We start from the raw sequence: 144179 nt of genomic DNA, 5'->3' as shown, positions 1-144179 counted from the left end.
TTAGAAATATGTGCTTGATGAAGCCTATCCTATACAAGAGTATAAGGAGTACAGTACATACTGTAGGAGTTTATGAAGTTCTAATTAGGAGATAAAACATTCTGATTGGGAAAATAAAGTCCTACATGTAACTTTTTTTCCTTGTAGCAGTATACTGTATACTGTAGCTGTAACAATATGTAACTACACATGACTTACTGTACCAATACTTTAGACAAATTATGCCATGAATAAAATTTATAATGGATTTATTATAAAACCACTAACATCAACACAGCTCATACATATTTTTTCAATGTGAAAAAGAGTTTTCACATTGAAAAAATATGTATGAGCTGTGTTGATGTTAGTGGTTTTATAATAAATAAACTGAACCTCACAGACTGAACCTGTGAACATTAGTGTACACACCCCACCAACAACATCACTGGTACAACACATGTGTATGACTTGTAATATTAGGAAATAAACAGAAGAATGGCAATTACATTCACCATTGTATTAACTGTTCCAACAGATACTAACAGATCTCAACCTGCACATGAGATCACGGTGTGCACAGTAGGTGTTTTGTTTTAATTACTGGGGGCATAAGGATGAGCAACAGGGTACTGTTTAACTGTTTAAAGCGAGATTACTCAGCCAGATAACCTTAGTAAATATGTTGACAAAAGTCTGGATTTTCAGTTTCACAAAACAAAATCAAATTGTATCCAATTGGAAATAAATCTTTTGGAATGGTTTTGCACTGTTGGAGGAAAGCCACAAGAACATGGGAACGTGCAAACCTCACACAGATCGCACCATAGGAACTGAAGACAAGGGCAGGGCTGTAAAGCCTCCCCCCCACATGCAATTTTACAAAAAATAGCACAATGACACCCACGGCATTTTGTTCCCGAGACATAGCATCTTATTGTTGGGGTGTGGTGTCACTCTGTGATGTAATAATAATAATAATAATAATAATAATAATAATAATAATAATAATAATTTATTTACAAAAGCACAATGACACCCACAGCATTTTGTTCCCTAAACATAGCATCTTATTGCTGGGGTGTGGTGTCATTCTGTGATGTAATAATAATAATAATAATAATAATAATTATTATTATTATTATTATTATTATTCCTTATATTATTAAAATATTAAATTATTAAAATAATTTATCTTCTTATTTTTTCCATTTGGCAGCAGGACTCATGGTTGTTGCAGTTCAAACCTTTGCATTATCTTGCAAATGCACTCATCTTTGTGACACTGCACCCTTAGTAATGTCTGGATAGTTAATGCCTCCAAATCACTTTCTTAGTCTGTCCAGGGGAGTGGAGCTGAAGTTACCATCTCCTGCCCCTCTTTCTCAGTTTAATATCTGATACATCCCCAGGACCTAGTAGCTGATATGGGCTTAAGAGATCGTGAATGTAAAGTGAATATTTAACATACAGCAATATACAAAATTAATTAAACCTTCAATATGGTATACATATTAATTCGATTTTATTATCAATTTATTATATTAGAATGTGTTTATTTATTTTAATAATAAAAAAACATATCAGGCATTTCAAACTGAAAATAACATATATTTAAATAAATCTAATCTATGCCTGACCTAACAGTCGTTTTATTTACAATTAATTTCATTTTCAAATTAAACTTCTAAGTGGCATCACAAAAAATAAAAACGATTGCAAGTTGCTGCAAAGACATACTGTACTGTATGAGCTTTGTGAAGACGAGTGAAAATAAAACGTGCGAAAATAAAATTGCAAAATTTTTATTGATTATAAAAAATGTAATTATAACAACTACCAAGAAGATAAAAGGGCAGCAAAAAACATGTAAAAAATAAATTTAGGATTTTAAATGTCATTCCTTTATACATAATTGTTTTAAAATTTTGATAAAAACTAAATATTACATGCATGTAAAAATAGTGAATTGTGATTTCTGTTTAAGGGCATCTTTAAATTTTCTTGCTCTTTCCAAGCATCCTGGAGATTGTTGGTCTGAAGGTCCATTACTTTATTATTTAACTTTATTAGTAATATTGTTTTAATATTTAACATACTGTGAAATATAAGATTAACAGAAATTAGAATATAGCTTACATATAATTTTTGGAAGAAAGGCTGATTCAAGGGAGATGCAGAACACCTTTTTGATTTGGTCTCATTATATTACAAATTTTCAATTTTTATTGTTTTTTTTTGTCTTTTTAATGCCACTTCATTGCATTATACAACTGGAGATTGTTAGTTCAGCTTGGCCAGCTGAACTGGGTTATATTCACACTATTGTCAGTATTAACATGTTTGCTCATTCATGTTTGTTAATTAACTATTAATATTACTCTCATACTTACATATAAATATTGATATATACAATACATATACAATTAAATAATAATTAGAATAACATAATAATTATATAAATATTATTTATTAAAAATACATTATTTATTTGGTTTAAATATTACAGACATTTCTTAAAAGTACAACTACTGCATAAGCTGGGAAGTCAATGTAGCACCTTCTAACTCACAGGTGCCAATTCTATTACTTAGCCACATGGTCACTCAGTTTGAATGACCAGTTTGTCTTTTGTCAGTGAGTCAAACAGCTGAACTACACTGCAGTATAGTGAAGCAAAGCACAGCCCCTGTAATGCATTAACTTGTTATACCATGTGTCCTGATTGGCTCCATCTGTAAGTGGTGATGAAAAAACTAATACTGTGGCGGAAGAAGAATTGACTCTTAATGCTGATTTAATGCCTTTAACATTCCACACGATGGCCTATCATAAGCTGAAGTCTTCAGACAATCAGACTAAAACAAGCCTGACAAAATGTTTTTTTTCTGTCGAAATGCTCCCAAAGCAAGAAATGTTCTTAACTTTATAATATCTGTATGCTAAATGAATGTAATGATTTCCTTATATTCTACAATATGACATTACATCTAAATTGAAAGATCTACATTGAATGGTTTTTCATTTTACAGATAGATCAACTGATTTATTGAAACTTAACAGTTTATATGCCCAATACAGCACACATCAAATATTAAACCTGTTCTAACATGAGTGTTGTTAACCTTTCTTGCAAGGAGACCCCTCTTCTAATTTAACTTCTGATTTAAATATAAAATCTAACTGAACTCTATCATTACTGTAAGCAGTACTATTATTAAATGCAAAATATTAATAGCAGAACTGCAAGTCTACAGATGCACCCCCAAGCATTCTCAGTCATCTACCCTGCTCTGCAGCACTGTGTAGCAGAGATTTAGACCGTACACCAGAGTGTTGTGGGTTCAAATCCCACTTGAGATAACTGCTTGTTGTGCCATTACCTATATTGCTCTGGTAAATGTCCTGTTGGGGGCAATGTTAATTCTCCAGGCTGAGACTGCAAATCTGTCAAATGACTAATCTGATCGAATAAAGGAACAAACAAACATGTATTGTGTTTGCTCACCATCAGGGCCCATCAGGAGAAGTAGGGGTTTCTTGGATCCTCTGCTTGGATAATTAGTGTAGGTGGTACAGATCTGCAGACACTTTTATTGAAACCATATTAGTCTTTTGAAGAGACATAACAACAAATAAATAAAAATATTTCACCTCAGCAACACTACAGAGGGTACACTTGTTTATATTTTTATGGAACCAAATTTAATTAAGCTTTTTTGTTAAATGCAAGCTAATTATCAATACCAGAAATCTCCCCCCTCCCCAAATGTTATTTTTGTCCTTTCTCCACAGTAAAGCAAGCTAGCATTGAACACATATAACTTTTTGGACTTGTATCCAGTAATAATTTTCTGACCAAACTACAGTTAGAATCCCTGGCTTTTGCAACTTTACTTGCTAGACACCTAATTTTGTTCAACTAGAAGCAAGATTGCTATTCACTGGTTCGGGACGCCAATAGGAGGCAAATGCCCCCTGAGCCACGGATGTAGGGCCACTCGGTGGTAGGCAGGCCTCCGGGTGTCCGTGTTCCAAAGCAGAGCCCGGATCAGAGTGAGTGTCTGGGTTTTAAAGGTGGGCTGGAACAGGGAGCAGGTGCAGAAAATCAACTAAAATGTGAAAGAGCCGCAGCACCCTTAAGAGGGAGGGATTACAATCGTGACACTTTTAGGTTTTCTCATGTGGAATAATTGCCCTGCACTGCGGATTGTGGTTTGTTTGACTGTGCAAGCTAACAAATCCATAAATATTTCTAAACAGTGCATTGTAGAAATGTGGTTTGCATAGAAAATAGCTAAGGAATCAAATTATATCACAACATTACATTACTCTGCGATGGATTGGCTCCCCATCCAGGGTGTACCCTGCTTTGCTCTTGATGTGTATTCTCCGGCTTCCTGCGACACCGTATGGTATAAAGCGGTTTGGCAAATGACATGACATGACATTACATTACTACATCTGCTATGAAAGCAGTAATATGGCTTTGAGATTCAGCTGAGTTATGATGAAGGGTGAGCAGGCATGTGGCTCTGTCAATGGGGTAATATCACAAAACATGCTCACTTTTGAAAGGCTTGGCAGTAAAATACTTTTAAATTACAATATAGTAGCTCTTTTCAGGTAAGGGTTAAAGCCTTCTTTGAACAGCCCTGTTTAATCTGACTGAAAAGTGAAAGTCACACAATTTCTCTTGCCTATCCCACATCACATCAGGTCTGGTCACCTCATTTAGAGGTGTAAAGAAAAGGTTAAATGTCAGTTTATCATTTAGAAACACAAAAGCAAGAATAACTGAATTTCAAATGGCAAAACAGGTTCATTGTTTAACTGTAAAGGTTTACTATACAGTAGATATGGATTAATTGTTATTCTAGAATTCTGGTCAAGGATAGCTTTTTCTTTACAAGTAATGAATGAATATCTGAGCAAAGATAATTAGAACAAACACAGCAGAAGCCTTGTGAATTTGATGTTAGGTATCCAAAAGAAGGTAATTTTCTAGGCGGCCTATTTGACCCAATTTGAAATATTTTACTCTATGATAATCTAAGATCTAGTACTCATTCTGACATCCTAAACCTGTATAATACTGTTTTATTACTGAAAACACAAAACTGAAGAAAAACATGTCTAATGTTGTGCTTTACTATCAACTTGTAAATACACTAAGTGCAGTAGATATGAGCATTATTAACCAATAATATATCAGGAAAGCAAGACGGTATTGCATTTGCAGGTCTACAAAGGATTAGAAACAAAGGGCCAACACAGACAAAAAGACTTGACAATTGTTACGTCATTAGCACCCAAATTTATGCTGAACCCTGCCTTTCTGCTTAGGATAGTGGTGGTACCAACAGCAAAGCTAAGCATTGAGCAATTCATTGTTTAACATGCATAAACATAGGTCAGGTTGCACAGTATTGCTTACAAATATACAGTACATATATGTTATATATATATTGATATATACAGTATTTATTTATATATAGATATATAACAAATATATATCTTATACATGTTGAGGTGGGTGGCTGCGTCAGCATGCTTAGGCTGCAAAGGAACAAGTAATAGGTTTATTCCATGCTGAAAAAAAGAAGAAAGAAAACACAACGTTTCGGCCGTGGAGCCTTCTTCTGGTGTGAGGGCTTATACATGTATGGACAAAAAGATAAGGAAAACAAATGCATAGTCACATTTAGTTTCACTAAATTAAAGAAATATATACACACCAAAATAGTACAAAATGGTGTAGTTAAACAGAAATTCAGGAGGAGGTCAAAGTATACTCTGACACTACTGTTCCTCTTTTGCTCCCCCTCCATCGGTGTCCAGCTGATGACCTCAACTATTTTCTCTCTCCAAGCATCCACCCGAAAATGATGTTTCTTATTTTTGGGGGGGTTCTGCTTGGAATCTATCCTTAGAGGTTCAGTTCTAGTAACCTTCAGCACGTAATAATGCTTGCATCATAGTGCTTTTTCTTATAAAAAGCACTTTATAGTGCTTCATTGTTGCTCCTTAGAAACATTGCATCTCTGAATCTACCCAACTAAAACAAAGTTCACTGTGGGAATGGGAGGAGCCGCCGCAAACACCAGTAAAAGTTAAGGCACAGGTGTGAGGTTAGCAAAAAAAGAACAAAATACAAATAGGGAAAAAACAATATGAAAAAGAAAAATGTGCCGCTTCGCACAGTAGCGTCCAGGCTGGACTATCCCTATTTAGGGAGAAAAAAAAGAAATCAACCTGTCACAGTGGGACAGAGGAGGAAAGGTTCAGCCTGGGAGTTACATGGCAGGACAGGAGGAAAAAAAGAAAGTGGAATGAAGGAAAAACGTGGCCTTAATGCATCTCCTCCGGCACTGTTGCTGGAATGTTTTCCCCTTGCGGGGATTTGCTCATCCCTCCGGGGAGGTGCTCAGTGTGTTGTTAAAGGGCAGCTGTAGTTACTAAGGCAATGCATCACCCTTAATCCAGGGCAACGCCTCCACACTGAACACGCCCCTGCGTGCCAGACCTGTATCACACCTGTATCATAAGTTTGTCTCATTCACTGGACTAATTGGTCCCTACAAATCTTTGTATTTTAACTGACTTGCCCCAGTAGCTCTTTGTTCATAGAAATCTGAATCTGTTTTTTTGGGGGATTCTTTTGGGGGTTGCGACAGCATTGACCCTTGGACAGTCATTTCCTCAGCTGGGCAAGTTAATGCCAACTACTAAAGTATTAAGTACACTGAGGTAGTTCAGGTGGGTAGCTGCGTCAGCATGCGTAGTCTACAAAGGAACAAGAAGAAGAAGGCTTCACAGCCAAAATGTTTTGTTTTCTCTCTTCTCTTTTCAGCATGGAATAAACCTATTACTTGTTCCTATTAAGTACACTGTCCCTTTTTATTTATTGGCATGTTATAATCATAATTAGAATTTGACTAAACTACTGAAAACTGAACAGCTGGAAGAATATTGAGTGCAAAATAAATATTGCACCTCTCACTTTCTCCCATTAAAAACAGAACCAGTAGTGTAACAGGAAACCTACAGTAGTATATATCACTGAAATATTATCAAATATTACACATATTTTACACATACAGTATATGTTGTTTTCCCAGATATGTAAGGAAAGTAACTGTAGTTTTATAATACAGTAGGCCAGATCTGTACTTGGGGACTGCAAATAAATAAAATATGCTCCACTTCACATTCAGGACCACAGAGCACTCAGAGTATAATAACAAACACTAAGATATACTTTCTGCTCATAAAAAATGTGTGTGACCAAGATTACTCAGGCTGCATCAAGCAATTAACTGCTAGGGTAGGTTTGGAATTAGTCTTGCAGGCTTGCAGTCACATCAGCCAGAGACACTCTGTTCCTCCAGGGGGCGCTAATTCTTCTGTCAGCAGCTGTGGGGAGATGATGAATGGCTCTGCAGGTGGGTATGTTGGAGAAGCATATCTTCATAACTCATTCTCTCCTCAGCAGATTCAGTTTGTTGCTAGACAGCCTGTCTAAAAACAATTAGCGATTCAGGAATACAATCAAAAATGAGGAAAAACAAAACAAAAAAAATGTTCGCCAATGACTAATATTTACTGTATGTTGAAAGAGTGAATATTGTTCTGTACCATTAGGAAGTAGAATCTCTATTTCTTTCAATACCAGCATTGAAAAATCTACTTTTTCTGTTTTACCATTTTTTTTCGTGGGTTACAGAAGAATATGCGACTAAACAAAACCTTGCCCAAAATTCCACATTTAGCACAGTATGTTTCGGTATAGACTGAAAAATACGAAATACACACTTAAACATAATTAACCAAGTGAGGTTGAAAATAGATTAATTTTTCTCAACCAATGAGTGGAAAAATGTAGAAATCCAATAGAATATTATATATTTTTAATCATATACAAAACAGCAAGATTCAGAACTACAATATTTAAACTTTAAATATGAATATGATTCAGCATCACCAATGTACTGTATTTTGCTTTAATCAGTGTTCAAAGTCTCTGTGGGGTGAATAGCTTCCCAGTCACTCTACTTTCTAATACTCCACTCTTAAGGTAACAATAGTTAAAGCAGGATTAATTAAAGTTTTCAAATCAGATCCTCGCATTTATGTCACTGAAATAAACTGAAACTTGTAATAAAAATTGTGCAATAAAATAGAAAGCAAAAAAGCTCACACTGATTTATGTGTGAGGAAATATCTTTTTCAAACAAATATTTGATACATTTTCTCATTTGATGTAGAATTGTCTTTTTTACTGTTTAAAAGTAGTTTATTACTCTCTAGGTTTTTCTTGTGAGCAATGACGCTGTGTATATATTAATAACATATTCATACAGAATTAAATAGTACTTTAAATACATACATTTTAGACTAGTCATCCTGATCGATTTAGCTGGAGCTAATACAGCTAGCATTTATAGCATTTATAATTCTGTTTTGTACTTGTATAACAAAAAGTAATTGATCCTGTAAATTATCGCTTATGGCTTCTTCTTCATAAATACAAAAATATAAGGTATTCAAGAAAATTGGTTTTAACAAGAAGAGTTTCTCCTATGTTTCAACCTGTCGTGCGCCTTGCATTTTTTCTCATTAGATGTGCATTGAGTCCTCATCATTTGAAGAGAGGTGAGAGGTCAAACAGGTTGGAGATGCAAAAAGTAGTATAAAGAAAAAGAAGAATAAAACTACTTATGTATTGAGTGAGTTTGTACCTGTGAATGAAGAAAAAAATAAAGAACTATAAGTAATTTGGGCATAAACTCTTCTAAACTGTCAATTGGAGCTGAAAATACTGGTCAAAATATGCTAAAGTGATTTTGTGCCTATTTTGGTGTGATTTGTGTTCATATTGGACTGCCTTTAATTTAGTGAACTGATTGTCAGTATGTGAAGTTAAATCCCATGACTAAAGCATGGTATGAGAAACTGATTTACAGTTCCTATAATCTTAAAGCCCCTGTTTGTCTTGAGGGCAAAGCACAAGGTTTTTCTCAAGAGGTTAGGCCAACCATAACTTCCCAGTGTGCACATGAAAAGGACAACTAGCAAAAAGAAAGTGTTGACATGGGATAACTGTCTAACTTCTTTTGTTATCATCTTATTAGTGGTGTTATCTTTGCATTGGTATGAAATACATACTTATGTCTTTGAAATGAAAGTAACCAAGGCAATGACAAAATGCAATTACATTGAACTGCAGAAGTGAAAATAATAAGCATTGTAGAGAAATGCAATAGACTCATTAAACACCAATCAATCAGTCAGCGTTAATTTTTTGTTATATCACCCTTCACAACAACATATATAAGACAAATAAAGGAGAAAAATAAAATTTCTGGTGGTCCAAGACCCTTTGCTCCAGGCAATGAGTCTTGTGATACATGAAAGGCAGGCTCTGAATTGTGATTAATCCTTAGGTATTTTTGTCTGGGATGCCTCAGATCAGAGGATAATTAATGTGGTCTGAAATCTGAATGTGTGATTTGGGTGAACAAGCCATGAAGATGTTAATTGAATTGATGTTTTCCCTTGAGGGATTTCAACATTGCCATTTTTTAATTTGGAATCACCAGTTATTTTTTGTTGTACCCAATTGATTTTATAATTGCCACTGTGATTTAAATATCTTTGCGTGTGATTGCGAACACTGTGACCTCACACAGGAAAAAAATAGGAAGTGTAGGTAGACACCTTCAGCCCATCCACCTTCTAGTTACAGTACATGTCTTCTGAAAAATCACGGGCAACATATCCCCTTATCACAGATTCAGAGATGACAGGAAGAGACATATGTTCTTCACCATCAGCACTCCATGCCTACAAGCCACAGTCTTGGTTGGCTATTTCTATCCAGCCCTCAGCAGTGCTCACAGTCAAGTCAGATAGTGACATGCAAAGGCTTGAATCTGCACATCTCCCTTACATTATAAACCAGTTTTTATGATGGAAAACATATAATGTCATGCTGGAGTGAACATGCTGGAGTGAAACTTAAATTAACATAAAATGAAACCATGAAGTGGAACCAAGTTCCACTCCCCAAAAAGGCAAAAGTAACGTGCTTGAATGATTACCACCCAGTAGCATTAACATCTGTGATGAAATGCCTGGAGAAGCTGGTGTTGTCACACATCAACTCCTCCATCACAGAGTCCCTGGACCCCTTGCAGTTTGCCTACCAGAACAACAGATCAATGGATATGCTGTCTCCCTAGCTCTTCATACAACCTTGGAACACCTGGGCACTCATATGTGAGAATGCTGTTTGTGGACTACAGTTCAGCATTCAATTCCATCATACCCAGCCAACTGGTGACAAAGTTCAGGGGACTAGGACTGTGCAACTCTGTCTGCAACTGGCTATTGGACTTCCTAATCGAGAGACCACAGGTGGTGCGACTAGGTAATAAAACATCAACACCACTCACCCTGAGCACTGGAACCCCACAAGGCTGCTGTCTGAGTCCAAGCTTGTACTCCCTATTCACTCATGACTGCACAACAAGACACAGCAACAACCGCATCATTACATTTGCGGATGACACCACTATAATAGGCCTGATCAGCGATGATGACGGGTCCACTTACAGGGATGAAATCATACAGCTGCTGAGGTGGTGTCATAGTAATAACCTGGACTTGAACGTGAATAAAACAAAAGAGCTAATAGTGGACTTTCGGAGACACAGGCCACACACTCACAGCCCACTCAGTATTGATGGAACAGAAGTGGAAACAGTCACCAGCTTTAGGTTTTTTGGAATTCAAATTTCTAATGTACTAACCTGGACTGTGTGTCACAACAACCAGCCAGCAGAGATCAACTTACAAAAGAACTAACCAGTACCAGCAGAGGGTTAATAATAACAAGCTTTGAGAGCTCTATCTCGCGTTAACTCTGAACCTTGCTTACTGGATACTGAACTCCCTTTAGCCTCTCGACCTTGGACCTCGCCTTCTGTTTTGGACTGTTTGCTTCTCCCTGTACTTCCTGGTTATTGATCTACCTTTCGCCTATCGACTACGATCTCGCCTGACGTTCTGGATCGTTCGCCTGTCTCAATATCTACTTGCTCCTGCATCTGCACAGGATCCGCAAACCTTTTTATTGAGGATTCCTGACACTGTGAGCACGGACTCTATCTTGAAGAAGGCTCAGCAGCGCCTCTATTTTCTGAGGTGCCTCAAACGATGGGGGATGTCAGTGCCTGTGTTGGTGAACTTCTATCACTTCTAAACAACTTTATGAGGACAAGAGCATATGGACACTTACCACTAAATTCTTCAATAGCTTCTACCCACAAGCAGTGCGATTAGCGAACCAGTTAGCCATGCCCCTCGGACCACACCTACACCATCTACCTCATTATAATTTCTTATTTATTGCACATCTGCAGTCATTGTTTACATGTCTGCATTGTTTACATTCAAACTGTTTACTTGTTTACTTGTACATTGTCTACTGTTTGTTTCTATATAGTCTTGATGCACTGTCTGCACTTGGTGTTTATACACTTTTTTAACAATCGAGAGACTTTATGTAAGTAAGAATTCCATTGTACCAGTACATGTACCTGTTACATATGGCAATAAAGTTCAAGTTCAAGACAGAAATTGCGTTAATGAAAGATTATTCTGGAGTTATGAAGCACATACATAGACACACAAAAAATCTAAATGTAAATGAAGCTGGTCTCTATTCATATTACAGTGACATCTGAATCTAATGCAAATATTCTGGGCAATGCAAATTACAACAGCAAATATTTGTGAGTTTTCTCTGAGGTTGGTCATTGAACAGTAACTCTCTTATTCGCCTTAGGGAAGTTTAATGTGTTGGTGAGTCAATAAAAAATGCTTAAGGCTAAAACATGTTAGATTTTTAAAAGAGAGTACTATCATCTACTAAATTGGTACATTTCATGCTTGGCCATGTTAAGGCTTAGTATAACAAGTTCTCACATCAGTTAAAAATACTATAAAATTATTTTTTAGTAAGTAAAAAATAAAGGGTATTGTAAATGAATTACATGTAATTACATGTAGAATGAACTGTTACTTGTCATCCTTTTTCATTCTTCTTTTTTGTAATTGTTATAGACCTTTTCATTCTGTTAAGTACAATATGGGTTAGTATGTTCAAGGACCTACTGAATATGTCCCATAAACCTGTTACCTTTAGTTTAAACTAAGTCATTAAGAAAGGAAACTCAAAGTTAGCTGTCATATGGTGTTATACTGCACAAACATTTTCTAGCATACAGTGAGTGGCTATGATCTCCTAATAGTATTTCAGGCTTTTTAAAGCCTTTTTTAGCGGTTAATTCCGTTTTTATTTTTAAGGGCTTTGAAAAGACAAGGAGGTTCTTATGTTTAACACAAATAGAAAATATAAAAATCAAAAATAGAAATCACACAGAGCTTTGAGAGCAATAAAAACAAGTTCATGAACAGCAGCATTTTAATGAATTCATAGTGTAATTTGACACTAAAGGCCTGTTTGCATAAAAAGCAATGGTCCAAAGCACATTTTCATGAGGAACACTATCAAGATTCATAAAACAGAGAACATACAGTACCTATCTTTCTGCCTTTACTCACTCTACTACAGAAAATAAATGCATATTTTGGTAATAGCCTTTTATTGAGGTTAAGAGTCTGAGTTTACTGTAGCTCTCCAAGTACGTAATAATTTCAGAAGCTGAGAGAACCAAAAATGAAGCAACCACAAAGAAAAAACAAAAGTAAAGTATATTCAGTTCTATACTTGAATTAAGTAAATAAATAAATAATTAAAATTATTGTTGAATGTCTCTGTTTTGAAGGTTGTTTGTTTTTGGGGTAATTAGGCACTCAGAGCTAATGTACTGTATATGCATTCTATCAACCTTTGGATTTTGTTGTTTGAAATCTGTTATCTGAAAATGAAAACCAAATAATTATCTGTAAATCTGTTAAAGAAAAGCAGGAAATTTTGAATGTAAAAGAAACCAAAATGTAATCAGAGCCGCAGCACAGAAACTGGGCACACCAAGATAAAAAAAAATGAAATACACTTAAAAAGCAAGTCAAAGAAAGTCGGATAACCCATCCGAGCTATCCCGGACCCTATAAATCATGGTGGTGTGGTGAAGCATGAGAAAGGGTAAGGTATCAAAATCAACAGCTCACAATGGACAAAGGGCTGCAAAGGCTACACACCAAGATACAATCCTTGCACCCAGCACCAAGAATAGAAAGACAGATTAGAATAATTTTGGAAGTACAAAAAAGGCCAGGAGAATTTTGGAATGAAGTTTTAAAAATCAGAATGTGGAAGAACACCACTTTGTACCCGAGCAAGTTAGAAGTAATGTTGTTATTGCCTGTGCATATGGCTGCCTCTGGAAGTGATGGTGTATCTAATTTGGCAATAGCAGAATAAAGTTCACTTCAGCTTATAAAGATGAAAATGCTTCCACACCCATTTAGTGGCACTTCACCATTGTAAGATTTTTGCTTAAATGTATTATGTTAAATTAACTAATAATCATAACTTATACTGTAATACTAATGTTTTTTTTTCATTTTCACTTTTATTATCTATCCCTGGAGGTGTGGTGGTGCAGAGGTTAGCAGCTCTGGGGCCCTGAGTTCAATTCAGGATCTGAGGTGCTATCTGCATGGAGTTTGTATGCTCTCCCCATGTTGGTTTGCTTGGGTGTTCTCCTGCTGCTCTGGTTTCCTCCCATAGTCCAAAAACATAGTGATAGGTTAATCGGCTTCTGGGAAACCTGGCCCTAATATGAGAGTCTGCTTTTGTGTCAGTGTGTCTGTCCTGTGATGGACTGACATCACGTCCAGGGTATAACCTGCCTGGTGCCCGTTACATGCCAGGATAGGCTCTTGCTCTTGAAATCACTGAGAAATGATTGAATACAAAGTGCACTTTTGTTATAATATGATCAAATGTAAAATCAAAATTTAAGTTCTACTTACAGTACATTGATGTTATGTTCACAAATGCCAAATGCTTTTTTGTAAAGCAAAAATAAGCTCTGTTCAAATGCTTTTATACTGTATGTACTGTTGTGCTCAGAAAGAACTATTACTTTATAAAATTCACTATCTGAAAAGACTTTAGTGGTCACTTCCAGAACTTAACAGACCTGATGACCTGAGTAAAGACTAAAACATTTTTTAATTAAGAAACTAATTTAGAATGATTATAGGAAAAAGCCAATCATTTTTATTCATAATTGCAATGCCTCTCTTGTTCATATTTTTCTATTATTCTCTTTGTCTTTTGTTTTCATAGTAGCTTAATAGCTTACATAGTAGCTTAGTAATTGGCCATATAGGAGTTTACCGGTAAATCATTTTCATTTTGCTATGAACATATTGTATAAACTTTCCGTATCCAGTACTGTGAATGCATCATAACAGGAACACCTTGATTTAAAAGACTACATGGTAAAATTCACTATTAATGTTTTTATCTTGCATTTTAATGAATTATTCCATAAAGATTCATGAACAGTTCCCCTCTTATGCGTCAGAATTTTACAGATTAGTGCACAGCTAATGTTACATGTTTAAAATAGTTAACAGATTAAACACAGAAGTTTAAAATAAGCAAGCTATGATATTGACCTTTTTTTCCTCAAAAGCATATATTATCCATCAATATCTTAGCAGCTCATGAAATTTCTGTGTCTCTATTTATATTGCAGATGGTTCTTGTTAGCTAAATACAGTCCAGAAAGGATCATTCTGTGGTTAATTCCAGAAGTTACATAGACATTTATCTGTTTATATTTTTTATAAAGAAGGACATTTAACCAGAACACCTGCATCTTCCTCTTTGCATGCTAATATGATCAAACTAGGGCTGATCTGGCTATAAATCTGATGTTAATATGGCTGTCTGGTGGGAAGAAGAAGTACAGGGTTTCCATGACAACCAGAAGTGATTCATTGCCACACAGAGGGGTTTGTGAAGTCAGTGGGATGTTTGAAGAGATCGACTGAGGTGGAACTGTAGCTGTGCTCTCTTTGGTCTGGTACCATCATCAACATCTTATATTTCTGAGCCATTAGAATGTATTCTCTTCCAGTTCTGTGTTCATTAGCAGGGATCCTGAGAATAGTCTTCTTTCAATTTTGTAGATGTCTTAAGCAGATTTAAGGCATACTAAACAGGCAATATCAGGTATCAACTCAACTAAGCATTTACCATAATTTACAAGCTAGTATTTTTTGTTGTAAGCTTCCACACATAGGATTCTTTATAAAATGGCAATTTGTTTCATGGAAGATGTCATTCCAGAAGGAAACAAAGATACAAAACAGAGAGATAGAAGACATCATTATTAAAAAGAGTTGTGTAAAAAGAGCTCTCAATAATAGCTGGCCTTACACTTTGTCTTATTACCTTGGTGTCCATATCATTTATAGCTCTTAGGTGAGGTATTTCTGTGTAAACAGCTTGTGCATTTTTACTGCATTTTAGAAATGCAGTCCACTTGCATGCTGAGGAACTACTTAATATAATATTCACATATAATTTTTAGATAATGCTTGCACATAGAATCAGATCTTGACTGTGTTTGCCACTAACAGAAAATAAGAAGTAGTAAAAGAAATTAAAATGATTGTCTTCAAAAACTTCAATGCATGTGACAACACAGGCTCACACTTCATTTACCCAAAACATATTCCTAATAGACAATCATGGAACATGGACAACTGTTATGAAATTAAGGTCGAAGACATAGACATGCTGTCCATCATGACACTATCCTGTCAAAACACTTAACAATCAAGGTTGAAACCTGAATAAGTATATCCAGTTCCCATTAACCTGCAGTTTACAGCTCAAGCTGCAATTTACCTTCCTCCATTGGCTTATGTTTGCTTGTGAGAGGGCTCTGCCAACATTTTATCATGATTGTTCATGCTTTGTTATTGTCATAGCCATTCTACAGCATCCTTTGGCTAGTGGTTGCCCTGGGAAACTATTACATTCTCATGAGGGCTCACGGTTTTCCTGGGCAGGGTTTGCTATTCTGACCGGATCCCCTTTTCGTGATACGTTTTAATTAGCAATTTCTTATTCATTATTTGATTCCCTGTTTTCTATTTAAAGCCGAGGCGCCATCATTTTTCATTTCACCCTGGGTTTTCCTCACTAGCAGTACTGCTTTTACTCTCCACATATCTCTGCTGAGCAAGACAGCACAGCACAGCACTCTGTGCAGAAGTGCAGCCTCAAGCCTGCCGTGCAAACCTGTTTGGTTCAATTTTTCTGGTGGTTTGCTATTCGGTCTCTTCCCTATTCGGGGCTCTCTCTTTCCGACTGGCGGACTGTGTTTGGCAGCAATTTGAGCTTCAAGATAACACTTGTAGTTTTGGTCTTAATCCAGCTCTTCACTCTGCGCAGCAGTCTCAGAGGCCTCAAGCCAGCCTTTGCTCTGTGCAGCAGTCTCAACGGCCTCAAGCCAGCCTTCACGCTGTGCAGCAATCTCAGCCTCAGCTCCAATCTGTCTCCTTGCTTGCTCGACACAGCAGCCTCAGATACAAGCTCGCACTCCATTCCGCACTTATTCCTTTTGCTGGTCACCACATCGACCCTTGAGTTTGCCAACCTGCACCCCTGGCACTCTTGAGGGCTGCCTGTTTAATTCCCTTCTTAGGGGTCTCACTATTCGGTTTGTTTCCGTACCCGAGACTCCCTTTTTCCGAAGGATAGCCTGTATTTAGCAGCCTCTTTTCCCCAGGGAGGCAGTTAGCCAGCTCCTCCTGGGACTGTCGCGCCATCCCATTCTTTTCTTTCCTATTACTGACTGCCTGGTCTGATGAAGCCCTGCCGGCCAGTAATCAATTATGTAATTATCTCTTCCTTTCACTTTTCTTGCACTTGGGTTCTGACAAATCACCATCCATGAGGCTGTATTCAGATTTGACATTACAGTTATATTGCATTGTTTCACTTTTTTTTGCAACAATATTTGTTCTTTTTGAGGGTCCTGAAATGGACTGGATCAATTCATGCTTAACCTGCATGAATCATACTGTGCATTAAAAAACAGAAACCTGCCAGATCTCTGATTGTCTAATACCCAAAGGATTTCTTCAAGTATCTTCTGCTGGGCTCCTAATTTTTTCCTTTGGAAGAAAAACTGCATTCTTTTGTCTGGAAGATTCTCAGACGAGTCGTATATAGTGCATTCTGCAGGAGATGTACAGATGTTTTATGTAGGTGATGTCAATGCACACCCTGTTAATTTCTTTTGTTTATGGATTTTCCAGTTGCTTTTACTTATCAAAACCAACCAAAAGACATTTATATCAACAAAACCACCCTCTTAAGGAATGTGTGTGAGGTGGTTTTAGCTATCTGTAACATTCACCATTTGCACCAGAGTGTCAGAAGAACAAACAGCATACTGCAAATGTTCTTTTTTAAATAAAAAATAATGATAATGCAGACTACAGCATATTCTGCTTCAAGGTCTCAGAGGATACAGTCACTGAGGTGATCACATTCTCCAGCACAAAATATTGAATCACAGTTCTATAGCAGATAATATTGAAGAGAATGATGAGAATCCAGCTTGACTGGATGAGGATCTGAAGCACAGTGCTCTAAAAAAAAACCTTGAGGCTATCTTGCCTCTACACAAGACATATAAGACATTCATATTCAAAGTCTATAGAACACTTGTATATGTGTCTAAGATATTAGGCATTTACCTTATTAATTCTGTAACTTCCATTTCCATTATTACATAATTATGTTTTACTGACTAAGTACCACATTCTAACAAAATTACAGAAAACAAACCTAGAGCCATCAACACTGTCTAAATTGGTATACGCATACTTTTAATGTGAAAAACATGTTTATGTAGAATATGTTTCTCATTCTGTGGAAAAGGGGATTGAAAGGAAACCAATGGCTTTCTAGTAATAGAGGAATTGGGTTTTGCTCGATGGTACAGTCAGCCTACTGTGGAAATAAAATCAGAAATAAAATGAGAGAAAAAGAAAAAAATAATTTAAAATGAATGGTAAAAAGTAAATCATTCAGAAAAAGTAGCATATCAAAAGGTGGATCTTGACATGACTATATAGTATGTTCAGTGGTTGCACAGACATTAAAGAAAATGTTTAAACTCTTTATTCCATCTACAGTAGTTATAGATCCAGAGTCTGCTGTTGTAGTTTGTTTTCTTTTTTGAGGATGTGTAAATCCCAACCGGCCATATAATTACCTTAATTGGGTCTGTGCTACAGGTCAAAAGGTCACATTCTGTGACACGGTTAGGTCCTTTCGGGAAGAGCAAGTGTCTGTAGCGTCAGAAACATGTTTATTTTAATAGTTTTAATAGCTTATTTAGTAATAAACTGCTCTCCAGAATGTAACATTTTGTAAAGCAATAAAATCCTATAATCATTATAGGGGTTTTAATTTTCTTAACAAAAATTTTAGCTTTTAATGGCGCCAAGGTGGCACAGTGGATTACATTGCTGCCTCATAGCTCTGGGGCCTTGGGTTCAATTTCTGGGGTGGTATCTACATGGAGTTTATATTATCTCCCTGTGGTCACATGGGTTTCCTCCCGGTACTCTGGTTTCCTCCTGCAGTTTAAAGACACACTTGTAGGTTCATTGGCTTCTGGGAAAATGTGTGTATAGTATGTGTTTGTGTCGGTGTGTGCACTGCAATGGACTGACATCCCATCCAGGGTGTACCCTGCATTGTGCCTGTTGCTTGCTATGAAAAACTTTGGCTCTTTATCTCCTGTGACCCTTTATTGGATAAAGTGGTTAGAAAATGGATGGATGGAATATTGATAAGTACAAAGAAACACTTTAATATAGAGTAAGATGTACAAAGTAAGATGTACAGTATATGAGAAATATCCCTTTTACAACACTTGTATTAATTAAAAAAGAAATTGTACAAAATAGCATGACTTCTCAATTTTAATGCTGTCAGGTCAGGTGAACTGTTTTATGGCAGTTGGTGGCTTTTGTTTACAGATTGCTGTTTAATATTATATCTTTACAGATGCAGACTGCCGTTAGGTCTTTTTGGTGCACCATTAATGTTATATCGATTTAATAATTTGATAAATAATTCATTAGCCAAAAACTGTCAAAGTTGGTCAGAAGTATTTGGATATTTTTATATAAATTATTCCAAACACATGAGTTGAAAAATCACTGCCTGATGCAAAATGTGCTGAATTGGCAGACTTGTACTACTTTAACACTATCTCTCAGTGAAGAGAAATAAAACCAATTAAAAATATGTAACTCAGGCAACCTTGCTAGATAGAAAGATGTATATTAGAATTTTTACAAATTCAGCTTTAGTGTCTGTAGTTACAGTACATTGCTCCCTGATACAGATATGTCATTAGTTACTTTTAATTATTTGAAGCAATCAAAATATTTTTGAATTTTTAAAAGCAAGTACTAAGTTAAATGTTAATATTCATTTTATTATGAATCCACCCCACCCCTTGATAAATTTAATAAAAAAGCCACATTACAAAAGCAAAGCCATATTACATGATATTTTGCATTAAAAATATATCTGAATCAATCAGGTGCCTTAAGCATTTGAAAACTTGAAATTTTTATCTCTAGTTCAAGATATCTGAAATTTACTGTACAGTATGTATATAATTATATATTGAAACTGTCTAGATACGATACATATTGAAGAGCTTTCCACATAAGCTACATCTTTAAATGTATTTTTAAATAAGATTTCTTAATCTATTGAAGCCAAGTTGCCATTGCAATGGGTGTCACATTTCTGAAATATCTACAATACTTTCCATTAATCAAAATCAGCAGTCCCTGAAAGCTGAAAAACTTTAACTTGATGCCTAACCGTACATAATCACAGTTAATCCTTCACAACACAAAGACTGAAAAAGACAAAAAGACATTGCTTGAGTTTATTTTGTAGTTTATACAATACAAGTGATTGTAAAATATTACACTAAACATCTTCTCATGTGCAAAACAAATTTACAGAATGTCTCATTTCCAATGACCTTTTCCATATTTTGATCCTTGTGTGGTGTGCTCATAGCCACCATTATAGTGATACATCATCAGAATTCTGCTTATTATTTTGTGTACTATTAGAACTTCTGTTAACTGCATTATAGCAGACACAAACAACTAGGTGTCACAGTTTCTGTTTGTGTATTTGTTGTCTAATGCCTATAATAATGTATACCCTAAAAACCTGTTTTAAGAAAGAATAATCTGTTTCTTGTTAAATGTGTGTCTTACAATGTTAAAAATGTCTATTATATTGAAGAATATGTTGGCTTAAATGAACTTTACCTTAATTTTATGCTCATTAAGGAGACTTAATATCTCTTTAGAACAAACTGGGTGTACATTTGCTTGTTTGCATAAAGCTGCCTTGGTGAGAAGTCTAATTTTGGATTGCAGTAGTTTTTTTTTTTTGCCTTAGGACAACAGTCTTGGGTCTGTGAAACACACTGACAGCTCATCACAATCAATTCAGTGTCATTTCAAACATACATTTAAATAACAGTTCTATATCTGTTTAAGAAGGTAGTACATTCAGACAAGAGGACAGCTCTTCTCTGAAGTGTATTCCCCAGGAGCTCTGAGAATGACCTTAACCTACCATCCTCAGTTGCCCGACCATTTGGTAGAAGACAGTTGGTCAGGTGACATTTTAAAAACCAAGAAACTAAAGCAGAGACACAGGGCACATCTGTCACATGATTCCAACAGAGAGCGAGAGTAAACGAACTTCCCTACCAATTCATGGACCTGGGACATATGAGATTTTGGAAGATTCTCAGTGGGAGAGTTTACTTTGGAGTCTTTGTTTATACAGAGTGCTCCAGAACAACTGGAGTCGACATTCATGAGGAGTGTTGGCTTTTGTTTGTGTTATGTAATTTTTGGAAGTTAGGTTGTTTTCCACTGTGAATAAAGGAGCACTATCTTTTTATTTTATGGCTGTGTATCTGTTTTGCTTTGACTCTTCTAGTTCAAAATCCCACTCCCAGATATGCCATAGGCTGAATTAAAAAAAAAAAACATTTTTGTGAGGAATCCCCAGTGAAGAGGTGAGCGGATGCTATGCAGACGCAGAGGCGGGTAGTTATCGAAACAGGCGTATAATCTGAAACATCCGGCGAGCTCGTGGTCGAAAGGCGAAAAGGTAGTTCGGTTTCCAGGAGACACAAAGAGAGGTGTACAATCCAATCAGAATGCAAGGTTTGAGGTCGAGGGGCAAAAGGGGAAGATCAGAAACTGGGAGAAGTATCATAGGTGAGGTACAAAGAAAGGCGAGGTAGAGCTCTCAAGGAGAAGACTCAATACCGAGCAGCAGGAAGCGGGTTTGGATGGTTTAAATAGTGCTGCATGCCGCACGATAGAGCTTGTGGTGATGGATTAACACGTGCGGCGGGGCTTGTTATTATTAACCTGCTCCTGGTACTGGTTAGTTCTCTTGTGAGTTGATCTTCGCTGGCTGGCGGTCGTGATTATTTTAAGTTAATATCACCATTGTGAAAATGAGAAGTACTGTAGTCAACTCCAACACCTAGGGATTTTAAAGCTGCCTTCTCCCTCCACAGGCTGTCAGAATCCCCCAGAGCCACCAGAGCACCCATAGACCAGCACAAAACAGGTATAGTGAATTACATAATTGCAGTTTCTATTTCTTTAGCATTTACAATAAAGTAATTACCCCCGTTGTTAAAAAGGGAGCATAACTTAAAAGCAAATTAACATCATAGTGTACAGCCAGAAAGAGAAATATCCCAAGGAGGGGTTTTTGCAAGCTGCACAGTCCTGTCTCTCTCCAATCTTTGCCAGGTCCATATAAAAGTTCCAGTCGAACTTTAAGTCAAAATCACAAATGTTCCTGCGCCAAGATTCTCGCCCAAGCTGTTGCCATCTGTACTCCTTAGGAGTACTTACTTAGGTCAGTCCAGCCATCCAGGCATCCTTCTTCATGCCAAACTGATATAAAAAACTCAGTGTGGTCTTTGAGTTGTCTTGCTGGCATCTTGATTGTCTTCAAAGTCTTGGAGCCATATGACCAATTTTAACTCCCTTGGGTACAAACAGGGTAAGTGAGAGAGAAAGTAAAACCCAGACCTCCAGTGCCTGAAGTTTATACTGGGGGATCATGTCAAGTTGGAGGACCACTTAAGGAACTGACCGTTTGCAGATGACATGGTGTCCCTCCTTCACTTGTCCTGTCTTTCTTCTCTATCCCTCTTTTCCAGATGTGGTCTCAGTTGCTCAGAACCCACCCTCATCTAAAGTGTCCCCTGTGACTGTGTCATAATTGTCACGGTATCTTGGCAAACAGTGTGCTGTATTGTTTGTGCCAGGTGGCAAGAAGACCTTAAAATGAGAGGGAATGAGACACAAAAGAGAAACAAAACACAATACCCGTAAAAAAAACCCTGCCATTATTTATATATATATCTTAAGTAAACATAGTCCCAAAGCTGCTGTCCAACTCCCACATTTGTCACGCCAAGACATTAATCCGTTTCAGACCTAAAGAGTCCAAGAAATGTGTGCTATGTGCCCAACAAGATCACATTGTGTAGAAAGTACTGACAACCAACTTTAATGGAAAAAAGATTTTCTTGTGATTCTTCTCACCTGAGAACTTAAAGCTAAATGTTATATGTGCATGTTGTGGTTTTTTTACTATGCTCACATCTGTAAACCACTCCAGGGGTTAAACATTGGATTTGGGATATAACTGGGGAAAACGTGATGACAAGAAGAATGGTTATTGCTAATGGAATCAATAGTAGTGTAATGACTTTGGGTTCACACAGAACGGGGGTTGGGCTGTAATAAGGCTACAACTTTGAACAGTCCAATATATTATCCCTTCTCTGCCTAAATGTGATTCTCCCTCTGACTTGTTGACCATCACAAGAGATCCATCTATTTACAAACAAAAACATGTCAGCACAACCCAACACAACACCCATACACAGACTTCCATACAGACACTCTGTATGGTGTAGAAGCAACATGCTTATGTTTAGGACTGAACAGTACATTAAAAATTATACTCATCCTTCCTTGCTCATTGAATAGGCTTCAAGACTTCTCACATCCAAGTGCATTACCGTGTTTGTCTTTTGAAAGCAAGCAACTGTCAATTGTAAAGCCTTGAACAGTGTAGGTAAAAATAAAGCCATCTGGTCATATCTGTAAAAATACTGTAGACATAAATAAATGTTGACTCAGTGGAGTTAAATATAAAGTAGAGACAAAATTTCTAGACATAAGACAAGCCACACAGAGGTCATAGTGACTTTTTTTGCATGGCATTAGTAATAGTACTTTATCATTGCAATTTATAGTAACAAAACCTTATAAACCCCCAAAAAATACACATGGTGGTTATGATTAATCCACAGAACGTTTTTAAATCTGTATCAGACCTGTTTTAATGCTTTCACACCTGATGTGTAAGACAACTCTCTATGGGTGTTGTCTTCTTCCCACTTCTGTATGCCTTGTATACCAATGACTGTGCATCTACTACTGAAACTGTAAAAAATAATTAAGTCTGCCAATGATACTACCCTGGTAGGGTGAATAACAAAAAATGATGAATCTCTGTACAGGAATGAGGTCACTGCTTTGGTGCGCTTGTGCAGTCAAAACAATCTCCAGTTCAATATACTGTAAGTAAAACCAAAGAGGTAATCTTTGAAATCTTTGATTTCAGATGTGACAGGAAAGAATTACAACCTCTTGTGATTGATGGTTAGATAGTGGAGGAAGTTTCTTGGCACAACAATCTCTAACACCTTGAAACGGGAGATCAATGTACACCAGATGGTGAAAAATTTATTTTCTCAGGCATCTCAGAAAGTTTGGTGTGTTTCAGGAAACCATCATCCATTTTTACAGGGCAACAGTTGAGAACATGTTAATTTTTTCTGTTACAGTCTGGTTTGGGAACTTAAGTGTCTCAGGAGAGAAAATAGAAGGACAGAGTGGTCCACACAGCTTCAAAAATAACTCGTTGTGACTTACCATCTGTTGTGTCCACAAATTTTACTTATGCTTTTTCTTTCTCTTGTCTGTATCTGTGTCTTTTTGAATCTCAGGAAAAAATTCCTAACAACCCAAAGGGTAGGTTTGCAATAAGGGGGATTTTGACTTTGACTATTTATCACACTTGATAGTATCAACACTATGCATTGTTATGAGTATCTTAAATTCTTTCGATTCCCTTCCTTACAAACTCAATGACATCAAGTGGTAAGAAGGTCGGTTTTATAACAAAGATCTCACTTCAAAAATGTCCAGGGCCAGGTTTTCACACATTCAGGATGAATGTGTCAGGTTAAGCATTATACAGTAGCTCTAAGCCTTGCAATTGAAATGTTCGCTCATTTGTTCAAATGCAGCATGTGAATTTATAAAAAGAATAATGTAAAAATGAGACTGTACAGACTTCTTAAGACTGTATGGTTGCAGCATCCAAACTCTAAACACAAGCAGTAAGTCTTATAATAGAAACCCAAAGGAAATATGAGTTAGATGTAATTACTCAACACATGATTATGTGTGAGCTTTTTGACCTTCCTGAATTAAATGATATTGTTTTGTCATTCTGGCAGAGAGGCAAAATGTGTGCTGTACAATCATCCTGATGGACAGCATTTCCTGTTTTGATTGGCTGAAGGCTACATACTGTAGATGGGAAACTGTTTTTTTCATTCAAATCTTTACCTCTAATTCACTATTCAGCAGGACAAATACTTAAATTTAAAATAGAAAATACTTAGTTTAAAAAATGTGTATCACAAAATAAGACTCCTTAGGAAGGGTAGAATACTTTTGCAAGGAATTATGTGTTGTCACTGCAGAACAGGAAAACAAATGATTAGTCTTAACATAAAGATACGTTTTTAAATGATACAGCATTATTAACTGGCCGCCTATTTATATAAATACATCATTATCGTATGTTGGGAAATTGTAGTAAGGACCATATGCAGAAAACCAGAATGTTCTCCAGAGGTGTAGTTGATATAACAATCCGAGGTCCAAAAGCCGTAGGTAAACAAGCCAGTGCAAAAGTACAAAACCAGAAGCAGAGCCGTAAGCCGTGAAGAAGCCGAGAGTCAAAACCAGAACGATAACCAAAGTACCAAAACCAAAACCAGGAGACGTAGTCGGAGAACAAACCAGGGTCAGGAAGCCAAAAACCAAGTAGTAAGTCGTAGCGAAAATGGAAGTAAAAACCCTAATACTGAGCACTGGGGAGAGTGTGAAGCAGCATTAAACAGGGTGGGGTAAATTGGCTCATTGGGAGCCGTGCTGGCCTCAGATTTGGAGGCTGGTCAGACTATCAGGTGGTTGCTAGGCCTGGCTCTTATAATGGGTCTTGGTTTCCCTGATCTGGTGAGGGTATTAGTTAAACCATCATGGAAGTGTAATTTACTGATCTATTGCATAGAAATGCAATACCACATTATACCACATTAGTTATATATTTTATGTTTTTGTTTTAATTCTCTAATTGTGTGTCTTATTTGTTTCACAGAAAGAAACACTACAGCCATTGCCGTACTCCTAAATATGTGTGACAGATAAAATAATGAATAACCTAATTTTTCCTTTTTTAAATGCTATGAGATGAAGAGCTGGAGAATCCAGACTGAAGAATTGAAAAAAATGGACTGAGAGTTTACAATTGTCCTTTAAAAAATGAAGTTTTGATTCATGCACACTAACAGGGTCTTAATCAAGAGGATCAATTTCTTACTGTGCTTTCAAACTATTAAACATTAATCAATCAATTGGTAAAGCTAAATAATTTTAAATAACTAATGAAATTTATTAATGGAAATTAAAAATCTGATCTGAAATCTGAAAAGCACTTTCTTTTTAATCTATTCAAACACTGCATTATGACAGCATGAATTTCTTTACACATTGCAACAGGGTATGATAGTTGAATTGTAATTTAGAGAGAGCAGACAATTGGCTCTTTGGCAGTCATATTCAAAAGCACTCTAGTTCCCTGCATACAAAAACACTCTATTATAGGATGTTCCCAAAACGTGTATGTACAGTAGGTACAGGGTAAATCTGTATGTGCCAAGAGTACAGTACATCTGTGACAGAGAGGACCTGGTGCAATCTTCAGCTTCAACCAGCTTTCTAGTTCACTGTCCCATAGAACATGTAGAACTGGTAAGGGACTAATTTTAGATGAGAAAAGTCGTACTGTATAGGAAGAGCTGCTTTTGTCGTAAATACAGCTATTATTTTCTGTCATACTCCATCACCTTTTAACATTTTTTTTAGAAAATCACCATTTTGTTTAAATACAAATGCACAGGTGTGAATGGACTCCTTATTGTGTTTTTTGAAACACAATAGATAGTGGCGTGAAATGAGTGGGGTTTAAGATTAATAAAATAGGAAATCCCAGAAAGCAAGTAAGTCTCCATCAAATCCTGGAATGTGTGCAGGCCATTGCAAGAAAAAATGTTATCAAGGGATTTTACAGTTCTTGTTTACATTGCTTACATAACCTGTCAGTTAAAAAAAAAACTAAATTAGTGAAATCCCATTCTAAGAAAGTGGTTGACTTTCCTCCAAATGATCAGAGATTCTGTAATTATTGGACCCATTTAAAAGAGAAAGCCTGGCCCTTGGGAACAGAAAATAATAGATCCTGAATTCTGATTGGCTTTAATTAAACCTTCCTTAGCTGCTTGCCATGAAGCTGATCCTCCACAATCCAACTATGTTGTAAACAGTAAACAGTCTCAGGTTTGAAGTCTAGCAGTATTAGTTAAAATTAGGTGAACCCAGGCTAACAAAATCTTGCACAGTTGTCAACCAGACTCTTGGCTGCTTACAATTCTGAATGAAACTAGTGAAAACAGTATTATTTGTTCTATATATGTTGGTCTGAATGAAATGGGGATCATATAAAGTATAAAATTTATGGGAGGAAATAAATTCTCTTTCATAATGGAAATCCTACCATGTAGTGTAACCATGTAGCAGACCATATCAGCTTTAAATAAGGCTATACTTTAATACATAGGTCAGTAAAACCTTAGGGCTGTGATGAAGTGAGAATATGAGAAGGAAGAGAGGTTGATCTAGAAGATGGATTCAAGGAATAAAGGAGAGGCATTGGGACTTTCCATTGACCAACGCAATCTACATTTAGATAGACTACAAAAGATATCAGGTAAGTTTTTAATGTGTAGAACTGATCTACATTACATATTAGAATTAAATGAAAGATTAACATCCGCATAGAGTGACAAATATATGTTAATTACATCGATCTTCTAACGATCTTTCTATCCTTATTCTTCTTGATCCGCTCTTAAATGGTTTAAGTCTTACCTCACTGATCACTGTCACTTTGTCTCTTTTGGTGAATTTGGTTCTGAGATTGGATTTGTTAAGTCTGGTATTCCTTAAACCTTGATACGGGGCCCCCTACTTTTCAGCATTTACATGTTTCCACTTGGTCAGCTTTTAAGATCACATGGCCTCATCTATCATTTCTGTGCTGATGATACTGAAATCTACATCCATACCAAACCTGACACTGATGTGACTGTCTCTGTTCTCTCTAATTGCATCTCTGACACAAAACATGGATGACTCAACATTTCCTTCATTTAAACTGTAACAAGACTAAAGTCATGCATATTGGCACCCCCCATCAACTTTGTAAAGCCAATGCTGTAACCCTATCTGTGGATGGTACTGAAGTTGAGTTTCAGTCAAAATTGAAAAAATTGGGGTGATATTTGATCCAGGATTGACATTTGACCAACATGTGCAACATATCGTCAAAAGGTCATTATTTCACCTCAGAAATATCGCCAGTCTATGTCCTATATTACCACTAACTGTTGCCGAAAAGCTGAACAACACATTTGTCTACTTGATATTTCTTGACATTTGTCTACTTCACATTTGTCAAATCGACTACTGTTAAGCTCTTCTCACTGGAGTTTCTAAATCCACATTGCACAACTCCATTATGTCCAAAATTCGGCAGCCAGAATCCTGACCAGGTCTAGTGCAAGTGATTATATTGCTCCTATCCTGGAGTCCTTGCACTGGCTTCCTGTCAGTTTTTCCTGTTGACTTCAAAATCCTCATGCTCACCCACACAAACATGGGGAGAACATTCCACTCAAATTGCTTTACAGGTAATGGAGATTCCTCTCCACCACCACCAATGTACAGCACCTACCTGTGTGATGCGACGGCAGCCATAGTGCACCAGAACGCTCACCACACACCAGCTAACAATCGGGAGCAGAACAGAGTGATGAAGCCAATTCATAGATAGGGGTTATTAGGAGGCCATGACACTAGGGTAACACCCCTGCTCTTTTCGAGAAATGTCATTTTTAATGAGCACAGAGAGTCAGGACCTCAGTTTTACATTTTGTCTGAATGAGAACCCTTTTTTTTACAGTATAGTGTCCCCATTGCTGTACTGGGGCATTAGAACCCACTCAGACCACAGGGTGATCAGGGTGATCAGACTGCATTGCAAGGCATTATTTCTACTATATCTAGTCCTAGTTGTCACCTCTGCAGTGCATGACCTGCATATAGGTTTTTTGTTTAAAACGTATTTATTAAATACGAGGTGTTACAAGAACATAAGGGACTTAAAATAAACAAACCTCGAGGTTCTGACTATATTATATAAATTGCACTTGGAAACAAGAGATTTTATTCATAGACTCAAAGCAGACATGCTAACAAACTACAAGCAGCCATTCAAGGTAATACCCATTGACTGAAGCATTGCAAATGTCATACAGGGCAACAACTCTAAAACAAGCAACCATAGACACATTGCTCTTACATCTATTAATTGTAAAAGTATGGAAAAGCCAATTGGAATAGAGCTTTAGGATCATCTGCATGGTAGTAGGATTGTAGCTACTGTATAGTCAACACAGATTGAGAAAAGACAGATCTTCTCTAACTATTCTGCTAGAGTTCTTTGAACAAGCAACCTTATTAATGGATACAAACAAAGAATATGACATGTTTAAAAAATGGAAAAGCTTGACTTGAAGTTATCTTTTTAAAATTTGATATTTTAATGTTATTTATGTGATACCATAATGCTTTAAACAATTTCAAATTGTCCTTTGCATTGTTTTTTTAATGTGAAAAAATGCAATAACATATTTACAGGCCCAACAGGCTGAAGCTCAGGCATTGAGTTAAATGGAGTTTGCTCTTTTTTACTTATAGAGTGTTTAAAATTGATAGATTTATTGTGTCAACACTGACAAATTAGATGATCTTTGCATCTTTTGTGTCCCTTTTCCTGCAGGTGATTTTCTAAATAACTTTCATCTGACTTGAGTAAACTGGGAACCAAATGCCATGTGGAGCTGAAAGACTCTACGATTCTTTTAATGATTGTACGTTTTTACAACAGCTGCCGGTTCCACAAACACCAGAAGAAAATGAAGTTAGGTTAATTTTCATCTTTTTGGATAGGCCATACAGCTTCAGAATAGAAAAGGGTTCTTTTGCTTGTAGTAGTAAGTCACCACTTTAAGACAGGTGTCATCAAACAAAAAATAGTTCCAGGCGTCCAATTCCCCATAAGTGAATCCCATCATGGAACAAGCATATTATTCTCCAAAGAGGAATTGACATTACATGGGTTGTCACGACAACCAGCCGTGATTCAAAGCAGCTCTGATAGGTCTCTACCTCAGGCAAGCAGCTAGCCTTGAGATCTGAGCAGATGCTGGGCCAGCCAGCCAATCATAGGTGAGCAGGGAAAAAGATGACATCATAGGCAAATTAGGGCAAACAGTGCAAGTGCTTTGTTTGCTGTCTCCGCTTTTACTGCCTTTCAATGAACCTGCAAGGCTTGGGGCAATAGGCTAGTCATCTCTGTCTGAACACTACAGGAGTCTGTTTAGAATTAACAGGGATATATCTTTATCTTCCAGGATATCTGTGTACTATCACTGAGACTGGTAAAGCAGGATTTTTATAGAATCTTTATTATAATTTACATGAACAAAGAACCACTTTTACTGTACAGGGGACCACTTACACATATTACATTGCTTTGGCACTGCCATTTAATTATGGTTTAAAGCTTTAATGCATCCTTCTATTTTAATACTACATGTGTATATAGTCATTCACAGTCAAGGCAGGTATTTCATTATCCTAAATGTGTCTTTTATTGATTAACAATATAACATCAGTGCACATTTTACACACATAAGTCATGCACTCTGATGTATTTAATCATGGTAATGTTATAGGTATGCTCAATAACTTACAACACTTTGCTGTTTTGCCCTTTGCTTGTAATTTCAATGTAAGGAAACACATTTTCTTTATCTAAAAAAACATTTTTCCTGAGTGGATCTGACGTCATTAATCAAACCCATTTTGCTAAGTAGCTTGGGTCTGTCAGGAGACTGCGGAAAGGGGAAAAAGGACGGAACAGCTACTGTATCTTCTCTTATAACGAAACACAAGTTTTGGCTGACAGCTCCTTTTCATATTTACCACCCACAAAACTTACTCTAGTCTGTCTGGTGGACGTTTTACTAAATTAGACACTGTTCAGAAAGGCATCTTTAATCACCCAGGAAAGTATGTACTGTACAGCAGGCAAGAAGGCTTGGATTCATAGCAAAGTTATATGCCTAAAGGATTAATAAAGTAAATATGAATGAAACTTCATTTCATGGGGCTTTTGGTAACATAAAACAGAGTGTTTTTTACACCATGAATAAATGCAGTTAATTTTTGTGGTCAGCAGCTTTAGAATTTGGACTCAGTGGCTTCTGTTTACTACAGCAGTATACAGTAGATCGTATTTACTGTGGAAAAGTTCCACACTGATGACATTTGCTGCTTGGATGACTCACTGAACCTGAACTCCTAATGTTTGCCAGGTATTTAAATGTGTCCATTGTGTACTACAGTATGTACAATTGTTGGTGTTGTTACTACCCTGGATTCCTAGAAACGTTTAATTTATCTTTGTGATTTCTGTATCTTGTACTGCAATTCGTTTTGTTTCAGTTTTCATATTCTGTCCTTTTCTGACTTAAAACTTTTCTGACTTCATACTAGTATTGCTATACTACCTCGTATGAACTTTCTGACTTCATACTAGGTATTTCTGTACATTGTTGTTTTTATGTTAAAAGATTGCAGTTACGATTTTGTTTGTTTACACCCCTCTAAGCACCCTTGGAGCTAAATTATTCATTTTAAAAGAACAGTTCACTCCATGAAAGCTACTCCAGTTTGCCTTAAAAATGAAACAGTTAAAAAGCAAAATAAAGTCTAGTATCTGCACTGTAATGTTTAACCAGAGACGTGTTACAATATTGCCAACCATTTTGTTAATTAATACCATAGATCTATATTAATGTTCAAAATAACATTCTTTGAGACCGCAAAGATTCACACATAGTCACTTTCACACAAAGCAAAATAAAAAAAAATCCAGCTTCCCTCTCTGCTTCTTACTCAGTGTTGTCAGCTCCCAAACAAAAGACTAATTCCGTCTGGTTCTTCCCTAGTGCCGTTGGCATTATTATCATGTTTATTGTCAGCCAATGGGCTGGGCTGCAAGGATGACATCATGGACTAGGGAACAGCAAGAAGCCAGTGAAGCATCCAGCCTGTTCAACAGCCAGGGTTTGGGGTCAGGGACCGGTCTGACAACAGAATGGCAATCCTGCCGATGGACTGTCACTAGGGCTTTGATATCCTGCGATGAATTCATCAGAACACTGGACCCGAAGGCTGTATACTGAGCAAAAGAATGACAAGATATAATTCAGGTAATCCCCAACATCTCTTGGTTTTAATAAGTTGGATGTGGACAGAGGCATTTTCTGTAGGGTATTTTTTCTGCTTTTGGTTCCTGCTATAAAAGGAAGCACTATTGATGTGCACTTTGTCTCTCTCTGCTATAAAAAAAGCATGTATAACTAACAGCTTAGTGATGTTTTCTGGTGGCTTTTCAGGATTATTCCTCCACCCCTGACACATCCCTTTTTCCATATAGAGCATCTTTGTTATTGTGCGAGATTGAAAGCAAGAATAGGTGCATTGAATCAGTATACTGTTCCTACTAGTGTGTGCAGCAGCAACTGCAATGGCTTGTTAAGTAGAAAAATGAAGGAAGATGCACGGCTAATTTGAGGACTGAGTGAGCTAATGCATGGTTTGGTTGTCGAATGATTGGTTCCTTTTCATTTTAGGCAAAGAAATCATTTTTTAAAAGGAAATTAATCTTTTAAGGCTATTTATGTTGCTAGATTTTTATGCCATTTTACCATGCTTTGAAAGACTCCAATCATATTACTCTCAATTTCAAAGCAAGGGCTGACAGGAGATGCTATCTAGAAAGGGTGGTATGGTGTTGGGCATTAGAAATATGCAGTGTCTGAATTTTTTTTGTGTATGTGGATGGAGATGGTTTATCCTTCCTAGTTACAAGGTCCACAGAAGCTCTCTTATTTGTGCAGAATGACTGCTTACTGGGGTCAATCAATATGCACCTATTTCCCAAGCAGCCAATGAAAGCTCTATTTTTCAGTTGGCAGGCTGGGCTTATTCTGGGGATGTGCTTGACAAAATTCAACCTGAGAGATTGTGAGTTCGGGTTTTAATTGGTTTGAGAAATTCACCCTATTCCTAGAAGTGGAGCCAGTCCATGTTAGTGAACAAGATAAATGGTGAGATATTGGCGAATAAGAGTGTCGTTTTATGACAGGACTGGGGGATGTTGCCATTGCTGCTGTGTCATCATGCAATTTGCTGCACAGATTTAGGCTAGGCTGTTCTCCCAGTACAAAGTAATGTGACCAGTACTGGTAACCATGTGTGTATTTGGTCAACCTGCAGTCATGAAATGAAAGGCTTGATGTTTAAATGTCATCCAAAAACTGTCTAATCTCTCCCATTAAATGAAGTGAATAAAATAACAGATCCCATCTCAAATTTTCCTGCATTTCTTCTTATCTGTATAAAACTAACAGCTGTATGTTGGTGACTTTAGATTTGATTTTTGTTTTCTCATTTGAATATTGAGTCTGAGAACAGAATTAAATAAATATATAAGATACATACTACAGTAAAGGAATTTTTAAGTGGAGGATTTATTCTGTCTGCATCTGAAATAGTTTAGCTGAAAAGAAGGAAGATACTTTTGATTTGAATGTTCTGGTTTGAAAAAAAAAGATAGAAAAGGTATTTTTGTTAGCAAGGAAGTGTTGAAGTGGATATGGGTATAGTATGATTATTATACATACTATAGGTCGATATATATTCTATATACTGTGGTAAATATAGATAGGTATATTATGTTTATTGAAGTTGTGGCTCTTCAGGATGCTCTGGAGGTCAAAAGTTTGCCTGTGCTAATAGAGGCCTTTAATATGCGTTATTCACTTTTTAAAAGTGGTGAGGTTTAGTAGATAATATAATTTTCTCAAATGGATCCATTTTATTTTGCCATGCCTGTGTCTTTCGAAATTGGATTACTTGAAACCAATGCATCTGTATTATAGGTACTTGCTTCTTATTATTTGGATATAAATTCATCCTCAGGTCATGTTGCTGCAACAATGATTAAGGTCAAGAAAAATGTGTCCATTTTTCATCTTTTCCTTTGAACCCTTGCAGTGTAGGTCACCCAGGAAGATTGCTTAGATTGAGCTGATTGTTCTCTCTCTAGTAATAGAATACATTTATGTCTTTGGACCTTTCTTATTTGGTGTCTGGAGATGACATGGTTAGTGAGAGACAGAAAGAAAGCTCTTGATTAAGGTCTGGGTGCAGGAGGCCTGTATTCAAAGGTGCTTCATCATCTAAGGAAGTTATTAAGTGAATGCATGAAAGATAGCCCATATTGGACCAGTTAACTGTTTTGTTTGGGCCTTTAATATTTTATTTCACAATTACCTCAACTTTGAGCTTCATATAGTATTGCAATCTTCCAACCAAAACTTCTAAAAACCAAAATGAGTGCTAGAATTTGTATTTTATCTGTAGCATTATAACAAATGGACTATGGTATTTTTAAGCTACAGATGCAATGAAACCTGCATACATTCATAGACAGAGAATAGAGGCTGAATTTGTTGAAACATTTCTGATCCTATATTAGTTTAGCTGGGAAGGCTTTAGATTGGTTTTCATACGTTAAAAGATGATAAAGATAAATCAACACTAGGAGATGATCCAATTGGTGTTTTGCAGAGTTCTATCTTGAGACCCTTGCTGTATATACAGTACATTACAACCTGATATGATCAAGAAACTTGGTGTAATTTTCAGGACAAACCAATCTGACAATGTTCTAAAAGACAGACTGAAATCCATCATTTTGTTTTTAATGGGTTGAAAATAACATTCATAAAACAGTTATTGTTGTTGGGCACAGATGAGCAAAAAGTGATTCTGTTAGTATCACTATTGACAGAAACCCTGTTTTACTATCTTCTGATAGTAATCTTCAGGTAGTATCTTAAGAAATTGGGTGTCATTTTTGACATCTTTTAATACGTTCCATTTGATTAATACTTTAAACCTGTGTAACTAGAACTGATTTTTATAATTTGAGAAATACAGATGTACTTAAAGGATGTGTGGCTTAGGGATTGAAGATTGTTTCCATGATACTATAACATACGGTAAACCTAGAGTTTTTTTAAATACAAATTATAATTCTTTATTTCATATACAGGTACCTGATAACAAACTCAGTAGTTTCCAGCCTGTTCAGAATTTTTTCAGGTTATTAACACAAACTTTAATATCTGTTCATATCATCCTTTAAGTGTTTGCATTGGCTACCACTGAGTTTTCAAATTCATTTTAAGGGTGCAACAATAACATCCTTTAAAATCCTTCATGAGTCAGGGCTTTCCTAGCTTCAGGAGATACTGTATTTATTCCACGTGCTCCTAATTGTTCACAGAGACATCAAACTGCTGGTTTACCCAAAGAGAGTTTTTATTCTTTAAGCTGTGATGTACTTTTGGAACTCCACTTCAATCTGTTTCAGCACTATAGAAATATATAGATATACTTACATAGATATACCTACTGTATAATGTATATAGAAACACTAGCTTGTATTCTGAAAAATTAATATAAAATCCATTCTTATTGGTTCAACTTGTATGTCATTCATAGTGACTGGATATGTATTTTCATATACTTGGTTTTAATGGAGTACATTACTCCTTAAAGCCCTTCCATAAAGAGTGCTAGATGAGATTATTATTATTTTTTATAATTAATAATTTAATAATATTATTTAGGATAATTTCATTGATGTGGTGTATTGTATTATTTCAGTATGTGTAGTCCATTCAATAGTTTTAATTCCTGAACAGAAATATGACTTATATATTATAATTTTAATTATAAAAATTATATCTTTCAGTTGGAATCTAATTAACATCTACTGTTTTTAAACATTCGTTTGATAAATTGATAATGCCTTAGACGTTGAAATAAAAATTATTCATGGTTAAAAATGGTAAACATCAATGAGGTATGCTTTCCAGGAATGTAAGAAATAATGAAAGGAGTGACTCTGGAAATTTTAATTTGTTGGGGGGTTAGTTAAGTTAATATGTTAAGTTAATATGAAAGAATGGGAAGCATGAACAAAGGAATTCCATCCTCCAAAAGATTTCATATGAAAACATTTATACTGTTCCTCTACCTTTTGTGTATTTAATAATAGTGCACAGCTGCTAAAATCTCCATACAGTATGTAGAAGATTTTCAGTATGTGATTGGATTAGTTCTGCCAATATCAATACAATTCAATCTCACAACTTCATCATGCTTTTATTTTTTTGTCTTCTTACCATAAGGATCTGGTTAGTCTTAGACTGGAACCGATTAAACTGCAGACAGAAAGAAATGCAGACAATATGCATGCACGGGGTGAAGATTGGTCATCTCTTCACAGAAACCTAATGAATGAACATTTACCTCAACACTAGGGCTTAATTTTTCATCTTAATTAGCATGTGAGACAGCTAAAACTTTAGCAATCAAATATTACAGCTGGTCCACATGTGACCTTTGCTGACCTTAATTCAATTTCTTTTTTTTACACCTAGGAGAACATATTAAAATTTGATTAAACTGGTATTTTTCTTATTATTTGAATCACCAACAGTCATTTACATAACTATCAAATTAAGGATTATAATGACATTATTCTTTCAATTTGTAGACCCAACTTCTCTTAAATATAATTTTAACTTCTATTTCAGAGCAGGTGGAACAATATATAAAATAAAATACACAAAAAAATGTTGTAAAAAATGTTTTACAACCCGCTAATAATTTGTAGATTCCATATCTTCCAAAGTTAATTTCAATATTCCTGTTATTATGGATGCGTTTTAACTTTTACAGTACGTATACAGGTGTTGATAGATACAAATTTAATTAACAAATCTGTTTGATAAACAATTATTTTAGCCTCCATTAAAAGCAGTCTTCCCATGAAAAAGAATATATACCACAATCTAAACCAGTTAAAACAGTTTTTTCTATACTTCTCATTGATGGAACCAGTTTGTGTTTTGGACAAGACAGAAATGTGAGATTGAGTATACTGTAAGCAATGGTTTTAAATGCTGAAAAGGCTAGATTATCTTCCATTACCAAGACTTTGAAGAACAAAGAATTTGCTTAGCACCCCCAGCCTCCCTATCCTGTATGATCTGAGGAGTGGATTTTCATTACAAGTTGTGAACCATCTGGCTATTTCACAATGGCTGATTCCAAAGCCACACCTAATCTGTTGCATTTTTGTTTGAACTGTGGGTATACAATACTCTTCTGTTCATCTTTTAACTCCCACAAACCAGACATATCCAGACATCTGTAATAGAGCCATGAACAATTTGGCACTTGGTCAGATTTCTATTTGATCGTAATCAATTAGTCTTACAATTCAAATTTAGATGGTACTTGACAAAAATGGAAATACCTGAATATATCAAATTGGTTGGTATACTGTAGGCTTTAAGGAGGTTTATCTGTGTCAGAGAACATCATTGCATTATAACTAATAAAGTTATACACAGTACATCTTGATGTAGGGTAAATCCAAAGGTTTGGAGTCATGTACACTGAAAACATTCATTTTTTGTACTTTTGGTATTCTTTGGTATACAGTTATAGAGAAATACGCTGCACTGGACATTCATATTGTGGAGGATAATGAAAGATCAAATGCTTCCATCTGATCCTAGTGCAGTTTGTGTCTTCTTTGAAAAGTGAGTGACTTGAAGTAACCCCATGTGATCCTCTACCTGCTCTGTCTTTCAGATAAAAAAGAAATCAAAATGCAGGTTAAGCTCAGGATTTGCTGATTTTCATTTTATCTTGATAACATACAACCAGGTCTAAGAAGATAATGAAATTATTGATTTGTACTGTACTTAATTATTGGTTGTTAACACTAGTAAGCATTATTTCATCTATAATTCTGATTAATTGGTGATTTGCACCTATGTTTTTAAACAAATAACACCCTTGCACACAATTAAACACTGTTCTTTTTAGTATACTGTATTTGAAAATCAGTGTCCTTTGAAACTAGGTGATGAAAAATATTTTGCAAAGATCTGAAAGTGGTGGTTATCCACAAGTCTATTTGCCCAGCACACTGTGCTACCTTCAGTGCCCTATTATTTATAACTACAATAAAAAATCACTTTTTAATGAAATCAGAATTGAAACACTCTTTCATATTCTTTGATTTACACAGGGTGCTTACTGTGATAGTATGTCTATTCAAATAACTGCATTGTGAGAACTGTGTCCCATGGAGTGATTACATTTGATTGAATTACAAATGGAACCATGGGGAACATGTTGATATGCTTAGTAACACACAACAGAAGTCTCGGAGTGACTTTTATGTGTAGGATACAACTGCATAAAGCTATTCGGTGTCCTTTGTTCTTGTCTTCTCCTTGGTTCCATTACAGTGTGTACCAAATTTCATCACTCCACAGTGTGTTTTTCACAATAAATTTATTGTAAAAGGACTACACACTTTATAGCACTCTTGTATTTGTCAATAGCAGTACGCACATTGCTTTTGCAGTATAACAGAGGCCTTCTTGGCTACATGTGTATCTTATAATGTCATCATGATGATGAAGGTCAGCTATTCAGTGGAATACTCCTGTATCTCATTATGTGCGCAGATACGTCTGGTGTCAGTCTGGGGCAAATGTTGAGACATTTAAAACAGGCCAAAATCCAGTCCCAAGCACTCCAAATCTTTAGATGTAAAGCAAATTTTAACACTTTAGAAGGGTTTTCCGAGGATTAAAAATATTTATGGCAGTATACAGTATGTTACCTTTTGCGAAGAGTGCAGTAATTGTGAGGAAGATTTGATATAAATGCTTTGAGAATGTTTCACTGTGGGCGGAGAACCTTCTGATAAGGAAGAAGAGCATACGACATCTTAATCAATAAATAACACAGGGCATATGATTCACAAAGCTGCAGCCCTGCAATAAAGTTTGCAATACTTGGTTCAGAGAAAAAACTGCAGTTACAGCTGAGCTGCCACTACTGTAGGTTCTAAATCCTGTAAATAGTCACACTCTGGGTGAATGGCTTAATTATTGGATAATTGGTGAAAGAATAAGAATTCAACATACTCACAAGGGTGTAATTAGGTTTTATTTGGTATTGAAAGGGTGTGCACAGGGATTGGAGATTTTGAGTGCTGTCTTTTTGTTGCTATATAACCTGAAAAGGCCTACAATCATGCTTCCTGGACTTCATTTCATGGCTGTTGAGTTTGTGTGTGCATACCCTAGGGACTGTCCTGGCTGAGGGTACAGTCTGTTGCAGACACAAGGCAAAACCTTGAAAACTTTTAAAATCCCAGTTTTGTCAAAAGAAAACCAGCACTGTTCATTTTGTTTTGTTTAGCCTTGGCTTCAATGCCCAATGATGGATCGATGAAGTTGCTAATAGGCAAATCAGAAAGTAACCTATAAGCTCTTGCACTCAACAATTAGTTTTGGTGTAAAGCATTTTTCAACCACTGTTTCAATTGTCCCAAATTACATGGGAAAGAAAACAGAACTGAAATGTACTCTAGAAGGAAACTCTTTACCTTAGGAATCGGGCCATTTAATACACAAGACTGAAAACCAATAAAGAAAAGATAATGACATAGTATTTCAGACTAAGACAATCATATTGTTCATTGGATTGGTTCTATCAAACTCTGTATAGTTACTTAGAGTTTGTCGTGAAGAACTTAGAATACAGTAAATAATAGATGAGCACTGAGGGAGATCAGTTTGCCACTAAAGCGAGATCTATTCTCTAGGACCACAAGATCTGGCTTTTGTTATTCTAACTGAACACTTAATTTGGCTGAATAGTTCACTAGTCAGAGCCATAGTTTACAGCTTTATTTTTTTTCTGACTGGAATGTTATATTCTGTGGCTTTACTTTGCTCACCAGTGCCTAAGGCTCAGACTTTATGCTCATATAAAGTCCTGAGCTCGTCTTACTCATAACCCCTGAAACAAAAAATGCAAATTTCCAATAGAGCCGAGGACTTAGATTAGATTAAAAAAATCCTTTGAGACAGAAAATTGCATGGGGAGACAATTCACGTATTCAATAGTCTGATAGGTATTGACAAAGTCAAACTAGGGGACATCATCAGAATCAAAGCAGTACAATGATTTGGGACTCAAAGGAAATGAAGTTCACAAGTCTTCATGAAAAAAGTATGAGTTTTGGCATTGTGAGTAACAGAGACACTTAACAGTAACAGAGTAAACTCTTTGTTGTTTAAAAAAGATTTTGAGGATCATAAATCACTACCAACCAAATGAACCAAATGGGCCAAGTAATTTCCCCTTATTTATATCATTTATGTTTTTGTATTCATTTAATTTGCAAGGATTCCCTACTGTACTGCTTGTTTTCCCCCACTGTAATACTACTGTTAATAGGAGACTAAATTTTATTCCTTAAATTATTTGTTTCCCAACTCTGGTCTTGAAGAAACACTGATGGTTTTCTATGTCTCTTGTTAATTGATCTGTTGCTTGGTTTTTTATTTAACTTGTTTTTTTTGGTCAATTCTGAGTGACAAAAATACCCTACTTTAAAGGTATACTGTAGTTTCAGCGTACAAACCTCACCAGAACTTGCTGTCACGCCCAGTACACCTAGAGGGTGCTCTACTTCTCTCCTGTTCCTAGTTCCCTGTGATTATTCGTGTCTCTCTGGTGTGTCTTGTTGTGTAGCCTATTTACTTCCTGCTTCTGAGGTTCAGATGTCCTGAGACCCGCCTATCACCAGGTCACTCCTGTCCTTGGCCTGAGGGCATAGGTTTCTAAATGGCATTTCCTGAACAGCTGAGCCTGGGCTAACCCCCGTCTTGCCGCTACGCATAGGGTCTGTTTTCGCTCTCCTGCCATTCCACAGTTCGTCCTTTCTGACATTGTTAACACTTGCTTGCCATTACTTGGATCAATTAATGATAAACAAATACAGCAGGGAATGATGCTGTACCAGATACTCCCAAAATGAACAATTGGACCTTTACACAAGGTAACAATAATTACATTTCAGGCAACACAACTGAGTGAGAGCATTGGTACAGGGTTGATACCAGTTACAAACTCTCATTACTCTCATCTGACCTTTTAAGCTGAAATCAAATTTACAAATATGCCCCAAATAGAAAAATGAAATCAATTAACTTGTGATTAAGAATTCAGTTTGGAGCAAAAACTGGATTGAACTGTAGTTCCTCCAGGACCAGGGTTTGGAACCACTGCTTTATAAAAAGCACTGCTCTCAGAATGTGAAACTGAAAATTATATAACTTATATTTGCTTTTTTTCCAGTGAAGGAGGTACTTGTACAGATAATTAGCATATTAAATTAGTCTCTAAATGTATGCTTTTTGCACTAACATTTTTTTTTCATTTTTCATTCTGTTCTTTTTTTACTGCAGAAGTACAGTAAACAAACTCTTGACAGAAAAACACCAACAAAGCAATGACTGACATCTAAACAAATGGCAAGCATCACTACAGAATTTTGTGGTTGGACGTTTTAATTCTGCTTCTTTACTGCTCTGTGAGGATCCTATCCAGGAAATTTAAGGTTATGCCTTATTCAATTGTTGGCCTTCATGGTCTTTAAGGTTTTTCTGCAAGTTACAACACTTGAATATTTGCTGCTCATGTGGATGAAATCTACAGTTTGTAACAGATGTTCATGTTGGTGCTCTGTGGTGTAGAATGCTTGTGAAGTTATTTCTGCAGCAGGCCCATGGGTTTACCCTTGTTATTAGGTTATTCTGTTTTGCAGCAGTTCTTAAGGAAATTACCTTGGTTTATTAAGGAACTACATAAAACCTTATCAGAAGATGCAGAACCAATAAGTGACAGATCCTGTAGACACCTGTTTAAGTTTGTTGTTCTATAAGATTTTTTAGAGCTCTTTAAGTAATTGCTTTCATGGTGTATGATGAGGACCAATCATAGGTCCTCCATCCTTATCTGTGCTGATTGCCTGCTAACAATATTCAAAGCATTAATTCAAATACCCAGGGACTAGTGAAGATCTCCTATCAGGGGAATCTATGTTTAGTTCATGTATACTGATGGAAAAAAGAAACGCAACATTTTCTGGAATGAGAATATAGAACTGAGAATATAGTTATAGCTTATGTACTTTCACAAAAAGTTGTGAATTTGTTTTAAACCCTCTGACCAGCAATACAGCTTGTGCAGTGAGGCATTGCAACTTGCCAATCACAGGAAAGCTTGTTAGGTGCACTTTTACCCAACGAGGTCCAGGTGGAACAATGCCGGATCAGGTCACCTTTAAAATGGCCTTAATTCAAAGCTTAGGTCACTGCAAGAAAAAGGCCGCACTTAGTCAGTTTTCTGCACATTCCATAATGCCTCGAATGTCACCAGAAGCAAGGGAGAGGGCCGTTGGCATGCTGCGGGCAGGCATGTCATGTGCCAGCTTTGCCAGACACTGTGGAGTAAGCCGCTCCACTGTGTTCTGACTGCAGAGAAGGTTTCAGGAGACCAAGATCCGGTCACCCTTGAGTAACCACACCAGAGCAGGACTGACACATCATACTGGTACATCTGAGAAATCGTTTCAGATCTGCCACCCATACTGCTGCTGAAACTGCCAGCAGATACAATGCTCACACCAGCGACAGGATAGTGAGGCTCCATGCTGCTGGCCTTAGACTTGTCAGAGGCCCTCTGTTCACACCTCCTAGACATCACACCTGACTGGCTTGGGCCAGACAGAGGCTGCAATGGGCTCATCAGCAGTGGCATCAGGTGCTCTTCAGAGATGAATCACTCTTCAGCCTGTTCTACGCAGACGGGAGGGCTGGAGGTGTTGCATTTCTTTTTTCCATCAGTGTACAGCATATTATTTTGCCTTCAAATTATCTTATGAACACAGAAAACTACACTCTGCAAAATAAAAATACAAACACAATTTGTTTATTGATGGCGGACATTTCCATTGTTAAAACCTTTTTTTCTTTTGCCAATTAGGTAGTCGTATGATTTCTGCTAGTTATCTATTAGTAGTGCTACAATATATATATAACGTGCATGAATATGAAGAAAATGTGAAAAGATAGTGTTATAATGCCTTATGAAATTAACTCCAGAATCAATCCAGTACAAAGCATGATGGGCCATGTGTGTTTCATGAAATTTGCAATGACTGGAATGGGAATGTTTCATTGGAGCATCATGGCTTTGACTGTTACACATCTTATAAAACCTGTCATGTGGGAGAAGAATACTTAAAAAAATATTTGAACGATTTAAGTTAAATTCCGGAATCGAATCAGCTTTGTAACTGCATATTGTCCCACAGTAATAAATATTATTTATGGGATTTCCGTGCAGACATTCAGTTATGGAACTCAAAATGCAATGATGCACAATGGCTTGCATGTATACAGCCAGATAGAGACTCATTAGGATGCCAAAAATGGTTTGACTAAATGGTTTGACAAAAATGGTTAGACTAAATTACAGTCACGTAATGTCTAACCAATCAGCAGTACCCAGTTTACTGTGCTGGAACTCTTTAGATTTCACTGAATGTAACCGTATTACATACAATATGTCCTGCATTCTATAATGAAAGTTATTTGATATATTGGGTTCATGCCTTTTTGCTTTTTTATTCAGTACATTCAAAAAGATATTGCTGCTCTGCAATCAGGAAAGGAGTAATTAGATTCCTAGGATTAAAGGAATGTCCTACTCTGACAATTGTTAAAGAACTGGACCTCTCTAATCTTGTGCACAGGAGTCCTGTTTCCAGTATTCAGAATCCTCAAAAGCACTGACAAAGGCTTCAAAATTAACAGTGAAAGACAACCAGATAAAACAATGGGGAAATACCAGGAAGTACATTTGAAACTTAGAAGAGGAAGTAGAAAATCACACTTTTTTTACAATAGTTTAAGCTTGGAACAAGTTAGCCAGCTTGTTAAAGCTGATACCATAGGTTTTTCCAATAACAGTTCACACATTTCCCTGCTTTTGCTACCTTTCTTACATTCTAATGATCAAATAATCTCCATATTGTGGCCCATTACTTATTTATTATTTTCATTCTGCTTGTTGAAACTTAAATGTGAAAATCTTCTTGTTAGAAACAAAACGAGTCACCCTCGTTTTTTTTGTTATCTATGCTCAACAAAGTGAGGCATTTTATTGCCAACAATAACACTCACATATACTGTATAATGTACACAGCTGAAATCAATACTGTCACGTGCTATCAGCTGTTAAAATATGCAATACAGCGATTAGGTTTTTCATAGAAAATACTGGATAGACGATTTACAGGAGGAAATTAAAGAGAAAAATCTCTTGTATTTTCTCTGTTAATGGTTTTAACAGAAATGCATGCAAACAGAACAACCAATATTAATAAACACCAAAAGCTAAAGATATGGAATTTAAGTTTAGCAGGACTGAATATTATTGTATTGCTTCAGCCACACATCTCTAAAAAAAAAGTGTGGAGAGTTTAGAAGAGCTGATTGTGCTTTGTTTGTGTTCTCTGTGAAATTGCAGAATATCTTGTGACTTGCCCTTCTAGCTACACTTTTGTGCTCACATGGCTTCTCTGTAAGATTAGTTGATCACAATCCAGGATGTTCATGGAGAAGTAAATAAATTCTGAAATAGTTCATAAATGGATTTACAATATGGGTGTGGGAAGATGATTAAATGTTTAAGAACAAATTCATACTACCCCAGTGAGTAAAGCACTATAACTGCACTAAGTATAAAACACGACACAGAATATGTATTTTTAATATCATGGCCATTTTCTGATAGCTTTGTTTTTCATGCCATGACACACCCATGGACAGAGTGCAGTAATGGGATGTTTAAAATAGGCGAGTCTCATGGCAAACTGAGACAAACACAGCCTTGAGGTTAAAATAGTGTTCTTTTATTTACAGTGCATAGAACTCCACAAACAAAGCAAAACCACATAACAAAACCCAGGATCGTCTTTGAGCTTTTAAATAAACTTCTTGAAAGCCTCTCTCTATTTACTAGCTGGGCAGCTAAGCTGCTTCTCAGCTTCACAAAACCAAAGTCCCAAAAACGCAAAAGTCCCATCTGTCATTTGCTCACTTATTCTCCGTCACATCTTTTTCCACTGGTGCCATTGGCTCTGACCAATATTCTTTTTCTAACTGGTCAGGTGACTGACTGCCCAAGGTCATTTCCTACAGTACTCTGGGGACTGTAGTTCAAATAAGAGATGCCATATAGTCTGATTCTGCCACAATAAGTATAATGCATGATTGCTCCTGAAATAATCTCTTTTGTGCAATTGACCTTTATGTTAGAGATTTGCTTGTCTGCTGTATGAAAACTAGCATAAGGCAGTTGTAAACATTCTTAACATGAGGCAATATGTGCTGTAATATACTGTACAGTCCATTCCAATACAAATCCAGTGCTCTCAAGCACAGCCAATGCAGTAAATCACAATATCAGCTAAAGTACAGCACACTACTCTGTTACATTATGTAGAAAACAGTAACAGAAAAAATGGTTTTAGGACCATATATTTTTCAAAAATTCCTGAACAGAATTTTAACTTCACAGTAGTAGCTATTGACAAATGACAATGTACAGTATATAACCAAAACACAGATTTGGAAGGATTATCTGATTTCAAACTAAATATATAGTCCATAAAATATTATATAGGTTTGTGCTGTGTATACAGTATTTGAATTTTAAACCGATTGGCAAATATTTAGTGGAGCTGATTTAGTGGAGCAAATATTAAGTGGAGCTGATGGCATTATTGCCAGCAGCCATATCACCTTGCAACTCACAACTGGCAACCCACTGAAGCTAAGCAGGCATAAGCCTGGTCAGTACCTGGATGGGAGACCTCCTGGGAAAAACTAAGGTTGCTGCTGGAAGAGGTGTTAGTGGGGCCAGCAGGGGGCGCTCACCCTGCGGTCCATGTGGGTCCTAATGCCTCAGTATAGTGACAGGGACACTATACTGTAAACAGGTGCCGTCCTTCAGATGAGACGTAAAACCGAGGTCCTGACTCTCTGTGGTCATTAAAAATCCCAGGGTGTTTCTCGAAAAGAGTAGGGGGTGTAACCCCGGCGTCCTGGCCACATTTCCCATTGGCCCTTACTAATCATGGCCTCCTAATAATCCCCATCTATGAATTGGCTTCATTCCCCCCTGATAGCTGATGTGTGGTGAGCGTTCTGGCGCACTATGGCTGCCGTTGGATCATCCAGGTGGATGCTGCACATTGGTGGAGGGGAGTCCCCATTACCTGTAAAGTGCTTTGAGTGGAGTGTCCAGAAAAGCGCTATATAAGTGTAAGTAATTATTATTATACATGGTTGCTTTCAGAGCATGTACAGTTGCAGATTATGTATTTTTGTAGTTTTTCCTAAAATGCACAGATCTCCATAATGCATTATGGATGTTTTTTGTCATACAATTTGCTTCTTCAACAAAAATGTAATGTTTTGTTCAAGTAAAATACATTGCAGGTTCCATAGTTCGGAGTAAGGTGATCTCAATAATAAAGTTAACACCCTGAAGCAAAGAGACAGTCTTTTGGCTTAAAATGTTTGAAGAATATCTAGATTGTGTGGGTGTGGTGCTAGGAGATACCTGAGATGACAGTTTAAATCCAAGATCCAAGCACACTGCTACATACAATTATAGACAAATGGACACAGCATTGATCTGGAGAGGATTCTCTGAAGGTTCTCCATGCTCAGCATACTGATTAAGCTAGGAAATAGTATACTGTATGTGATTCTATAACATCTATTTTAAGGTTTTTTTTGTGGAAAGAAGAGTTTCCCATACCCTTGTTTACCATACTCCAATAACTTTCATGTTTATTTCAATTGCTTATTCTGCATTTACTGTATGTAACACACCTCTCTTTAATAGTAATTAATGTATTTTAGGTGATCTGTGTCCTAATTAAGTGAAAAAACATGCAGTGCCACCTGCATTCTAGATATTTTTACAGATCATTAAATTTTAATTGCTGCAATTTTGTGTTTCAGACAGCATACAAATACATGACCTTTTCTTGATAAAATAATACTAGCCAGCAAATCTACACACAACTGAAGGCTAAATTAGAGAATAATGAAATGTGAGAATCAGAATCAGGGTCAGTGTCATCCACATGCAAGTTACAAATCAAGGAGAAACAATGAGGGGTTCATAAAGAGACATGGATGCAAAAAGAAACACATTTGTTTCATAATTATCAAGCATCATCTTATGTTAGGTTTGCAAATATCTTGCATGGTAAAAATAAAGACCAAAAATCTCAATGTACGTCCATGGTTAAAATAAAAGAATGTTGATAATAAAAATGTGCAGTGTTTCATCACTGTAGAAAAAAGGATTTGTATTTAGAAATTAGGGACTGATAAAGTTTCTACTAATCAGTAGATTAGCAATTACTTCCAATAGATCCATAAGTCAGTAGTGATGAGGTTAGGTTAAGTTAATGGTTAGGTAAGTAAGTTAGTAAGAGCACATTCACAATCCAAGGAACCATAATCAAACTCCAAATTATACAGCTTATATTGCTGCTTTTTTTCTAAATTTTGAATGATTGTGGTTACATTATGTTGATTTTCACTTAAATAGTCCATGTTTCAACAAAGTACATTTATTTTTACCATCAAAGAAAATGTAAACTGCCTTGAACAGAAAATATGACTACAAAGGTCACCTGATTCAGTATGAGGAACTCACATCTCATTACATTTCAATAGAACTGTTTTTAAAGGGATTCAGTAGTGATAAGACAACATTTCCTGTGTTAGACACATTTAATTTCTCTTGTTCTGTCAAAAATATGATTTCCTGATAACCTTTATGTTTTTTTGTCCAAAATGACTCAAGTCATTTGAGTTTGGCTCCATTAATGATTGACTGTTAAAAATAGTTTCTATTTTTATGGTGTATACAAATTGCCCTTGGTTTGGCCTGTTTCACAACACAGATACATACTGTATATTGCGCATGTCAGAGCTGTGTTGTGACTGATGTTATTTTCCTCATTTTTGTCTTATGATGTAGCTAAGGGAGGATTTGCTTAAACCAAGACACTCACAAATCACAGGTTTAGAACCACCAAAATGTGATCTGTAAAAATAAAAGTAGTATCCCTCATTACATAATGAGTACAAAAACATCTAGTGGTGTGGTGGTATGATTAGATAGAAATAACAAATAATAAAAAAAAATAGCGTTAGCTGAATCCTACTTCACAGTGAGCAATACCTGTTATACTCACTGGTAGTGCAGGTATTGTATTCCAAGTATGTGTTACTGTACCTGTCACGATCGCTACTCCCCCTCTTAAGGGCGTTCCAGCCCTTCCTCGTTTTCCCCCATTGTTTACACCTGTTCCTTTGCCCAGCCCCTCTTTAGTTCCACCTTTAAAGCCAGACGCAGGGGTTTGCCCGAGGCTTCTCATTGAATCCCGTTTCGTGAGAGCCCGGGGTCCGGCCGTGTCTGGCTCCGTCATGGTTTTAGTTTCCTGTTCCTGATTCCCTGCCCCACCGGTTCCGACCCAGTTCTTGTTTTTAGTTTCTTTGGATGGATCTCCTGGTCTTGGACTCTGCCTCCCGTTTTGGATCCCCCCTTTGGATTTACCCTTGGATTGTTCGCCTTGGATTCACTCCCCCTGGACACCTGCACTCCTCGGACATGCCCCCCGTCTCCAGACCCTTCTCCTGCATGACTATTTTCCCTATTGTATCCTCACAATTCCGGATCGTGTCGTCCGCATAGGGCCCGGAAAGAACTGATCGCTACATTACCTGATTTATGTCTGTTTGATTAGGTTATACGAGTTATATTAATCTAATGTCTGCATGTTCTCTCAACTAGCCTTCCAACTCTTTCCAGGTATTTTTTCTTTCAAAGGCTTTATTCTCATGCATTTACTATTACTAGAGAATTTTACCTCTTCGTTTGCATATAGTACCTTTTAGTGTTTAAGTTTAAAGTCTCTCAAATCTCCCAAAGCTGCCTGGCGTGGGAGCAGTGGTTGCAATGCCAGTATTTATATTAATGGATTCACCTACTGTCCTTTGCCAAGAGATCATTATTTTGTAACAAATGCTAGTGCCTAGCACTAGGACAGTTAGTGCACAAAGTTGTCCTGCCTGTGAGTGGGAAGAGGTTGATCTTGCATCCTTTTTTAGTAGTGAGTCATTTTAGGTCACTTGAGCAAGTCATTTAATAATTCACATTCTTGCCAGCAATTAACTCTGAAGCTTCATACATTATGTGTGATAATGATTTCCCATCATTGGCATATTTAGCAAATAACAGCCTACAGTAATCTTAGCAAAGATTGGGGAAAAAAAAGAAGTGTGTTACCAATATTATCAGTCTGACAAGAATGTAGTGCAAATGTAAAATTAAGCTCCCTTCTGCAATTTTTTTTTACATTCCAGTATGATTTTATAATGGCTGTAGGGGAGCACCTTTATTAAGTTTTCCATGTGGCATGTGCGCTAATTTCACAGGCAGTTCTTTTTTTCCCAAGTGAAAGTTCCCAGTGGAGAAATTTAAGATGCTTTTAAAGGGTAATTTCACTCCCAGAAGCACTGCTGATTCACAGGACAGGAGAGAAATTACTTAAGTAAACTTGCACAATAAACAAGGACCAAATATACAGGACAACAGGACAAATGCACATAACAGTTTTGGTTTGTTACCATACCTTTCATTGCACTGGTTTTCCTCATATGAAATTACAATAGAACAGAATTTTTTCCTTATAAATGCAATTTAAGCTACAGTGTTAGGATGGCCAGTGTCTATTCAAAGCTCTGCTATATGGTTATACGCAGCATAAAGGAAGAACAGAACCATTCCAAAGACTTCGCATAGGTCCCAGTTCCATCCCCAATGCTCAAATGCTCCAAAGCATAAGCATGGCCAGTACTGCCCTTAAATACACATCATTTATCTTAATCATTCACAAACACATGAACTGTAACAGTTTCAACACCATGATAAATGCAGTAACAAGTAATTAATCAAGGACACAATTTAACATGACTAAACTTTACTATATTTGATTATGGTATGTCATGTAACCTTTAGTGGAATCTGGCAGCCTTTCCACCTTTAGACAAATTCTTGAAAAATGGACAGCTAAAAGCTCAAGTTCTTGAAATGGTTTTCTAGATTATGTTACACAGAACAAATAACTTCATGTGGCAATGGCGGCTAATACTGGTATTGTATGAGGGATTTGCTTTAAAAAGCAGCAGTAAGCAGATCTAGAGACTGAAATTCTTTAACACTTTTGTTGCTGAAAATAATAGATCAAGTAAGATACTCAATTAAGAAATTGAAAGCACAAATTACAGTCCATGTCTACCAGATATCCTTGTAGCTTTTGGGTGAGAGTAAGTAGGTAACTATTTCCAGTGCTCTTATGCAATGCAATTGGTGATGGCCAATGCAGCAGACATCAAAGATTTATTTAACAATTAGTTGCTTTTTGGTAAGTATCTAACAACTGAGCTGTTCAAAAGAAAAAGAGAACCCTTTGAACTGTGGATTCAATTGGCTATCACTGTGATAGGAACAGTTGGATTCGAATACAGTTCTTTTGCTATATGCCAGTTGTATCAACCATAGCTCTATGGCATCCTGTATAACCCTGAAGAAAAGCTCTCTTGTGACTAGGATACTTTAGTTATTCTTCAGATTGCATATTACTGGAAAACAAATGTATTAAAAGGAAGCAGTAGCAAAGCAGCATTTGCAGGTTGCTAGTCGCCATTTTTTTTTACCTTTATGTCACATTGCTCAGTTTAGAATCTGCTGTTAAGATCAGAATTGTGGGACTGTTTTCTGTAGAGATGTGCTCACCGTGTCCAACAGAAAGATTCTAACTCCAGATGAGGCTGGAAGTCGGTTTGATCAGGCACATGCAGTAAATAGGTCAAAGCTTTTGCTTAGCCACATTGAAGGATCAAGAATGTCTGGGCTCCCATTCAGTTTCCATGTTTAGCCATCTTTGGAAACCAACCGCTCAGCAGGATTTCATTAGCAATTAATTAGGAGGGACATGGAAGTGTAAAAAGGGTTAACTTTACTGAACTGCACAGATCAGCTGACATACTATATACCAGTATGAGTGATAAGGTAGGTAATTCTGGACAAGATTGAATGCATAAATTGCATTTTAAGATTACAAACAAAACATTTCAGAGTTTACTAGTTTGTTTATTTACAAATACAGTATTCCATATTCTGTATTGGAACATTGTGAGCAAACCATGTTCCAGCAATCTTGAAAAGGTCTACTTTTAATTTTCTACAATGTAATCCATTTTTAAGTTATACTTTTTTTTAAGAGCACTGAAACACAGCAATCACAACTATCACAACATTGAAACACTTAAAAAGGCCCTCAATCCCATCTCAGTGTCATAATAACAACAGCTAAAGTTTGAGTCTTGAGTTTGATCATAGCCATGATTTTTGTCATAGAACTCTGTTTGTCGGTCCGCCAAACCAAGAACAATTTAGGACTATTATAGCAATAAATAAGATACCTTTACTGTCCACATATTTCTTTATTGATTCTGAAATTTGAGATTCATTTGCATACTAAAAAATAATCCTCCAAAATTCTCCAGTCCTTGTAGACCTACAGTAGGTTTGACTTTGCTTACAGAAGGTGGGAAACACTAATCAGGATAGATAATCCTGCACGTTTTTGAGATACCTTTGAATTATAACTGGGGAAAAAAGAGAAGCACTGGGCATTAGTAAAAAAAAATTGTTCAGTTAAATTGTTGCGGGATGAGACAAATTCAAAAACAAATAATCTATGCAATTTTGATTATGAAGGTAATTTAAGGTATGAATTAGTTTAATTATTTATTCATGAGCACAGACTGGAAACAAAATGCTATGACATCATCTTCTCATCTCAGGTCTTTCAGGATAACCAAAGACTCCATAAATAAAAAAATGAGTTTGACTTAATCTGTTTATTGATTGTGTTAATGTGATAACTGATTAAAGGTGTGGTTTATGTATTTACTGTACGTAATTGAATAAACACTAATCTATAGTATATAGAGCTCCGATATTTAGATATTTATACAATATTGGACAATACTTAGATGTCCAATATTTTAGTAGCCATTTCTTAAAATATAAAATAAAAATTAATTATGTATGTTTATTCATTCATTAACAACCAAGGAACAATTACCCAGTGTGTTGATATTATTAATGATAAAATAGGAATGATCAAAAGTGATTAGGTTTTTGTAGTCATAGATGGTTTTACTACCAAATTATGTTTCAAAAAGTGCAAAATATGATATATATCCACATCAAAACTGGAACAAGATATTAAAATAAATTTAGCCATGATCCAAATGACAGGAAATAAATGGTTTAAATTGTTTAACAATAAGTAATATATGATTGTGTTTTTAACATGAAAGACTGAATAATTACTGACAAGAGGGTGTGGCAAGTCTACTCCAAAGTAGAAACATATAATAAAAGGAAATATATTGATAACATTTTACTTTCTTTGGTTGTTAGAAGTGGTGTACATTTTTTCTCTTTTCCTTTAAAAACCAAACTGTATATTTTTAGAAAACTACAGCATTCTCATTAGTATTTATACATTGTTTAATGTTTTTCAGTACTGTGTCATTTCAGTTCTTCAGAGTCCTTGTTTTCTCTGTCATCTTTCATCGTCTGACTAAATCAGTTGGCTTCCTAAGGACCATGCAACATCAGCTGACAAAACAAAATGTCTATTGACTGATTACATTTTTTTCATACTGTAAACTGTATGCTGCAAGATCTTTTGCTTTGCTTTACTTATTATTTTTTATTCTTTGAATGATGCTTCTATCCAAAACATCTTAGATGATACAGGTATCCTTATTCAAGATGACTGAGGATATGGTTAGTTAACAAAAATGATACACAATTGCAACAAAAAACAGGATCTTAACATAGAATATAACATTTTAGAAATATAAAATTGACAGTTTAAACTACTTAACAACAAAATTTTAAAGCTGTTATTCTACTGAGTATGGATGGAATCTAAGGCACATTCTCTTTCAGGGGTGGGATTCTTTATCTTCAGTGGGCCCTTGTTTTAAGCTGTTGTACATGTTCAGAAATCAAAGTAATCACACTAGGAAGACATCAAGTTGTGCGTTCAATTACAGTCCCTATATACTTTTTCCAAACTAACATTTTGTGGCCTAACAGTATGAAATCACACATTAATCAGAAATTATTTTACCTTAATTTACACATTGTTACACATAACCTCCAAGTGAAAAAACAAATGCTCAAACATTTTGAAATGTAACTAGAAATGAAAATCCCCCCCAAAATGAATTGGATACGTGTACGCTGTTATTAGTAACAGCAACTATTAGCTCTGGCATAACCAATTGCCTTCCAAATCACACAACAAGGTTATTAGCCTCCATCTGTGTTCAATTGTAATGATTCTGATGATTTCATAGTAAAATTAGCTGTTCCGTTAGTTCTCCTCTGCTAGGCAGTACATTTCAAAGTAGAGTCAACTATGGGCAACAAGGAGCTACACCAAAAGACCTCTGGGCACAGAGCAGGAGATGGATTTAAAATAAAATGTATTTATTGTAAAATGCCAAAGGCCTCAAATATCCCTTGGAGCACTTAAGTGCAAGGCATATGGCACCACCTAAACCTTCTTCTCTGCAGTATGGAAGAGGTCTAGTAAGTATTGAAGGGAAACTAGACTGAGAGCCCTGAGCTCAATCCAACTGAATCTGTGGAATGACTTAAAGGTTGCAGTCCATCAACAGTTTCCTCACAATTTGAATGAGTTAGAACAGTTCAGTGAGGAGAAATGGGAGAACATTACTAAATCTAGGTGTGCTGCAGTATGTTGGTACAGACCTATCCAAACATAATTATGGTTATTACTGTAATTCAAGGAAAAGGTGCTTCCATCAAGGACTAACTCAGATTTCTAGGTTATCGAATCAATTATCTCTAGGTTTTCATTTTTAATTACATATTCAGTAAATAAAGATAAAATAGACACTGTGTCTACTGTGTCTTGATTTCAAGCTGTTAGGCTGCAAAATGTTACTTTGGAAAGGGTGTGTAGGCTTTCTATAGGCAACGTACTGTATGTACTGTAATTAGGAATTAGGAAGGTCTTTAAAAAAGGTCTTTAAAAAAAAGGGTCTTCTGTCAATCTGAACTATGTGTCTCAGTTAGTGACGAGCAAAGCCATTCTACAGTCATAAAAAAGAGAATCAGAGGTATAATTAAATGAGGTAAAAATATATATTGTCCTATAGCAGATGGTGAGCAAACCACAGAGAGATTGCTTCAAGTGTCCACTATTTGTTTCCTATCCTAAATGTCAACATCTGTATAGTGCTGAGACCTTGCTTTTCTTTGTGATACAAAAGATATGCTCTATGGTCTACTCCAGAGCTCAGCAGAGGTCACTGATGTGGAGTGCTTTGTCTTGTTTCCGAGGCAAGATCTGGTTTTTCAGGACCAAATGTCAAGAAAACAGTGAGTACCTTGTGACTAAGGGTGATCTCGTCACTGTCAAAAAGATTGAAAAGAAATGGATTCTCCCGTTTTAGTAATTGCTTCAATAAGGCTCTGTAAATTCAGATCCTATCGAAAAGGGGAATGGAATGAAATTTCATTAAAATTTTCAGGGCTTCTTTTTAATTTTAATTAAAATGTTTACAATACATCCTAATATGCACAAAACGTCCATTCCGAGAACTGAAAGCATTACAAACTATTAATGGAAGTTGTGGGAAACATGGAATAATGCAACAATACATTATACAGTAATATGAAGCCCCTAAATAAATGCACAATTGCAACAAGGTGAAGCAGTACATCTTCAATTTTTATTCTACAGTAATTGCCAATGCGTCTTATTGAAATATTTTAAAGAATTAATTAAGTGGAACAAAAGCAGATGGCCCTCTGCCCCTTGAGAGTTCAAATTGAATTTCAATGTTAATGCATCTGATTGGGCTATAGACTAGTGCCCTATTAATGATCCTGGGTTAGGTTTTGGGTTAGAGGAGAAGGGGGCCTTCACCAATTACTGTAGATGATAAAATAATAGCCTTTTGGGTTTCTATAGTGTGTTTAGGTGGGCATCTATTGCACCTTCAAGTGCCAGTTTCCCTCATTACACAATTCAATGCACTTTATCTGTGTATTCATTCTCCCTTCACTTGTTTGTCCCTATTCTATTCTTAGGATGATCCTGTATTAATTTTATCCATTGGAACCAGAAGAAAACGAACAAATTTGCTGGTGAAACTATCCATCTATCCATTTACTAACTGCCTTATCCAATACAGGGTGGCAGGGGAACCGAAGCCTGTTCCAGCAAGCAATGGGCATAGGCAAACACTGACACAAACACACACACACTCACACCAGGACCAAATTTGCCAGAAGCCAGTTAACCTACCTGTAGGTCTTTGGATTGTGAGTGGAGTGAAGTCTTTTTTCAACATTCGTCATTGATTAATTTCATAGACAAATGATAATGTAGGAAATACAAGGCAAGATTTGAGATTCGTGGTGTGTATCATAAATATTATGTTGACTTTTACATGTCAAAAAGTTGTGCCATTTAGCTAAATACTAAAAACTGTACAGCAGTCTATTCTGGCAAAGTGAAAAGTCTCTAAACCCAGAAGATAGGAGAATGTAACAAGTTAGCTGGAAAAAAATATAATCAGGTCACTGGTGCATGACCTACTCAGCATCATACAGTTTTAGAAGGTTACTAAAAATATATTTGAGTTTGTAACAGACACACAAATATTGATACTGGTGCCACTCTGTGTATTTGTTCATTCAAAACAGGATGATACTTTAAAAATGATTCTTCTTGTGCCAAACCCCATTCCTTTATGCATACAAAGGAGCAACTGTGACCTCCCCCTGTGACTGCCTGTCAGTGAATCACATGCTGTGTCTAGAGCTTCAGGAAATCCTCTCTGAAAATGGCAGAAGAAAGCAAGAATGGAACATTGGGTTCTTTGTTGAGTGAGATCACCAGGTTCAATTATTTACACTCCTCTGCCTCATCTTTGACTTGAATGTAAATTGTTCAGAAAAAAGACATATACATGGTGTTTGTATATTATACAGCACATGCATGTGTTATATAACTGTTTTTGGGGTTATTTCACCACCAATTTTAGGCTGTACCCAACAGATACTACGAAATGGTATTAAAATGTTAATTTTATATGTTATAGTTAGGAGATTTGCAGAAAGTGTTGAGCCAATAAACTAAGTCTACTAGAATGTTTACTGGTATTCAGCACCTAGATCAGCATCTAACTGGTAGCTTTGTATGGTTTCCTCTTGAGCTTTGAAAGAGTTATACTGTGGTTCTACTGTACCTCCGATTGTGAAATATGTTTTTATAACAGCATTGACCAGAGCATCTTGCAAGCATTATTTTTCCACTTTCATTACATGGATTGAAGTTCATTTGCAAACAAGCCTTTACCATCTGAAGTCCTTTTGGCAGCTCACCTGTGCCACCCTAATGAAGGCCTTGTTTTTACTGCTATTCCTGGCACAGTGTAGCCCTTCAAACATTTTCATTACATCAATCACAACCCTCCAGTTCTAGCCAGGCTTGTAATTTTTTTAACCTTTCATGTTCTCCATATACTAAAAATTGATAAGTTTGTCACAGAAATGTGTAAATTATTGAAACATTTCCATGTTAAATTTGTTATACAGTATACTGTAAGTAGGGTGGAACAGTCGCACAGTGGTTAACATTGCTGCCTTGCACTGGTGTGGCTCCCGGAGCCCATGGAATTTTCTCAGAATGCTCTGGTTTCCCATCAGGTTTCAAAGACTGAATGTCAGTTAAGGAACAGGTGTCTTTAAATTGTCTCCCTGTGTGTATTCACCACAATAGACTAGTGTCTATCTGTTCAGAGTATAATTCCTCTTTGCACTCTATGCTTCTGGGATAGGCTATTACCAAAAATAAGACACTTTAGATATAATACCAGACCAACCGGTACTTGTTACTTATATCTTGAACACATGTATATAGTGTATACTGTAGATCTTGAACACATTGCAGTTGTATTAAACCTGTGTGTTATCAAATAATGTCATCTTTTCCTTCATTTGTGGTTTGAGAGTTTAGCACCTTTCATCTAGTAATAATAAAGAAAAAAATAAAGACAATTAAAAAAATAACTTAAATGTTTAACACTATTTCCTTATTCAATATATAAAAAGTTTCTTACTCCACCTTTATCTGTAAAATCAAATAAATATGTACATTGAAAATATTGTCTAGTAAAGTGATTTTTTACTTTCTTGAGCATCAACATACGCCTTATAATTGCAATAGAAGCAAATGAATGCATTTAAATTAAAGTTATTCACAGGGATATAAACTGAAGAATTAATCTTTTTTTAGCAGGTGCAATGAAAGTTTATTATGCCAAGTAACATTGCCAAACAACCTGTCATCAACGGGTTTAATCAACAGGGGGTCTACTGTGAAATTAACAGGCTATTAGCATGTGTAGCTACTGCTAGAAGCAATATACTGTATGGTGCAGATCCACAATGTTTGCAGATGCCACAGTATCTGGTAGTTTTAGTCCCATACCTCTTGTAGTGCCTGGGCTATCACATGCCTTTTCACTGGTCTCTGAGCCCTCAAAGACACACAACATCCAAGCTCACTCCACAATTGTTCACTGGCACTCATGTCTGGCGAGTATGGCATCCATGGCATAACTGTGACACTCTCTTTTGGCAAGAAGGCCATTGTTACAGGAGCAGCATGAGGCCTAACATTGTCCTGCTGGAGTGTTGTCAAATCAGGATGAGCCCAGAGGAAGGGCATCTAGAGAGGTCCCAGGATTTGATCAGGGTAGTATCATGCAGTCAGCTTGCAAAGTACTGTTCTGTTTGTACACACTTACTAGCATCAATCAAGATGGTCTACATAGAACTTTGATTCATTGCAAAATATGGCTTTTTCTAACCTAACAGTAAAAATTATTGTTCTCTGGATGAGCATGGTTCCTTTTTTTGTTTTTCTTTCCTGAGTTTCACTTTGAACATTAAACAGGTTAGATAACTATGTACATATGCAACAGTCAGTCACTTTAGTGTATCACAGTCACGACTGCTCAAATAATCAAAATTATGTCAAAACATTTAGTTAATACGCAAAATCTGTATATTTTATTTTTCTTAAAATGCATGTATACATAGAGAGACATATTTCTTTTAATGTAGTTTCATTTGATCTGCAGGTTCCATAGGGAACCCTAAATCCAGAACTTTTAAAACAGAAGTGCAAACATTCTGGCCTGGGGGGAGAAGGTTTCTAGTTGTCTTTCTACTTTAACCCTTAATTACCTAATTGAACTCATTATATGCTTTACTGGACATTTTGAAGCCTTTCCTTGTTCTGAAGCTGGTGATTTATGGCAACCTACGGTAAAAAACTAAGTGGCCCTTAAGGAGCATAGCACCAAATTTGCTCAATTATAGAATTCTTCCAAGTTGATCACTCTCTACTAAATGGAAGCTATCATAAGCTAAGTTGATCAAAACTTAGCATATAACATGTTTTTGATCATCCCTTTCTAAAATGCAGATATACAGAACCACTCTGGCACATTTCTCAGTTATAGAGCTCTGGACAAAGCTTTGTTTTGTCCTTTAATGAAATTGGAAGTGCACTTTTCTCACTTTCAAGCACTGTTGTTTGGATTATTCTACAGGTGGCAATGATTTATAACCCTGATCATAGTTCGGAAGTATTTTCATGGTGAAACCATGTTAAGTGACTGTTTTGTCAAAAGCTGAAGTATACCCTTGTAGATCTTGCATACAAGATTACTTTTTTCCAGCATAATATAAAGAACAACCACCTGAAAAATAAGCAAAACCAGCAATACAGCTGCTATGCACCAGTATGCCATGGTCTAGGGCTGATGATTGATCCTGATGCAAGAGACAAGAGGTGAACTAGGGAGAGCCAATAGCAGACTGCAGTGGTGTGTGGAGCAAACAGAAAGTGAGGGAGTGCAACTGGCAGCCACACACCTGTGCAGGCAGGTGGCCAAACAGAGGTCGTAGAGCTGCAGGTATGCCACTGAGGTGGAAACAAACAAAAGCACCTGGGGAAGAGCCAATGAGGTCATCAAAACAGGCAACAACACTGGAGAGGGTTCATAAAGTCAGGCAATCCAGGTGGAACACAAGACATGCACCAAAAATCGGGGAGAATCTAAACATCACGATGTAGGGAACAAGCAAAGAGTCAAGCTGTGGAGAAATTCCAAACATGAGGGATTATTCAAGGAGAAGAGAACCAAGCACAGAACAAACGCTAAGACAAAAACACCGCAATGCCACTGAATAAATGCCTTGCAGGGAGCAAGATAAGTGCTGTTGGTGGTATTGACAACCTGCCCAACTGTGTTACCATGGGAACGGGACGATTGGTAGATTGATTTATCTTTGACCCCTGGCCATGGTGTACAGGAACTGGAAACAGCAGCTACTGGGGCACAAGCATTACACACACACCCCTCTTACTACTACTGCAAAACACAATATTTTTGTCTTTCTCAAACCACTCAGTTTACCTGGTGTAGTCTATACCTTCTGTTTAGTTTATCTTTGAAGTGCATTGTTTTTTTATTTTAATGTCTTCTCGTGTGAAACTTTGATCTGTGCCTATCAGAGGGGGATCGTATCTAAAGAAGACATTTGATGACTGAAAGGAATCTCAGATTCCCTTACAAAACTCCTAAAGGTACTAATTTTTACATAGTACTGTATGTACTGTACTTTAGGTAATTACTTTTGCAATAGATTAGTTCTGAACTACTTAGTACAGTATTTCAGTTTGTTCACAAGCTGCTCTACACTACTTCCTTATATGTGTTATATTAAATTTACTGAGTAGATTAAAAAAATCATCTAATTTCTAACCACGAAACACACTGGTAATTGTATAATATTACAATATTATTTATAAACAAAATTGAATTGTTTAAATAACAATAGTTGACAAAACAAGGCAACCAAACTTTGAAATACAACACTGTGGGCAATAATAACATGCACACTGTTAGAAATATGTCTATGTTGTGTTATATTAATAACTTGTCCAATTGTTAGAAAGGGGATATAATGGCTGGATAATTTTGTTTTGCAGGTGAAATAACAGTGATTAGCAACTTTGGAGTTTCTTAGTCTAATTTAAAAGTACTGCAACAGTCCAATGATGATGTGTTTTTGCTGATTCCCAGTTCCTACAGGAATTTATGACTTCCTTGACAGGGGTTCTCTAGCAAAACAAATTTGATGAGACCCTAAATCTTGATTTATTAATTTTCAGTATCTAGGTGCATGCAAAGGATAAACTGCTCTGTAAAATGACATAACCTGAACTACACTATAAATACCTTGTGTTTCCCCTTCTGTTAAATGCAGACCTTTTTATGCACCCATTAAACACAACCATTGTCCATTACACATCAAAATGCTAAGACTTCTATGTTTTTCTTTTACGCTTTACCACTTAAACCAGAAAACAATTCTGACTTTGTAAAAAAGGCAACCAGCATAACTATCAAAATGTACTGAAACATCAACTGCATGTTCCATATAAGTGGTCACATCCTTTAGAAACCTCCTTCTGGTCTTTGTGGTGTGTTGTAGATTGAAAGCATGTTGTCGTCTTCTAAGGATTGCTTTCCTTGAAATACCAAGAGCCATTTTGAAAAGACTGCAGCTGGAATAACAAGGGACCTTAATAGTTTAAACAAGAAGCTCTACAAAATCTCTTCCTATCCAAAACCTTTTTATAATTGTGCATTGGAAACTCACACTGTAGGCTAACATTGTCAGCTATTATTGTTAACAAAATGCATGCCCCAACAGCATTGTCTTTTGCTGTTTGGGAAGACAATGGATCAAACAATGCTGAAAACAGGAGACGATTTCTCTTTAACAGGTTGAAAGGACTGAAGGACTTTTGAAAGTACTTTTTGGGATGAGTGTTTGCTTTCCCACAGTGTAGCCTGCAAAACAAAATGCCAGAGGTAAAAAAGCATTGAGAATGATTTTTTTAGTGATAACTTGAAAGCACTTCAACATGCACTTTAAAAGTAGGAATACATCTGATTTAGTCAGTTATACAAAAGGTAGAAAAGGAAAATAAGTTTCAATAATGTAAAACAATCTACATGTGATATCTCCTAGAGTGCTGGTGTCCACAAAACACTTCAGATTCTGTGTTCAAGCTTGTTGATAAACAGAATAGGAGTCACCCAGTACTGTGAAAGAGCTCCAACTCTCTCACAATCACATTGTCACAACTGGGCTGGACCTCTCATTATTTATAGCTTGAACTCAGTAATTGTCAAAAAAGCAAAATATACTTTTTTACAGACATGCTATTTACTGTTATACCATACTTTTACTATCATACTTTTACCAAGGCTCCAAGTTTTAATATTTATGCTGTCAGTCCCAAATCTCAACAAGACCAAAGAAGTGGCAAGAATCAAAGTTATACAGTACACACAAAGTTAATTTAGAAGAGTCCATTCTCATGATGACTCATGGTTTTCCAGGGCTTGCCATTCAGACTGGATGCTCTTACAGGGGATCCATTCTAATTAGTAATCATGATTCCAATTATTCAGTTCTTGCTTTATCCTTCTATAATGCTGTGGCACCTCTGTTGTGGTTCTTCATCATTATTCCACTTCCTGTCACTGGCTCCCTGGCTGTACTGCCCTCATGGACCCTGTGCTCCTACGTTGTTGTGGGCTGAATCTTCAGCAGATTTCCTGTGTTGCTTGTCTACCCTGGAGCCTGGACAGCTTTCAGCTTGCCCACACCTTCCATTGATTGCCCAACTTCATTACAGGGACAGCTGTCCAGAATGCCAGGGCTCCACAGTAATTGCCTTCACCCTTTCTTAGCTTACCATCCAGGGCTATCCTTTCTCCACTGGACAGTATTTCTAATTAAGAACTGCCAGTCAGTTATCTATTATTCCATTAGCCCTCTGTACCAGAGCGCTTGATCTCCAATGAATCGTATCTCTTTAAACGTCTCCACGACTCTCCAGGCTTTTGCACCTGGGTTAAGTCCAATCATCACCTCTGCAGCAGTATCCAGCCATGTTGTAACAAGACTGCTGTCACACACAACAAAGGTGCACTTAATGATAGTTTTGCAGTACTTTTTCATCTGTTATTTTTATGCAGCACTTCGAAGATGCACTTGCTCTTTCAGATATGCCAAATTGCTAGCCAGATAGATCTAGCTGTATTACTGTACAGGTGTGCCGTATGCACTGTCACGATGGTTTAAATCAATTACAATCAGGTGGCATGTGAAATAGGTATATTTCTTACAGAAATACAAACTTTTGGATTAGGAAATGTTTTGCAACTATTGTAAGCAAAATGTCTTTGTAGCCTATTGTTATGCTATGTAAGCATAAGTAAGAATTAGAAGATCATTTTTCATTCAATTCCATATGTTGGAAGAAATTACACTATAGTATATAACATAATTCTCACACAAACGCTGATAAGAATGGAAAAAGAAAGAGCAGTCTAATTTCTTGAAAAAAAATCATTTTTCAATAAAACAGCTGTAGTTTTGCTTTTCAGATTTGATTTTTCAGGTCTTTTTTCTCCATTTATCATAGACATTGAATACTAACTGATGAGAGCATATAGTTCTTTTCCCATTAGATTGGGTTTGTAGCTTGCCTGCCAAAGATGTTATCAATGTTAAGACCCACTATGTATTTAGGTGGTTACAGTCTTACAGTACATAAACTGTGATTTTAATGAATGTGTCAAACATTTAAAATTACATTTGAAGGAGGGGTGAGGGTATTTTCCTTAGAAGGGAGATACATTCAGAACATGTTGGCTAGTGTAATATTGCATGCTAGTTATCAAGAACAGATCTTTTTAGAACTAATGGAATGATTAACTTTGGTCAAACACATACAACAATAGCAAAAAAAAAAACACATGCAACAATAACAACAAATGTTCATAGACACAGTTTCCTAAAACATTGTACATTTATATAAAAAGTGAATAACACTGAATTGTTGAATTTCAAAAACAAATAATTATGAATAATTCTGATAGCTTCTTTCTCAGAGTTCTGTAGGTAGTTCAAGTACAGTAGGTAGCTGCGTCAGCATACGTAGGCTGCAAAGGAACAAGTAAAGGTTTATTCCATGCTGGAGGGAGAAGAAAAGAAGCACACTGTTTAGGCAGTGGAGCCTTCTTCAGGAGCCTTCTTCTCACACCCGAAGAAGGCTACACATCTGAGACGCTGTGCTTCTTTTCTTCTCTTTTCAGCATGGAATAAACCTGTACTCGTTCTGTAGCTGTGTTTGCCACTCATTCAATTTCTATCAACAAAATAAATCTATAATTGAATAAATCTGAGTTCTTTAAAAGACCAAAACATGACAAGTAATAAAACTATTTTTTAACCAGATTAGTTGTAAGATCTAAATACTGCATATTACTTTGTCTGGAATTTACACATTTTATCTAGCTTTTTCTCTGATTTAAGTCAGGCATGCCAGAAGACATAGATGCCCTCCATGAAAAGGAGAGTCAGTGGTCTAAATAATTGAAATGTTTCAGATCTTGCCCGTTACACATAGGTTGCAAAATTTTAGTTAAAAACTGGTAAAAACTCAAAATAAGGAAGATAAGCTCACTTGTTTTCCTATAATGTGAAAGTGAAAGAATTAAGTTGATATAACCGGTTGTTCTAACAGACTGTACAACAGCTATACCAGACTGCATTAACTTTGGGTGTACTCTGCTTGTTTTTGAAGTTTACCACACTTTTTAAAAACATGCTCTTTAAATGCAGTTTTTCAGTCAAATGACCTACTGTACATTGTCGGAGGATTTCAACAGCATGGGTATGCACCTTAAGGTTTTTAGAGAATGAAAGTGAGTGTGCAGTATCTTCAGTTCCCAGCAGCATGCTGTATGTATATTTTATTCTGTCATTCTCAGTAATTTCACACCTCAAGAAAACTGATTTCGGTAACTGCACAGCTATAGAAACATCTTTAATTACCCTTGGCTTAAAGGAAAAACAATATTAAAGGTTTTAGAGAGCAACACATGGAGCTAGATCTCCTTGTGTAATTGTAGATTTTACATGGATGCTGAGGTTTTACTCCTCCAAAAGGCAAAGAGGTGAGGCTTCATGACATTTCTGAAACTGAATAGTGGATGGGAGCACCACCTTATAATTGACCCTTTGGATAAATAGCTTGTGTGCTTCTTCCCCCTAAAACCAAATACAGTTATGAGTTTACACACAGAAGATGCTTGACGCAAGACTAAAAGATCCAATGAAATATATTATGTTTTTAATGATAATGAATCATTTACTTTGGTGACACATTTATCCAAGGCTACAGGAGAAGCACTGAAAGGTGATCAGAACAGTGCAGAAAGTTTCTAGGTATCTGATTCCATCACAGCGAAACACATGAGGCGAATGAGCAGATACGAGGGGCAGGCGAGTTAAGTAAAGCGGAGAGGCGACAAAGCAAGCAGCAGAGGCTGAGTGCAGGGGGCGTGAAAGAAAATAATGAAAATGATGGAAGGAGACAGGAGAGGGGGAAGTGATGAAGGAAGCTGTGGGTAAGAAGCAGGACTTGAAATTCAAGTTCTGAACAGGAAAAGGTGGTCCTGCGAAGAGGATGGCTGCAAGGGGAAAATTAAGTAGAGGGAATAATGAACAAGCAGTAGAATTTCGAATGAATCTGAGAGGCTGGGTTGCAGTTGTAGGGAAACAAGATAGGAGACATCTGAAGAAGTCCAGCCTTCAAACATCAAGAATTTGGATAAGAAGTTGACTGAAATTTGTTATTAAACGGACACGTCTTGAGATGTTATTCAGAAAAGATGACAGAAAAAGCATGCAATGGAAATATGGTTTGAGCACTGAGGTTCTTTGTAGTAGTGGAATATATCATTTTTGATATAAAATATATTTTGATGTACTAGTGTAATAAACTGTGTGTCTATAAAAATGTACATTTTGAATGTATGCAATAATAAATAGTTCAGCTCCCAATGGTTAAATTTTATTTCAATCAATCAATCAAGGTTTATTTATCAATGCACAGACAGTACAGCATACAGTGGTGTTGTCACCAATGAAATGCTTTATCCGCCAGCTTGTTTAGAGGGATAGAAGAGTTCTATGTAAGGTAGAGTTACACCTGAAAAACTACGTTGTTAGTTTGAATATGTAGGGTTGTAATGTGACGTGTGCAGATTTCACACTGTTCTCATGATTGCTCTGAGCTTCTTGTTGCACAGCTTGCCCTCCAATAGCTGTGAAGTCAGCTGCACAAAAAAATGTGATGTAGGATTAGCTAAGAATGTTAAGTCACTGTAATAGTCTCATGTTCTGTGAGACCTGTTACAGTAGTCACATGCCATGTCATGTTGAATATGAAAAATATGAAAAGCATGAGTAAAATAATAACGTTTACATAACACTTCTTAGTCATGCTTTTAAAGTTTGAAATGTGGTGAATGATACAGTATGTGTGGAATATGTTTTTGTATTTTTCTATCCGAAGTGCCGAATGCCTGAGCTACGTGAAGTTCCTCTTTTCGAAATGTGCAATATTCACATAAATATGTTGGTACCATTAAAGAAATGCCTGCAGTACCCTAACATTAATTTTCTTTTGAAACTCTGCTTACAGGCCATTGTGAGTGCTGCTAAAGATGTCCGATAGTGTCGATATTGAAGAGAAACCGCCAGCCCCCCCCTTGAGAATGAACAGTAACAATAGAGACTCTTCCTCAGCAAATCACAGCTCTAAACCTCTCCCAATGGCTCCAGAAGAGAAGAACAAGAAGGCCCGACTCCGTTCTATCTTCCCTGGAGGAGGTGATAAAAGTAAGGGCGCAGAAGTAGCACTATAATCAGGCCTCAATCACACTGTATGGCACCACAGTGCTTGTTTGGACTTAGCTGCATTACCTTGTAAAGAAAAACTAAATTAATATAGTGTTTTAAGAAAAACATTAGTAAGTTATGAAAAGAAAAGAAGCTTTGTGGTACATATTCTTTGTTTGATTTGTAGTAGCCTACCGGTCTAATAATTCCATTAAGGTTTGTCTTAAAGGATCCTACAGAATCAGCCGCAACTAAATAGCAAGGGAGTTTAAACCAGACTCCAATGACTCCCTCTGAAGGAATTATTGGTAGTATTGCTGATTTTGGAAAATCTTTCCTGCATTGTTTTTGCCAACACTTTACAGGATTTCTAACACCTGAAACACCATTTTCTATGTCATTTTCTCTTATGGGCTTAGAAGATTCAGTTCCCTTAATCTTTGATATTCCTCTGTGACCTGAATATAGTATGGATGTTCGTTTTTGCTCTGCCTCACAAACATGGTCTTACTGACCAGCTTTCTGCCCAGAATGTACATTTTCAGTCTTAGATAGAATACTTGACAGAATTCAAGGGTGCAAAGGATATAATCAAGTCTGTTAGATCCAGTTCTCCCACATTGTTGAGAACAACCATAATAGTCCTAGACACCTGCTCTCCATTGCTTTAGGCAAGCTGCCCCACCACATTACCTGCCTTACCCCAACTTTAGCTCCAAGGTTGACAATGACTGGCATCGCATTCTCTCCACAACACATGCTACCACCACACCTGCTCCCTGATGGCTTAGTTTTGCTGGTTCTTTTCTCTACTTGAAGTCACATGCCTTAGTAAATTGGTATCAAGTATGAAATCCACCACCTGTCTATTAGATCATATTCCCACCATTTGATTTAAATCCTGCTTCTCTAACCTTGCCCTGTTGTTCGTAACAATGAGTCCTTAAGCATTGGTGCAGTACCAATGGCTTAAAATAACTGCAGTATCCCCTGTGACAAAAAAACAAACAAATTTGGCTCTGGACAACCTAAACAATTTTCACCCAATATCCAACCTTGGAATATTTTTGAATGTGCTGTTACCATTCAGTTTAATAGCCACCTCATTCCAAATAGCCTCTATGAGGTGCAAGTGATCACATGCTGGTCTATAAGGCTCAGTACCTGAGTTAGTCTGAGTTACTATCATCCTACTCTCCACTTCGTTCATCTGATTCTGGTCTCCCGTCTGTTCCCCATGCCCATCTACACTCTATTGCTATGCTCCAAAGGCCTAGAATTATATCCCTAAGGATATCAGAGAGTTCTGAGCTCTTTATATTTATATATTTAACTGGTTCTGTGTCTGCCCCTTTGCTTTCCTACTGTATTCCAAACCCTATTTGTAACTTTGTAATTCTGCTGTCTCCTCTCATTCTGTAAAGCACTTTGAGAAGTCACTTTTAAAAGTGATTATTTACATAAAATGTTTCTTCTTCTTTATATAATGTTGAAATTGAAATTGAAACTACTTTGCAAGGATATTTTAAAAGAGGTATACATTTTCAATTAGTAAAGATAATGGAAAAATTATTAAGTACTGTAGAATAAGGCTTTCTCTCTTTTTTAGAAAATTGGACACAAAGCCATGTTGTGTTCGTTTAGTTTTATAGCAAAAGAAAGCTTTTAAAATCAGTTCCTAAAGAGACATTCATCTTAAGTCACTTGGCAAGAAAGGAGAAAACACTTTTTCATTAAAACTTGCTGACCACATGGACGGGAAACTCAAGAATGGCTTTGATTCATTCTTTATAAGCTTTTGAAAGCATTGTGTTTTTCTTAGTACATTTTGGCATTAATAAAAAGTAAAAGTTTAAGGTAACCTTGGGCAGGCAAGAAAAACTTCACGGTCAATGTAACATTATTTGGCCATGTCCTCTCCTATGATGTAGTATACAGTACACTAAAAGGAAAAGTCTCTAAGTGTTGTATTCTGTTTATCAGTCTTTTTAGATTGAAAAATTTGGGAAAATTACTCATGCCCCCTAGATACGCAAGCAAAAAAAACATTTAAAAAATGCAAAGAAGAAAGCCATTTTTTCACTTACTTGCCTTTCTTCTAAGGCCATTAAAGCAGTGTTTGTTTAGTTTTAAAACATTTTCTAATTTTCAAATACAAATCTAAATCACTTGAATCTGACCAATATAAATTCAACTGTAATACATATCACCCAGTCAAGTTAGCTGCCCTCTAATATTTTAAATATTGTTTTGTCATTTTCTTTAGCTAATAAGAAGAAAGAGAAGGAACGTCCTGAAATATCACTTCCTTCTGACTTTGAGCACACAATTCATGTTGGCTTTGATGCAGTAACAGGAGAATTCACAGTAAGTAACCTAACCTTTCACTATGAATTTCCAACAGTACATTACTATAAGGTCTTGGTTCTTGTAATTCTCATTTAGTTCATTATAACAACCAGGATAAAGTAGTTTCCTAAGGCTTGTCATGCTTTTGAGTACCGTTTGTCCTGGATTTCAATACACCCACTCCATGGGTAGTGTAGGGCTGGGTTCCACATCTCTTTACTTAGTCTTTTTTACTTAATTTTACTTAAGCCCAATTTTTCTTAGCTTAGGAGTGATCCTTTCTTAGCCATTGTGAGAATTCACATAGAGAACTGCCATTCATAATATTACGGTGATCCTCCCTCATTTTCCCTAGCTATGTCAGCGAGTTAGGAAGGAGGGGTGTTGGAGCAGACTCACTGGGGTTTATTGTCCTTTAATGGTACTGTATGTGTGCTGATCACAGAGAGGGAAGAGAGCAAGAGACAGAATGTAGCAGCAGTTAGCAGGCCATGAGATACTGTAGAGAGAAAGAAAAGAAACTTCCCCATGTTTTTACAGGCAAAGTGAAATGATATAAGACTGAATTAAAAAAGTACAATACTTAAACACCATATAGCGTACTGTACACTTAAAATATACAATATTGTAAAAAAAATTGAGAGATAATGATCTTGAATTCATGCTTGACGTTACAGTGACTGTACTTTGCAGTAATTAAACAAAAATAAAATGGTAAAAAAAAGGTAAAAAATTAAAATAATAAAATCACTTGGTTGGTCCTCTAACATACTTGCAATACAGATTAATTCCATTTCTCAACGAAAAGCACAAGATTATACAGTACACTGCATTTTCCACACAAGTCTGTAAAGAAAGTGAGACGGAACATAAAATGCAGCCCTTTATATACTGGTGTAGACCGCTTTATGTTTACCTCATGCTATTAATCCGCGGAAAGAACTTGCCTCAGTACTTGCTCTTTACACATTGAATGTAAACTCTGCTTAGCTCAACTGAATTCCGACTCATGTAAGATCACTTGATTAGCCATAAACAATTTCTTGCATTAGGAATTTGTCTTTTCACATACCCCAGCTTGCTCTCCATGAGACACACAGGCACATATACAGGGAGAGAGAAGCTTGGGGTCAGAGTGCAGGGTCAGCCATTTATCCTGCTCCCCTGGAGCAGTTAGGGTTAAGGGCCTTGCACAAGATTCCTCTGCTGGCTGCGGGATTTGAACTGGCAACCTTCTAGACACAGGTGCAGGAGGTTTATGTAAAGTGACATTTATGCGTCAAGCCATATGTTACCCATAGTGTGTAATATATGTTCTTTATGATTATGGACTGAGCTTATTAATGGCTAAATACATTGAAATGGCTAGCTTCATTTATTATATTTCATTAAGACTAGTCTCATATGTAAGAGAAACAAAGAATTCCCCCTTTCTGAGTGAACTTAGTGTCAGTAGATTACAAGACTATGACCATCAGTGTGTGATTACTCAAAGCTTTTGAAAAAGTACATGTGTTTTGAATACTGTATGTCTTAAAGTATGAATTTCCATTGCCTTGTCCTTTATCTTTGATAATTCCTTTAAGACAAGGCAATGAATAGTAGTGAATATTCTAAACAAAGTATACAAGAATCCTTTGTGTATATAGCCTTACCATTATGGTCTCAGCTGTTTAATTTTAAAAATTTCTAACAATAACTACTCAGATATGGAGAAAATGAAGATAGGGAAGCTTCACTCCCAGTTTTGATTATACTGTTAATCTCCTTTTTTGCTCGCTTACAGCTTCATTTAAATCAATCAACAGTTGACTCAATTTTAAATAAAAGATACTGTACCTACTGAATTATTGAAAGGAAAGCTTTACTTATTTGCCAAGTACAAAGGATGCTGTGTTCTGTTTAATTTAATAGCAAACCATATTAGATTCAGAGGGAAGTTGGGGAGAATATGGATATGAATGTTTGCATCTGCTAAAGTCTAGAGACAATTTCCAATTGTTTATCTGGTCCATGCAGAGTCTCTGGCTGATTATGAAACAGCCTTCAATTTTATTTATATCACCTTTAACAATGTACTGTATTTGTGTTGCTTGTTCAAAACTCTGGAAGCAGGACACTTCAAGATATTTTAATATATATGAATATAATATACTTTAAAATAAGCACAGTGTTAGATAATGTTTTTTGAACATGAAGAAATACATTACAATCTGTTTACATTTCCATAAGTGTTTGATAAATGCAATGATGACTGAATATTACAAATGGGAAAGAAGAAAGAAATGTGGACATTTTCTCAATGCAAGAAAGCTGAAAGGTCAAAACAAATAACACTCTTACGTGAAAATTAAAATGTGAAAAATAAATCAAATGGAAATGAAAAGTGCTTTCATTATTGTGATGGAGAAAATGCACAGTCTTCAGTTCATGTTTGTTTAGAGATCTTTTCTAATACTATTGTTATCGAAGATATTTTGCATTGGTACAAAAGTGCTTAGAAACTGATGCTTTATGTTATCCGGGAGCAGAGATGGCTGGCTTGAACCAGGTGTGAAAAGAGATAGCCACTGTGTTTGAATTTGGGGAACATCTAAGAAGGGTGACATGTTTTAGAAATGACAGGCCGATTGGCTCCTGCAGACACTTCCCAGTTTTCTTGTTGTTAAAGTGATCTTGTCGAGTCACAGTTGTTCAACAAACAGTATCTGCCACTTCTTGTTAATATTGCAAGCAAAGCCTGGGCTCATCTGAGTGGCATATTATGTATTGCTAAGGAAAATAAATTGTACAGAATTCAGAGCTGTGTGACTGGAATGGGATAATGCATTTGAACCACATACTGTATCTGTTTTAGATATAAAGATTGTAAGTGGATTTGAAAGACAAATGGACCTTGATTTCCCACAGGGAATTCCTGAGCAGTGGGCTCGGTTACTCCAGACCTCCAACATTACCAAACTGGAACAGAAGAAGAACCCACAGGCTGTGCTGGATGTTCTCAAGTTCTATGATTCCAAAGAGACAGTGAACAACCAGAAGTACATGAGCTTTACTTCTGGAGGTGAGAAACAGGTTCTTTATAATGGATACATCATCATTATTATATATACTGTGATTATATATATTATATATGTGATTGTCTTTTAGTATTCATATAGTACTTAGCATGTCGTGGATAGTGAGTTTTTCAACTATAGTAGGCTTTGAATTTCAGTGTGGTTTAAAATTTCGATTTGTAGGCCATTGAAAAATGTACACTTGAAAGCATACTTTACACAGCACACAGTGGTTTAGGTTACATTACCTTCTACTTGTATCTCTATGTGACTAAAAGAATGAAAATGGTTGAGAATGAGGACAGGGATTTATTAAATAAATGTAACAACTTACATTTGCTCTCCAGATAATAATGATAATCATCTTAAAGTGTTTATTTAGCTTTATGTTAGATAGTATATTCTTTATGTTAGATACTGTAGTACAGTATAAGTCACATATTGTAAGTACCAATTTAAAAAGATCCTTCAATTGTACTCTTTTGAATTTGCAGAGAGGTTTGGTCTTTAGATAACATGAAAGTTAAACAGCTCCTTCAACAGAATAGGGACCAATATTTTATTTAAATAATTGCCAATTTCTTTTTCAGACAAATCAGCACATGGTTACATAGCACCCAATGCTCTGGTAAGTGATCTTGGTTTTCATAAAATGAAAGCTTTCCCTCTGTTGGGGATTTCATTTTTGAAAAATAACATTTGATACACTAATAAAATTTTACAAGAATAGTGATGAATAAATGACTATCATGGAGCAGACATGGATAGACTGGATAGGTTTTGAAACATATTCATTTACTAAGCAATCATATAAAAGTCTAAAAACTAAACAATCATAGAAAGCAATACCTTTTAGAAAATTTAGTAATTAATTTAATCAGATTGTCTTAAATAATTATCTGCTTTAATCAGATCAGTGAACAACAAGGAACCTGAAAAAGTGGAAACAGTTTTAGATGAAAGATAATTAACTGAGATCTGAGCACACAAAAAATGAATTAAAAGATCTAGTTTTGATTATTTTATGACATCACATTATGGTATTAGTGCTTGTTTCCAATTTTAACATCACCCAAGATTGTAGAGACAACTTCATGGACAGTACATTGTACAATTAATTAATTGTACTTTCCCTTTGTACAGTAGGTTCAAAAGTTGTACTTTTTCCTTGCAGTTCTTATTCTCATTTGAAATATTAAAAACTTTTACAGTTTTGTTCTTACATTTCATAGAATGCTAGCTTTACAGAATACATTTTTTTCTCATTTCAATATTTGTTGGCATACAAGCCCTGTGATTTAGCACTGTGTTTTTAATGCCAGAAAGAAAATAATGCTTCTGAACATGGAAAGTGTATTTTTTTAAATAAAAGCCATGTATTTCCCCTTAGACAATTTAAGAAGAAACAGCATTGCAGAAAATTGGAGTTATTTTATCTGGATTGGTTCTCTAAACTAAGGGCTTTAAAATAAATGGACAAAATTTTATTTTTAAAATATGCCTTCTACAGAAAAAAACTCTTCATTGATTACATGAAGAACCTAACAGTAACAATGTGTGAATTTGGCACTGCAGGAAGTTCTGCAGGAAAATAAAATGCTACCTGCCTGTAATAGTACCCAGGCTTTAAAAAGAATTTTATAGTTAATCAGTTTCAGCATGATTTTTCTATTAAATAGATACTCTTCTAGGTTTTTAATATTTTATAGATCACAAATGTTTAGTCAGGCTTGTACAGCAAAAATTAATTGTCAGTACACTTTTATAAACCACCAAAAACATTTGGGAGTGACTAGTAGTTCAAGATTAGACTTTGTTTTTGAGAAAAGCGAGTGTAATATTCTGTCTTTAAAACAGAATTATGTTTTTAAAACGTGCATTCACACTGGTAACTGGCCTAAGCTTCTTATGATTTTAATCTGCAAATTGTTCAGGTAAGTCTGTTTCCTATTCAAAGCTAAAAATATAAATCAAATGTGTACACATTTTTTAAAATTCAACACAGACGGAAAAATATTTCATGAAGCTTATGTTGCAAACCCCTTATGGGTATAATTTCATATTTTGTGTTTTAAAAATCTAGCGGAGAAAAACCTCTCTTGGTCTGTCATAGATGACAAAGCCCTTTGTAATTATTGTCTGGTTGACGGTGGTATCCAATTCTTCTAGTTTGTAGTGGCAAAGAAACAAGGTGTTTTGGACTGATATTCAATTGCTTTGCATGTCTGCTATTTTTGTTTTCTTTTGGACTGCTATTCTCTCAGTGTTTGTGCTTTCAAGTGTTTAATTAGCATACATAATTGATTAACATTGATTAACATTTGATTAAAACCACGTTCCTGAATGCACAATGTGGGCAGTGAGGCCTGCTCTTGCTTTAAAACTTGTTTAGACTGGGGTGGCAGCTTTTTGAGGACCACAATGTATCCTGTATTAACTGTGTTTCTGGCTATGCAGCATCTTGTTAAACTATACAATGCAATTGACCTACAGTAATGTCCCATTTCAGTACATCATATTTTATAAAATAACACTGGATATGTCATGGTCGTGCTTAGAATAAAAGACCATCATTGCAGAAATTTCATTAAAATGCAAATAAAAGTCACAATAAGTACAGATGTGAGATGAACCAATAGATAAAACTACTTTTTCATTAAGTCAAAATCAGAGCAAATTGGAATTCACCATTTAAAAAAGGGGAAAATGGATCCTCACTATACAATTATTTTATTTACCAGTACACATTTATTTACCAGTTAAACAACAAAGCAGTTGCAGTTTAAAGCTTGTAGTTTATTGTATGTGTGATTATAATTGTTGTAGTCATTCCTTTGATACTAGCTTTTCAGGAGCAGGTGTATGATGTGATGCACTTGGCCCTACCATAGATCAAGAGCAAATTAATTTTTACAGCCAGGCTTGGTACTGAATGTGTTGGGGGTTAGAATGATTGAATGGCGATGCATAGAAGTACACACTGCTAAAGGTGAATGTAAAAGGAAAAAATATTCACCAAACAGCAATGCCCTGGGTTTGCAATTCACCAAACAAAAATACTTTAACTTTTATTAGCTTCATAATTAAATGTCACATAATACATCATTATTTTGAAACTTTTTTAGCTTTTCTTGTGCTTTTGTGAAAAATGCAAATCCCAGCATTGCAGGTAAATAATACCTGCAGCTTTTAAGGTGAAGTGTGATGTTCATTTTTGTCTATACTGTATGTTAAGGCCATTGTGACACCTATGTTATAGTAATGTTTAGCTATTCTGGCAGACAATGATATATTATTTTTTCACCTTCATAAATAGACTGTTTCATCTGGCTTGCATTTTAAATGTGTATCTCATCCTAAATAGCTAAATAGTAATAATAAAATGAGTATGAAAATTGTGTTGCATAGCATACTTCATAAATAATTAAAGATAGTCATAAGAATACCCCCACGAAACTGGCTAACATTATTGTAATAGGTAAGAAGAAAAGGCAAACGTTTATCTATAATCTAGAAGCATCTGGTCAGCACCAACTATAAAAAAAACTTATATTTAGTCACAAAACTCCAGAGTTACTAAATCTGATATGTAACATAATTATTATGTTGTTGTTTTTTTCTGGAGCTGAATGTGCACTCAATGTTTTGTAGTGTAATGTACTAATTCTTTCACTACCAAGCAAGCAACTGGCTTTAACTGTACTGTACAGTATGTGCAAGTCTTTGAGTTTGCCGCTGAAGCTGCTCCTAATAAATTCAACTTGACACTGCTTATTGCTGAAAATGTGAAGCATTGCATTGTTAGCATTGCTACAACATAAATGTTCTATAGAAATGCAGAGTTCTATAAACCTCTGTAGTAAGAACAATGTATAGTATCCGCCTTCATTTTGTTGAAATATACATTTAAACTATATACTGCCCTACCAAAATATTAGATTATACCAACGCTAAAAAGTTAAGCAATCTCTAATGCTGATTAAAGCTGTACCATGTTGTGACATTAATCTTATTGGATACTCTGGATACTCACTAATTTTTGTGGATACTTGAAGTTATTGTGCCAACAGTATGAGTTGTGGGTAGCAGTTCAATAACATTTTATCACCTGTGTACATCATGTTGATATATTTTATCTACCAGGCACTGTCTAGACCCTGTAATGTGTATAAATGGACACATTAGCCTGGTCTTGCCTTTAGCTTATTATCAGAAGCAACCTTACTTTTACCGTGAAGCCATTATCCTTCTTTCTTGAAGCAAATTGCACCATTGAGGGAAAGGACTGGTCTGCTATTACATTACTGTCCATAATAATATGAGACTTACCACTGTCTTGGTTATTTCCAGTGCCTCGCACAGGATGGATTCCCATCCTGAGCATACAGTTATCTATTGTTTTTGTAGGGCAGTGTGTATGTATGAATAAATAAATAGATAAAAGAAATCTTGTTGATTTTTATACTGCAGGTCCATCACAGAAAAGTGTTTTTCCAAGTCAATTACTACACCCCTGTTGTTTTCCAAAGCACAGATTGGTTGTATAGCTTTTATGATAGCATGCATTCTGTGACTATATATGGAAAGGAGAACCAGATGAGCCAAAGGCCTCATATTCTGTTTTTAATGTGAAAGAACTCTGCAAGGGGTCACAGGGGACGAGTGACATTTAAGAGAAGAGTTCAAATGTAAAGATACTGTACAAATAGGCTAATGTTTTCCTGGACTTGACACACATCTGTTAACCTCCTTCGCACTCTTCTAAAATTCTTTTATTTTGGACATTGAAATGTCTTCAAGGTGGATCCACTCTAACATGATATTAAAATATAAGCTCATATTTAAAAGTTGTTTGAGGGTTTTATTACTTTCTGATCCCTACCAACCGTAATGAAAACTGCTCCAAAGACAAAACTGTCTTAAAGGCAAATCAGATTCAAAGTTTAGGATTTTGCGAATGAACCTAACAAAACGTTATTTGCGATAATACTGAAAATTGCATTCATGGAAGATTTTCTTGAAATTATAGCCCAATACAATTTCTGTATGAAAGGATGTGGTTCTCATGCTTGCAGAGTACGTTTCTAGGGATGAAGATTTGGGGTAGCACTGTCAAAAAACAAAAAAGGCACTGAAGGCCATTTGCTATTGTTTGTTGTGTCGGTTTGTGTTCAATAAATCCTCCCGTTCTCAACCTTCATATCCAGACTCGTCTCCTGTCCTCTGGGGCTCCAGTTACCCTTAGAACCCTCAGCGCAGCAATTTATGACAAGGTAATGACACACTTTCTACATTTGTATGAAACAGAGATATACCTTTAAAACCATCCACCCCTACCAAATAATGTCCAGCCGATTACATAAAATGGAATCGAATAGTAATAACAGAGAAGGCACTATTTGAGCCACACCTTAACGAATGCTGCTGTGAAGTGTTTTAAATGGCAAACTGTAAGATAAGATCATGTTTTAAGCTGACATTTTTCTCCTTGAGAAAAGGAAAAACATTAGTGAGCTGGAAAGAATGTTTGAAAAAATGAATTGGAAAGAAAGATCTGGATTGTTGCCAATTTCAATTTTGCTTCCTCCTACATTGTTTTGATTAAAACCAGGCCTAGCTTACACAAATAAAATGCTATTATAGCAAAGACCTACAGCAGCAGGTTGTGTATTCCCTCCATTTCCAAGCACACCGGGATGAAATTGAAGTGAAACATTAAGCACTTAACACACCACAACTTTGTTTTTTGACTTAGATTTTGTTTTTATTTGATTTTACCATGGACACAATTAGAGCTAGAGTTTGTGACTGTATCTGCCAAAATTAGCATGATTTATGTAATAATCTCACATAATGTAATGTTTCTACAATGTGGTATTGCATTTTCTCAGGTACATTTATCATACAGTAGGTTACAAGTGAGTAGATGAAGCTAATGAAGTAGAAGATGCATTGTAATGTATTGCAAAAATAAAATTTGACCAGTTCAGAGGACATAATGAGTACACAGCAGATCAAGATATTATGATTAATTGCTAAAAACATCATTGTAATTGTGAGTCAGGAATTCACAGCAAAAATAAAAATGTATAGAAAGCTGGTTTCTTTAATAGATATTAAGCAGTGCAGATGAATAACTTTAAGCTTCAAGGTAAATAGTGTGGATGAAAGTAGGAAGGTTTTTTTATGAATCTTAAGGGGAATTAGAAATGAAGTCTGATTAAAAAAAATGATTCATCAGGTTTGGTCAGTATATATCTCAATGCAATGCTTTGAGTGTCTCCCTCCTACTATGAGATCTGCTACACATGGTTTGGTAGGTCTGCTTTTAAGCTAGCTTGTCAGCTCAGTGGTTCTCCGCTCCACTTTTCCACACTAACGTCTTGGGTTTCTGATCTAAGCAGGTAGTCAATTGTCAACCATGTTCTCTCTTCCAATGTACACAGCAATACTGACTCTTAAGCTGCATTGCTGCTTCAGAAAGCAGCTCTTAATGAGCTGAGTAAAAAGCTGAAACAAAAACCGATGCCGTTAGTGTTTCAGAGAGCTGGGTAATGCTGCAGTATCAGAGGTATTACCTTTTCTGTCTTAGAATGTTTTAGCTTGCACTGGGCTGATTTGCTTTCTGCTGCTTGCTAATGCGGTAAATCTCAAATAAATGCGTATATTTCTGTATTTCCAGTGCAAAGCGGCATAAATGTTTGATTTAATTTTGGTTAAGCATGAGCCATTTTCATTCTTTCTTCATTGAAACAACAAACCGGAGGACACAGGTGGAAACCAAGGGAATGTGCATTTAAAACTGTAAACAGGGGGCTCTGTTTTGCATAAAGGGGTCTAGGAGTCTGTGACAAGGTTACCTGGAATTGAAGCTGATATCTTGACTTCTTTCAAGATACAACCAGATGAGATCTTTGGATCAATTAGCTACCAAACGAGATAGATGGGACATTGTTATTACAGTTGCTTTGTTGGAGGATGGGAATCACTGTAGTCCTATGTACACTTAAACTTACTGTAAATGGGCAAATTAAAAATCAAGCCCTCAATTTTACTTGTATGACAACACTGTCTCACAGCCATGTACATGAAAGCAGCATTTCCCAATGGGTTATAAAACCAAATAAAGGTTGCCAGATTGCAACTGATGACGCCTTGCAGATAGCGACAGAAGAAACTGTTGTTGTTATGTTTTCCACTTTTGAAGAACAGTTTCAATGATTTTCATCTACAGTAAATCATGGATTATAAAAAAAATGCATCTTCTCTTTATTGAGATTTATACTTTTTATGTATACAATTCAATCAAGAAGGAGAACCAACAGGGGTAAAAGAAGAATAATCAAAGGAATGCCATGACGAAGTTTATTTCTTTCGTGGCACCAATGTTTCTTAAAAGCATCATGTCCTTTTAAATTAGGGCACATTAGTCATTACTAAAATTGCTGAGTAAGTTTATTCTCCAGAACTGTATGATTAGAGTGAAGAATTTCTGTTTAAAAAAAGCTGATAAATTAAGGCTTACAGAAAAATTCCTATCCTCATGTTAACTTACTGGTAATTATAAAAATAATGGCTAGAAATATATTATATGATCTAAAACGAAAGATTAAATCAATATAATTAGCCTTCATTTCTTTGGTAATTTAGATAATAGGACATCTATCAGATACCTGTAATTAAAATTTCCCTTTCACATATATTGTTAAAATGTAAACATCTGGTTATTGATGCTATATGTTTACTGAAAAAAAAGATTAATTAATTAAAGAACCATGCAGTTTTAAGCAGAAGAAAAGAATTACAGTCTAATGATGTTTTTGTAGCACTTTGTATATGTCACACCTACAAACTAAGTAATCATTGGTTCTAATCTTCATTCTCTTGCATGACTTTGCCCTTAAAAATGTTATTTTTCTTTTAAAATGTCAGAGTTGTTTTTCTACAGTATGTACTGTACTTTCTACAATTTATGATATACAAAATTGATCGGCATCAGGAAAGCCACGCCTTTGGATATTTTTCTTCCTTTAAGTTTAAAATATTAACTTTCACTTTCCTAATTTAGAAAGCAATTCCATTGAATTAACTTTAGAACTGTTGCTAAAGAAAAAAAACACTCCCGAAGTTCTGAGTGGATTAGTTACTGAAATTGAATCAAGACTCTTTAATGCCTTTACTTATTGCAGTCTAAGCTCTGGGTCTACCACTGGGGCGATGTTAGATGAATCTGACAGAACCAAGTGTCATCTTTCTCCTGCTTTAAAGATAGTTAAACTGGCTCGTCCATTCAGAAAAGGATCTCTCTTCATATTATCTAGTTATTGCTATGATGTATGATGCATTTGTCTTTTAGACTGTATAAAGACAAAATCTTAAATCATCTTGCTTAGAAAATGTGTGATCTTAATGGATTAGGAGAGGTCCTCAAGTTTTTTTAACTCATTGAGTGACAAAAAGCTGTAACTTGCTATAGATATGAAAAATATCAATAGCAGACTTGCTATACTTTTAAATTAAGTGAAATACATTACATGTTAAAGTCACCATTTTGCAAATTGACCACGTGGTTAATTTTAAATGTAAAAATTCTTAATTTCCCCTAGACAAATAATTATGTTTAATATTCTACTAGAAATGTTTCAGGCATTGATTTTTTCCAATGAAGAGTAAGGAATAGGGTTTACAATGTGGTTTTAGATTAAATTCATTTGGATACATGACAACAATGTGCCTTCTAGTGTCGGTTACAGACAGAAATTTCAACTTCCATTGATGTCCCACCCCGGAAGGTTTTGTGTGTAGTATTAGCAATTAGTTCCATTGTAAAATACATTAAATTGCATTATTAAACATGTTTTCTGTTTTATTTTAAATATTGTCCTAATATTCTTTGTATAAAAGCTTTGAGCCCATTCTCCTCACAGCACCTACAGTAGTCTTTTCAATAATTGTAATGGTAATAAAATAAATCACTTTGAGACTGAAATATTCCTCTGTTGATTGAAGTTATTAAACAACAGTTCAAATGCTGCAAGCCTCTTCCAAATACAGTTTGTTTAAATTTATATTGTTGCCATACTGTATATACCTACAATATATGCATCTTGATTTTATTTACAGCAAAATTTCTATGGTTTTCCACCATTATTTTTCCCATTGCATTTAGCCTGATTAAAATTATCCCCATAAATATTACCAAATTCAAAAACATACATTTCAGATTTGTTTTGGGTTTTATTGTGCATTTGCTCCTGGGGCAAGGTTGGCATTCAATTTGTTTCTTACATTTTTCTTGGTTAATTTAATTGCTTAATTATTTTGGAAGTTAGATTTGTACCAAGGAAAATATATAATTTGTGCTGCATGGTGGCATTGCATTGTTGCTGGCTTATAGCTCTAGGCTCCTGAGTCTCTAAGTCCAGATCTCTAAATCCAGGGATCTGTCTGTGTGGAGTTCACATGTTCTGTCCATGTTTCAGGTGCTCCAGTTTCCTCCCACTTCCAAAAGACATGATAGTTAGATTTGGTTGGCTATTCTAAATTGTCCCAGTATTCCCATGTTGGACTGGTGTTCATCCATTTGTACTCCCAGTATTGCCTTGCTACTGATACTTGCTGGATAGTCTCTTGCTTGCAGTGACTCACCATAAAATTGCTTATAATGAATGAATACATGCAATACGTGGTATTTCAAAGTACTTTAATCATGGGCAACATCTGTAATATAATACACAAAAATGTATTTGCTGATAACACAAACCAATTAGTTATTATTAAAACTGCTATTTAATTTTCAAGTATCTCAATATTTCTATTAGAATGACTCTAAGTACTTTCGTAATGTGTTTTGATGATTTCAGATACTGTTGTGATGAAAGGATTTTGCAAAAGCCACCTCAGAAATAATAGAAATAGTTGAATGGTATACTATCATTGTGCATACTGTTTAATGCATGTGATGTGTTCAACAGATATTTTGTGAGACAAAACCAGCTAAAATTGTCTTCTTTTCATTTCTTTCTTCCTCAGAAAATTTGTAGTGACATCAATATAACTGTAGAAAGTATCTTTCGTCATATCTTATTAAACAATGCTATTCTTTGCACTGATGATGCCTAAGGTTAATTTCTATAAATTTTCAATTTCCTGGTGCAGACTCCATACAGTATATGAAGAAATGATTAGTGTTTTTTCATTCAACCTGTTAAAGAACTTGTGTTTTGGATGCCACCAAAAGCAATGGAACAGAAAACAATGTTGCTTCCAAACTTCTGTAGTAATATATCAAATTTATATGGACTGTGTTATTCTAAAATCTCTTTAGAAAGATTATTTAGAAATTGTACTCATACCCAACATCTCTTTTTAAATGGTGTTATTGAGGTTTTTGTGACAAGAGCATAATTTTTTTTTTGTTTCTCAACACAGAAACAGAAGATTGTGCACATATTTGCTACATCTTAATGAGTATATGCCTTTTTGAAATACGCTTTCCAAAAAGAGTATACTTACTAGAATTAAAAAAAACAGTGGGGTTAAGATAAAAAGCAGGATAATATCAAGAATATTTCAATTTTGTTTCTTCCTTCAAAATGGATTTAGATTGTCTTTTGTGGGTGCACTGTATGGCTTGGCACTTTCTGTTTCTTCAGTTATACGTTGAGAACAATTAGAGCAGAGGATTGAATTTCCAGGGCCAGGCATTCCTGGCAATGCAATGCTTTATTCCTGCAGTGCTTAGAACTGTCCGTGTGTCATTTCAATTCCATTTGATTTCTCTGATGTGCTTCTCACATTAACGGGAGAGATCTGTAGACACATCAAACCAGAGTACTGTTCCAATATACTGACCAGCAGCACTTGCTTGGGTATAGATTTTGAATAAGGTGAAGAGGAATGTACTTACAGTACTTTCTTTCAAAAGCAGTTAATGAGGCATTATTCAAAGATCTAACATTTCTGAACTGATAAGATCTTCTTCTAATAATATCAAACCCAGAACTTTACCCAATGTGGGCCTCCTGCTTGCCAGGCACTTCTTGCATTTTTCCAGTTGATAGCTGCCATTGAGTATTTGCTCTGAATTTGAGATTTTTGAAAAATGATAGGAGAAATGCCAAGACATTTTAAGATGGGAGCTTTTGCTTTCTTTCCTGCTCTCTCTCCTTCTGACTGCCACAAAAGGTTTAGCGTCTCCTCGTGCTTCTTTCAATTAGATCTGGACTTGTTCTGATGTCATTACATTTTTTAAGTGCAAATGTTACATTTTCTTTCCTTGCACCGGTAAATATTTTTGTATGACTGACGCATGACATGTACAGTATCTCGTCAATTTAAATATTGTCAGAAACCTGCGGTATCTCAGAAGACATGGTAAATCTTGTCATTTTGGTTATGTAGGGCACAAAGACAGCATCTGAGCCGCCACTGGCCCCACCAGTGTCAGAAGAGGAGGATGATGATGACGACGAAGATGATGATGATGACAACGAGCCCCCTCCTGTCATTGCACCTCGGCCAGAGCACACCAAATCAGTACGGAAGAGTTCAACCCATACAAGTGGTCAATCAAGATATAATCCAAAATCTAAGAAGAAACTTCTTAAAACATAAGAAAAGTAAAGGGAAAATAGTTTGGTGACAAGTTTTCATAATAATCTCAAAAGCTTAGATTCAATAACAGTCTTTTGTCAAAAAAAACTTTTTTAACAACAAAGGACCTGGCTTCATGTTTGAAGACATTTTTATTCTGTGATCAGATTCTTTGCAGTGTATTCACCTAGTATTATCACTAGCTTAACTAGTGTTAATTAATGTTAGCTCTTAACCAGCGTTAATTTGTATATAATCAAGTCTAACTAATAATTTCCTAAATCATTTTCTAATCTAGTCTGTCTGGGAAACTACACTTTTACAATTCAGCTCAAAGAAAGAGACTAAACTGTATTTGAGTTAAACATTTCTAACAGGCAAATCTGATGCTTTTTTCTTGTCTCACACTTGTATCTGTTCCCTGCTGATAAAATTTCCATTTGTCACTGTGCTGTTTGTGAAGTGGCTGAGATTGGACTCACTGTATTGATATATGATTACGCTTTTTTTTCTCACAGATTTATACCCGCTCTGTTATTGAGCCAGTAGCTCCTCCAGCTCCAGTGAAGGAGGTCTCAACTTCACCCGTGTCTTTGGTATCTGAAAACACATCCAGCACACTGTACAGACACACTGACCGGCAGAGAAAGAAGTCCAAGATGACAGATGAAGAGATTTTAGAGCGATTAAGTATGCTTTAAGCTTGACTTTACAGTTTGTTCCCTGAAAAGTCACCTTAAAGAATCTATAGAGTAAATTCACACTTTTCATATAACTATCCTGTAAGGTAGAGATCAATATACAGTATCTTTCTTTCTCATTACCTCATACCTACAGTATGGTTTCATTTTGCCTTTCTGCATTATGGTAGTCCTATGATTTGATAAAGTAAAAACGTGCTTTTACCATGATAACCGTTCATAACATTTTGCCTTGCTCTGATTATATTTTGCCAGTTGTAATTGTTGAAAGTCAGGTTCACATCCTTTGAAAATCTTCTTTAGACTCAGTGCCTTACAGTAGCTTTCAAATTTTATTTTTCCCCTTTAACCATTAACTGGACATGTTGGCAACTCAAACATAATATTTCCTTAAAAATTATACAGTAATACAATGTAAGGCATATGGAGTATAAACAGTACCTGTATTTATGTATTGTGCCCTGCTGTGTGCCTTAAGTTGAAAAGTGGCATCAAATAGGGCTGCTGCAGTCTGTGAGCTGAAAATCTCATTAAATCGCTGTGGGAGCAAAGACGTCTTTGATTCCTTCCAGCGCAGACACTGACCTTCTGTTCCTGGTTGCAAATGCCTTTAAAAAAACTGGGAATATACTGTAGTCCTTTGCAAGCTAATGCTTATGTTTTTGAAAATGAGGTTTTGAGGCCTCACATGACAAAAATAAATAACAAATTTCATAATTTAATTAGTAGTAAAAATGTGAAAATAACAGGCTTATGGTGCTGTTGCGGTAAGCTTTATCTTTTTATTAACAAGATACAGAAAATAAGTTCCTAATTAAGTCCATTTAAGAGCCACTCAGCCTGCCAAAAACTCTCTTAACACATTTTCATTCATTTAGGGGATTTCACTGCATGAATACACCATTTCAGGTTTCAGGTTCTCTGTAAGTCAAATACCCAGCATAAAACATGCTTAAAATGTAAAGATATATAAAGGATGTGTAAAAAATACAATTTAAGCAACAACCTTCAGTGATAGCTCAGAATACTAGCGTCGTAACTATGGATGCCTGAATAAGTTTGTCAATCATTCTAAAATATCTTATTCTCCATTAATTTTTATTCTTTTTTTTCTGTCATCTTTCTTTAAGGAAGCATAGTGAGTGTGGGAGACCCAAAAAAGAAATACACACGTTTTGAAAAAATAGGACAGGGGTGAGTCAACATCTTTAAAAATAATTCTGTCTTGCAGGACTGGATAATGTAGCTATTCTGAGTTGATATGGTAAGAAAGCTCTTTGTCTTAAGCACAGACAAAACAAAAAATAAGGTTACAGGAAATTAAAACTGTCTAAGAATTATGCAGGGGAAGGGAGATACTGTAACTGACATTTTGAAAGAGGAAGTATGTTGAGCCAGGCCATGACACATGGGTTACAGTTTAGATATAAAATGTAGGAGAAGGGGTTTTAAAAAACTCTGTTAAAATGAAAATGATATATATAATAGAGTAGATTAAGAGGCATACCATATTGTTATACTGTATGAACATGATTCTCATAAGATTTATTTTTCTACTCAGGAAACTTTGTGAAACATTTAAAATTGTAAGCAGTATATTGTAATTCACAAATATCACAGATATTTCACAGATGCATCTAACAAGGCCTATCTAAAGTCATTGTACATATAAATAATTTTTTAATCACTCACATGCACAGATTGAGCAGTTAATGTTCTACCAATGTTTCTGGGGATTGTGCTTACTGTACATATTCCTAAAACTATCGGCATAAAAAACTCCATACTCTGATGGGGCAAGCCATTCTTCTTAATTTATTAAATAAGTCAATTTCATCCACCCTGGAGCCGGTTTCATTATTTATATCCTGCTGCTCATCCCGTGTGCATTTTCAAAGCTGCTGCCTGATGTGTTGCCCTGAACAGAAGGAGTCAAGTGCAGCCTTCCTGTGTCATGTGGGCTCTGTCATTTAGAGGTTGGGCTGGAGTGAATGCAACAATGCATTTCTGTACTCTGTAAGAAAGGCAATAGGAACCTATTATCAGAGGGACAGGCAGGGTAATTGTAGGATACCTGAAGTGGTTAGATACGCCTGTTCACTTTCATGAGTGGGCTGAGGAACAATGAAGCCAGGGATCGAGTTGCTTCTTTTTTGAGTTGCATAATGGCAGGCTCTCTTCAATTAGAAAAGTGCCGTCCTGGGGAGATGCCTCTGAACAAATACGCTGTTCTTTCCAATTTCTCCTGGGCAGCATCTCTTTAATAATGGATTAAATTCCACCTCTGTGCCTGAGCCTACGACAGTGAAAAGTCATGGCTACAGCAGTCGCCTGTTGGAAAATGAAATGTTATACGGAATGGCCTACAAACTAGGCCAGAGTTCACAAAACATGAAACAAATACCTTGTTAAAAAAAACTGTCCATCTCACAAACTTGCCTTATGCTTGATTCCTTGTTTGTTCTCACATCAGAAATTAATTAATCTCTTAATCTATGGAAACTTTATGCAGAATCCTTACATACTGTAGTTCGCAGCAATACAACACTCCTGATAAATGGATTACAGTACAATAAATAGATAATACAGCTGATACAAGTGTTATCTAGTAGTTTCACACATATATTAGAAGAAGCTGACAAAGAACAAATGAAGCACACAAAAGCTGGTTTCGTGAAAAAATAAAAATCATCTTCAAGTCGAAAGATGACCACATTAATAAATTCACTAAAGATGACATGAGCTGCATATTGCATTGGAAGGATACAGGAAAATTTCCAAATGATACTTCGAACTATGACAGTACCCATTCTACAGTATGCACGGTGAATAAATGACGACATTAGTACTGTACATATTTAAATGTACTCCTGCTGATAACACAGCAAAAATGAAGAAAGTGGATTACATCTCATATAAATGAAGTTGCAAAAAAGCAGGGAAGAGATGCCAAACAGCTGCAGCTACTTCTGAGAGTGTGAAATAGAAAATACTGAAAAAAAAGCTTTTAGAAGATTATTTTAATCTGTGGTAGTCCGATAAAACGTATTTGAATGTACTTTGGCAGCAGTATGTTCAGAATCAGCACATTAAAGGCATCTGAGGCAAATATCTTGTGGGTTTTTGGTTAAACTATCCACTCGTGTTTGAGTCAGGAAACACGTAGAATTGATCCAGACATTTGTAAAAATACAAACTGAAAAAAAAACTATTAATAATAGGGTGATCAAATGAGAGCAGAACATTTGATATACTGCTGTAAAATCCTACTGAAATCTAGACTATTTTTGTTTTGACTTAAAGAGCTGTCAATATTTTGAATAAAAAGTCTCCAGAGAAATATGAACAAAGCAGACAATGATCTCTGTTTGAATAGCCACTTCATGCTTCAAGACAAAAAAGAGACAGCAGAACAAGGATAATATATTTCTGTATTTCTAATATATATTTCTAATATGCAAAATTGTCCGTGGTACTAACAGCTCAATCAGCAATGACTGAGCATGACATCTTAGGTTTTCTGAAACAAACCTAAGGAAGGAACTAGTTAAGTCTCAAGAGAAATAAGATCTTTTCTGTCATTCACAAAATGTTTAATGTTTCTACTGTCTGTATAAGCCTATGCACATTTTGCACATATTTTATTGTTTTTACAGTGACTATGATCATCACATTTTGCACACACCTATGTATTTATTTTTTAATTTATTTTGTTGTCTTTTGTTTTATAACTATTCTGATGTCTGTTTTTGCTTGTCTTGGGCTGGACTGCTGTAACACATCAATTTCCCTATGGTATTAATAAAGTATTATCTACTGACTTCAGACCAGAATGATAAATGATAGAGTATACAAGACTGTACTGCCATCTAGTGATGACTTTTTGATTAATGCATGTGCTTTTCTCTTTAGATACATAATGCATTTTTAATAGTCCCCCTACTCCACCATGAATAATATTTTTTAAATACAGCATATTGTCAAAGTCCAGTAGTGGTTTTCCTTCCTAGCAAAACAGTTTATGTCCGATCATGAGTTATAATGATTCTTGAGTCGATATATGCTTTTATGCTCAGTTTGAATTAAACAAAGGTACTTATGGAATGAAGCTATTTTTCGGGCAATTTAAAAGATAATGCACAAAGTTGATCAATTTAGTAATCCTGGGCATTAAATTCCAGCACGCGATATTACTGTATCATAAGTTATCCCTTATTTGCATTGGAGTATATTTTAAAGAAAGTACAATACTAAAAGTGTATTTAAAAGATGCTGTTGACTACTATGAGATGCCAGTGTGGAGCAGAAAAACTAGGGGTTGCACAGCAATTTTTAGAGCCCAAGGATACCAAACATGCTACGTATAAAAGAACTACAGTATGGACCTCATTTTTTAAAATCTCATTAGATACTGCTTTGTGATAAAGATCTACCATATAACAGTTGCAGTAAATGTTTCCCACTCATTTGTTTTTCCCAACCAGAGCATTAAATTATAGTATGTCTGTGAAAGGGAATTGTTAGGTTCATTTTTTCCTAGCTGAATGTACAGTAATTCACATACTGAATTGTTTACAATTAATCTAAATGTTTGTCCTCTTCTTCTTGCCTTCAAATTTATAGATAAATAATCCACTGGAGTCAATTAAAATAGAAAAAAACTAACAAAAAGAAGCACCTATTTTGTCCTGTTCTAAATATACAGTACAATCTTTTTCACAAAGAAAATTAATTAATTGCCTGTTATCTTCTCTTATTCTCTCATGTTCTCTCCTGTTGTTTCCACAGGGCATCTGGTACTGTGTACACGGCAATAGACATTGCCACTGGACAGGAGGTGAGCCAGATCTCTAGGTTGTGCTAATGTTCATTTATTTATTCATTAAAAGTATGGATTAAAAGCACATTATGAGAAATACAGTTTGTTTAGCAGGCAGTTAGAATAAATTCTTTCTCATGGGATCATATTCAAATCAATTATGTAAGATACTGACTACTTCTGATTTTTAAAAATGATTATTTCTGTCATTCTATAATGGCTACATTGTAAAGCAAACTATATATATCTATAACTATACAGTATATACGTTTTCAGACAGTTCTGTTGAGAGGAATTATTTACAGTATGTGCAAAGAAACTTAAATGTAAAATTCAGGATTTTCCTCTGGACTTCTGCTATTTAGACCTTTGGGTCCTTTAGAAAAATTGCTTTGACTTTACTTACCACAAGGTGTTAAACAACAAGCCCAGAAGGGCAAACTCAACAGCTTAGTAAATCTGCTTTATTTCACTCATTCCCGGTCTTTCTGACTTTCTTGTTATTTAACCGAGAAGCAGGAGTTTGGTTTTTGCTAGACTCGCTTTGGAGTGTGATGAGGATGTCACAGTGAAACACAAGCAGTGATTTCTTTCCTTTGAGCACTCTTGTGATCCATCCTGCTGTATTTTAAGGTGGCAATCAAACAGATGAACTTGCAGCAGCAGCCGAAGAAGGAGCTGATAATAAATGAAATCCTTGTGATGAGGGAAAACAAAAACCCCAATATTGTTAACTATTTGGACAGGTAGGTCTCTAAAACTTCTAAAACATCTGCTAAGGCTTTGTGTATAACTGAAATTTTCATGTGAGCTAATACAAAACACATTAAGAGAAACAGTTAAAAATTGTCAATGAAACATGTTAGACATTTTAATGGTGCTTGTTAAGTTTAAATAATATTAATTGTGAGCAGGGTTAGCCTGGTTACATAGCTGGCAGTAATGTGGCCCTGGGGTTTATTCACTTTTGGATCTGGGATGCTACTGTACTTTATATACATGAAGTTTGTATGTTTTCCCTATGTTTGTGTGGGTTTCCTCTGGGTGCTCTGGCTTCCTCCCAGAGTCCAAAGACATACTGGGAGTTTAACTGGCTTCAAGAAAAATTAGCCTTGGTGTGAGTGTGTGTGTGTCTGTGCATACCACACCTTTCACCCGTTTCTTGCCAGGATAGGCTCTGGCTGCCCCGTGACCTTAAAATGGATTAAATGGTTAAAAAATGGGTGGATGTGAGCAATGGCATAAAAAAGAAATAATTCATTTATAGGTACTATAAACATAAACCTTCCTTTGACGAATATTTTTAGGAAGATACTGCAGAGACACAAGCAGTTGTGGTGGTAAGGTCTTGTGAATTAAAATAACGCGATTACTGTAACTCTCCACTAGTGAAGCTTGTTACAGTGCCGGTGTTTCTCCAGTAACTTGGTTGGTAGTGAGTTATGTGTAGTGACACCCACTAGAGCATTAGGCCCACTGTAACTGTAATGCCTGCTGCAATGCCGGTGTTTCTCCAGTTACCTGGTTGGTGACGAGCTGTGGGTGGTGATGGAATACTTGGCTGGGGGCTCACTCACAGACGTGGTGACTGAGACTTGCATGGACGAGGGACAGATAGCAGCAGTCTGTCGAGAGGTAGGACACGGCCGTCTCTCTGCCTGCCAAACATCCCATATTTCCCAACTCATGGAATTCAGTACAGGTCTACTTAACTTTAAATTCTAAACTACTGGAATTGTCAATGAGAGTAAATAACCTTTATTTTCCCCTATAAATCTTTGTGTCTTACTAGCAATATTTAAATATTTATATTATCCAAGCTTTGGACCCAAAGCTGAAACCCATTTTCAGAAAGTAAGATAGAAAGTAATACAATATAATGATTAATACTATAATTAATATAATTAATCACTATATATACACTATTTATATACATGTATATATTACATTTATATAAAATTAAGAAATATGTAGTTGCAGTATTTCAATATGCATTTTATATTCTTTCTTAAAAATGTATTCTTACTATTTCTAAAAAATGTTATTTTGGGCTGCAATGTTATAGTGAATTTTTATTATTATTGTTGTTGCTGTGGTGGTATTATACTGCCTGTTTCCTTCATTTTAGTGTCTACAGGCTTTGGACTTCCTCCACTCGAATCAGGTGATCCACAGGGATATTAAAAGCGACAACATTCTCCTTGGAATGGATGGATCTGTGAAATTAAGTAAGCATAATGAAGAAGCATGAATCATTCTGTGATGTGTTTTGGTGGGTTAACCAATTAAAACTCTTGACTATGTTTGTTATAACTAAAGAGCTTCCTGTGTTGTACTTCCCTGTAGCGGATTTTGGCTTCTGTGCCCAGATCACCCCAGAGCAAAGCAAACGCAGTACCATGGTGGGCACACCCTACTGGATGGCCCCAGAAGTGGTGACTCGGAAAGCCTACGGCCCCAAGGTGGATATCTGGTCTCTGGGGATCATGGCAATAGAGATGGTGGAGGGAGAGCCGCCATATCTTAATGAAAATCCACTCAGGGTAAGAGACTGCCGCTTAGAAATAGGTGATGTCATCACAGCTGATAATTGATAATGATTTTGTATTTTTTCCACAATGTTACTTTTTTTTCCAGAAACAGCTGTGTTGTATGCTAGAATATATGTGTTTATTTTGTCTGAAGTCTGAAGTAGCAGTGCATCATAATATGTACTAATATGTACTACACCAACCACAATTAACTAAGAATATACAGTATATGAGAAAAAAAACAGCCAGGACATATTCCTGATCTCGATTCGGAGTATTTTAACATTTTTGGTCAAAGTTTGTAAAATAACTAATTTAATGTGTTCTGACTAGCCTGGAACAGCTACATTTTATGGAGTGTTTAAGTGTAAATATTTGTTAATCTCATTAAATAGACCCCCTTTCCATATGTCAACATATCAATTTACTAAAACAGTCAAAGTGTGTCCAGGCTAGAAGAAGCGAAGCTTTTAGCTTCATTTGTGTCTTTACATCCATCACTAAGATGTTTTGTTAAAACAGAAAACAAATCAATAAAATTAGAGCAAATGACTTTAAGCCAGTTCTTGTAATTATGTGCAAATATACACATCTTTTTCAGGCTTTGTATCTTATTGCTACTAATGGAACACCAGAGCTACAGAACCCAGAGAGACTGTCTGCAGTGTTCCGGGACTTTCTGAATCGTTGCCTAGAGATGGATGTAGACAGGAGAGGATCAGCTAAGGAACTGCTACAGGTAACTGTATTCCCCCCTTTGGGATACAGATATTTTTTATTTGCTTTAGAATTTGACTTAGAATATAAATATTGGTGGATGTCATGGTGACACAGTGGTTTCGTATTGCTGCCTCGCAGCAGTGAAGCCCTGTGTTCAATTCCAGACCTGGGGTGCTATCTGTGTGGAGTTTTTATGGTCTCTCTCGCTCTCATGGGTTTCCTCTGGGTGGTCCTCCCACAGTCCAAAGACATACTAGTAGGTTAACTAGTTCATGTAAAGTTGGTCCTGGTGTGAGTGCGTATGTGTTGTGTGTTTTTGCCCCAGTGTCACTGGTGTGTGTTGAAACTCACAAAAGGCCTGCCTTGCGCCTGTTGCTTGCCGGGACAGGCTCTGGCTCTACCCCAACCCTATATTGGATGAAGCAATTAGATAACAGATTGATGTTTACGAAACTTTAAAATTGTAAGATGAAGTAATCCAATCAGCCATTTACCAATTTTTATAAAATTAGATCTGCTCCATTCCAGACTGTAACTTGCCAAGACTTTTGATTTCATTTCACGTTTTTTGCTCTATATCTGGAAATCAACACCTATTTATTTTCATGAAAATTTTTTATGGGAAATAGATTTGCATCTTGATTGATGCCTGAAACACCATTTTAAATTTATAATGATTAACAGAAAATCAACCATGACCAAATTAAACCATAAAGACTGTTTGCCTTTTTTTCTTTTATTTAGCATCCATTCTTAAAATTAGCCAAACCCCTCTCAAGCTTGACGCCACTGATTGTAGCAGCAAAGGAAGCCATAAAGAACAGCAGCCGTTAAGGAAGATCAAAGTCCTTCTGATGGAGACTCACAAAAAACACGCATACTGGACCTCTGTATTTAGGCTATGGGAGTGGACTGCAAATGGGACTGCACAATGAAAACAGCAACAACAAAGGAATTCAGCATTTTTTTTGCTACTCCCGAGGCCCAGGAATTTATCTTGACTCCTTTTACTTTCTAAAAACACTATTCATTGTGGAACTGTCATGTCTGTCAGGAGTATTTGTTTTTCAGGGAGTCTGGGCTAGCAGAGATCCATATTTCTTCTTTTTACTCCTGGAATCAGAGAGCAATTCAAGAAGAAACAAAAAACTGAAGAAATATATTGCCAGTCTTTTCAACTGTTGAAACTCTCAAAAGGCTTCAGTTTATTCCCTGTCCGATGGTTGTCCAACTAAGATCCTTGTTTTCCTGTATTTCCATGAGCTAGACTGGTCCAAATGCTTTTCATTATACACCTCAATGACTGAAGCAGAGGAACTACCAAATTTGTTCCGGAACCTTGAAATGACTGCATGATCATGTCTCTCATTACATAATATAATGGATTTCCTCATATCTTATATTTTGAGTCTCAAACGTCACTCGTGTGATGCTGGTGTAAATCCATTGGAACAGGATCAATTTTGTTTTAGTCGTTCCTTAAAGTCAGAGTCAGTGAAGTGACATCAGTGTTTTTCAGGCAGGCTTCAACTGTACAGCTAAACTGGTCCATCATTTCTGGATGACATTTAATGATGCTGAGAAGAGAAAGCTGTGATACAAACTGGATAACCAACTGAATAGTTTTTCAGGCTTCAAACGTTTGAGGTTTGGATTTTATCCCTTTTAATGGTTTAAAAGTGCAAGAATAAATTAAGCAATGATTTAGGCTCCTCATTTAGATTGCCTCTGAAAGACAAAATAATTAAGAAAGTTTGGTTCTTATTTTACTTTCAATTAAGAGACAGCTGGTATTGTAAAGAGTTCCCCTGTAGCGCAAGCCATTCGTCCACAGAGGTGGAAACTTGCAAGCATGTCTCAGAAGTTGGACAATTAGATCATCTGTCTGTTAGATCAGGTCAACGTGTATATAATTTTTACAAGGGGTGCTATTTTTTTTAATGCTTTTTTCAACTACAGGTCCCACTTCTGTTCCAGGAGCTTATTTTTAGAAATAATATAGAAAAAACAAGAGTCAAAGACAACAGTTATTGTTAGTGTTTTTCAATCATTTACAAGAAAAAATGTTCTAAGAGTGATCAAGTGTACCATTTTGTGAATGTACCCTGTTTTTGGTGCATTGATGCACTGAGAAAGAAACACTACTGTATGTTCTTCAGCCTATTATAATCAACTGCTGCCTATTTTTTAAATATTTTTTTAACAAAACATCAATAAAAGTATTTCTATGAGGTAACATGGGCATTTTCAAAATCCAAGTTCTAATGATACACTGTGCTCTGATACACTGATATTGATGAAGTTAGACTACCATGCAGAAAGTATAATAACACTGGATAGTCCTGGATAGAATGGTGATGAGTATTTTATTAAGTATTCATGACACCATCGTTACCCTATTGCTATTTTGTTAAGAGAGCTTTAAAATGTACCAGTATACATCTATTCAGATAGGCATTTCTGAATATCTTAGTACACTTACAGTACATCTTTTAAATATCTGTTTTTGCCACTTTAGGTTTTATAAAACTGTAACATATTTTATAGCTTTCTAAGAGTCAGACCCATAGTACAATAAGAGTCAAAAAAGTTACTTTCAATTGTCAATAAAAGTGAAATGGGCTGTTAACCCAGGCTCAACACAAGATTTCCTTTAAGAAGAGAGGAACAGGACAGAAGCAGAGTAATACTGTATTATTACACAAACTGTATGTGTAAAGCCAGTATAAGAAGAAAGAGAAAGTTCCACAGTTGAAATATGTTTTCTCTTTCTTTCTACTTTTCCTAACAGGATTAACCTCTGCTTATTACAAAATAAATTTGTTTTAAACTAGTGTTGAAGTTGATTAATAAAATAAAGAAGAGCTTATATTAACAACATTGGTTGTAATAACTATTTATATATAGTATATTTTTAACATATACTATATACAAGCCGCATATATATGCATGTATGCGTGCAGAATCAGTTGCTCCTTATATTGAAAAGATATATATTTTGTACCTCTGAAACACCGCAGCATCACAATTAGTTTTTGATATGTGCAATTGTTTCATATTATTCTCCTAATTCATCATTAACACTCAACTGGCTCTTAAAGTTTTGAATTCACATTCTTCTAGACTCTGACGTTTTCTTGATATCTGAAATATTAATATTCATTTAGCCTACCCTATGACGGACTTATATCCCACAAAGGGTGTACCTGGCCTTGCACCCATTATAACTGAGGTAGACACTGGCTCCCCCACAATCCTGAATTGGAAGCAGCAGTTAGAAAATGGATAGATGGATAATATTCATTTGTCATAATTTGGCACTGTCATTGTAGCACATTTGTTCAGCAATTTCTTTTAAATATTAAACACATATAAAGGGGATATGACGTAAAGAAAGCATCTCTCACCCTGCATAAGGTTCTCAAAGTTAGTCAGGCCCATTCATTGAATGCTTTTCATTGAAGACCTAATGAGTAAGTCCACCAGACTGCTAATGTCCTCCTGAAGGTGTTTGTATCTGCAAGCATGCGAAGACATATAGTAAGAAAGTGAATGGTACTTTTAGAAGGTTGTCTATGATCATACTTAAATGGCCTAAGGCCTGTGAAAGACTAATGATTTTTAAAACTGAGGACGGAATATTCCAAGCACCCTTTATTTCTTGTGAATTTACTGAAGTATTGAAAGTATTGTATTTATTGGTCACAGAATCTGTTCAAAACTTGTTACCTTAAAAGTCATGTTGTGTCAATACTAAAATTCTCCTCTTTGCCATGGTCTCACCTTTGTGCTATAATTGTGTTGCATACACTGTAATTTGAGAAAACTGACTTACAGTAATTCAACACAGTAGCTGGATGTCAATTAAAGGCTTGTCCTAAACCTCTGTCAAAATTTGAGTGCTACTGATGTTCATCACAGTGAAAAATATTTGAGTGGGGATCTGCATCAGCATGCAAAATGCAATGGAAAATTCAGAGGTTAATTTCTTGCTGGAAAGTAAAGAAACATAACTATAAAGCCAGTGTAAGAAGAAAAAAAGTCTCTGCAGTTGAAATTGAGCCTTTCGTTCTACTTTTCTTTCTACTTTTCCTAGTGGGATTAACCTCTGCTTGTTACTGGGAAAAATAGGTACAGTATATTTCAGGTACAGTACTTCACCAGAACAGAAGCTTGGCTACAGGCACTTCATGTTCTTTAACACTTTCATCCAGCCACGTTAGACAGGATGGGGTGATTTTTGAAGTCTGGAAAATAAAAAACGGTATTCATTAAATTTATGTATGCAACAAGAAACATAGATTGCCCAAAATTATTTGAATTACAGCACTGTTTTGGTGAAGAGCATATAGGTGGGAAGTTCCCATTTTTTGGATTTACTTTGAAAAAGGTAAACACAAAGTGTGTATTTTAAAATGTATTATTATTATTAGTACTATTAATAATAATAATAATGTTAATAATAATAATAGAATGTTATGTGGTGTGTATGTTTCAAATCAATCCATAGATAAACTTTGACAGCTTAAAAACTTTTAATTGAGTGCATTTTCATTTGTACAAGACAAAAGGGATATGTTCATGTAGAAACATGTGGATATATAGTCTTGCGAAAGATCATTTTAATTTTTGGCTGACAGGACAAGGTTTGGCTCCAGCCTGTTTTTGGGTGTAATCAATTCTCTGACAAGAAAAAGAGCACAAAACTCTCTGACTGAAAATTTGGGCCCCAACAACACAAGACATTTTGCTCAGCATCATAATACATGGTATAAGTTCCTGTACATTCCCCATTTTTGGATGATATGTAAACCTGTAAATGTGATGTGAGATTCCTCTATAAATGTGTATTAAGAGGTTTTTTTTTAATTATTTAAAAATTGTAAAGTGCTGATCCATCCCTTGTACCTCAGCAGATTTTTTTTCATTCTTTTTTTTTAAAAAATGAAAAAAACAATTGTTTTCAATAAGCTATTTTTAATTGTGGTTGAAGCAATAGACTTTTTGAATTATGGATTGTGCATGGCTGTGTCTTGAGTGTAAAAAACAACAAAAATTGCAGTTTGGAAATTGGACCGAAATAAAAATAAGAAAAATAAAAACATTCTGACCAAAAAAGGTTCTATTTTTTTCACTCGGTTAACCTGATGAATTTTTTCATACACATTAAGTTGACATCTATGTTTATTCCTATGAATGAAACTTTGGAGTGATAGCTTTCAAATTAATTCAAGAGATTATAGACTCCTCTCTCTTCTTTAAAACAAGTTCTGTAAACCTTGTAAGATTAATTTATTTTATGAATATGATTTTTTTTGCATTTGATGTAAACTTTGCAATTTTTGAGGGGTTAAAAACATGCTGTGTAGGAACAAATTGTCTCTTTGGAACACAGCTGAAGGTAAAGACCAGAAAAATGCCAAGGCTGCAAACAGATTCTGTCATAATAATTGTTGGATATGTTGTTCCAACTGCTATATCTTAGAATGAACAAGAATAGAAAGGAGGAATATACAATTGCCACATCTGGTGTAATAGTAATGGTTCTGGTTGTATACCCATATTGTAGGATTTCAGCACAAATAGGAATCTATCAATTGAATGAAAATGGAAAGAAAACAGAATGAACAGATAAGGTTGATAACTAGTTTAACTAGATATTTCTGAGTCCTAACAGTTCTACCCACAGATGTCATGTATGATTAACCTTGCTGAATGTTCAAGGATTGAACATGGAAGTAGAATTTGAAATGAGGTAAAATTCTGTGAAACCTAGGAGGAAAATACAGTTTCAGAAAAGTTTCTGATCCTTTATTGAATACCAGATTTAAAATGTGCAGACTTGAGGTTGCTGCAGTAAATCAGATTCAGCTGCAGCCCAAGCTTGCTTGATCTACACTGTGTGTAAATAGCTGACTGACCACATGCACGTACCTTGTTTTAATTGGCTGGGAAATCTGTCAATTTTCCCAGGAGGCAACCTTCAGCTCTTATACAACTGTTCAAGCAGGCTTTCTTTAGCATTCCTTTAGACTGCATGGTGACATACTGTATTTGTTGGTGATGGCCAATTTATTGGTTTAGCTCCTTAAGGGGTGCTCTTTAGCTGTTAAAGGTGCTATCAGGCAGCCTATTTGCATTGTAGTTTTTCAGGCCTAATTGCATCTTTGTAAATTTGGTTATAGAAAACCAAAAATATTATTTTGAAGATGAGGTCTTCCAGTCTGTCAGGATGAGGTGATTTTATCTTCCCTGATGATTTATCTAGAACAAAGGCATTTCAGCAAACTGCTATTGATTTGAAGCTGGCAATGGTTTCAAATGCTAATAAAAACAATTCCAGTGCTTAGTACTGTATACAGTATTTACTTGCATTACAAAAATCATTTTAAAACCCTTAAAGAATGGTACGATACATATATTTGCTAATTACATACAAAATAAAGCCACCACAACCTAGAGCTCTACAGAAGGAGTAACAGAAAACAGAACTCATTACAAAATAAAGGCATATTTAAGACTTTTTTTTAATAAGTTAGAAGCACAAGATATGGATAGTGTTATTATAGATATGTTTGGACAAAAGTAGTTACATAAATGCAGCAGTAGTGTGGATATTAAATTTCCATAAAGGATACTAAGTAATTTAATACACTTTCTTACCTTTTTAAAAAGTGTTAATCGTTGACATACAGAGTGAAGGCTGATGGATATGAGTGTGACTGTTTCAGTGACACATAAAAAGGTAGGTAGAGGAACCCACAGACAAGAATTTGTTATAGATCAATAAGTAGCTCACATATCAAATCCTCTTTATAAAGTATGGATAAAAAACTTGATGTGGACAAAAACAAAATGTGCAACAAACTCTTTCAAAGACTATAAACTCCTCAAGTACTTCATTGTGCTGTCCAATGTATTTCTTGGTCCTTAGTTTCATTTCTAATGAACGGCGTCTGGTTTTCAGTCAGTTGATATCAAAAATCGATTAACATATTCATGTGCTTCCCTGGATTCAGGAGGGAGTGATAAGATGGTGTTGGAGTTCTGTTGTTTCTCTCACACATCTGTCAGCTCTTTAGTGGTGATTACTCTCAGATTTATTTTCCCAGGCATCTCTTCAGCCATCTGACGTCCTGCTTTGCAGAGTTGAAGCTTCTGAGGTTGGCTGGGGTCCTTCAGAGAGGCTGTTAAGACAACCTGTCCGAGGAATTGGTCTTGAATTGCATTGCTGTTCCAAATCTTTAGGGGGGGAAGTGGGAAAGTTCAGCAGTCAGTTTCCTCAAGGAAATGTGCAACCCCCACAAATCTGTTCTGGTAAGCTAGAATTATGTATTGCCAAATCTCCCAGTTCTTGTGTACTTGTTAGAAAAAGTACACTTTTTCCAAAGTAAAAATGCAATTAAAAATATTTAACATATTGTTTTACACAGTGATGATATGATAATGTTAGGAGGTCTGGATTTACCATCAATAGGAGTAGAATTGGTTTCATTAACACATTAGAAAGCCATCTTTCTGTCACATCCTTAATGTTTCTCACAACCATCTGAAGCTTGGAGGCCACATTGCTGATAACTGACAAATTTTGTTCAAGGGATAAAGGATAAATAGGATTATTGATGCTGATAACACTGTCAATAAGCAACCCAATTTTATTCTTTAGCTTCTTTTCTTCTTCATGCTTAGCAATCTTATTTCAGCAGTTTAAACACAGATAAGGTTAACAACCAAACAACAGGATGAACTAGAAGTTCTGGTAAGTGATCGGGATTAAGAAAATATTGATGCCTTGTGTGATTTCTCTCACCTGAACAGTGATAGGCTTTCTAGGATTCTTTCTGTAAAAGATAGCTTGAGTTTCAAACACAGGTTCCAAGGTGTTATTCTGGATAGTAGACTGAATCTTCTTTCTCTCACAGTAGATGATTAAATATGGGTCAGCTCCTGTATAAAAAGAAACAGTTTAATACAAATACAAATATTACTGTTTAAAACAGTCAATCACGAAAAAAACCTTATGTACAAAAGTAATAACTATATATAGTTAACCAGATGAAAATAAACAGCATTTATGGCTGAAGTGAGTTAAGGAACCTTTTTAAAAAAGCATTTTAAAACATCAAGGAGTTGTTTTACAGATTTTTATAACTAGCAGAAGACGAGGAGCCACTGAGTATCATCAAGAATTTTCAGCATATTTAATTTTCATTTATAAACCATTTTGGCAGCAGCTTTTATAAAGCTTCTTGCACTTTATAAAGAATAAATTTCCCTAGACAATCTTTTCTGTCCATTCCTAATGATAAGTGAATATGGAAATTTATTTTTAGGGCAAACGTGAAGATGGGTATAAATAAATAAGTCGTATTTATGGATCATACTGTAAATTCAAAAGAACAATCTAATCCAGTGAGAGTTCTACAAGGTATTCTGTCCTATGTCTTGTTACTGGCAAGCCCCCTGGTGCTAAAACAGCTTTCTATGGAATTGCTACTGTATGTAACTGCAGCTTTTGATTAACAAAATACAACTACTGCAATTCATCATTCCTTCCCGAAGGTACAGCTGGTATTGACAGGATCCCTCTTGTTAACTTGTCACAGACCAGTTTACAGTATGCATTTGTCAGCAAAAGAAAGACTCACCCCCAGAGCTGTCTTGGTTCTCCAGTCCTTCTGCATTATGGACGTGTATCTGAGTGACTAGCTGTGGATAGCCTAAGAATGAACTCCAGCACTTTACATTTGGCTTATCCAGCACCAGCTCGCTGAAGAGACAGAAAGACCAGCAGAGCACAACTTAAAACCCTCTATTTAGCTCTGTCATTAACATAAAGTATCCAATTGGGCTTGTTTAAGCTCAAACAGGTCTAGAGAAAAGACTTATAGAATGCAACTAAGCTGAAATTGTTTGTGATTAACCATTGATTTGTAAACTATAATAAATTTAAATAGTTTTAAGAATATTTTTTACTAAATAGTAAGCTTACTGTACTATTTTAATGTAAAGAGAAGATTATTATTATTAGTCAAAGTTTTTATTAGTAATGACAATATGTAAGATTTACATAATTCTCTTTGAAATATAGACATGCACACAGAACAAATTGGAATGAAGTAAAGATGAGACTGAAAAGTAGGCATAAAGGTTACCTGCATCCGGAATCTACATCTGTGTAGATTCTTAGCATGAAGTCTCCCAGAATTCCTGGTGTAAATGTTGTTGGTATAATGATATAACGGCCTTGAGGAAGATTTTTCCTCATAAAAACGGTCCGGGCATTGATGTAAGTTGAAGTAGCAATGACCTGCTGTGTGATGATTTTGTGCATGCGATACTTCCTATTCAGTTCCACCTTTTAAAAAAGCGAAAAATACAATGACTTCTTAAGGGAAATTCTCAACAAAAAATCCAGTTCAATTTCAGACTGGAGTCAGTAGATCTCAAAGTTTGATTTAGATCTGAGGATGAGGTGGCATTGTGGATGATATTTACTATATAAAGAAATTAAAAATTAAAACCCTTCTATCATTTTTCCATAATACTGCAACACTATGCTGGCACTATGCTGTCATGCTACTATCCATGAGGCCATCAGTATTCATTTGAAAATGAAGAAGACAGGTACATGGGATTATTATATTAAGAACATTAGACATTAGACATGTTGTAAAGGTGAGGAAAGCATCCTTACTCTGAATTATTAATTGATCCAAGGATCTCATCCAGCTGTTTTTTGATACAAGTCAGGGTATTGGTTATTGGGTAACTTGTTCTGAACTTTAATAACCCTTTGTAAGAAACGTCCCAGTTTTCAGTTTATGTCCTAAGGTTTGTTTCCCTGTCAATTCTAAAGAAGTCCATTGGTGTTACTTTGAGGATTTTTAATATTTGAATCAGGTCACCCCATAGTCTTCTATGTTCAAGGCTTGAAAGATTCAATTCTTTTAGCCTGTTAATATAGCATATTACATCAAGACTGGGAATGTCTTAATCATCTTGAAAATCATTTCTCAATAATGTATTGCATAATTTAAAATAACAATAACATCCCTCATTTAAATTATACTTTTAACAATCTTATCTTTGTTTGCCCCTTTATTGTGTTCTCAAATTTAGAAAATGTTCAATATGTGACGTCATTTGTATGTGTTTATATTAAAAAGCCAGTAAAAACACCCAATATACTGCCAAATAGAAAACAGATACACATTTTCTTAAGGAGACTTTTCCTTGTCTGAATTTTTTTTCCAGTATGTTTCATATATTAAATAAATGGAAAAGCACCACTAGAGCTGTCTTGAGTTTTCTGAGTTGATACTTGTTACCAACTCAGAAATTTAACCACACAGTTAAATGTATTGCGTCCTTTCTCTTTTCCACATGGTTATAACTCTGTCAATTAATAGCCGCCAACCAATTGAACGTGCTGTCCCCAAGGCTTGTCACTAGTCATTGTTGCTTTGATCCAGAGTGCAGGAGTTCTATGTGTCAGCTCTACTCATATTAATGGAAATTGTTCCATCAATGATTTCTGGAAATGGTCAGGATTCAGTCCATTGCCCGATTGCAGGGTATATTTTAAATTTACTTCTCACTAAACAAATTAAGCTACAATTGTCCATTTTTTTAAATGGAACTTTTATCTCAATCATAACCTAGTCTCAAAAAGGTCTCTGCTTTATTTTAAAATAAATTAAATTAGACTGAATGACCCTGTCAGCTCCATTACTGCTTTGTTTGACTGGTCAGTGAAAAAATAGGATGGAAAGCACATTAAAACAACACTATCTTTGCCAGATTATTTTGCAGTGATTAATGCCAAATCAATTTCTGTCTAATATTACAAGGATCCAAAGTCAGCCTCACCCATTCTGTAAATAACTTAGGACCTGACATACAGTAGGTTACTGCTCAGATGAGGACTTCAATGAGGCTACCCCTTGATTTCTGAATATTTTAGCCTTGTACCTTGAATATGACAAAGCCAATAGTGAGGTTCTCCCCTTGACCAATTCTTCTGTGCATTTTCATGTCCCGCTGCTGAAGGGAAATCAAGACTTCATCCTCTGACTTTGAAATGTCGAACACATACTGTGGAGAACAGATAATAGCAACAATGCAGATTTGATCAGGTCATTCATTTAATTAGCTTGGCTAATCATTATAGATAAATACTTTATCACATGATACACACAATATGATATGTAAGCGTCCAATATACCAGTAATCAAATTAATACAGCATGCTTTTCATTGTATGATAGCCCACTCTTGCTAGTAACCCTCTTAGTAGTCTTATTTTTTTAGATTTAAATATTTAGATTTTTTAGAACTTCCTCCACTTCCATAAGTTATATTAAAACTGTCAAACTTCCTACCAGTTCTACATTTTTATTCTTTGTACTGAGCCTTCAACAGTATATTAGTGCATGAAGTATTTGGCCTTTGCCTATAAGCACTTGTCTGGTGTCAGAGGGGCAACTTCTTCAGGGCTTTTAGGGTGTAATAAGACTTCCATAATATTTGATTTAAAGTGAATGGTAACTTCACATGGTGATAAATGTACAAACTCCTGCAATGGGTTACCTGTGGGTTTTGCAGGAACGTTTCCCTGTGGTTCATGCATCCTCCACTGCGGTTGAGGAGGGGATCAGCATTTTTGGCCCAGCTCCCTTTAAATATTGCTTCATGCCAAGTTTTATGAATGCTCAGAAGGGAGGTGTTTATAATGCGACACACATCCACGTCAGTGAAATACTTACACCAGTCATCAAATGACATCCTGTGGGAAAGTTGAAACCATCAACATGTCTCCATTGTCATTGAAGCCATTAAACTACGTCTTTTACACAAACTGCTAAATATGGTGTAGCAGGAAGGGCAAAACTTGATGTGCTCAATCTGAAACATTGCGAATCACTGTAAAGACATTTACAGACCTATTTCTAAATACATTCCCCGAAGACACTCAGTTTTTCCATTCAGCCTGAGAAATTAAATTACCATGACTGCTTTTAACGAGAAATCAAGCTGTGAAAAATAGCCGGAAACACATCACAGACCATTAGACAATACTAGTGCTGAAGAGCTAGTACAAAAATTCAGACTACCTTCAGCCAGTATCTCATCAGCCACTCCTTCTTATTAATGATTAATAGTTTCAATGTAATAGTTGCTGGACTTTTAAGGCTTTGTTTCCAGTTAAATTAATAAAGATAAACTGTATATTGTATGATAATGCTTACCAGAATTCCCCATCATCCTCAACTGTAATTCCCATTGCTTCCCTTTCACTGCTGCCTACTTTCTCCCACTCTTTAGAGCTGGAAAGGCACAGAAGAAAATCAGCCTCTGGAACAAGGGTTTAGATATACTGTATGTACACATTCTTAAGAATGACTTAATGTGAAGGAGGACTGTAACATGTATTCCTTTCAGATTCATTGTTCAACTGTCTAAAGCAAAATTAATGTAAATGGCATTAGTTGAAAAAAAAGTTTTACTTTAAGTACAGTACTTCATACATATGACAATAAATATGTAGGATTTGCAAAATATTGCAACCAAATTAAGTTTGTTTATATATAGGTATAAATCTACACATTATGTGTGTGTCTGTATAGAGTATGTATTAATGATATAAATACTACTACACTTAGTTCACGATAAGTTTAGGAATCCCAAAGGAAATACAAGACTGACAAAATTCAAGAACCAAAACTCTGCAAACACCTGGAAACACTTTCTTTGTAGGTATTATTTTTACTTTATGCAACATCTACGTAATTAATAGGAGCAGGTCACTTAGCTCTTTTTATTATCCTTCCTAATGAAGCTCCCATTTTGGGACCTAACTCACAGCATTTACAAAATTATCCCAATGGACTTCCTCAAGTGTAAAACACAGATCAGAGGATATTAAGCTGATAACTGGTGGAGCTTCTTTACACAAAGGGCTGTTCCAGTCTTACACAAAGGACAGACTGGAACGTGCTACATAGATATTCTGTCAAAGCAACATGTCAAGAAATGGCTGGATGAGAACCTCAGATAACTCAGGCACTAGTAATCTACTGTGAGATATATGAGCCTCCTGTTATTTATAATATTTCTATGTATCTCACAAAAACGTACTGTAAGTCTTTACACAACATTGTAGAATGTTTTTCTAACATTAAAACTATGCTTTACAATAACTTTTACAAAAACCGCCACAAATATTGCAGAATATGCTTTATATGGAAAATAATTACATTGCAGGTACTGCACCATGATTGCCAATCTTATCATTTATTCAATGTTTCCTTCTAAACAGTTTATGGTGAGCTTCGTATGCTTATATTAGTGAGAACAGGTGTTTGTTCTCTTCATAAATTCCTGCTTCGTCACATTTTTTGCATGTTATGATTGTGTTCCATAGTATTTGCAGATCATAAACAAACTTTGAAATTGTGCAAGACTATTCCAATTATAACAAGTCTTTCCCACATTGTCTACATGCCTTTGTGTTTTATTTGGGTATAAAAATGTCAGCAGTAAAACACAAGACCTTGTTTGGCATATTACTCATTTTTATGTAATATCAAGAGCACCCCTTTTGAATGTTTTCCATAGTAATGTTGTTTTAATATGTTTTTAATACACTAAACTTGGTTTCTCAGAACATTGGTTCTTTGTTGTACCATCTTTTCACTAATATTCTTACAAATGTAAGATTACAGTTCCTTCCTGAACTATGCTATAATAAAACAGTTTTCTATGTCAGACTCATACAAACTCTACAGTATATTGTAAACATTATGTTCCTCATTAGAGCTCTATAAACACATACATGCACAGACTCATACAGTATTTATACTGTATGTATGAGTATCTACAGTAACTCACTGTAGCTTACGGTAGCAAAAATGGGACACGTTTAAAAATAAAATGAAACTGGTATGTTTTTTACACACCTGTCACTCCAAGTGCCATTCCATTCTGTCTTACCCCATGGGTTCCTCATTCGAATCATGAAGATCTTTTCAGCTCTGAAGAAGGTCATCAACCCATGACCAAGCCGAACTTTCCTCACCCCTGTCACTGAGTAGGCGTGACCCTTCACTAATCCACAGCTCATCCGGGCCTCCAGCTCTGAAGGTGAAGTGGCCTGTGAGCAACATATAGTATAGACATCACAAGAGGTTGACTGGGCAGACATACAGCATTTTTTCCAGTTTGGCCAGACTGGTAAACAACCCCACATGAACCCAACCAGTTAGTAATGTCAGTTTGAGTTAAGGATACGCAAATTGGTGCCTTGTTAAATTCCATTCATGCTTACTCATGGTTTATAAGCTTAAATATATTTACTCTAATCTTTTATGATGTCATGCTGATAATGGGCCCAAAACCAAGCTCACACAATTTACTGTAGCATTATGATTTAGTAGTATCTACTGAACATAAGCTGTGACTGCATAACTTCTTGAATTCTTCAAGCTTTGGTGCTTTTAAGCCCCGCGATTTATGTAAATAACATTATTAGATGAAATTGCCTTTTTTTATTTTTGTCTTTCCACAGTTGGCAACAGTTATTTGCAATGAAAACTGAGATGGCACTATGTTAACGTGGCTGGTGCCTTTCAATTCCTTTTTATTGCTCATTCCAAGACAAACATCTGTTTTCTATTAAACTGATGTGGTGTCACTTACAACATATCACACTAATTGTTACTAAGTCTCACAACATTAAAAAAGTTAAATGAAAAAAAGCAAATTACTGATTACTCAGGGAACTCTAAAGCAAGAGCATTTGATCATTATAAATCTTAATGAAAATATTGCAGCATTTTGTAATATTTCCTACATAAAGAAAGCATTCCTCTTTGGAAACTCAATAAAAAATGTGCTTGTATGTCCCAAAGTAAAAAGAAGCAAGACCAAACTGCATTCCTTATGACCATAGTTACTTCTACCTGATGTCAAAGTACCTTTTTATTATTCAAATTCTGTAGTTTCTTTTCCTAAAAAATATCTTTTAAGGACATAGAAGAAAATTCCAAACAATTGTATGAGGGGTGTAAAGTGAAATGATGTCAATTTCACCGTATTTCACTTTAACAGCACTGTACAGTATGTACAGTAGATGTTAAGAATATGCATTTATATACAGTATACAGTATGGAGTGTAACGGGTGAGTACTCCAGTGTTTATACTTTATCTGGATATGTGGATGCATGGGATAATTCTGTCTTTATGGAGGTAAATTTACTTGTGAGTTTGAAATGCATGTGTAAGTATCCCACTTAGTAAACTAAGGAAGAATTGCAGGGTGGATAATTACAGTATACACGAATGATCGAAGTTCTGTGTCGAGGTTTTCAGTAAACTATTAAAGACTGTTTCCAACTGCAAATATGTCCCCTTAGGAATACAGAAATAAAGTTTTTGTAATGCAAAAAAGAGTGTCTAAGCTAGAGATGATAAAGTTTAGGTAGGCCAAAGTTTAGCAAAACTATAAGCAGTGGCAGTAAACAACTGCCAGCAGGAAAGGGATAACTTACAGAGATAGAAAACTACTAATAACCGTACAGATCATAATGGCTGCAGATGATTTTTTAAATTTTGTATGTAGAGAAAATATATATCTTATAAATATTTATATATTGGATAAGTATACAGTATATCAAAATCTCTGTTGATTGAATTACTAATTTTGAAAAAAAATTTAAACGATCCAATCAACTAGCACTTAATTGAATTACTGTGCACTTCCCATGAGAAGGTGAGAAAAAAAGAAAAAAAACACGAGGGGAAGAAGTAATCATTCCTTCAGCCAGAAACAGAAATAATTTAGAAGAAAAGTTTAGTTTACTGCTAAATCTTGATAACTGTTAAAGGAAATTCAGTGAGCATACTTTTATGTATTGAGTAAGAATCACAGCTGTGACAGGACACCTGTAGTCAGGGCCATAGGAAAAATGTTTGCAAGACAGCTGTCAAAAAATAACTGGCTTGTTTAACAGGGTCTATGGAAAGCTTACACCACTTAGGAAATCAAAAGAAGGAGGCATAGAAGTGAAGCTAATGTGTGAATGAGGAGCTGGAGTGTCCAGAGAGTGAGAAAGCATAGGCAGGAGAACAGCTGGGGTCATGTGCAATCCACACATTTCTCAGCACACAGAGATGCTCCAAGTAGGATGCTAGATCCTGTGGACAAATAAGATTCCTGCTAGGGCTGAGGTAGGACTGTCAGGAAAGCAGGGGTTAGGAGAGACACGACTTCAGAAGCCAGAATGGCTCAGCAAGATTCTGTGACACTGAAAGCAAGACTGAAAAAAGTGAGATGCAATTACAGCTTGAATATCAGCAAGACAGAACGAGACTCAGTGAGGGCAAGAATGGGACAGATTATGGCACAGAGACAAGAATGAGACAGTGACAGCGAGAACAACAGTGAATCACAGCAAGGCAGAACGAGACTCAGCAACATTGAGATCTGTGTGACCAGTCAAGACCCTGCTAGAGTGCAACACTGAGACACAAGGAAGGGAGGAGAGAATGGGACTGATGCCAAGCCAAGGGATGCCAACAAGAGAGAGCTGGCTCTGGTAGTGAATATTCTAGATATGCCTTCCCATCCCTTTAACTTTGGTATGGTACTTAGTTAGGTTGGCTGATAATTGCCAATAGCAAACTGGGGGATGGTTGCAAAAGAAAGTAAATATGTAAGTACACTGTTGTTTCTGTTTCCTTGAGGGATTTAATTTCAAGTAATCTCTGTTTCTTATAATGAACATCTCTTTTCTTAAGTGCTGAAAATTAAACGTCTGCACACTTACATAATGTCTTGTGATAGCAAAATGCAAATTGGTTGGCATTAATAGTAATCACTGGATTACAGTAGTCTACCAAATTGTGATGTAATGAGGCTGAAGGCAATGTTGTCTAAAGAAAAACAGATTTACCTTAATGGAACAACTAATGAGGCCTTCCCTCTCGTGAACTTTCAGCAAATCTTCGAAGAGCTTCAGTTGTTCTGAGATTTCAGAGGCATATTTCCCAGCTACCAGGTCAATGGACTCTGTGACTGCACCTGTGAAATCCACCACTGCATCTGCAGTATTCCCTCCATCCAGAGACTCGTAACAACCAGACAGCCTAAAGATACAAACAAAATTTTGACAGCTAAGGGAATGCAATTTCGATCATCCATCCATTTTTTAACTTATCCAATATGGGGTCGCAGGGGAGCTGAAGCTTATCCTGGCAAGTAATGGGCACAAGGCAGAGTACACCCTGGACAGAATGCCAGTCCATCTCAGGGCAGACATACCAGACACATACATACTCACACCAGTTTTCCCAGAAACCAATCAACCTACCAGTAGGTCTTTCAAATGCATGAGCAAACTTGAGGTCCTGGAAGAAACCCACCTGAACGTGGGGAGAACATACAACTCCATGCAGATAGCACCCCAGCTCTGGAATTGAACCCAGGGCCCCAGCACTGCAAGGCAGCAAAGCCAACCACTGTGCTGCTGTGCTCTTCTGAATGAAACTGAATGAAATCTGGGACCATCAATACGTGTTATTTTTTTATTAAATGTAAAATTAATTTGAAATCACAAATTATTTTAAGACTCTGCTTATGTGACCATCACGGTTCGTGCCCTCCACCACCCGTTCCGTCCCACAGCACCTGGGGCGTGAACCCAGGTCTCCGGCGTAACGCAACAGGGAACCAGCCGCATGAGCTAAAGGAGACCTCCCTCAGCCCAGGCAACCTCAGCCGAGGTCCCTGCTACGCGCAGTGAGGGCGATGACGTCACCGTATCCGAACTAGCTCCGCTACACTTATAGCAGTAACTCCTTTAAACATTCAAACAAACTTCTCATATAAACACACCCACCTGTCTGATCCATTTATTACTGAACATTTTTCACACTGAACTGTCTTACTAAACAGGGTTAGCTGATATCACTGCAAACTTGTGCGCACCCAACAGGTCACTGGCATCGACATTCCTTCGAAAGTCAAGAACACACCTCCTGACTAATACCTCCCACCATATTGAAACACTACAATGTCATACAAAGTTTATGTAAATATGGGGAGGAACTGCTCACTTTGCATAGGCTTTCTCAAGCAGGGCGCTCCAGAACTCATTGCGTGCTTTCGAGTGGCAGTAAATTAGTTGGCCATTTATGGTTGGCAGACGGTCATCGATAACGACATCAATCCACTCGCCAAAGATCCAGAACTGGAAGTGAAAGATCCCGGCATAATTCTCAGGATGCTTTGGGTCCCATTCCTGTTCCTTCCAGTCTGGTATTACCTAAGAATATTGAAGAAATATGTAAGAGGTTACCTCATGGTTTCTTATGAGAGTGAAGAAATGTGAAGGTATGAACATACAGTTCTAATGAAAGCATTTCAGTTAGGACAATTATAAAGCTTGTTTCATATTCCACAAAAACTCTGAACAGTCATAGAGCATGAGGAGAAAAATAAAAAAGAGTTTCCTGTTGCCTATTATTCTGAATATGTTATCATGATTGGACCCTTGTATCCGATATCATTCCCATCTATTGTAAGAACACAAAACAGATGCAAGTTAAAGATTGCTGATTTTTTTCTGGAAGCAGACAGTCATGGACAAGGACCAGGAATGAGAGTGATTTGAAGTGAAATGCAGCTGTTGAAACAGACTGATGTGACAGCAAGCGTAGCCTGTGGTCTTTCCTTTTTAAGAACATGAAGGCGCCTCTTCAGGCAGTGCCTTCTTATGCTCCAAGCAAAGCAAACAGTGATGGTGCAATAAATGAGAAAGAAATACTGTATTTAACTTCCTGCAGGCAGAGTGCAGGGTGTTTTCTTTCAAGACAAGAGCTGACACTTGAGTGACAAGCAGCAATGTAACCTGACCACTTGTCTTCTGCATGACTTCATGTTTTATTTGTGTAGTAAAATTAGACATACTATACAGTCTATGTGCAAAGACAAAGCCAGAAATGTACAGTATAGCCTCCTAGACAAAGTTTGCACAATGAAGGACATGTACAGTAGTGCATTGAAGGTTAATGCCACATTCTTATATTACAGAATAATACAGCACTGTATTTTGCCATAAAAAGTATTCACCCCCTGCTTATAATATTATATTTTGATGAAAAACAATGAATATTAATGAATATTTTTTTTGCAGATTCATTATGGTAATAATCAAGCTGAAAACTGTCATATCAGGTATGTGAACAATATTGAAAGTAATATACAAAGTGAAATCTATTAACTGCATAACCTATTAGGTCAGCACTTGGTGGAAAACCCATTAGCAGTATTATTGCTGTTAAAACTTTTGGGCAGATTTGTACCAGCCTTGTACAGTAGGATGGTTTAATATGTCCATTTTCTTAGCAAATTTGCTCCAGTTCTGATGAGTTTATTGTGGTTAGGTTTTCCTTTTGAGTTCAGCATATCTCAGACCATTGATTTTTCCTTCAGCCCTGACAAGCTTGCCCTTGTTTGCTGATGAGAAGCATGTTTTTTACATAATGCTGCCACTACTATTCTGACTCGGTGATGCACTGTGTTAGGCTTGTTGTAACACTTTGCATTTAAATCAAAAAGTTCAATTTTTAACTCATTTGACTATAAATCCAGACACTTACTGTATCTTCAGTATATCTCTGGGTTTTGAGTACTGTATATCTATAGATATTAGTTTTCAAATTAGTTTTTTTTAGTGAAGACTTTTTCCTTGCCACTCACAGACCAATTTTGTTTAGGGACTAGGATATTCTTAGTATATGAAAAATGTCAGACATAGAACTTTGCAGTTTTTTCTTAGTCACTTTTGGCATCATCAGGTAGTCCTAACCACATTCCTGCTTGCACAGCTGCTAAAGTTGAAGGGTAGTGTTGGAATGTAGGTCTGATCTATGTAATGTCAAGGTAGTACAGTATGTTGCATATTCTACTTCTTAATGATGGACTTCACTCTACTCAAAGGGATAAGTAAACTTTTTATAATTTATGCCTCTACCTAATTTTATCCCTGTTTTGATCTGAAAGCTCAAAGCTCCTTGGCCTTCATGGTCAATTTGTTTTAGCACTCTTGTGTATGAGTTGTGAATGGAAAAATTAACCCTTTGAAATTGTGATTTTAAAAATAAAGTACTGTATGTCAAAGTCTTTTTGCAAGTTTGATGATTACTGTATATGCTCAGACAAAAAAGAAACTTTGCAAGGGGGTTTATACTTTTGCAAGGCACTTTGACAATTGTATACATTGTATTAGACATAAACTCAGAGCATTTGTAGCATAAGCCAAGTATACAGAAGATACAGAGGCCTACAAAAGCATTGGAATCACAGCTCAAGTTCTCTTCCCTCTGATGGAAGGATTACTTTACTAATTCTGGTTTGGCATTGGTTCTAAAAGGAGGAATGCTTTGTTGATTATAGAAATTTGATAAAGTGTCTGTCTATTTAAGAAACATTTTAGAAATAATTATCCAAACATATTTCTTTCTGGGAGTGGTCTTACAGTACATCTCAACAAGAAGTAATCTTGAAAACTCTAGATCATTGACACAGTGACTATATACAGTATTCATATAGTGCATCTGTGAAATTGTACAGCATCTGTTTCTGCCCCTTTTCCAGGCAGTAAGGTAGCAAGAATATTTGTAGGTACTTTATACTACACAAGAACACAACTACTGTATATTATCTGTGTGGATTTAATTTGTTTTTAACTAATCGTAAATGAGGTCACTCTTGGAAATCCAGTGCTAGAGTACTATAGAATAACCTATTTTATTAATAATAGGATGCCATTCAAAGCTTTTTGCTTGCATTAATCATCGTTTCAAGTATATTGCAGCTAACTTTCAAAAAAGTATGGTGGAAAACTGAACCTTCAAACCTTCAAAATTGAACTTCAGAATTGTTTGTTTTCCCACTGCCCTATAAATTATTCTATTCTAATTTAGGTTCAAACTTTAAACATTTGAAAAATCAGAAGCAAATTTTGTACTAGAGCAAAATCCGCTTGCCTTCTATGGGTAAGCATGTTTTGCACATTTCTAGTTCTTATGGGAAAATGTTGAACTTTACAATTGTGAAAGTTTTAACGTATTAATCATTATATACTGTACACAGCTAGTGCCAAAATTGATGCAAGACATCTCCTAATAAAAATAAGCAACCTTACGCAATATATTCTTATATTATATACAACCTAACCTATTAACCTGTTTAAACATGAAGTCTAAACTGAACTGTGACTAAATATCACATTATTTTTTGTTCCTGTGAGCCATTTCACTTAACATGAGGAAAAATATCCTCAGCTATTTATCTGTTCATTTAGATATACAGCAGAAATAACAGAAAAATAGAATGCTGTAAACACATTTTGTATACCTTTTCTGATGATTTGCTTGTACTTTCTGTTGCTTTTTGATAACTTTTTGTATGTACATAATTAACTGTGATTTTCTTTTTTTTTTTGCTTGGCTTGAACATTATACAGCTTCAGACAGTATCCTTTAAAATTAGGAGTCAGGAAGTGTCTGATGCCATTGCATTTACTAAGTTGTTTTGCGTAAATACAGCTTTTATGCAGAATCTATTGTACATACAGTACTGGAAAATGACATTGGAGACAACATTTTAAAATTATTTTTTAATGATGTCAGTAAAATAAAAAGGCTACAGATTCAAACTGGATAAAAATGTTCTCTTTTTCCATATAGATTAATAATACTTTACGCAATTGCTATTTAATGATTTTAATGGTCCGTGCAAGCTTAACATACTGTAATACAAGTGTTCACATTACTCCTATCCTGGAGTCCTTGCACTGGCTTCCGGTCAAATTCCGTGTAGACTTTAAAATCCTCATGCTCACCTATAAGGCTCTGTATGGCTTGGCACCTCAGTACCTGTCTGAACTATTATCGCCCTACTCCCCACCTCGCAACTTTTGCTCTTCAAATTCTTCTCTCCTTACTGTCCCCCAAACCTGTCCACATTGTATGGGTGACAGGGCCTTCTCCTGTTATGCCCCCAAGCTCTGGAACTCTCTCTCCCCAAGGATATCAGAGAGTCACCTTCTCTAAACTCCTTCAAATCCAGACTCAAAACCCTCTTCTTCAGAAAAGCCTTTACTTAACTGGTTCCATTCCTCACCCCTCTGCTTTTCTTAGTACCACCATCCACGGTCTCCTCTATATATTGTAATTGTGTTTTATCTTGTGTATATTTATTGTTGTGGTCATCCTGTAAAGTGCTTTGAGAAGCCACCTTTAAAGGTGCTATATAAAATAAAGTTTATTATTATTATAATCAACTGTATCCTGGATTTTATCTAATGCAAACTTCCTAATCTAAAGGACTATGTACTGTAATTCTGATGGCCTGAATTGCACAGTTAAAATGCATGTCAAATGCATGTTTGTTACACAGAAAGACTGGTCATCTGGTTTGAAGGACATGAAAGATCTTGAGATACTGTAGTTAGGGAAGTTATATCATTGTAACAGTCTCATTCTTCATATACAGTATTACCAGCCCTCCTACACTGTCCACCTCCAAATTTTAAATTCTGTTGCAGCTGCACTAATTCACAGGCATCGATTGATTGTATTCAAGTCCATGGTACAAGTTTAAGTTATATGGCTGGTCCTTGGATTTAAGCTGCTGTCTCTGACACATAATCCAATTGAACAATAAATCCACTACAGTATGTCAAAAGTATGTGTAGTGTGTAAATGTGTAGTTAAGAGAATTAGTGGAGAGATGTAACAGGCTCATTATACATTCTCACCCTTATTTCACTGAAATTACCATAAATGAGGAAAAATTTACATTCTTATGCAAGGGCTACTTTGCTTTCATTTATTTAGGAAATGTCTGCAGAGAACCTGTTGATATACAATTTCTAATTTTAATGTTTGTAATACTTACAGTATGTATTTTGATTGGCTTTTGTGACATTGGATGTTGCCCCCAATAAGAAAAATGTGAACAGCACATCACCAATGCACAATGTGCTGAAAACTGAAAAATTAGGTTTTGCTCTTTATAGCGACAGTTTGTGATGTCACTCTACCAGAGCACATAGGCAACAGCAGTGAAGTGAATTACATGATATGTGCTGTAGTTAACACTTTCTGTTATTAGAATAGAGGATACTACATTTATGGACTCTTTTATTTACTATTGTGACTTAAAAAGACTTAAAAGGGAACCTTACCTTTTGCCAGAAGCTAGGTCTGAGTGCCAGGCAGGAGCACGCTGCTACAAACCAGCAGTTACCAAGTGTCCCTTGGTTTAAGTCATGAGAGCTAATCCCCTCCACAAAGAGGTGAGGATCATCACAAATTTCCTGTAAAAAGGCATGAGATAAATAATGAAATTAATGTGGAATGTGGAATTTAATGTATCACCTTTAAATTTAGGAAATGTTAGCATCAACTTCTGTAATTTATAAAAGTGAATAATTCACTTTTAACTTGTTTCCCTTTTGCTTTAACAATATATTTTTAGTAATGTACAAAAATATATAGTGATAATGACTGAATCTAGAGAATAACAGGACCCACTAGTCTTCATTTGTGCTGAACTCATACGTACAGTAAGTGGACCAATTGTTGACTAAATTGGTCAAATCTGATTTAACACTGAAAGAAAATACTTAAGAGATCCAAGAGATGTTGAGCTGGAGGAAAATATACTAGAATCTTCAGGTATCAGATTTCAAAAAAGCATAGTGCACAAAACACCATGAAAATCACTACTACATTTTATTAACCATAATAAATTAGTTCTGTCTTTTATGTCAATGAACTTTAAAAATTAAACTGGAATCCTTGATGGAGTACCATAACAAATGCAACTAATAAAGTCTACTTTTAATGTCTACATTTTGTCCTCATTCCTTCAAAAGTCAATCATTTTTTGTTCTTTAAAGATAAATAGACAATGTTGATTATTCTATAATAGTATTTTCTTGAAGAGTGGAGATTGTGATGTGTTATTACATGGTACCTAAAGCTTGAAAAGCAGAGAGTATGGTTAGACTCATTTTTGTTTGCATTATAGCATCTGAGATCATAAAAGAGTGGACCATATAACACATTTAATCACACTTATAAATTTGAATATACATTGGCACCATCAGAGCTGTCTCACACTGCACTTCAGGACTTCTGCAATTAAATCTCTAGTGACTTACCTGTGATCGCAGCTGTCGTCAACATTTGAAGTTTAATGTATTAATGTACTGAAGATTTAATGTATTTGAAATTTAAAAGGGCACACATGAATGACCTAAAAATGTTAGAATGTGTTAGATATCTTTCATTAATAGGATGTTGTTTAGAATTTGTAGGAGACCTACAGTATGCACTGAATCTCTAACCTGTACTCCCATTTGCCTGGACACTAGACACTAGATATTATTGGTAACACATATAAGCCTAATGAGTGGGTGCTTAAAATAACCATATTACTGTATTAGTAGATCGATAGCCAGGACTGAATAGAACTGTGAATTCATTGGATTTTTTACTTGCTTAAGGAAACCTTTTAAAACAATTAATCTGAAGATCCAAGCTTGTCATCTATTGTCACTTGTCATGGGGGCAAAAACACAAAAGACATCTAAAAAGCCAAGGTTTTTCTCTATCATGAGAACACAATTACAGGTTCTTGTCAACAGTCTTTAAATCAGACTCTCGGGAAACATTTGCAATGTTATAGTGCTTTAATCTTGGCACTTAAAAACAAAAATGTTTCACAGCTGCCAAGAAACCTCTTGATTAGGCTTCAGTCTGAAGCATGCAAGCAATTTTATGTCATCGAGTCTAACTTCTCTTTAAGCCCCTTACAGTAAACAGACATGTCTGGGTCAACACCCCTTAAAAACATCTAAATGGTCACAACTCAGATATTGTTGGTCATCTTGTCATGAAGAAGAATTAAAATCAATACATACAGTGATGTGAAAAAGAAAGTTCCACGTATTATTATACATCTGACCTTCATCTTATCCTTACCAATTCCTAACAATGATAAATCTAACCAAATGTTACAGATCACACACGCACAAATCTTACTTTGTCATTATTTATTAAACAAAAAACAATGTTTTTCCCTTTTTTTATTTGTTTTTTTAAAAAACAAAACGGAACAAACTGCGTAGTGAAGGAAATGGTAGGCCCCGTGTTGGAATGGCATCCTGCCCGGGTGTATCTTGCCTTGTGCCCAAATTGGTTAAAGCAGTTAGAAAAATGGATAGATGTTCAAACTACTAGCAACTAAATTAACAAGATAAATGAGTGTCTCCTTTTGAAGTGTATAATAAAATCTGTAATAGCAATCTTAACCAAAATGTATCTGTTCATACAAATCTGGCCATTCTATTAGTAGTTTAATGTCATATTAGTCCAAACTAATAATATAACAAGGTTCTTTTAGAATAACCTTTTAAACCAAATCTTAATATTAATAAATATTGGGATCTGAACTGTGATGCCACATGGGGAGGCCACAATAGGCCTAAGTTCTAGGTGGGCCCCCAGCACAGATACTGTACACCCCACAAACTAGATACAAGATGTAAAGTGAAAAAGTTTTATTTCTACAAGTCTTGTCTTGTGATAAAAATAACTGTATATAACAGCGTGCACCGGAAGCGGGGTTGGGTTGAGGGAATAGAGCTCTTCCCGCAGGACTATGGGAAAAATATTTAAATATTTAGAGCTGGAGAGGAAAACAGCTGCAGTGTGGCCTTCCAGGTAGTGCTGAGGAAGAAAACTAGTCAGCAGCAGAGCTTTCCTTTCAGACAGAGCTGGACAAAAATAGAATTAGGAGCAAACTTTCAGTCAAAGCACAGATTCAGTCTATGGTGGTTAAAAGCTAGGCAATCTGACAGCACTCCTCCTAGGATTCACCTTATTGGCAACACCATCTTCTTTCTGCTTGGCACTCTATTTTTACTGTCTAGAGCAGGATGTGCAGCTGATCCTGATCCAGTGTTGATGGTGTTCTGTCAACCAGCCCGTGATCTTTGTACCACCATTTTGGGAGGGGAAACCTTTGAAAAAACTTCTCCCTTGAGAACTCGTCTCCACATAGCAGCACAGGACAAACAATAAGAATTCAAACCTAAATCATTTATTTAAATAGGGCTATAGATTGATTCAATAAGTTCCCATTGAGAGACTTCTGTTGGCATGGTATTAACATTACATTTTGATGTCATGTTAATGTGTGTTGCTTCACCAATACACAATCATTAAATACACTGGAACATGAAACATTATCTTCACAACTGCCAAGTGCATACTGTTCGTCTACTTTGCCACATCTTATGAAAAAAAGCTCTGAGAAATATCAATGTTTCAGCTAACCACCCTGGAGATGGACTTTGAACAAATTGTAGGTTTATTCCAGACACCACTCCTCAGACTGTTAGCAGGTTCACAGAAGGATACGATCAGACAGATGCCTTAAACCATGGAACAGAGACTGAAACCAAGGCTCTAGGGCTTTTGGAAGGTTTTTCTCCCCAGACATCTCTTATCCTGGACAGACCTAGTTTTTGGCTCTTATTTAAGAAAATGATGTGAACTCTGATGTTGTTTTTACTTCAACACACTGTTATTACTCCTAGTATGTCATCAGAAGAATGTGTTCTTTTACAAGGAGTGCCTATGTGTAACTTGAAAAATTAAAAATGAAAAAAATCTTAAACGTCTCTTTCAACATTCCTTTAGCTCCAATTAAAAAATGATATTTTGATTAATTATTTATATTTGAATACAGTACAGTATGTTTGTCAGGAAGACCATGATAAGGTGCAAAGCTTTTTCCAGTAGAAGAATGTAATTATATACTGTACTAATGCACAATGAAAACACATAGGTCTTTACATTTTACATAAATAAGTCATTGGACATACTGTATATAACATAAGATTAATATTATAATTATAGAGCAGAAAGGTGTGTTGATTGAATAATTGAGTGATCTGAGTGATTGAGCTCCTAGGGATGACAAAACTTGAATGTAGATGAAAGACAATAGTCCTGTACTGTAAGTTCTTTTATTTTAAACAACACCAACAATCCCATAGTAATGCACTGACTGCTGCTATGTTATCTTTTTTAACTTCATTTGACAGGTAACACAAAAAAATTACTTTGTAATTATTTATCAAACAAAAAATCAGTCCACTTTTTTGTTTGAAAAAGTGGACCCTTACTTCTTCCTTATCATTTAAAAATGAGTAAGTAAATATTTTAAATTCTACCTTGAGGTGTGATTACTTAATAAATTAAAATCACTTTCATTGCATTAAAGATTAAAGAGGGCAATGAAGTGAAATAATTTGACCTCTTCTGCAATGTCTCCAAACAAGATGATAAAACGTTTTTTCGTCTTACAAACATAAAACAGCTTGCTAATCACTTTTTTAGAAGCTAATAGAAAGAAAAAGTCTTAGAGTCTTTTAATTTTTTCATTCTGAAATTGCTAATCAGAAGTCAAACTTAATCCATAGGTTCCAACTCTATTTGAGCATCTCTCTTTGCAGAGTTTCATGCAGTGTCTCCTCATTTATATCTGACATGTCTACTGAAATAAAACCCATCACACATTCCTTGGATCCTATCCGTACTGTGTTATTTTGTTTAAAGTTTGCACTTCTCTATCCCAATGTTACAAATTGCATCAATGAATAATGAATTGCTCCCCTGTCCCTTTGACTGTTAAAAAAGCAGAAACTAGCCTTAAAACTACAGTTTTTACTAGCCAATACCCTGCCCATTTTTGGCAAAGATTCTACAGCAGAATGTTGCCATTTAGGTACAGGATCATTTATGTGCTAATAAACCGTATCGTCCATTTTAATCTGGATTCAGATTAATGTATAGTACTGGCCCAGCTCTTGTTTGGGTTATTAATGTTTTACTAATGACCGCTGACTCTTTTTTTTTCCATTGCTGTTCTTCTGGAACTCAAAGTGCTGGCTTTAATAGAGACATTTCATCTTGCAGAGTAGATTAGAGAGGACTATTTTTATTGGTATTACTGGGAGTGTTTTATAACTGGTTTAAATCTTGCCTAAACCAATAGAAAACAATTTGTTCAAACTGGGAATTGTTCCTCCTTAGCACAGTTGGTCTCATCTGGCATCTCGTAGGGTTTTATTATTTCTATTTCCATCAGGTTAGATTCTTTGCAAGTATAATAGTAATGTTCACTTCATTGAAGCAACAGACTATAACAACTGAGGTTTGTCAGGCTCAAAATCATGCTGATTGGTTTCCTTATCAGCTCTGTTACTGTTTATTTTGGTTTCACTGTGGTGGCTAATGAAATCAGTTCCAGGTTTTGAGTTAGAAATCTGTGTGTCATCCCTGTTCGTGTTGCATTATGTCTGATGCAGAGAGGCTAATGCCTGCTTTAATCTTTCATTCCAGGCCTGATTAATGTCCTCCAGCACCTTTAAAACATTTAATATTTTAAGATGTAATACTGTAAAGCAATTCGGAACTCAATTGCTTGGTTCTTCATTAACAATTACAACACTATTATCTATTCTATTTTATCATACTGTAAATGTATTGGCTCCCTGAATTTATTTCAGAATTAAATACAAAATGCTGTTGCTTCAGTATTTTGGTGTCTGACTACTGTATATCAGAAAAGAGTTATCAGTGAAGTTGACTGCTCATGATTGTCGTCCATCGGTGGCAGTAGCAAGCTTGTCCCACCAATGATCTGTTGAATTCAGGTCAGAAGAAGGCTGCCCAAGGAAAGATCTCAGCATTCTTCACTTCAATGTGCCACTATAAAACTAGCACCGTGTGGTCTTCCTTTGTCCTGCTGAAAATTGACAGATCTTGATTTGCTTGTAGGAAAGGAAAACCCGTTACCTTCTACCTTCTATCTTCTTCAGTGTGTATTTATAGAGATTAGTACAGTCAACATATCTTTGTAATTTGAATTAAAACAACTACTGAGAATTTGGTTCTGAAATTTGAAAAGAGATCACTAAGCTTGTACTGAATATTTAATAATAATCATCATCATCATCATCATCTAATATATTGTCTTTCACAAAACTTTATCTTAAGGCACTTTAGAATAAAAAAAAACATCATACACCCTTTAATACACAATTTACAACAACATATTTATCAAAATTACAGCTAATAATTAAAGTTTAGAATGAAATTTGGGGAGGTAGGACAGTAGCCAAGTTCAATTTCACCTCAGTTGCCTTATCTCTTACTCATTCCTAATGCCGTTACCTTCAATTGAAAAAAACAAATACTATTCACAGGTTTCTCACCTTCGAATTCGTCTTTTGCAACCCTTCTCCATTCTTTCTCCATCTCTGCATTTATTTCTTGCTAACTGCTCACTCTGCATAGGGGTTCCAGCATCCTCATTCTATGGCCAGGGGGTTAGCCCTTGATCAAGCAGGTGGAGATGGGATTGCTTTAGTTTTTCAGTTTTTCTTGCGAGGTTAATTTGATTGCGCTATGTGTTGAGTGGTAATGCTAAGGCAACCTTAGCTAGCTACAACAGCTGCAACTGTAGAACTGAAGAGTGGCTGAACATCCTATAACTGGCAATTTTTGGGCAATTTATTGATTAGATCTATGTTAATAATTGGGGAGGTCACATCTGATAGGTAAAAACTTTTTTTTTCATTTTGACAGTGTGTTGTATATATACTGAGTCCTATGATTCTTTGATTTACATTTGATTGCTTGGTACACATATTCTGTAATTTGGTGCTTCAACTATTTGATAAAACATACAGTATTATACCTTAGTGTTGCTTTTCTTTGGACAGCCATACAGTACAGTATGTACTGGGGAAGAGGAATGCTGCAGATGAGTGTAAATCATTTTTGATTTTCATTGCATTCGTTTGTCCTCTCACCTTTTAAAGTAAGGTTTGTTTATTTTGTGTGTGTGCTTCTGCTTTGGTGGTTGCATTGTCTCACAGTGGGTGTGGGCTTCACTCTTATTGCATTCACCTTCTTGTCTGAAGTAGTGCAAACCAAAGTTCTTTATTCTGGTTATAGTATATGACTTTAGAGCAATTTGCAACCATTTTGTATTTTCTTTGTGATGCCACTTTCAAGTGTAGTGGAAAATGAAATGGAAATTTCAATATAATGACTGCTAGACCAGCTATAGAGATGAAATTTAATTTAAAAATGTTATTTTCTGTTTAATATCTGATAATGGGGACATATCAGATATTAAACTGAGGAAGAGGGGCAGCCCTACTTCAGCCCTACATCCCACCACCTGGACAGACTGAGTGAGCAATTTGAAGGAATTAACTAATTAGTCATTACAAATGGTGCGCTGTCAAAGATCAGTGCATTTGCAAGACAATGCAGGGGTATGAACTATGGCTGCCACGAGGAAAAAAAATAAAATACAGTTTCTATATTTTTTTCTCCTAATTAGGAGATAGAAGAAATGATTTTAATTAAAATTCATAACTGTAACAAATTATGTCAAGTTTCATTCTCTTTTGTAATAATCATGATGTTTATAAAAATAAAGTTGATTAATTTTTGAAGTATTTACTGCTACATTAAAACTTTTTTTTAAAATTACTTCAGATTTGCAATACAATTGTGGGCCATATGATATATTCAATTTAAAGATCAAATACTGTAATACGTCATAATTATACTATTGCATTCATAATATAATGATATAGCCACGTATGTACTTCTGTACTCTGTACTTCTTTAAATCCACTTAATATGGAATATTAATATGAATCAAGGTTTTTCACCGGAATGAAATTAGTTTTGTAGAAAAAACAATAACTAGAAAGTGTAGATTGTTTCAATAACAAATTTAGAAATACGCAGCTAAACGTATACCAATCAAGAAGAAAATACCTCAATAATAGGAGTGAGACCATCATTAAAATAGGACTGAAAAGGAACATGTAAGTGTTTGTTCCATGCTGAAAGAGAAGGAAACAAACACAAAGTTTCAGGTGTGGAGCCTTCTTCAGGTCTAAAAATAAGAATAATATCTTAAGAGGTATTAAAATAAGACGCTGTAAATAAGAAATTAAAATAAGATTTGAGACTCCAGCCTCATTGTTCCAATTTTGGGGGTTAAGTGTGGTGAATCACGTGATTATCTGAAAACAGAGGAGCTATATCTCGGCAATGGGTCACTCTGATTTGGTTTTTGAAGATTGATGCAGAAAATGTTATGAAGAAGGTGGAATACTGTTGTGAAACTTATTTTTACTTTAAGCTGCCATTACCAGCTATATACAGTGCATTATGTATGAAATATTTACATTCATACTGTAAACCTACTGTATATCATTATGCTTTTGCACCCTCCATACGCGAGTTCCCGTTCAAGTCTGCAAGGGCTTAGGGTGTCCCATTTGTGAATTAGTTTTTCACAAAAGTGCTCATGACCTCTCCAATACACCCTTAATGCACCCTTCACTGAAGTCCGCATTGGACCAGACTCCGCTGAAGGGAATTACCCTCAATCCTTTGTGGAATGGTGATGTTTCATGATCTAGCCTATCGAAGTGGAGAGAAATTGCCATGGAGAATTAAATATTCACATGTTAGAAAAATTTAACTTTAGATTCATACTGTATGTAATCATGAAGTTTTGACATAATTTTTTTTTCATCACCTCATTTCGACTGATGAATATTCATTTACCTGCTGTTTATTTGTACAAAGCTTTGAGTTATTGCCAGGTTTACCTTATTTAGTTTACCTTGCATGAATGTGAATGAAGGCCTTATGTTCCTCGTACTGTCATTTTTGTACAGTGACAGACAAGATGAAATGCATTTACATTGTAGTAGTACAAGGCATTGAATAAACTGATACTGGTATTGCCAAGTTTTCCTTAGTTTACTTCACCCGTTTTGAGTCAAGCCTGCTCAATATGAATGAAGATGATGATGTGCCACTACTGTTGTGCAGGGATAGACGAGATGGGGTTCAAGTTGATCAAACTGCAAGTGGAAATGAAACATGCAGAAGAGTGGAAATGGAATTGCTCTTTTATTAGTCAGACTGTCAGTCAGAAGGATTTCATTATCCTTAAAAGGACTGCTCTCACCAGCCAGATAGAAGAAATCCACTGGAAGACAAAATGAAGGTGGTGGTGGTGGGGGGTCCTGACTAACAGAGGACAGGCAGGTCAGGGTGGCGACCTGAGACCACAGACCAGGATGGGGGAAACATGGGACAGCCACACACATACGCTTGCATAACATGTACACAAACCCCTGCCCTTCCACTCATGTCCCAGGAGTGAACAATGTCTCTGATAGTTCCCAACAATCCCAGATGGGTTATTATTTTTATGCTACCTCTCAGCCAAACTATACAAAAACATGGTCTTCATTTTCACTGTTATGCAGATGATACTAAGATTTATGTTAAAACTTCTTCCCCCTCTGGTCTGCCCCATCCGTCACTTATCTCTTGTTTGCGTGACATCAAACTCTGGTTGACTTCAAATTCCCTGAAGCTAAATAGGGACAAAACAGAAATTTTACTTGTGGGCAGCAAATCTCAGCGGGATAAACTTAAGGATTTCACAGTGATGGTGGATGACTTCCACATTCACACGTCAGCCAGTCAGTAATCTAGGAGTCACACTTGATCCTCTCCTGTCTTTTGAACCACATGTGAAAATTTTGAATAAGACATCTTTCTTTCACCTTAGAAATAGTGCCCACATTAGGCAATTTTTATCAATGTCCAATGCTGAGTGCCTGATCCATGCATTTATAACACTGAGGCTTGATTTCTCCAGTTCTTTACTCTATGGGATACCTAAGTCTCTTCTCAACAAGTTGCAATATGTCCAACATTCTACAGCTAGACTACTTACTCACACCAGACCCTGGCAGCATATCATTCTTACAATTAAATCTCTACATTTGTTTCCTATAAAGTCACATATTCAATATAAGATCTTGTTACTGACTTTCAAGGCTCTGAACAACCTGACTCCATCATACATCTCTGAGCTCCTCCATGTTTACACTCCCCCCATGGGCTCCATTCAGTTGAAGCTGGTCCTATTATAACTGTCCCCAGAACTAAATCACTTCATGAGAGACAACTTCTATGACTCTAAATCTAAACTTAAAACTTACCTTTTTATGTCTGACTGCCTACAGTCAATTTGTAAAAGCATGTATGCTTTTGTTTTCTTTTTCATTTAGAGTACTCTTATTGTACCCTTCTGATCTTTTTTCTTTATTCATGATGTACAGCATTCCTGGGTTTTGAAAGGCACTTATTATTATTATTATTATTAGTATTAGTAGTAGTAGTAGTAGTAGTAGTATGATATAGATACAGTATCTAAAAAATCTATAACAATCTCAACAATCTATAGCAATCTCTTAACCAGCATGTTGAGGGACAGTCATGTCCCTTCAGATATTAAAGGGGAACTGCAGTCCCAATTTCTCATTCTGGTTATTAAATCTTGGTAACAACATAAATTAATTGAAGGCATTACAAAATTTTACAAATTCCAAATTAAGGACAACATTTTTAAATCTGTTAAAATACTGTATAGTCGCCATATTGTCACAGTCACCTGGTCTTGTGACGTACGAGAGGAAGAGTTTGCACGAATAATGATGTGAAGTGGCCCTTCCTGCTCAGTAGTCTCCATAATGACTAATGTAATGTGATATAGGAGCAAATAGGTACAGGTTGTGCAGCAGACATTACGCTGCAGAAATGTTCCAAAGTGATCTGCATGCAGACTTCACAAGTAAGTTGCATTTGTCAGCAAGACTTGAGCATATTTCTCTTGGATTACAAAAGGTGCATTCATACTTGTAAGCTTGCTTGTTTACAATGTAAAAAAGCCACTCCACTGTAACTAGAAGTTTTGTTGTCTCATTCTGAATTGCAGAATATGGTGCCATGTATACCTGGAAATTTGTTTGAATTTGGAATTTCTATTTTGTGATGTAAATTGAAGTGTTTACATGTTACTGTGTACATTCTGCTTTCATTGTGGTTTGAAATGCACTCATCAATTCTTTCTAACCCTGACATATAAAAATAATGCTCGCTGTATCACCTGCAAGTACACATCCACCACCACACTCATTCAGGGCCCCTCAGGACAATTTCGGATCACCCAGACAGCATCTTGTACCTCCAGCAACCTTATTTACTGTATCTCTTGCAGTAAATGCCCAGCCATCTACAATGGAGAAACAGGAAGGAGACTCGGAGACCGCTTCAGAGAACACGTCGGGGCTGTGAAGATTAAAGATCTCTCCAAGCCCATCGTTTCTCATTTCACCTCTGACGGCCACGACCACTCTAATCTCTCCGTCTGTGTTCTCAAAGACGGTTTTCCGAACTCATACATCAGAAAGACCACCGAAACCAAAATTATTCTGCAGCTAGGATCACACATTCTCCCTTCTCTTAACGACAGACTACTCTTCTTTTAAATTTTCTCCATTCATTGGAAGTTTCATTTCACACCTCTCTGCACCAATTCTGACTTCACACCTCTTGATTGGCCTCTCTTTCTGTCCCCTGCTCCCGCCTCTCACTCCTCCTCCCTCCCAACCTTTGTTCTCCCGCCACTTTACCTTTGCCTACTGCCCTGTCTCTCTCACACCTGAAGAAGGCTCCACGGCCGAAACGTTGTGTTCTCTTTCTTCTTTTTTTCAGCATGGAATAAACCTATTACTTGTTCCTTTGCAGCCTACGCATGCTGACACAGCTACCCACCTGATATAAAAATAATGTTGCAGTTCCCCTTTAATGTGCAATGACACTTTGGAAAAATCACGTAACAAATGCTAAATGTTTATATATTAGTTTTGTACAGTTACTAAAAAGTCATGTTGCACATTTGATGAACAGTATGTGCATGAGACAGAGGGCACACTTTAACCCACACTATGCTGCTTTCAACAATTTAACAAAAATTTGAGATCTGTTTATGTATGTCAGACCTGAAGAACTTAACACCCAACACATGCGATTCCCACATGTACCACAATGTTGTCTGTAAATTTCTTGAAAACCTGTGGCTGAAGTGCCTGTTGATGGAGTTATGGACTAGATAAACAGCATAAACTACTGATGAAGTGGAGAAATACAAAGAGCTCTACGCCCCCAGCAGTCCTTCAAACCAGGACATTGCAAAAAAGATTTGGTCAGAAAAATGATATTTGATGTTATTTCATTTACCATTGGTGCAAAGTGGGAGAACTGTGTTTTGTAATCTATGTGATGGTTATCTAATGAAATTAAAATATAACTTAATTAAACTGTAAATTTGTTGGTAATTGTGCTATATTATTGACAACACAAGAGAAAATGTACAAGAAGCTATAGAATCCTGTGTTATTTGTGTAACACAGAGTAGAGCAGAGCGGAGCAGAACATGCTTCAGGGACACAGCCGATGTAGAATATTACTAACTGCGTGAACAGTGTTCTGAGAAGGGTTGTGAAAGTGCTCTTTGTTTCTCTGTCATCAGTTTCTACCAGGACTTTGAGGCTAACTCAGACTGAACTTTGAAATAAGTTCTGTTTGTAATATTTATAATAACGCTGGGTGGCGGAAGTCTTTGTAGGGAGGGATGCAGTGTGCTGAAAAATGTTTATATTTTTGTATATATTTATATTTGTTAATCTGCTGTGGTAAGAAAAAGGTTGGGAGACACCGATCTGTATATTTCATGAAGGAAAGAATTAGAAGTGAGATTAGATTTTCAAAACTTTGCATGGAGAGTATATCTTACAGTACCACTCACTGGTTATACTTCTCTTTAAATAGTTTACAAAACTGACCCAGACGTACTGTTGCATGAGTTCAGTTATGTAGAAGAGCCAAAAACACTTGAAGGAGACAAAACACTCAAGCAGATGCTAATCATAATTAGATACATCTGTTTCTAACCACTTTATCCAGTATAGGGTTGCAAGGGAACCTATCATACCAAGCAACTGGCACTAGGCAGGATACACCTTGGATGGGACAACAGCCCATCACAGAAAACATTCACACTAGAGCCAGTTTTCCCAGAAACCAATTAACCTACCAGCTTGTCTTTGGACTGTGGGAGGAAACCAGAGCACTTGAAGGAAACTCACACAAACATAGGGAGAACATACAAACTCCACACTGATAGCATTCCACTGGAATTGATACCAGGGCTTCTGCTGTGTGAGGCATCAATGCTAACCACTACAACACCATGCCTCTCTAATTAGCTTAATAATTATATAATTAAATATGTTCATGCATTGTTCATACAATAACTGGATCAAAGTAATTTACAAGAAAGAGAAAGTGGCAGAACATTTTAGAATGAAAATCTGTGTATAGTTTATAAATAATCATTTCTACCTTTTGTACTGTGTCGCTGCTGTAGATAATAAAACATAAAAATAAACCTAAGAGCACGCAGAAAACATGGGCAAGCAGGCAAGCAGATGTGTGAGCAGACAGCATGCTGTGTGCAGTAAGCAGCAGAGACAGGTGAGCATGGCAAGCATGGTCCAGACCAACACAGCTCAGATCTGTAAACAGGGGCAAGCAAAGTTCAAAACTAAGAGACACATTGCAAAACACCAGAGGAGAACAAAGTCAGGGCAAAGCAGGGGCCAGAATCCAGGGAGCAAACACAAAGAGAATTTGGGAACTTGGGACGAAGTTAGAGATGTAGCAAACTCTATGACAGATTTCCTAAGCACTGATAGATTGCAGCTTATGTAGTCTTGAACCACCTGGTCAACGACTTCTGTCACATTTCCACAGTAACCAGCTCTGAATGTCAGGTGGCCAGCTACTGTGTAAATACTACCTTGCCATTCTGCTTATCCATGGTGACAAGCATGACACTTTTTAAGTAATGTTATATGCCCATGCAGAAAAACAAAAAGAAAAAAACAAACTTTGCCTTCAACTGATTTCTATCTTTGTAGTGAAACATGCAAATCTATTTCTCTACAATATTTCACAATTATTCTAATGACTTTACTACTTCCACTCATTGCAGCTTGACATTACCTTGGGCCGTTTCCATTCAACAATTCCAGGTGGGGGTTTCTTGTAGAACACAGACTCATTGGTGGTCGGGAATTCTGGATCTTCAAAGAGCTTTTTGCTCTCTATGCATTGCTGCTTCAGGACAGAGTACCTCTGGTTTTTGTATGGATGTGAAGAGGAGAACATTGCTCAGGCTGCAGTCCCAATCTGAAAAAAATATGATAGAACTTGTCATAACTCTAAAGCATCATCTTCTGTTGGTTAATGGAGCTTGTACTGTAAATCTGAGCAGAATGGGGAAAACAAAGTAGGAAAAACAACTAAAATAGAAACATTTCGGTTACGCGAAAGAATAATCCCAAAAGGTATTCAAAACAAAATTAAAAAAACATCTTGGTTCACAGATTGTTGAGGAGAATTATTTTGCCTTGGAGACAAAGCATACTGTATGTAAAAAATAGGGGCAAATAAAAACACCAGTAAATGCCTAAAGACAATATATTCAATGGACTCTACATAGGTCTATTTAGACCCTGTTTAGCAATGTTCATGAATTCTTAATGCAATTGCAAACCATTTTTGCAGATAGTGCACATACTGTAATTCAGCAGGACATGTGGGCAAACAGATTCTTCACACTAAAGTAATTCAGCAATATATTTTAGCAGCAATATATTAGGGACTATGGAGTGTTAGGTCTGCCTCCATAGTCCCTAATTTGTACCCATAGCCTCATGCATATTTATAAATTTCCATATTGCTTCCACATTGTTCTGATATTGGTACATTTACATTGTTGTACTACATTGTTGTACAGTGCTGGGCCAAAGTCAGACTGCTGTGCACAATTACATTAGCCCCAGAAAAACACAGCAAATCATGTTGGGTTGATGCTTGCCCAGTGCTTGCCTGATTGTTTTCTTTATAGGTAAAGCCTGTGAAAAGTTCTTTCTTGAGATATTATCTTCAGCCTATTTGGAAAAGTGTCACTCCACAAGCACTGTTTTTTACACAATTCTACATTTTGACTTACAGCTTTAAGTCAGATCTGGCTTTCAGAAATGTTTGCTTTAAAACAGGAAAGTAAAGGGAGCCAAGTCTGCAGCATGCAAAGAGATTTCTAAAACAGCTGTCATCCTGTGGGTATACTAAAAGGTTCAGAACAATTTCAAGACTAAAATCAATCTAGCTGAAGGGTGTGGTATGGGTGACCTATCCTCCCACTATTTTGAGAAAAGACATTAATTTAAAATTCAGTAGCCTATGAAAAGCGAACCCTTAATACTTTTTATACTATATACTTAGAAATGTTATTGTACACATTTCTGTAAAGATTCATGAAAATAATGTTAGTTTTACTGTTAATGGCTGTTTGCAAATAATGTATATTTTTCCATGTTGCACTGACATGTCTAAAACTATTTTTCACAAATCACTCTGTGCTCCTGCCAAAAATAATGGATTCATTTGGCAAACTGTGTTTTATATGGATTCATTTGGCGTGCTGTAATTTATAGAAATAAAACATCACTGCAATATAATTCTGTGAGTCAGACAACACAAATGAAACTCCATCTGCTGCAAAAGATTTTAACAATAGTACTTCAGTTGTTCAGGATGTTCAATTAGAAAGACATGCCTCTTTTTACTTTCTCTTTTTGCCACTTTAACACCTTGCCTGAGTGCCACATGAAGTGTACTGTATGTATTTAAAGTGTATTTAAAGTTTTCGTGTCTGATGACCAGCACCATTGCCACAGATTGAAGATGCGATAGGTAATTGAATAGTACCACACAAACTATTACATCATTATTATTATTATTATTATTATTATTATTATTATTATTATTATTATTACTGCCCTATTTTTGCTAAAATTCAATTCAGAGTCTCAGGGGATCTGGAACTTATCTGAGCAAGCAAGAGACGCAAGGCAGGATATACCAGTCCATCACAGGGTGCACAAATACACAGCCATACTCACAGTTTCCCCAGGTGCCAATTAGCCTCCCAGCATGTCTTTAGACTGTTGGAAGAAACCTGAGCATCTGGATGAGACTTACATGAACACTGGGAGAACATACAGACACCCTGCAGAAAGCACTCCAGGAACTGAGCCCACCACACCCAACATACAAAATAGACATGAATAAAAGAATGAAAGAACACATGGTGTTCTGTTTGTGTGTCCTTCTTATTTGTGCTTGGTGCAGTGTCTTATACTGACTGCATCAAAAACTCATTGTAATAAGCCAGGGGTGTGAACTTTGGTACTGTGTGATTTTCTTTCAAAGCCTAACCTAAACTGAACTTCAGTTCAAGCTTTTGACATCATGCAGTATGAATAAAAATGACATCCATGGAGGAGTGTTTCTCTTGTCACCGATATCACCAGAGCTAGATTTACCACCTCCGTCTTTGAACACATACAACTGAGAATTAAGGGCAGCCAATGATTAAGAACTTTTTTGTCTTTCAATGAAAGCTTCTTAGTATAGTGCAGAATTTGAAAGTTACTTTTAGAAAACAGGAAACAGCTTATGCTCTGAAGTAAAACACAGCTGAAAATCCCAGTTTTATAAAGAAATAAATGAGCTCTGGTGCTCAAATTTTAAGCAGCAATCTTTAACATTAGAAATCATGAGACACCAAAGATGTCTAATTATCTTATAAAACCAAGAAAGGGATCAGACAAAATGAATATCATGACATACTGTATGAAGGCACTGTTGTCATTTCAGCAAGCCTGTTTAAAGAAGATGACATCGCAGGATCTACGTTTCCTTTATCTCTCTTTCGTCTGCCTTAGAGTTATCACCTGGAATTTCCCACAGCTTTTTTTTTGCAATAGATGTCTTACCACACCTCCTGATTGAAAAACCACAGTGTCCATACTTTGAATTAGTGTACAAGTCCCTCTGCCATGTAAAAATGAATTTGCTCTATTCTGTTATCAGAAGACAGAAAACACCTGTAATTACAACTTGTTTGTGTGTTTGTGAAAATACAAGTTTCACATAAAGAAACTACATATACTGTTTTGGATTCCTAGTATATATATTGTAAACTACTTATCTGGAGTAGTTTAGAGAGAGTGTCCTCAATGTTTTTTTCTGCACTATTTTTAGACGCAAAGAGAGACCATTTATTCACATTAGGAGCATTCTACTTATAAAAGCCTTTTGAGACTTTGATTCGGTATCTCTTTTGATTTCTACTTGCTTATATGTGATGCAGATTTGTAGTAGTCAAGTTGTTTGGGAACTTAAACATAAACGTTCTGACTTTGTATGAAATCAAAGTAAGCTAATGCTTGAGTTACATACAGTATGTTAGCTATCAAGACTTAATCAATACAATATACTGCATGTGTACCTGCAAGTGCAAATTCTATATTGTGTAAATTAAAACTCGATAGGTGCGTAAGAGGATAGTGGGTGTTAAAGAGAAATGGGTATTAGTGCATTGACGCAATCTAAGACCACTAGCATGCACACTTACTTACAGCCTGAAAAACTTTCATAGCATGCTTTTTCACACTGCTACAGTATACTGTATAATATATGGGTCATTTTTATTGCTCAATTTAAAATATACATTTACTTGTAATAATACTGTGTAGGACAAATTGATTGGAAAGAAGGAAATAAAAAAAAACAAAGAGAAGGCTATCAAAACATTCTAGTAAATTTATAGTCACACATTTTTCTCTACCATTATTTGTTTGCTTTAAACAGATGGATGAATTTCTTTCATTTATTCCAAATCTGCAAAATGAAAATGACTAATTGGTACGCTCGAATACAAGTTTTCACTAGCAATAGAGCATGCAGTGAATGACCAATTATCAAATTCCTGAACATTCCTGCAAAAGTCCTCCAGCACACTTAAAAACAAATTATGTAGTTAAAGGAACACAAAATGGAATTCTTAAGTGCCTTTTAGTTTAGTTCTTAAATTTCTGAACTGAATAGATTTGGTGGTAAGACTCCCTGGAAAAAAGTACGAAAGTAAATTTCATTTTAACTAAGCACTGCACTTAAAATACCAGATGTTACTATACTAGTAATAGAGTATGTTGGGCATTACCATGTTTGGCGAACTTTTTTATCCTATAAAATGACAATAAAACCTAAAATCAAACTGTTCCTAGGAGATGTAATTTTTAATTTTAAAATCTTTAAATAAACATTTTAGTGTTGTCTTCCTGAACTTAACCAACCCATGTTAAATATTTTACAAACAGTTGTTAAGTGTGAGACCATAATCACAAAACAAATTCATACTGTACACATTCACAAACTGTGAAAGTAAAGCAGCAACAGCTAAGATAAAGTATATGATATCATTTTTTGTTTACAGATATCTTTATTTGTAAACTAACGGTCTTATTCTTGCTTAGTCTATGAAAACTTTCCTGCTGCAAACAAGAATTCCTGAATCTTTTCCAAGAAAGGCTGATTTTTTTTACTCACTTGATTACCCACTGGCAAGCATAAGAAGCCCCACAGCAGTAATTGTGACTGTTTTTGGTTTTTATATTTATTTTCTATGTGTGACATATGGATTTTGTCTGTTCAAGTATAGTATATTTCTGTTCATGTTGGGTGGATTTGAGTTCTTTTAGCTTTGGACTTTCAACTCATTAAATCCTTCCTTTATAACCTGTCTTATGTTTTTTTTAATTGTCTGTGCTACTGTAAATATTCTCACAAGGCAGTGTTGTATACTACCTCTAAACATTTATACATATAGTTAGACAAGGCACACACAATGCTGGAAGTTAGCATGGCATCTCCATTTTCCTTTCTTTATTGACTTCCTCATAACTACATCACTTTCTTTTAATAGCCCATAACAATGGGTGCAACTTCATTAAGATAACCATGCTACACTAGTGTGTAGTTAGGAAGTGCATGAACAATACAAATACATAACAGACAGGGGTGCAGAAATAAAGGAGATATAATGGAAAACATACTCAGACCCTAGCAGTTTTAATTTTTTTTTTTTGCTTCAAAGCTTGCTGTAATGACATTTTGAAGTAAAAAAGTATTGATTATTCACACCCTTTGCTGTGGTCAACCTAAATCTATTTAGGTGCACAAAATTACTTTCATCGGCTACACAATTAGCCAATTGTCCTCTGTTTTTGTACAATAATAATGATTCTCATGTTATTAGAACAAATACATCTATCTCTCTAAGGTCCATCAGTCAGGTACTGAATTTCAAGCAAAATGTCCACCATGAAGACCAATGGGCTTTCAAAACATCACAAAGGTATATAAAGACAGAGATCAGAAGAGATTATAAACATTTGAAAGGCCCTTTATCTTGCCTAAGACAGTGTGCAAAGTTGATAGAGACTAACCCAAAACAATTGTGCTGTAATTGTTGCCAAATATGCTTCTACCAAATATCAAGCTCATGGGTCTGAATACTAATGCTGTATCATATATGATCTTTTTTCTCTTTAGATTACATTTACATTGACTGTAACACATCTTACCATAGAACATCTTCAGTGTGAGCATTCGGGTTTTGAATAAAACATCGAGTTTAAATAAATGTTTATGCAATTATTTTAAATACAGGCACTCTGTATGACCAGAGGACAAAAATGTGAAAATATCTTATTGGGTGTACCCAAGTAGCGTTGTTGGTGTCTGGGATAAGATACCCAGCCATTTTTTTGAAGCTGATATTTTACCTTCTTTTAAAAAAGACCTAAGAGCAGTAAATGTAATTTCCATGAAAGAAATTACTCCATTGTGACTCTACAGCATGGTATTCTACTTGATTTGATTATTTTAAGTTTATGTTCCTCAGTGTGTTAAGCTGTGATTAGAATAGTCTTTATTCTCTGTAAGTGGAATGTGTGTACTAATTATTGGAGAAGGCAGATGCTTTTGTAATTACTCTATATGTTTGTGTACAGTGTGGTTCTAAAAGGAGTATCACACAACTAAAGAAGTCATATATTGGAGCCTAGTGTTTATATCAGAAATATTATGGCCTAATCACATTGCAAAAATTAAGACATCTTAATATTTTGATTAGCTACAGTATAATGACCAGAAGCACACACCTTAAAAATTATAAATTGAACCAATTAAGTGGAGAACCAACTCCTTGTCAACTGGATTGCCTCCTACAAACCTTCTGCAATCCCATTTTACATTTAATTTTTCATTTTAACTTTCTCTCCTCCTACATTTGATAAGATTTTAAGTCTATTACAAGATAAGATAAGATTTGGAAAATGCATTTAAGGATTTTTATATATGTAATAAATGAATTTAAGAAAAAAAATAGAGAACATACAGTGACATCTTTTCCTATTGTCATAATATTTGCAGTGCTTTGAATATAGCAGTCAAAATGACTGCAGGTTTGTATATACTGTAACTCTAGGTAAAAAAAACCATTCCCTATATAGTGGTTAAAATTATTTATTTATTCTCAGAAAAGCTATTCATTGTTTGACTTGACACGCACTTTTCACTGACAGCATTCTGTCTAATATACTGTATCTGTGAGAATTCTACATAAACTGCTAAAAGAAACCATGAAGGAGCTGGTCTTTATACTTTAATACTTACTTTAAGAAACAAGACTAAATACTGTATGCTGGTTTCTTAACACACAGTTCAATAGGAATGGGACCTGCAGTGATCCCAGAATTACCATGGGAAATAACGGCATTTCCTTTTTATAATACTGAAAACCTTGACTGTTGTAAACATGCCCAACAGGAGTCTTCTCTTCTTAAAAGGAAATATCCATATTAATTTGTTTCAATAAGCACATATTTTTCTTCTGTATCAATGACAAAACATGGAAAGATACTGTAAAACAATTTTAACATAACTATATATTCTTGTAAACAATAACCAATATCAACTAATTTATTTTTGTGTACTGCAATGAACCAGTAATAACGTACATTGAAACCCATCAATATACTACTGTACTGAGCTTAGGCAGTACAGTAGAAAGTGCTGGCATACAGTAAAATTAAAGAATGGTAACACACTTTATTGCATATGAATGTTCTTTTAATGCTTTATAGCAATTTATTATAAGGTCAATAAATGTTTTAATTTATTCAGAAAGTATTACAAGATGCATTGAAATCTGAAGAAAATCATAAAATGTTTTTATATGTGGTGAATTATCCAGAAAGCCAGTTTGTCTATTGAAGCACACATCTGAAGCCCTGTCTGAATCGTGCACCAGGAATAAAAATGTTAGTTTCGTTGCATGTGATTTTAAGTGAATAATAAGGTAAATGTTTTGTTTTTTTTAAATCTGTACTTTTAGTATTCAGTCATATTCCTGAGGTTGACAACATAATGGTTTGACTGAAAACCTAGTTAACAAGTTCCTACAGTACATGCATGCCATTTTTGTTTATCACATTTTTTATAATAAACTGTAAATGTATTCTGAGAAATACAGAAAGTTCTATTATAGAAATAGCAGGCCTTTTTTAATTTTTGTTGTGGCTTTTTAATAAAATTGTATTGGTTACGAAATACAGTAAATTGGGACAGAAAAGAATCAATGCCATATATCCATTCTTTCACTAAGTCATGTGTCATGTGAATGACTCTTAGCACTATAGTTACTTCTTTATCCATTAATAAAAGCTAATTATAAAGTGTGGATATTAAATAGTGAATTAATATTCAAACAGAATGGCTTAAAATATCTCACAGACAGTCATGCTTAAGTATGCATGCAGCTGCATGTGAATGATCTTGTTTCTTCTAGTAAGAGGATACTTCCAGAGTATTGTAAGATACATGAAAAAGTCCAGTCAAAAACCTTTTTTCCAACTTAACTCAATCCAAATTGAACAAGACATACATCTCATAAAAAATCCATGAATACACATGGAAAGAGAAAAGTAACCAGAAAGGATAAACATTCTTACCTCTCTATATACAGGATGACTGAAGACTCAAAATATGTTGAACAGCCTCTGTAAAACTGAGCAGACTAGCAAGAGTCTCCACACCTTTCTTATTTGGGGATGTACTTTACCAGTGTCTGCAGGGAGGTCCTCAGGGTCTTCAGGGTTTTTCTGCTGAAACAATAAGCACTGCAAGAGAACTGTGAATTGCTTTCTGTTTCCAGTGCCAGCATGTATCAGGGTATTTTCAACTATGTGGAGTAAAACCTCACTCCCCCAAACTGGTTTGACAAGTCAAGTCACAGGGCACGGAAGTATTATGTAAATGCTTGGCATACTGTTTCATTTCAGTTATGTGTTGGGAGATTGCAGACACAGTCTACAAAGAATGAGGAGCTGGTTTTAAAATGCCCCTGACTCACTACAGGACATGAGACCTTCAGTACTTAAAGTATATGTAAAAATGTAGAATTTCTGGTGAAAAGACGGATTCCCAAAAAATGCAATTTGTTACTTCTTCATAAGATTAGAGAGCAAACATGTGTCAGCTTGTCTGTACAGCTCAGTTTAGAGCTTAAGAGATCACCCTTTGAATCCAAGCTACTTTGTATACCAGGATCCAGCTAAAGATCTCAACAAATAATATTTCATATACTCCTAAATATCATTACAAAGTAGTTATTGCTCATGTATTTTTCATGAAAAACATAAAATCTCTATGAATCTAGGATTTTAACAAAGCTCAATAATGAAAATCATTATGCTACTTCTTAGTTCAATGTACAGCAAACATGCTCTGTTGGAATGTCAGCCTGTTTGTGACAGAGTCTTGATAATAATTGAAATAATTATGGCTATTGATTTATGCCATCATGATTTTTTTGCACACTTCATTCATTTAAAGGTGGCTTTACCAAACAGGAGAAATGTTTTACTGTTGCTTTTTAATTCAGTGAATACGACCAGTACGTTGGAGTTTCTCCAAAAATTATATCAATCATCATTAAAATCAGGGAGGCATGAGGGCACATTGGTAAGTATTGGTGACTCGCAGTGCTGGAGTCCTGGGCTCAATTCTAGTTCTGGAGTGCTACCTCTAAGGAATACTCCCTGTGCCCATGTGGATTTCTTTTTTCAGTGTACTGGTTTCTCTTCCAGGGTGTATCCTGCCTTGCACCCATTATGTATTATAATAGCCTTTGTCTCCCCTGTGAATCTAAATTGAATGAATAGATTGGACAATAGATGGATGGATCATAAAGATATGTCATCAATTACTATGCATTGCCCAGTGGATGCTAATTTAGTTTACTGGGGCTATGTTTAATATGGATTTTAATTAAAAAGTCATTTATATTTGCTTTAAACCAGACCAGCAGTTCTTCTTTTCATTTTTTTATCTGTTTTCCCAATTCTCTCAAACCTTCCTTTGTCATTTTTATTCAACACACTACAGAGTAATATTGTATATGTACTGTATATCAAAGATTTACAAACATTCCCAAATGAAGAAATAAGAACAACTGCATGTAATTTACAATCATGTAGCCATTCTTTTAACCATTTTTATAGTTTCTTATACACCACAATCCTGTGACAGATGAGGTTTTGATGTGGGATGCCTTTTGTGTATAACCTGAAGACACTCATATGAACAGAAGAAAAAAATCTGTTGGGACTGGTTGAAACATAGGGCAGGCCGTGTAAGGAGAGTATGAGAACTCAAACTAGGAATAGCAAAGCCCTAATATCAAATGGATCAAAATTTTAATTTCTCTGGTCTTAAAAGGGCACAGTTAATTATCTGCTGCAGTGATGGAAACGTACTTTGCTGAAGGCAGCTTAAGCTCATCACAGATCCCTTAAAATTAAGTCAAATCCCAGAGTAGTCTCATATCTCATATGTTCACCACCTGTAGTAACATTATAAAAAGTTGTTTCACAGAAACAGATCGCCACTGCTTCTCATGGAATAAATTATCCACCACCATGACCTTTCCTGTTCTCGGTACATAACAATAGTAACACAGGACTTATATTTCCATCTTTTATGTAAGCAGTTTAACAGCTTAATTTTCTCATTCAACATGTGCAGAATGCCAACAGAAGTCTATCTGTTATTTAGTGTTCAACAGTCCAAAGAAGAAACACTTTATTTTAGATTTCTCTGCAGCAATCATCTCAATTTTATGTACATACAGTATACAGTACATTGTTATAGCACAAGAAAGGGTACAAAATGGCTAAACATTGATCCCTTGTGATTAGGGACCGTAGCTTGTTTGAAAAGGAACTAATGGACTGTAAAAATAATCATATAAAAATAAATAATTCATCCAATCAAAAAGTAAACTTGTATTTCCTGAGAAAGCTCAAGACAGTGGTCAGAGATAATGTACAGTAGTTCTGATGCTTCTAGAGATGGTTCCACTGGAAAGCAGAATTAACAGGCTTTTTTTCTTGGGAGCGAATATACCAATATTTGCACCAATTGGTCAGCTAACCACATAGTGGGGTTAATGTCTTGTACTCAGACCACAGCAGTTCCTGAGATTTATTACGGTGAGAATATGACTCCATGTTCACCAGGAAAATTGGAGGCAGGATAGGAGCATAGAATTTACATTTAGCTGAAAGACAATAATGTGGCAATGAATCATAAATCTTTAGGTGAGATGAGTAATGCTTAATGACCAAGCATGGTAAACCTATGATACTGAATAGCTGTTCACTATTCAGCTGACATTCATCAGACTGGACCACTGATCAGTATTATGGATTTTCAGATAAATAATTATTATTGGAGGTTGACAAGATACAAAATGAATAGGCTGTAGTCAGAGGTAAAGCCAATCAACCTGTTTAAGTTGAATACCTTGACTTTAGGTCATTCTCTTAAATGGTCTTGTATTGGTATTTGGCATCTTGGAATTAACATATACGAACGATTTAACAAATTAATAAATTAAATCATATTAACCTCAAGTGAAGATCTTGAAAGATAAAGTTCTCTTCCTGTCTCATAAAAGAGATATATAAAGTACGTGCAGTTTGATTGAATATTCTACCAAATTATAATTATAACTCTCTGTTTCCCATTAAGCCAAAATGCAATGGGTCAGTACTAACCAGGCAATAAAATTTTACTGGACAACAAGAAAACTAGGCTTAAAAAATGTTCTGTCCAGACTTCAAACTAAATATTATTTAGTAACAGCTATTATAACTTCCTAACTTTCAAATTTTAAATTTGTAATTGTAAATTGTAAATGGGCAAAACATTTCTAATAAAAAAGTTTCAACTTGATATGTAAGATTCTGCTAAAAACACATCTCTGAAAGAAAAAAAAAGATTATTTAATCCTGTGCCAGTATGTTGCTAACATAAAGAAGGGGTGGTGTGGTGACTCTGTGGCCCTGTGGCTAAGGATCTGTACCGCTGGCTGGAAGGTTGGCAGTTCGTATCCCACAGCCGGCAGAATAATCTTTCTCTGCTGGGCTCCTGAGCAAGGCCCTTAACCCCAACTGCTCCAGGGGTATCATATACAGTAAATGGCTGACCCTGTGCTCTGACCCCAAGCTTCTCTCCCTGTCTGTGTGTCTCATGGAGAGCAAGTTTGGGTACCACATCAAATATTGTATGTTATGATATGTACTGTGTTTGATACAGAATGGAAAGGTTTTCGTTAGAACTAGGGGAAAGTACTTACTTCAAGTTAGCTGTGACTTTGGGTGGGGAGTATGAAACATGCTACCCAGCCACATTGTTGAAGGTGATACCCTGGACTGTCTTCAGATCAGTTACTGTAACTAAATGGGCTAGATAGGTCAAATGACCTTCTTTAGTTTGGAACATTAGTTTAGGAAAATAAAAGACTTAAACATTTTAAATCATTCATCTATAGCAGATAATTGGATAATTGTTGTTTGCTGGGAGTCTGTACTGTATGTTCACATGGAGTTTTGTTTGTTTAAAGGCTTGTCTTTCAAGTTCAAGTTTATTGTCATTATACTCATATACAGGTATATAGTATAACAAAATGCTATTTAGCTAGCTCTCAGACGATACGTAGTACAAAAAACAACAACAATACAATTGTATAATAAAATAAAGACAGAGACAACAGGCAGTGTGCAAAAACAACAACAGACAATGTGCAAAACAACAAAAAGGTAACAGGTAATGTGCAAAAACAACATCAGATGTGCAAAAACATGCATCAATAGTATGAAATAAAAGGATAGAAATTATGGGGAGTGAGCTTTTTGATATGTAAGGTAGAGGTAGATTTCAATGTGAGTTTTTGGTAAGAAAGAAGGCACTGTGAGGTTCAGATCATAGGTGAGAGGTGAGGTGAGAGTGACAGAGGCTGGGAGTTTAATAGTTTGATAGTGCGGGGGTCTGTCTCGGAGTCTGGTAGTCCGGGCCCGAATGCTCCGGTACCGTTTTCCAGATGGTAGAGGGTCATACAGTCTGTAGCTGGGATGTGTAGGGAGTAGTATAAAGCAACACCTTTTGTCAAACTTTTTGACAGGTGCCACGCCCCCTTTTTCAGCCAATGGGAGTCTGCGGTGAACGGTTGTCATCCAATGGTGTGTTGTTATGGGCGGATGTCCCGCCCTCTCCCGAGCCAATGGTGTGTCGTTAAGGGGCGGATGTCCTGCCATCCCCCACCGAGCAGTCCGGAGCCTCTGGGTCCAAAAGCCCTTGCCGCCGCATCCCTCGATTTATAGATAAGTGTATGAAAGCGTGTATTAGGGTTGGAAGGCGACCATGTCTGCTGCGGGGTTGAGCGCGCTCTATTATAACCCTAGGGAATCGGGGAGTTACGGCGGTGTGAGGAGTCTGGTGTGGGCCGCGAGATCCCAGGGTGTGAGCGGCACCTGCCGCTACCGGGTGGCCGAATGGTTGTCCGGCCAGGTGGCTTATACGTTGCACAAGCCAGCGCGTGTGCGCTTTAAGAGAAACAGGAATGGACTGGCAATGGCAAGTCGACTTGGTGGACATTAGAGAGCACAGCGAGTTCAACGACGGTTTCTGTTACATCTTAACATGTATAGACATGTTGTCTAAATACGCTTGGGCTGTGTCGCTGAAAACCAAGTCTGGAGGAGCCGTGACAGGTGCCTTCCGAAATATACTTCAAGAGGGTCGTACTCCTAAAAAGCTACAAATGGCTGAGGGAAAAGAATTTCTTAACAGGACCTTCCAAAATTTTCTCAAACGTGAGAATATTGAACATTTCGTTATGGCCAGCGATGTGAAGGCTAACGTGGTCAAGAGGTTTAACAGAGCTATTAAAACAAAAATGTGGAGGTACCTGACACACAAAAACACCTTTCGATATATCGATGTCCTATCAGATCTTATTTACTCTTATAACCATAGTTACCGCACGACTATTAAACGAACCCCGGCTTCTGTTACGGCCGACAACTCCCTTGAGGTGTGGAGAACTGTCTATGGCGAACACTTTAAGAGAAAACCGTCAAAGTTTTCATTTAATGTGGGTGATCGTGTGCTGGTGTCCAAAATAAAGGGTGTGTTTGAGAAGGGGTATGAGGGGGTGAGCATCGATCATTTTAACAACATCACTATTGAAATAAAGACGGATCAAAACGAGCACGTGTCATTTGCATTTGGTAAGGTCATCGTCAAGCTGCATTTCAGACCTGTGAAAGCGACAAACATCTAAAAGGATGACGGTCATCAAGAGCTACGGGGATCCTTCTTTGTATAAACACTACTACAAACAACAGGCTGGTTACAGATTACCAGGATTTTCTGGGCTACCAGTTCAGTACGGCGCTGGTATAGGGGTTTTTTTCAGAGCACTATTTAGAAAAGCCGTGCCTTTTCTGAAACGAGGGTTTGAAATAGCTAAGCCACACAGTGCATCGGCAGCTAAAAACATCGCCAAAGACGTGATTAGCAACATTACAAGCATGGTCATGTCTAAGGCGGCAGCACATCAAGCAGGAAGGTTCAGGTCTAGCATACATCCGCAGAGGTGTCAAGAGAAAAAGACAGACGTCATCATCTCACCGTTGGGGGCCGCCGAAACCTGATAAAAGAACAGCTAAGAGAAGACAGTCATCTCATAAAAGCTTCAGGTTGACGAAGAAGAGGGCCGTGACATGCCGCAATCAACAAGATACGAAACGAGACATATTTTAAATATGGCTTTTGTTCACGGCGGGTCTGCAGAATGCACAAAGTCGGAGCTGGACATATTTCAATTAGCGCCTACCCAAACAAGCATCGAAAAAAGCTTTTACATAGAAGTTCCACCCCTCACGGCCCTAACAGAAAACGCATCTCTTGAATTCTACATCGCAGGCAACGGAGAAGATTATTTAGATTTAAACAACATGCTGCTGTATTTGACCTGTAAAATAACGGAAGCAGACGGCAGGGACATTGATGTGGCAGCCCGTGTGAGTCTGGTGAATTACCCCATCGCCGCCATCTTCAGCCAGGTTGACATCACCGTGGGAGACCGGCTGATCAGCCAGAGCAAGAACTGTTATCCATACAGGGCCTTTATAGAGTCTGTCCTGAACTACAGTGAAGAGACGCTGAAGACGCAGTATTCAACTGAGCTCTTTTACAAAGACACAGCCAGGCAACACGAGTCCACAATTTTGGATGGACCCAATCTGGGGTTCCGAAAAAGAGCATCATACACGACGCAAAGCCGAAAACTGGAACTCCTGGGTCACATTCACACAGACCTGTTTTTTCAGGACAAACTGCTACTGAATGGCATAGACCTGAAAATAAAACTCACGCGCAACAGAGATGCTTTCTGCTTAATGAACAACGTCGGAGAACACATACTGAGCGCACTCTCGGCATCTTTGTTTGTGAAAAGAGTCAGAGTGTCACCTGGGGTCGAGTGCACAGGTCATTATTCACTTGTCAAAACGGGTAATCTGAGAGCTGAAATACGGTTCGCACAACCACTACCCACTACAGTTAACATGGTTGTGTACGCGCTGTTCAACAACATGATAGAGCTTGATATGAGACGTCATTTACGACTTCAGCTAAAAAAAAAACGGGAGCCACACAACCTACACACAACCTGAACACCAAACAGCTGGAAGACATTCTAACCCGAGACCGCTACACCCGAGACAGTTTTCTAGGCGTGTTCCCCAGTGATGCACTACCGATCGAGAGACTGGTGCAGCGACCTCTGAGTTTAATAGTTAATACTCACCCACTGTTACGTCCCAGTGTGTGTTCTGTGTGTGTTTTTCTGTTATGTCCACACTGCGGACCCTTGATTGTTCTCCCTTCCCCATTGGCCCACCATTACACCACACTTTCAGTTGATGTCATCATCAATTAGCCCTCAGCCAATCAGAACACATCTTATTCAGCATATAACCTGGAGGTTTTCAGTAGGAGAGGCCTTTCGTTTGACTTCGGTCCTGTTTGGTTTTGGTTATCGCTTCGCTTCGCTTCTGGTTATTGCTTCGGCTTTGTTTGTTGGTTTGTTTAGCTTTGTGTGTGTGTATTTTGGTATAGCTTCGGCTTTGTTGTTTTGTTGTTTTTTTTGTTAGTTTCTTTGTATTTTCGTTTGTGTATTCATCCTTGTTTT

At 36.1% G+C, this 144179-nt stretch overlaps 2 protein-coding genes across 3 annotated transcripts; one reads left to right on the top strand and one right to left on the bottom strand.

Moving 5' to 3' along the window:
- Nucleotides 1-31838: 31838 nt before the first annotated feature.
- LOC148828514 (serine/threonine-protein kinase PAK 3) lies at nt 31839-96673 on the top strand. Of its 2 annotated transcripts, XM_088925370.1 has the most exons (16): nt 31839-31904; nt 65585-65781; nt 68048-68148; nt 71041-71194; nt 71780-71817; nt 76397-76462; nt 82593-82727; nt 83303-83474; nt 84616-84679; nt 88274-88322; nt 88938-89050; nt 89822-89939; nt 90433-90532; nt 90651-90847; nt 91437-91574; nt 92300-92445. In XM_088925370.1, the coding sequence occupies exons 2-16, from the start codon at nt 65607-65609 to the stop codon at nt 92387-92389; spliced, it is 1710 nt and encodes a 569-aa protein (XP_088781496.1). In that variant the 5' UTR covers nt 31839-31904; nt 65585-65606; the 3' UTR covers nt 92390-92445. The 2 variants fall into 2 exon arrangements, with proteins under 2 accessions (XP_088781496.1, XP_088781497.1); XM_088925371.1 differs by lacking the exon at nt 76397-76462 and having other exon boundaries at nt 92300-96673.
- A 1232-nt stretch (nt 96674-97905) lies between these two features.
- On the bottom strand, nt 97906-136807 carry LOC148828513 (calpain-5-like). Its single transcript, XM_088925369.1, has 13 exons — nt 136591-136807; nt 128669-128854; nt 114811-114942; nt 109673-109881; nt 108511-108703; nt 105516-105709; nt 103806-103883; nt 103147-103342; nt 102530-102652; nt 100711-100913; nt 100204-100325; nt 99366-99502; nt 97906-98797 (listed from the first exon to the last, which is right to left on the bottom strand). The coding sequence occupies exons 2-13, from the start codon at nt 128831-128833 to the stop codon at nt 98615-98617; spliced, it is 1935 nt and encodes a 644-aa protein (XP_088781495.1). The 5' UTR covers nt 128834-128854; nt 136591-136807; the 3' UTR covers nt 97906-98614.
- Between the last annotated feature and the right edge of the window lie 7372 nt (nt 136808-144179).

The sequence above is a fragment of the Atractosteus spatula genome, chromosome 9 (assembly GCF_055471065.1).
Source record: "Atractosteus spatula isolate fAtrSpa1 chromosome 9, fAtrSpa1.hap1, whole genome shotgun sequence".
NCBI classification, from domain to species: domain Eukaryota; kingdom Metazoa; phylum Chordata; class Actinopteri; order Semionotiformes; family Lepisosteidae; genus Atractosteus; species Atractosteus spatula.
Note: the sequence above shows the minus strand (reverse complement) of the source record. Positions and strands in the feature narration are given on the sequence as shown.

What these genes read in the sequence shown, in the direction of transcription:
- LOC148828514 (XM_088925370.1), top strand. Translation starts at nt 65,607, where the DNA reads ATGTCCGATAGTGTCGATATTGAAGAGAAACCGCCAGCCCCCCCCTTG. An exon ending in CATGAGCTTTACTTCTGGAG is followed by an intron (nt 71,195 to 71,779) that starts GTGAGAAACAGG and finishes TTTCTTTTTCAG; the next exon opens with ACAAATCAGCACATGGTTAC. An exon ending in TAGCAGCAGTCTGTCGAGAG is followed by an intron (nt 89,940 to 90,432) that starts GTAGGACACGGC and finishes CCTTCATTTTAG; the next exon opens with TGTCTACAGGCTTTGGACTT.
- LOC148828513 (XM_088925369.1), bottom strand. Translation starts at nt 128,833, where the DNA reads ATGTTCTCCTCTTCACATCCATACAAAAACCAGAGGTACTCTGTCCTG. An exon ending in GACCTAGCTTCTGGCAAAAG is followed by an intron (nt 109,882 to 114,810) that starts GTAAGGTTCCCT and finishes CAATATTCTTAG; the next exon opens with GTAATACCAGACTGGAAGGA. An exon ending in CGTTCCTGCAAAACCCACAG is followed by an intron (nt 102,653 to 103,146) that starts GTAACCCATTGC and finishes TGTTCTCCACAG; the next exon opens with TATGTGTTCGACATTTCAAA.